At 45.8% G+C, this 140,884-nt stretch overlaps 9 protein-coding genes, 11 non-coding genes and 3 pseudogenes across 24 annotated transcripts; 18 read left to right on the top strand and 5 right to left on the bottom strand.

Moving 5' to 3' along the window:
• Nucleotides 1-41,792: 41,792 nt before the first annotated feature.
• LOC123124220 (uncharacterized) lies at nt 41,793-42,235 on the bottom strand. Its single transcript, XM_044544881.1, has one exon. The coding sequence runs from the start codon at nt 42,125-42,127 to the stop codon at nt 41,906-41,908; it is 222 nt and encodes a 73-aa protein (XP_044400816.1). The 5' UTR covers nt 42,128-42,235; the 3' UTR covers nt 41,793-41,905.
• A 9,418-nt stretch (nt 42,236-51,653) lies between these two features.
• On the bottom strand, nt 51,654-53,071 carry LOC123119311 (uncharacterized). The gene has a single exon (XM_044539065.1). It carries the CDS (start codon nt 52,967-52,969, stop codon nt 52,484-52,486), a length of 486 nt encoding a protein of 161 aa, XP_044395000.1. The 5' UTR covers nt 52,970-53,071; the 3' UTR covers nt 51,654-52,483.
• A 2,274-nt stretch (nt 53,072-55,345) lies between these two features.
• On the bottom strand, nt 55,346-55,869 carry LOC123124218 (uncharacterized). The gene has a single exon (XM_044544880.1). The coding sequence runs from the start codon at nt 55,732-55,734 to the stop codon at nt 55,510-55,512; it is 225 nt and encodes a 74-aa protein (XP_044400815.1). The 5' UTR covers nt 55,735-55,869; the 3' UTR covers nt 55,346-55,509.
• A 5,943-nt stretch (nt 55,870-61,812) lies between these two features.
• LOC123126409 (small nucleolar RNA Z157/R69/R10) lies at nt 61,813-61,911 on the top strand. The gene has a single exon (XR_006461662.1). It is a non-coding gene; the product is annotated as a small nucleolar RNA Z157/R69/R10 (small nucleolar RNA).
• A 69-nt stretch (nt 61,912-61,980) lies between these two features.
• Nucleotides 61,981-62,114, top strand: LOC123126447 (small nucleolar RNA snoR80). Its single transcript, XR_006461694.1, has one exon. It is a non-coding gene; the product is annotated as a small nucleolar RNA snoR80 (small nucleolar RNA).
• Nucleotides 62,115-62,206: 92 nt separating this feature from the next.
• On the top strand, nt 62,207-62,299 carry LOC123126361 (small nucleolar RNA R38). Its single transcript, XR_006461642.1, has one exon. It is a non-coding gene; the product is annotated as a small nucleolar RNA R38 (small nucleolar RNA).
• Nucleotides 62,300-62,596: 297 nt separating this feature from the next.
• LOC123126438 (small nucleolar RNA U61) lies at nt 62,597-62,675 on the top strand. Its single transcript, XR_006461686.1, has one exon. It is a non-coding gene; the product is annotated as a small nucleolar RNA U61 (small nucleolar RNA).
• A 76-nt stretch (nt 62,676-62,751) lies between these two features.
• LOC123126452 (small nucleolar RNA snoR14) lies at nt 62,752-62,840 on the top strand. The gene has a single exon (XR_006461699.1). It is a non-coding gene; the product is annotated as a small nucleolar RNA snoR14 (small nucleolar RNA).
• A 1,582-nt stretch (nt 62,841-64,422) lies between these two features.
• Nucleotides 64,423-64,494, top strand: LOC123126969 (small nucleolar RNA R66). Its single transcript, XR_006462157.1, has one exon. It is a non-coding gene; the product is annotated as a small nucleolar RNA R66 (small nucleolar RNA).
• Nucleotides 64,495-64,630: 136 nt separating this feature from the next.
• LOC123126956 (uncharacterized) lies at nt 64,631-64,705 on the top strand (annotated as a pseudogene).
• Nucleotides 64,706-64,927: 222 nt separating this feature from the next.
• Nucleotides 64,928-65,023, top strand: LOC123126949 (uncharacterized; annotated as a pseudogene).
• A 692-nt stretch (nt 65,024-65,715) lies between these two features.
• On the top strand, nt 65,716-65,812 carry LOC123126914 (small nucleolar RNA SNORD96 family). Its single transcript, XR_006462117.1, has one exon. It is a non-coding gene; the product is annotated as a small nucleolar RNA SNORD96 family (small nucleolar RNA).
• A 139-nt stretch (nt 65,813-65,951) lies between these two features.
• Nucleotides 65,952-66,047, top strand: LOC123126946 (uncharacterized; annotated as a pseudogene).
• Nucleotides 66,048-66,125: 78 nt separating this feature from the next.
• LOC123126468 (small nucleolar RNA snoR137) lies at nt 66,126-66,271 on the top strand. The gene has a single exon (XR_006461711.1). It is a non-coding gene; the product is annotated as a small nucleolar RNA snoR137 (small nucleolar RNA).
• A 122-nt stretch (nt 66,272-66,393) lies between these two features.
• Nucleotides 66,394-66,492, top strand: LOC123126942 (small nucleolar RNA Z103). Its single transcript, XR_006462144.1, has one exon. It is a non-coding gene; the product is annotated as a small nucleolar RNA Z103 (small nucleolar RNA).
• Nucleotides 66,493-66,708: 216 nt separating this feature from the next.
• Nucleotides 66,709-66,807, top strand: LOC123126943 (small nucleolar RNA Z103). The gene has a single exon (XR_006462145.1). It is a non-coding gene; the product is annotated as a small nucleolar RNA Z103 (small nucleolar RNA).
• Nucleotides 66,808-67,069: 262 nt separating this feature from the next.
• On the top strand, nt 67,070-67,147 carry LOC123126907 (small nucleolar RNA SNORD36). Its single transcript, XR_006462113.1, has one exon. It is a non-coding gene; the product is annotated as a small nucleolar RNA SNORD36 (small nucleolar RNA).
• Nucleotides 67,148-70,109: 2,962 nt separating this feature from the next.
• On the top strand, nt 70,110-73,691 carry LOC123124217 (ureide permease 1-like). The gene is made up of 8 exons (XM_044544879.1): nt 70,110-70,190; nt 70,765-71,086; nt 71,202-71,340; nt 71,727-71,895; nt 72,039-72,070; nt 72,153-72,262; nt 72,388-72,762; nt 73,037-73,691. The coding sequence occupies exons 2-8, from the start codon at nt 70,850-70,852 to the stop codon at nt 73,193-73,195; spliced, it is 1,221 nt and encodes a 406-aa protein (XP_044400814.1). The 5' UTR covers nt 70,110-70,190; nt 70,765-70,849; the 3' UTR covers nt 73,196-73,691.
• A 1,873-nt stretch (nt 73,692-75,564) lies between these two features.
• On the top strand, nt 75,565-77,221 carry LOC123124216 (pentatricopeptide repeat-containing protein At3g53700, chloroplastic-like). The gene has a single exon (XM_044544878.1). The coding sequence runs from the start codon at nt 75,622-75,624 to the stop codon at nt 77,083-77,085; it is 1,464 nt and encodes a 487-aa protein (XP_044400813.1). The 5' UTR covers nt 75,565-75,621; the 3' UTR covers nt 77,086-77,221.
• Nucleotides 77,222-79,743: 2,522 nt separating this feature from the next.
• LOC123119310 (15-cis-zeta-carotene isomerase, chloroplastic) lies at nt 79,744-83,607 on the top strand. 4 transcript variants are annotated; one of them, XM_044539064.1, is made up of 5 exons: nt 79,744-80,360; nt 82,252-82,398; nt 82,489-82,698; nt 82,839-83,177; nt 83,339-83,607. In XM_044539064.1, exons 1-4 carry the CDS (start codon nt 79,929-79,931, stop codon nt 83,172-83,174), a joined length of 1,125 nt encoding a protein of 374 aa, XP_044394999.1. In that variant the 5' UTR covers nt 79,744-79,928; the 3' UTR covers nt 83,175-83,177; nt 83,339-83,607. The 4 variants fall into 4 exon arrangements, with proteins under 4 accessions (XP_044394999.1, XP_044394998.1, XP_044394997.1 ...); XM_044539063.1 differs by having other exon boundaries at nt 82,839-83,190; nt 83,314-83,607; XM_044539062.1 differs by having other exon boundaries at nt 82,839-83,207; nt 83,314-83,607.
• A 1,782-nt stretch (nt 83,608-85,389) lies between these two features.
• LOC123119309 (p21-activated protein kinase-interacting protein 1-like) lies at nt 85,390-87,699 on the top strand. The gene is made up of 3 exons (XM_044539060.1): nt 85,390-86,160; nt 86,841-87,132; nt 87,353-87,699. Coding segments are annotated over exons 1-3 (966 nt in total). The 5' UTR covers nt 85,390-85,488; the 3' UTR covers nt 87,355-87,699.
• Nucleotides 87,700-87,843: 144 nt separating this feature from the next.
• LOC123119308 (cytochrome P450 72A397) lies at nt 87,844-91,447 on the bottom strand. The gene is made up of 4 exons (XM_044539059.1): nt 89,904-91,447; nt 89,543-89,766; nt 89,170-89,414; nt 87,844-89,084 (listed from the first exon to the last, which is right to left on the bottom strand). The coding sequence occupies exons 1-4, from the start codon at nt 90,196-90,198 to the stop codon at nt 88,265-88,267; spliced, it is 1,584 nt and encodes a 527-aa protein (XP_044394994.1). The 5' UTR covers nt 90,199-91,447; the 3' UTR covers nt 87,844-88,264.
• A 15,103-nt stretch (nt 91,448-106,550) lies between these two features.
• On the bottom strand, nt 106,551-119,550 carry LOC123119306 (ureide permease 1). Of its 2 annotated transcripts, XM_044539058.1 has the most exons (16): nt 119,302-119,550; nt 118,717-119,018; nt 118,465-118,603; nt 117,794-117,962; nt 117,619-117,650; nt 117,431-117,540; nt 116,929-117,303; nt 110,815-111,285; nt 108,854-109,156; nt 108,220-108,764; nt 108,049-108,135; nt 107,865-107,921; nt 107,552-107,790; nt 107,348-107,466; nt 107,161-107,247; nt 106,551-107,052 (listed from the first exon to the last, which is right to left on the bottom strand). In XM_044539058.1, the coding sequence occupies exons 2-16, from the start codon at nt 118,951-118,953 to the stop codon at nt 106,978-106,980; spliced, it is 3,045 nt and encodes a 1,014-aa protein (XP_044394993.1). In that variant the 5' UTR covers nt 118,954-119,018; nt 119,302-119,550; the 3' UTR covers nt 106,551-106,977. The 2 variants fall into 2 exon arrangements, with proteins under 2 accessions (XP_044394993.1, XP_044394992.1); XM_044539057.1 differs by lacking the exons at nt 106,551-107,052; nt 107,161-107,247; nt 107,348-107,466; ... (4 more) ...; nt 108,854-109,156; nt 110,815-111,285 and adding an exon at nt 116,009-116,668.
• Between the last annotated feature and the right edge of the window lie 21,334 nt (nt 119,551-140,884).

The following is a 140,884-nucleotide window of genomic DNA, read 5'->3' as shown; positions in this document are numbered from 1 at the left end:
AGATCCGAAGGCAAGATATTTGTTGCTAAGAATGGATCCTTTCTAGAAAAGGAGTTTCTCTCGAAAGAAGTGAGTGGGAGGAAAGTAGAACTTGATGAGGTAATTGTACCTTCACTCGAATTGGAAAGTAGTTCATCATAGAAAACAGTTCCCGTGATGCCTACACCAATTAGTGAGGAAGCTAATGATGATGATCATGAAACTTCAGAGCAAGTTACTACCGAACCTCGTAGGTCAACCAGAGTACGTTCCGCACTAGAGTGGTATGGTAATCCTGTTCTAAAAGTCATGTTACTAGACCATGACGAACCTACGAACTATGAGGAAGCGATGATGAACCCAGATTCCGCAAAATGTCTTGAGGCCATGAAATCTGAGATAGGATCCATGTATGAGAACAAAGTATGGACTTTGATTGGCTTGCCCAATGATCGGCAAGCCATAGAGAATAAATGGATCTTCAAGAAGAAGACAGACGTTGATGGTAGTGTTACTATCTACAAAGCTCGAATTGTTGCAAAAGGTTTTCGACAAAATTCAAGGTGTTGACTACGATAAGATTTTCTCACTCGTAGTGATGCTTAAGTCTGTCTGAATCATGTTAGCAATTGCCGCATTTTATGGAATATGGCAAATGGATGTCAAAAACTGCATTGCTTAATGGATTTCCCAAAGAAGAGTTGTATATGATGCAACCAAAAGGTTTTGTCGATCCTAAAGGTGCTAACAAAATGTGCAAACTTCAGCGATCCATCTATGGACTCGTGCAAGCATCTCGGAGTTGGAATATACACTTTGATAAGGTGATCAAAGCATATGGTTTTATACAGACTTATGGTGAAGCCTGTATTTACAAGAAAGTGAGTGGGAGCTCTGTAGCATTTCTGATATTATATGTGGATGACATATTGTTGATCCGAAATAATATAGAATTTCTGGATAGCATAAAAGGATACTTGAATAAGAATTTTTCAATGAAATACCTCGGTGAAGCTGCTTACTTATTGGGCATCAAGATCTATAGAGATAGATCAAAACGCTTGATAAGATTTTTCAATGAGTACATACCTTGACAAGTTTTTGAAGTAGTTCAAAATGGAATAGTCAAAGAAGGAGTTCTTGCCTGTGTTGCAAAGGTGTGAAGTTGAGTAAGACTCAGAACCCGACCACGGCAGAAAATAGAAAGAGAATGAAAGTCATTCCCTATGCCTTAGCCAGGTTCTATAAAGTATGCTATGCTATGTACCAGACCTATTGTGTACCTTGCCATGAGTTTGGCAAGGGGGTACAATAGTGATTCAGGAGTGGATCACTGGACAGCGGTCAAAGTTTTCCTTAGTTACCTAAGAGGACTAAGGAAATATTTCTCGGTTATGGAGGTGATAAAGAGTTCGTCGTAAAGAGTTACGTTGATGCAAGCTTTTACACCAATCCAGATGACTCTGAGTCTCAATGTGGATACATATTGAAAGTGGAAGCAATTAGCTAGAGTAGCTCCATGCAGAGCATTGTAGACATAGAAATTTGCAAAATACATACGGCTCTGAATGTGGCAGACCCGTTTACTAAACTTCTCTCACAAGCAAAACATGATCACACCTTAGTACTCTTTGGGTGTTAATCACATAGTGATGTGTACTAGATTATTGACTCTAGTAAACCCTTTGGGTGTTGGTCACATGGCGATGTGAACTATGGGTGTTAATCACATAAAGATGTGAACTATTGATGTTAAATCACATGGCGATGTCACTAGTAGAAAACAGGGCTTTCGTTCGGGCCTGGCCAGCCCATTAATCCCGGTTCACTCACGAACCGGGACCCATGGTGGAATTTGTCCCGGTTCGTGAGCCCAAGGGGCCGACCGGGGCCTCGTGGGCATTGGTCCCGGTTCATTTCGACCCATTTGTCCTGGTTCTAGGCACGAACCGGGACCAATGGTCCTCGCTCCTGGCCCACAACCATTGGTACCGGCTCGTGGCATAAACCGGGACAGAAAGTTGGGCTTTAGTCCCGGTTTATGCCACGAACCGGGACAAATGAGTTGCCTATATATACCCCATCGCCGCAGCAGAGCACTCCACAGTGCTCTGTTTTTTGCTGGCCGGCGAGGGGGGGGGCATTGGGTGCTCTAGCTCACCTCCCATGCACATGAGGTGTTTGATGAAATGCCCGAGCCACGCTAATTAAGCTTTCTCCTCTCGACGCTCGACCTCCCAGCTCCATTTTTCCCAAGATTTGTCAGGTTCATATTAGCGGTCCGTCACGCCCCGTCCCCGTCTTCACCGCCGTCGATCGCCCGCGCCGATCTCGTCGCCGGCACCACCCTGGTGAGCCTCTTGGTCTTATCTTCTTTCTGAAAGAAAAAAAATTCTTACTTTACATAGATACTTGTCTAATTTTCTTACTTTTGACACACATAATTATATATAATGCACGCAGATGAACCAGCAATGGATGTACGGTGACAGACACACCTCCGAGTACATTAAGGGCGTGCATGATTTTCTCGAAGTGGCTGAGGCAAACAAGCAGAATGGTTTTATGTGTTGTCCATGCCCTACATGTGGGAATACGAAGTCTTACTCTGACCGGAAAATCCTTCACACCCACCTGCTTTACAAGGGTTTCATGCCACACTATAATGTTTGGACGAGGCACGGAGAAATAGGGGTTATGATGGAAGACGGCGAAGAAGAAGAGTACGATGACAACTATGTGCCCCCTGAATACGGTGATGCTGCTGAAGATCAAGAGGAACCAGACGATGTGCATGATGATGCTGCAACGAGCGAAGCCGCTGAAGATCAAGAGGAACCAGATGATGTGCCCGATGATGATGATCTCCACCGGGTCATTGTCGATGCAAGGACGCAATGCGAAAGTCAAAAGGAGAAGCTGAAGTTCGATCGCATGTTAGAGGATCACAAAAAAGGGTTGTACCCCAATTGCGAAGATGGCAACACAAAGCTCGGTACCGTACTGGAATTGCTGCAGTGGAAGGCAGAGAATGTTGTGCCTGACAAAGGATTTGAGAAGCTACTGAAAATATTGAAGAAGAAGCTTCCAAAGGATAACGAATTGCCTGGCAGTACGTACGCAGCAAAGAAGGTTGTATGCCCTCTAGGATTGGAGGTGCAAAAGATACATGCATGCCCTAATGACTGCATCCACTACCGCGGTGCGTACAAGGATTTGAACGCATGCCCGGTATGCGGTGCATTGCGGTATAAGATCAGACGAGATGACCCTGGTGATGTTGACGGCGAGCCCCGCAGGAAGAGGGTTCTTGCGAAGGTGATGTGGTATGCTCCTATAATACCATGGTTGAAACGACTGTTCAGAAACAAAGAGCATGCCAAGTTGATGGGATGGCACAGTGACGACCGTAAGAAAGACGGGAAGTTGAGATCACCCGTTGACGGGTCGCAGTGGAGAAAAATCGAGAGAAAGTACTGGGCTGAGTTTGCAGGTGACCCAAGGAACGTATGGTTTGCTTTAAGCGCGGATGGCATTAATCCTTTCGGGGAGCAGAGCAGCAATCACAGCACCTGGCCCGTGACTCTATGTATGTATAACCTTCCTCCTTGGATGTGCATGAAGCGGAAGTTCATTATGATGCCAATTCTCATCCAAGGCCCTAAGCAACCCGGCAACGACATTGATGTGTACCTAAGGCCATTAGTTGAAGAACTTTTACAGCTGTGGAATGGAAACGGTGTACGTACGTGGGATGAGCACAAACAGGAGGAATTTAACCTGCACGCGTTGCTGTTTGTAACCATCAACGATTGGCCCGCTCTCAGTAACCTTTCAGGACAGACAAACAAGGGATACCACGCATGCACGCACTGTTTAGTTGACACCGAAAGTATATACCTGGACAAATGCAGGAAGAATGTGTACCTGGGCCATCGTCGATTTCTTCCGACCAACCATCAATGTCGAAAGAAAGGCAAGCATTTCAAAGGCGAGGCAGATCACCGGAAGAAGCCCGCCATGCGTACCGGTGATCACGTACTTGCTATGGTCAATGATTTACACGTAATCTTTGGAAAGGGTCCCGGCGGACTAGCTGTTCCGAGTGACGCTGAGGGACACGCACCCATGTGGAAGAAGAAATCTATATTTTGGGACCTACCCTACTGGAAAGACCTAGAGGTCCGCTCTTCGATCGACGTGATGCACGTGATGAAGAACCTTTGTGTGAACCTGCTAGGCTTCTTGGGCGTGTATGGGAAGACAAAAGATACAGCTGAGGCACGGGAGGACCTGCAACGTTTGCACGAAAAAGACGGCATGCCTCCAAAGCAGTATGAAGGTCCTGCGAGCTACACTCTTACCAAAGAAGAGAAGGAAATCTTCTTTGAATGCCTGCTTAGTATGAAGGTCCCGACTGGCTTCTCGTCGAATATAAAGGGAATAATAAATATGCCAGAGAAAAAGTTCATCAACCTAAAGTCTCATGACCGCCACGTGATTATGATGCAACTGCTTCCGGTTGCATTGAGGGGGCTTCTACCGGAAAATGTCCGATTAGCCATTGTGAAGCTATGTGCATTCCTCAATGCAATCTCTCAGAAGGTGATCGATCCAGAAATCATACCAACGCTAAGGAGTGATGTGGTGCAATGTCTTGTCAGTTTCGAGCTGGTGTTCCCACCATCCTTCTTCAATATCATGACCCACGTCCTAGTTCATCTAGTTGACGAGATTGTCATTCTGGGCCCCGTATTTCTACACAATATGTACCCCTTTGAGAGGTTCATGGGAGTCCTAAAGAAATATGCCCGTAACCGCGCTAGGCCAGAAGGAAGCATCTCCATGGGCCACCAAACAGAGGATGTCATTGGGTTTTGTGTTGACTTCATTCCTGGCCTTAAGAAGATAGGTCTCCCTAAATCGCGGTATGAGGGGAGACTAACTGGAAAAGGCACGCTTGGAGGGTACCCAATAATATGCAAGGATGGATATTCTTGGTCTCAAGCACACTACACAGTTCTACAGAACTCTACCTTGGTGACCCCGTATGCCGATGAACACAAGAACAGTCTGCGCTCCAAACACCCGGAGCAGTGCGACGACTGGATTACATGTGAACACATCAGGACTTTCAGTAGTTGGTTGGAAACACGTCTTAGAGGTGACAACACTGTTTGTGATGAGCTGTACTCATTGTTCAGGGGACCATCTTCGACTGTAATGACTTACAAAGGATACGAGATAAATGGGAATACATTTTACACGATCGACCAAGATCAAAAGAGCACCAACCAAAACAGCGGTGTCCGCTTTGATGCAGCAACCGAGAGGGGAAAGGACACATATTATGGTTACATAGTGGACATATGGGAACTTGACTACGGAGTAGATTTTAAGGTCCCATTGTTTAAGTGCAAATGGGTCAATCTGTCAGGAGGCGGGGTACAGGTAGACCCACAGTACGGAATGACAACAGTGGATCTGAACAATCTTGGGTAGACTGACGAACCGTTCGTCCTAGCCAATGATGTGGCACAGGTTATCTATGTGAATGACATGTCTACCAAACCGAGCAAAAGAAAAGATAAGCAAGCGAATACATCATACGATGAACCAAAGCGCCACATAGTTCTTACAAGAAAAAGGGACATCGTGGGAGTGGAGGGCAAGACAGACATGTCTGAAGATTATGAAAAGTTTCATGAAATTCCTCCCTTCAAAGTCAAGGCTGACCCAAGCATCCTGATAAACGATGAAGATTATCCATGGTTACGGTGCAATAAGCAAAGGACACAAGCGAAGAAAAAGTGAAGACTTTCTCTCCACAACTATTATGATGATACCATGCCAACTTCCAACCTTTTCGTAATTCATTTGAGATGCCTGTTGTAACAGACGAGTTTCCGTATGAAACCCTGATATCTCGAAACAGATTGTCCGTTTTGTACACGAAGTGCATCCAGTTTTTGCCTTAACCCTCTCAACTTTCCAGCACATGCTATGTGGGTGAAATGATGATACCATGCCAACTTTCAATCTTTTCGTAGTTCATTTGAAATGCTTTTCAATTTCAAGGTCTTATAACTCAAAAAAATCACCGCAACATGCAGGTGAGCATTGCGCCTCTCCTTCATCGTCTCTGCACTCAGGGCTTATAAACCACTGCGAGTGCCTCTCGCTTGGCGAGGTGGTACTAAAAAAATAAAATGCCTTTGTAACAGCCTTAGAACCGGTACTAAAGGAATCAACTAAAAAGATTTTATAAAACTGTAGTATTATTGAAACTAAAATTATATAGAATTTATGCTACTAAAATTATCAAAGTATTTTCTGTTCAAAACATTAAAAGCAAAAAGAATTTTCATAAAATAAATACAAAAAGCAAAAAATAAAATAAAATAAATAAGCATAAACAAAATAAACTTTTATAAATAAGTAGAAACAAAACAAAATAAAATAAAATAAATAAGTAGAAACAAAATAAAATAAATAAGTAGAAACAAAATAAAATAAACTATAGTAAATAAAATAAATAAACCTTAATAAAATAAATAAAAATAGCAGCAGCCAAATAAATAAAAATAAAATAAATAAAGTAAAATACATAAGTAATTAGAAACAAAATGGAATAAAATATATAAGCTTTTTGTTGTAAGTAGAAACAAAACAAAATAAATAAAGCAAAAAAGAAAACAAAAAAACAGGGAAAAAATTAAAAATATGCCACCTACTGGGCCACCACGGCCTGAATACGACCAGAAACCCATCCATGGGGCAGGATTCAGGCCCGCAGAAGGCCCAGTAGGCCCATCAGGCATAGTAGTGACAATTAGGCCCGTAAGCCTGCAATGGAGAGGAGCTCGAGAGGGGTGCGGCAGTGGGGCTTATAAACCACTGCGCGCCCCTCTCAACTAGCGAGGTGGGACTAAACATTTGGGCATGGGCAGCACGAGGCCTTTGGTCCCGGTTGGTGCCACCAACCGGGACTAAAGGTAGCATTCGTCCCGGTTTGTCTCACGAACCGGGACCAATGCGTCGACTATATATAATGCACTCGTCAAAATTTCATTCAGTTCGTTCTTCCCCGCCCGACGCTGCCAGGCTGCCCCTCTCCGCCTCGCCGTCGCCGTCGTCGCCCCGCGCCGTCCCGCGCTGTCATCGCCCCGCGCCGCCCCGACGCCGTCGCCGCCCCGCGCCCCGTGCCCCGCGACGCCGCCGGCCCTCACCGTCGCCCGACGCCGCCCCGTGCCCCGCGACGCCGCCGCCCCTCACCGTCACCGCGCCGCCCCTCACGCACCGTCGCCGTCCCCTGCCCGTCGTCATCCCGTGAGCTAGCTTGCTTATATGAATTTTGCTAATTTAATTAGATGTGTAGTTAATTTAGATGTGTATAATTTAGATGTGTAGTTAATTGAGTTAGATTTTGTTCATAGATTTTTTTGTTATTTTTTTCATATTGTGTTAGATTTTTTTTCTGTTCATATATTTTTTTGGTGATATTATTGTTGAATATGCATGTTTGTATGTTCATATATATGCAAAGATCGAATATGTCAATTTTTTATGATTTTTTTCTGTTCATAGAATTTTTATGATTTTCTTCTGTTGTAATTTTGTTCATAGAATTTTAATGATTTTTTTGTTCATAGAATTTTCTTTGTCAATTTATGTATATGTTCATATTGTGTATGTATAGGAAAATTGTGTATGATCAAAGTCATTTATGTATATGTTCATATTTAGAAGAAAAAGCAGGAGAGGAAAAAGGAAAATAAGAAGAGAAAGTGTTTAATATAATTAGTTAGAAAAATAATAGAGCTAGTTAGACTAGTTTATTTATAGTAAGTACTACTTTATTTTATTTATAGTAAGTGCTTAATATATAGTTGAACTAGTTGATTTAATAATTAAACTACTTTATTTTACTATAGAAGTAGTTTATTTTTAGTAAGTACTACTTTATTTATTTATAGTAAGTGCTTAGTAGTTGAACTAGTTTATTTTACTATTTTTAGTAATTAAGTACTACTTTATTTTACTATATATAGAAGTAGTTTATTTTTAGCAAGAAAATTAATAGAACTAGTTTATTTTTTTAGTTCAAGCAATTAATCCCGCATCGACGTCGACGATGCCTATCCCGCATCCTCGTCGTCGACTCGGCGGTGAGGCCTGCTTGATCAGGGCCATGTCCGGGACTGGGCTCCGCCGGGCTGGTATTGGGAGGTGCTACCTTTCGGGGGGCGTAGGTTGGTGAGGAGCCAGCCCGTTGTTCACCCGATCCTTGTTTGGTGGCGGTCGCGTGGGCCATTGACTGTGCCGAGGCTTCCGGACACCGCGGAGGTGGTACGTGACCATGCCAGCGAGGAGGACGAGCACGTGCGTCGCTACATGGTTGCGTTGGAGGGCAGGTCCAACAATACCTGGCAGGTTCTTCAGGGATCTCACTGGAGCTATGATCCTGTGATGGTTCCTTCTCTTTGGGTGTCCACCGCCCGCGCCGATACCCGTCGGGTGCTACGGTTCTAGCTAGCTGTATTAGCGATGCTATATGTATGATAGTATTCGAGGTGTATTAATTAGTGATAATATTCGATGATGTACGGACGCAAGAGATGATGTAGTTTTGCTTATAATTGAATGCATGCTAATTTGAATACTACTTTATTTTATGATTTAGTTTTGCTTATTGAATGCTCAAATTGGAAAACTACTCCTACTTTGAACGCTAAAATTGGAGAGCACTATGCAAGGCGTATGCATTTGATTAGTTGATAGCTTATAGGGTTTTTGTTTTTACAGAAATCTAGGAGCCCCCTCCATCATCCGTGCCGTCGTCACCGTCACCGACCCCCCTCCGACCTCGAGGTGAGACCAGCCAAATCTCCATGTCAATATGAGTCCTCGGGTTGACTGTAAGTCTGTCGAGTCTCCACCATATATGAGAGGACGAAGGATCCCGACTGTTTTTGTGGGGGTAACTTCTCCTTCATTCCCGTGGGGGTAGCTTCTCCACCATATATTTAATTGTAAAAGTTTAATATTTGAATTATGAACATAGGAAATGTCGTACTCGGACGACGAAAACCGCCCGGGGGAGTGCGAATGGTGCCACGACGACCGAGGTATGTGCGACAGGCCTCACCTTGACGAAGATCGGCGCTTCAGCATTAAGCTGGAGGAGACCTTCGATGTTGAAACGGTACGCAACGACGACAAGTGTTATTTTTTTGTAATTAAGCACGACTTCAAATATTTCAACGTGTACTTTTCATCTTTTACAATTCGACTAGATTATCCCATGCCATGCAAGACGCTATGTCTTGGAGAGGATGGGTTTTGAAGACCATGAAAGTTTCGAAACAAAGAAAATTCACCTAAGGACCCATCATGATGTGGATTTTGAAGTAAAGTTGTACAATTCTGAGAGCGTAACCCATTTTGGTTGCAAAAAATGGGAAGCACTTTGCAAGATGTATGGTTTTGATGAGGGTATGCTTGTCACCATGGATCTTGGTGATCCTGACATCGAGCAGGACAATATGGACATTTGGGTCCTTGTTGATACGCCTCCAATTCTACCGCTATGTGAGTTTCTTAAACATAGTTATTAACTAATTTATATTGTTCATTTCAAAATAGTTGACAACTTATTTCCATTGACAGCTTATTTTGATTGTTCAAACAATGTGCGGAATATGGTAGACAGAACCTACTACACCGATGGCTCTAAGTTAACTTATAAGGAGAAAAATCATCTAGTCGGGTTTTGTACTGATCTTGAGAATTACAATATCTATTGTAAAACTCCTCCACATTATGGTCAATACATGCCACTAGTGCACGTGTTGAACTACGGTAACTACTATGGAGATACCCGGGTAAGATTTTTTACTATTACGACATCCGTACATATTTTGCATACTTCTAAAACTAGTACATCATTTCTAACTATGAAGTTATTACTATGTTTTTCAACAGATAATCCCAGGGGATTGTGTGCCTCACTTGATGTATCAGAGTGGTCGCCTTAATGTTTTGAACATACGGTCCAGGTCATCCTACGAATCTCAACTATCCATACCGGATTTCTAAAAGAAGTGGAGACATGCAAATCAAGGAATGGAAAAAATGTATGGACAGTCATAAGGAGGTTCTTGGAAGCAAAAGTAAGCGAAGCGCAAGAATTGGAGACAGGATGATCTCCATTCTCCATAATGGAGAGTCAGGGTCTATATTGTTTTATGCTATTTTACCTTAAAGAGGGTATTTCGGTGTACTACCTAATACTGATGATCATGTGTTAAGAACAATTAAGTAGCTAGGGTTGGTTCGATGATTATGAGGATGATGACCGTATGACTTGTTATTAATAACGAGTAGAAGTTGTATGATGATGATTAGTAGGACTTGTTATTATATATGATTATGCATGATGCGAGCATGAAGAGTTATTATATATCAGCGGGTGAAATGAACATGGATTGGATTGAAGTGAAGGCAACATGCATGTGGTACATGTCGAAAGTAGTACAATCCAAACTTGATCAAGTTAGGATTAGTATTACTTTTGACATGCACCACATGTTGCCTTCACTTCAATCTAAGCCATGTTTAGGCATAGCAGTACGTAGCGTTGGTAAACCAAGCACGGAGATATAAGAGAGGACACTTCTCTCTAATAGCTACCTAATAACAACCTAAATTAACCCCCAAACCCCCTAAATGAGCCCCTTTCAAAAAAAAAACTCAGCTCCAGCCAGATGCTGACGCGTGGATGCCTATTGGTCCCAGTTGGTGTCACCAACTGGGACCAAAGGCCCCCCTGCCTGGGCTGGCCGCACCGGCCACGTGGAGGACCATCTATCCCGGTTCATGTAAGAACCGGGACTAAAGGCCAAGGGCATTAGTAACGACCTTTTAGTCCCGGTCCACAAACCGGGACAGAAGGCCCTCACGAACCGGGACAATAGGCCCTTTTTCTACTAGTGTGTGAACTAGATTATTGACTCTAGTGCAAGTGGGAGACTGACGGAAATATGCCCTAGAGGCAATAATAAAGTTATTATTTTATATTTCCTTATATCATGATAAATGTTTATTATTCATGCTAGAATTGTATTAACCGGAAACTTGATACATGTGTGAATACATAGACAAAACAAAGTGTCCCTAGTATGCCTCTACTTGGCTAGCTCATTAATCAAAGATGGTTAAGTTTCCTGACCATAGACATGTGTTGTCATTTGATGAACGGGATCACATCCTTAGGAGAATGATGTGATGGACAAGACCCATCCGTTAGCTTAGCATAATGATCGTTAAGTTTTATTGCTAAAGCTTTCTTCATGACTTATACATATTCCTCTGACTATGAGATTATGCAACTCCCGAATACCGGAGGAACACCTTGTGTGCTATCAAACGTCACAACGTAATTGGGTGATTATAAATATGCTCTATAGGTGTCTCCGAAGGTTTTTGTTGGGTTGGCATAGATCGAGATTAGGATTTGTCACTCCAAGTATCGGAGAGGTATCTCTGGGCCCTCTCGGTAATGCACATCATATGAAGCCTTGCAAGCAATGTGACTAATGAGTTAGTTGCGGGATGATGCATTACGGAACGAGTAAAGAGACTTGCTGGTAACGAGATTGAACTAGGTATGATTATACCGACGATCGAATCTCGGGCAAGTAACATACCGATGACAAAGGGAATAACGTATGTTGTTATGGGTTTGACCGATAAAGATCTTCGTAGAATATGTAGGAGCCAATATGAGCATCCAGGTTCCGCTATTGGTTATTGACCGGAGATGTTTCTCGGTCATGTCTACATAATTCTCGAACCCGTAGGGTCCGCACGCCTAATGTTCGATGACGATTTGTATTATGAGTTATGTGATTTGATGACAGAAGTTTGTTCGGAGTCCTGGATGAGATCACGGACATGACGAGGAGTCTCGAAATGGTTGAGAGGTAAAGATTCATATATTGGAAGGCCATATTCGGACATCGGAAAGGTTCCTAGTGATTCGGGTGTTTTTCGGAGTACCGGGGAGTTACGGGAATTCACCGGGAGAAGTAATGGGCCTTATTGGGCCATACGGGAAAAGAGGAGGCAGGCCAAGGGGAGGTGGTGCGCCCCCCCCATGGGTCCCAATTGGACTAGGGTAAGGGGGCGGCGCCCCCCTTGCCTTTTCCTACTCCCTCCCTCTTTTCCCTCTTTCCTTCTCTCCTACTCTGAAAAGGAAAGGGATTCCTACTAGGACTTGGAAGTCCTAGTAGGACTCCATAATCTTGGCGCGCTCCTAAGGGGCCGGCCTCTCTCCCTCCCTCCTTTATATACGTGGGAGGGGGGCACCCCAAAGACACGAAGATTTCTCTTAGCCGTGTGCGATGCCCCCCTCCACAGTTACACACCTCGGTCATATCGTTGTAGTGCTTAGGTGAAGCCCTGCACCGATAACTTCATCATCACCGTCGCCACGCCGTCGTGCTGACGGAACTCTCCCTCCACCTCAACTAGATCAAGAGTTCGTGGGACGTCATCGAGCTGAACGTGTGCTGAACACGGAGGTGCCGTACGTTCGGTGCTTGGATCGGTCGGATCGTGAAGACGTTCGACTACATCAACGGCGTTACTAAACGCTTCCGCTTTCGGTCTAGGACGGTACGTGGACACACTCTCCCCTCTCGTTGCTCTGCATATCCTCGATAGATCTTGCGTAAGCGTAGAATATTTTTTGAAATTGCATGCTACGTTACCCAACAAGGAGGTGGGCCACAATATACATAATACATGCAACACAAATATACTCAACACCCCCCCTCTGATACGTCTCCAACGTATCTATAATTTTTGATTGTTCCATGCTATATTATATTCTGTTTTGGACATTATTGGGCTTTATTATACACTTTTATATTACTTTTGGGACTAACCTATTAACCGGAGGCCCAGCCCAGAATTGCTGTTTTTTTTTTGCCTATTTCAGAGTTTCGCAGAAAAAGAATATCAAACGAAGTCCAAACGGAATGAAACCTTCGGGAACGTGATTTTCGAAACGAACGTGATCCAGAGAACTTGGACCCTACGTCAAGACATCAAACAGGAGGCCACGAGGTAGGGGTGCGCGCCTACCCCCCCCCCCCCCCAGGCGCGCCCTCCACCCTCGTGGGCCCCCTGTTGCTCCACCGACGTACTTCTTCCTCCTATATATACCTACGTACCCCCAAACTACCAGATACGGAGCCAAAAACCTAATTCCACCGCCGCAACCTTCTGTACCCGTGAGATCCCATCTTGGGGCCTGTTCCGGAGCTCCGCCGGAGGGGGCATCGATCACGGAGGGCTTCTACATCAACACCATAGCCCCTCCGATGAAGTGTGAGTAGTTTACCTCAGACCTTCGGGTCCATAGTTATTAGCTAGATGGCTTCTTCTCTCTTTTTGGATCTCAATACAATGTTCTCCCCCTCTCTTGTGGAGATCTATTCGATGTAATCTTCTTTTGCGATGTGTTTGTTGAGACCGATGAATTATGGGTTTATGATCAAGTTTATCTATGAACAATATTTGAATCTTCTGAATTCTTTTATGTATGATTGGTTATCTTTGCAAGTCTCTTCGAATTATCAGTTTGGTTTGGCCTACTAGATTGATCTTTCTTGCAATGGGAGAAGTGCTTAGCTTTGGGTTCAATCTTGCGGTGTCCTTTCCCAGTGACAGTAGGGGCAGGAAGGCACGTATTGTATTGTTGCCATCGAGGATAACAAGATGGGGCTTATATCATATTGCATGCGTTTATCCCTCTACATCATGTCATCTTGCTTAAGGCGTTACTCTGTTCTTATGAACTTAATACTCTAGATGCATGCTGGATAGCGGCCGATGTGTGGAGTAATAGTAGTAGATGCAGGCAGGAGCCGGTCTACTTGTCTCGGACGTGATGCCTATATACATGATCATACCTAGATATTCTCATAACTATGCTCAATTCTGTCAATTGCTCAACAGTAATTTGTTCACCCACCGTAAATACTTATGCTCTCGAGATAAGCCACTAGTGAAACCTATGGCCCCCGGGTCTATTTTCCATCATATTAATCTTCCAACACTTAGTTATTTCTGGTGCCGTTTTTATTTTGTTTTCTTTACTTTGCATCTTTATCATAAAAATACCAAAAATATTATCTTATCATATCTATCAGATCTCACTCTCGTAAGTGACCATGTAGGGATTGACAACCCCTTATCGCGTTGGTTGCGAGGATTTATTTGTTTGTGTAGGTGCGAGGGACTCGTGCGTGGCCTCCTACTGGATTGATACCTTGGTTCTCAAAAACTGAGGGAAATACTTACGCTACTTTGCTGCATCACCCTTTCCTCTTCAAGGGAAAACCAACGCAGTGCTCAAGAGGTAGCAAGAAGGATTTTTGGCGCCGTTGCCGGGGTGTCTACGCAAAAGTCAACATACCAAGTACCCATCACAAACCCTTATCTCCCGCATTACATTATTTGCCATTTCCCTCTCGTTTTCCTCTCCCCCACTTCACCCTTGCCGTTTTATTCGCCCTCTCTATTCCGTTTGCCCTTTTTTCCGTCTCTTGTTTGCTCGTGTGTTGGATTGCTTGCCTGTCACGATGGCTCAAGATAATACTAAATTGTGTGACCTCACCAATACCAACAACAATGATTTTCTTAGCACTCCGATTGCTCCTCTTACCGATACTGAATCTTGTGAAATCAATGCTCCTTTGTTGAATCTTGTCATGAAAGATCAATTCGCCGGCCTTCCTAGTGAAGATGCCGCAACCCATCTAAATAGCTTCGTTGATTTGTGCGATATGCAAAAGAAGAAAGATGTGGATAATGATATTGTTAAACTGAAGTTATTTCCCTTTTCGCTTAGAGATCGTGCTAAAGCTTGGTTTTCATCTTTGCCTAAAAATAGTATTGATTCTTGGAATAAGTGCAAAGATGCTTTTATCTCTAAGTATTTTCCTCACGCTAAGATCATCTCTCTTAGAAACGATATTATGAATTTTAAGCAACTTGATCATGAACATGTTGCACAAGCTTGGGAGAGGATGAAATTAATGATACGTAATTGCCCTACGCATGGTTTGAATTTGTGGATGATTATACAAAATTTCTATGCCGGATTGAATTTTGCTTCTAGAAATCTTTTAGATTCGGCCGCGGGAGGCACTTTTATGGAGATCACTTTAGGAGAAGCTACTAAACTCCTAGATAATATTATGGTTAATTATTCTCAATGGCACACTGAAAGATCTACTAATAAAAAAGTGCATGCGATAGAAGAAATTAATGTTTTGAGTGGAAAGATGGATGAACTTATGAAATTACTTGCTAATAAATGTGTTTCTTCTGATCCTAATGATATGCCTTTGTCTACTTTGATTGAGAATAATAATGAATCTTTGGCTTGAAGAAAAATTGCTTAAAGTTGATGAATTGGCTAGGAACGTTGATAGAATTTCTTTTGATGTTGAGTCCTTGAAACTTAGATCTATTCCACCTAAGCATGATATCAATGAGTCTCTCAAGGCCATGAGAATTTCCATTGATGAGTGCAAAGAAAGAACCGCTAGGATGCGTGCTAAGAAAGATTGCTTTATAAAAGCGTGTTCTTCTAATTTTTATGAAAACAAAGATGAAGATCTAAAAGTTATTGATGTGTCCCCTATTAAATCTTTGTTTTGCAATATGAATCTTGATAATGATGGGACTGAATATGATCCACCTTTACCTGGAAGGCGTTCTAGAAATTCGGAGTGTTTAGATCTTGATGCTAAAATTGATAAAAGTGGGATTGAAGAGATCAAAACATTAGATAATAATGAACCCACTATTTTGGATTTCAAGGAATTTAATTATGATATCTGCTCTTTGATAGATTGTATTTCCTTGTTGCAATCCGTGCTAAATTCTCCACGTGTTTATAGTCAAAATAAAGCCTTTACCAAACATATCGTTGATGCTTTGATGCAATCTTATGAAGAAAAACTTGAGCTGGAAGTTTCTATCCCTAGAAAACTTTATGATGAATATGAATCTACTATTAAAATTAAAATTAAAGATCATGAATGCTATGCTTTGTGTGATTTGGGTGCTAGTGTTTCCACGATTCCAAAGACTTTGTGCGATTTGCAAGGTTTCCATGATTTTGATGATTGCTCTTTGAACTTGCACCTTGCGGATTCCACCATTAAGAAACCTATGGGAAGAATTAATGATGTTCTTATTGTTGCAAATAGGAACTATGTGCCCGTAGATTTTATTGTTCTTGACATAGATTGCAATCCTTCATGTCCTATTATTCTTGGTAGACCTTTCCTTAGAACGATTGGTGCAATTATTGATATGAAGGAAGAGAATATTAGATTCCAATGTCCATTAAAGAAAGGCATGGAACACTTCCCTAGAAAGAAAATAAAATTACCTTATGAATCTATCATGAGAGCCACTTATGGATTGCCTACCAAAGATGGCAACACCTAGATCTATCCTTGCTATTATGCCTAGCTAGGGGCGTTAAACGATAGCGCTTGTTGGGAGGCAACCCAATTTTATTTTTAGTTTTTTGCTTTTTGCTTCTGTTTAGGAATAAATCTTTGATCTAGCCTCTGGTTAGATGTCTTTTTATGTCTTAATTAGTGTTTGTGCCACGTTTAACCTATAGGATCTTCTTGGATGATAGTTATTTGATCTTGCAGAAAATTCCAGAAACTCTCTGTTCACGAAAACAATTGTTAAAGATCATCAGAACGTGATAAAATATTGATTCCAATTGCTTCTGATCAATAAACAAATTGTCTAGGTCGTCCTATTTTGGCTGATTTTTTGGAGTTCCATACGTTTGCGTTAGTTACAGATTACTACAGACTGTTCTGTTTTTGACAGATTCTGTTTTTCGTGTGTTGTTTGCTTATTTTGATGATTCTATGGCTTGTAAAAGAGTTTATAAACCATAGAGAAGTTGGAATAAAGTAGGTTCAACAGCAATATAAATAAAGAATGAGTTCATTACAGTACCTTGAAGTGGTCTTTTGTTTTCTTTCGCTAACGGAGCTCATGAGATTTTCTGTTAAGTTTTGTGTTGTGAAGTTTTCAAGTTTTGGGTGAAAGATTTGATGGATTATGGAACAAGGAGTGGCAAGAGCCTAAGCTTGGGGATGCCCATGGCACCCCCAAGATAATCTAAGGACACCAAAAAGCCAAAGCTTTGGGATGCCCCGGAAGGCATCCCCTCTTTCGTCTACTTCCATCGGTAACTTTACTTTGAGCTATATTTTTATTCACCACATGATATGTGTTTTGCTTGGTGCGTCTTGTATGATTTGAGTCTTCGCTTTTTACTTTACCACAATCATCCTTGCTGTACACACCTTTTGAGAGAGACACACACGATTCGGAAATTATTAGAATACTCTATGTGCTTCACTTATATCTTTTGAGTTATATAGTTTTTGCTCTAGTACTTCACTTATATCTTTTAGAGCACGGTGGTGGATTTGTTTTATGGAAACTATTGATCTCTCATGCTTCACTTAGATTATTTTGAGAGTCTTAAATAGCATGGTAATTTGCTTAAAAAATCCTAATATGCTAGGTATTCAAGATTAGTAAAAACTTTCTTATGAGTGCGTTGAATACTAAGAGAAGTTTGATGCTTGATGATTGTTTTGAGCTACGGAGGTAGTGATATTAAAGTTGTGCTAGTTGAGTTGTTGTGAATTTGAGAAATACTTGTGTTGAAGTTTGCAAGTCCCGTAGCATGCACGTATGGTAAACGTGATGTAACAAATTTGAAACATGAGGTGTGCTTTGATTGTCGTCCTTATGAGTGGCGGTCGGGGACGAGCGATGGTCTTTTCCTACCAATCTATCCCCCTAGGAGAATGCGCGTAGTGCTTGGTTTTTGATGACTTGTATATTTTTGCAATAAGTATGTGAGTTCTTTATGACTAATGTTGAGTCCATGGATTATACGCACTCTCACATTTCCATCATTGCTAGCCTCTTCGGTACCGTGCATTGCCCTTTCTCACATTGAGAGTTGGTGAAAACTTCGCCGGTGCATCCAAACCCCGTGATATGATACGCTCTTTCACACATAAACCTCCTTATATCTTCCTCAAAACAACCACCATACCTACCTATTATGGCATTTCCATAGCCATTCCTAGATATATTGCCATGCAACTTTCCACCCTCCGTTTGTCATGACACGTTCATCATTCTCATATTGCTTTGCATGATCATGTACTTGACATAGTATTTGTGGCAAAGCCACCGTTCATAATTCTTTCATACATGTCACTCTTGGTTCATTGCATATCCCGGTACACCGCCGGAGGCATTCATATAGAGTCATACTTTGTTCTAGTATCGAGTTGTAATCATTGAGTTGTAAATAAATAGAAGTGTGATGATCATCATTTTCTAGAGCATTGTCCCAAGTGAGGAATAAAAGAGAGAGAGAGAGAGAGAGAGAGAGAGAGAAAGGCCATAAAAAAGAGAAGGCCCAAAAAAAAGAGAAAAAGAGAGAAGGGACAATGTTACTATCTTTTACCACACTTGTGCTTCAAAGTAGCACCATAATCTTCATGATAGAGAGTCTCTTGTTTTGTCACTTTTATATACTAGTGGGAATTTTTCATTATAGAACTTGGCTTGTATATTCCAACAATTTGCCTCCTCAAGTGCCCTAGGTCTTCGTGAGCAAGCAAGTTGGATGCACACCCACTTAGTTTTTTTTGTTGAGCTTTCATATATTTATAGCTCTAGTGCATCCGTTGCATGGCAATCCCTACTCCTTGCATTAACATCAATCGATGGGCATCTCCATAGCTCATTGATTAGCCTCGTTGATGTGAGACTTTCTCCTTTTTTGTCTGCTCCACATAACCCCCATCATCATATTCTATTCCACCCATAGTGCTATGTCCATGGCTCGTGCTCATGTATTGCGTGAAGGTTGAAAAAGTTTGAGATTACTAAAGTATGAAACAATTGCTTGGCTTGTCATCGGGGTTGTGGATGATGAGAGCATTCTTGTGTGACGAAAATGGAGCATGACTAAACTATATGATTTTGTAGGGATGAACTTTCTTTGGCCATGTTATTTTGAGAGGACATAATTGCTTAGTTAGTATGCTTGAAGTATTATTATTTTTATGTCAATATGAACTTTTATCTTGAATCTTTCGGATCTGAATATTCATACCACAATTAAGAAGAATTACATTGAAATTATGCCTAGTAGCATTCCGCATCAAAAATTCTGTTTTTATCATTTACCTACTTGAGGACGAGCAGGAATTAAGCTTGGGGATGCTTGATACGTCTCCAATGTATCTATAATTTTTGATTGCTCCATGCTATATTATCTTATGTTTTAGACATTATTGGGCTTTATTATTCACCTTTATATTATTTTTCGGACTAACCTATTAACCGGAGGCCTAGCCCAGAATTGCTGTTTTTTTGCCTATTTCAGAGTTTCGCAGAAAAAGACTATCAAACGGAGTCCAAATGGAATGAAACCTTCGGGGACGTGATTTTCGGAACGAACATGATCCAGGAGACTTGGACCCTACGTCAAGGAAGCTTCCAGGAAGCCACGAGGTAGGGGGCGTTCCTACACCCCTGGGCGCGCCCTCCACCCTCGTGGGCCCCACGTTGCTCCACCGACGTACTCCTTCCTCCTATATATACCTACGAGCCCCCAAACGATCAGATACGAAGCCAAAACCCTCATTCCACTGCCGCAACCTTCTGTACCCACGTGATCCCATCTTGGGGCCTGTTCCGGAGCTCTGCCGGAGGGGGCATCCATCACGGAGGGCTTCTACATCAACACCATAGCCTCTCCGATGAAGTGTGAGTAGTTTACCTCAGACCTTCGGGTCCATAGTTATTAGCTAGATGGCTTCTTCTCTCTTTTTGGATCTCGATACAATGTTCTTCCCCTCTCTCGTGGAGATCTATTCGATGTAATCTTCTTTTGCGGTGTGTTTGTTGAGACCGATGAATTGTGGGTTTCTGATCAAGTTTTTCTATGAACAATATTTTAATCTTCTGAATTCTTTTATATATGATTGGTTATCTTTGCAAGTCTCTTCGAATTATCAGTTTGGTTTGGCCTACTAGATTGATCTTTCTTGCAATGGGAGAAGTACTTAGTTTTGGGTTCAATCTTGCGGTGTCCTTTCCCAGTGACAGTAGGGGCACCAAGGCACGTATTGTATTGTTGCCATCAAGGATAACAAGATGGGTTTTTTTATCATATTGCATGAATTTATCCCTCTACATCATGTCATCTTGCTTAAGGCGTTACTCTGTTCTTATGAACTTAATACTCTAGATGCATGCTGGGATAGCGGTCGATGTGTGGAGTAATAGTAGTAGATGCAGGCAGGAGTCGGTCTACTTGTCTCGGACGTGATGCCTATATACATGATCATACCTAGATATTCTCATAACTATGCTCAGTTCTATCAATTGCTCAACAGTAATTTGTTCACCCGCCGTAAAATACTTATGCTCTTGAGAGAAGCCACTAGTGAAACCTATGGCCCCCGGGTCTATCTTCATCATATTAATCTTCCAACACTTAGTTATTTCCGTTGCTTTTTTACTTTGCTTTTATTTTACTTTGCATCTTTATCACAAAAATACCAAAAATATTATCCTATCATATCTATCAGATCTCACTCTCATAAGTGACCGTGTAGGGATTGACAACCCCTTATCGCGTTGGTTGCGAGGATTTATTTGTTTGTGTAGGTACGAGGGACTTGCATGTAGCCTCCTACTGGATTGATACCTTGGTTCTCAAAAACTGAGAGAAATACTTACGCTACTTTGCTGCATCACCCTTTCCTCTTCAAGGGAAAACTAACGCAGTGCTCCAGAGGTACCATTCCACCGAGGACGACACGGACGAATGTTAACTAAAAGAGTGGCGGTGGCGAGAGCATCGGGCCAAAACCGAGCGGGCACATTAGAGTGGAAGATTAATGTGCGAACACAGTCATTAAGAGTGCGGAGGATAAGCTCGGCGCGGCCGTTCTGCTGAGACGTGTAAGGGCAAGTTAGACGGAAGATGGTGCCGTGAGAGGCAAGAAGTGTGCGAAGAGCGACGTTGTCAAACTCTTTTCCGTTATCGGTTTGGAGTGCAAGAATGGGGCGACCGAACTGTGTGGTGACATATGAATAAAATGAGGTGAGAGTGGCTAAAGCATCGGATTTACGATGAAGAGGAAAAGTCCACACATAGTGAGAATAATCATCTAAAATCACCAAATAGTATAGATAGCCTGTGTTACTTGCAACGGGAGACGTCCAAACATCATTATGAAGTAATTGAAACGGAAAAGTGGAAACTGTGGTAGACGCACTAAAGGGAAGACGAACGTGCTTGCCCAAACGACAAGCCTCACAAGTATGCTCATCGAGCTTATTACATGAGAAAGAAAAACTTCTAAGAATCTGACGCAAAATGGCGGGGTTGGAATGACTCAAGCGAGCATGCCAAAGGTCGACGCCGGCGGCGAAGGCGAAGGGTGTGGAGGTGGAGGCATCGGCGTGCACGGGATAGAGTTCATCAGGGCTGTCACATCGGTGGAGGACCATCCGGGTATGGGCGTCCTTCACAGAAAAACCAACACCGTCAAATTCAACAGTAAGGGGGTTCTCACGAGTAAGACGACGAACATAAACTAAGTTAGTGACTAAGTCAGGTGAAACAAGGACATTAGACATAGTGATAGGTGTGGAACTAGAAGGAAAATGAGTGCTACCGATATGAGTGATAGGTGTGAAACTTTCTGTTCACGAAAACAATTGTAAAAAATCCCCAGAATGTGATAAAATATTGATTCCAATTGCTTCTGATCAATAAACAAATTTTCTAGGTCTTCCTATTTTGGTTGATTTTTTTGGAGTTCCATAAGTTTTCGTTAGTTACAGATTACTACAGACTGTTCTGTTTTTGACAGATTCTGTTTTTCGTGTGTTGTTTGCTTATTTTGATGAATCTATGGCTAGTAAAATAGTTTATAAACCATAGAGAAGTTGGAATACAGTAGGTTTAATACCAATATAAATAAAGAATGATTTCATTACAGTACCTTTAAGTGGTGTTTTGTTTTCTTTCGCTAACGGAGCTCACGAGATTTTCTGTTAAGTTTTGTGTTGTGAAGTTTTCAAGTTTTGGGTAAAAGATTTGATGGATTATGGAACAAGGAGTGGCAAGATCCTAAACTTGGGGATGCCCAAGGCACCCCAATATAATCTAAGGACACCTAAAAGCCAAAGCTTGGGGATGCCCCGGAAGGCATCCCCTCTTTCGTCTACTTCCATCGGAAACTTTACTTGGAGCTATATTTTTATTCACCACATGATATGTGTTTTGCTTGGAGCATCTTGTATTATTTGAGTCTTTGCTTTTTATTTTACCACAATCATCCTTACTGTACACACCTTTTGAGAGAGACACACATGATTCGGAAATTATTAGAATACTCTATGTGCTTCACTTATATCTTTTGAGTTATATAGTTTTTGCTCTAGTGCTTCACTTATATCTTTTAGAGCACGGTGGTGATTTTGTTTTATAGAAACTATTGTTCTCTCATGCTTCACTTAGATTATTTTGAGAGTCCTACAAAACAGCATGGTAGTTTTCTTAAAAATAATAGGCATACAAGATTAGTAAAAGAAAAATTCCTATGAGTGTGTTGAATACTATGAGAAGTTTGATGCTTGATAATTGTTTTGAGATATGAAGATGGTGATATTAGAGTCATGCTAGTTGAGTAGTTTTGAATTTGAGAAATACTTGTGTTAAAGTTTGTGATTCCCGTAGCATGCACGTATGGTGAACCGTTATGTGATGAAGTCGGAGCATGATTTATTTATTGATTGTCTTCCTTATGAGTGGCGGTCGGGGACGAGCGATGGTCTTTTCCTACCAATCTATCCCCCTAGGAGCATGTGCGTAATACTTTGCTTTGATAAATTGTAGATTTTTTCAATAAGTATATGAGTTCTTTATGACTAATGTTGAGTCCATGGATTATACGCACTTTTCTTCCTTCCACCATTGCTAGCCTCTCTAATACCGCACACTTTTCGCCGGTATCATACACCCACCATATACCTTCCTCAAAACAGCCACCATACCTACCTATCATGGCATTTCCATAGCCATTCCGAGATATATTTCCATGCAACTTACCACCGTTCCGTTTACTATGACACGCTCCATCATAGTCATATTGCTTTGCATGATCATGTAGTTGACATTGTATTTGTGGCAAAGCCACCGTTCATAATTCTTTCATACATGTCACTCTTGATTCATTGCATATCCCAACACACCACCGGAGGCATTCATATAGAGTCATATTCTGTTCTAAGTATTGAGTTGTAATTGTTGAGTTGTAAGAAAATAAAAGTGCGATGATCATCATTTTTAGAGCATTGTCCCAAGTGAGGAAAGGATGATGGAGACTACGATTCCCCCCACAAGTCGGGATGAGACTCCGGACGAAAAAATAAAAAAATTAAAGAAAAGAGGCCATAAAAAAGAGAAAAAAGGCCCAAATAAAAAAAATGAGAGAAAACAAGAGAAGGGACAATGTTACTATCCTTTTACCACACTTGTGCTTCAAAGTAGCACCATGATCTTCATGATAGAGAGTCTCCTATGATATCACTTTCATTTACTAGTGGGAAATTTTCATTATAGAACTTGGCTTGTATATTCCAATGATGGGCTTCCTCAAAATGCCCTAGGTCTTCGTGAGCAAGCGAGTTGGATGCACACCCACTTAGTTTCTTTTGTTGAGCTTTCATATACTTATAGCTCTAGTGCATCCGTTGCATGGCAATCCCTACTCACTCACATTGATATCTATTAATGGGCATCTCCATAGCCCGTTGATACGCCTAGTTGATGTGAGACTATCTTCTCCCTTTTTTGTCTTCTCCACAACCACCATTCTATTCCACATATAGTGCTATGTCCATGGCTCACGCTCATGTATTGCGTGAAGATTGAAAAAGTTTGAGAACATCAAAAGTATGAAACGATTGCTTGGCTTGTCATCGGGGTTGTGCATGATTTAAATATTTTGTGTGGTGAAGACAGAGCATAGCCAGACTATATGATTTTGTAGGGATAAATTTCTTTGGCCATGTTATTTTGAGAAGACATAATTGCTTAAGTTAGTATGCTTCAAGTATTATTATTTTTATGTCAATATTAAACTTTTATCTTGAATCTTTCGGATCTGAATATTCATACCACAATTAATAAGAATTACATTGAAATTATGCCAAGTAGCATTCCACATCAAAAATTCTATTTTTATCATTTACCTACTCGAGGACGAGCAGGAATTAAGCTTCGGGATGCTTGATACGTCTCCAACGTATCTATAATTTTTGATTCTTCCATGCTATATTATATTCTGTTTTGGACATTATTGTGCTTTATTATACACTTTTATATTACTTTTGGGACTAACCTATTAACCGGAGGCCCAGCCCAGAATTGCTGTTTTTTGCCTATTTCAGAGTTTCGCAGAAAAAGAATATCAAACGGAGTCCAAATGGAATGAAACCTTCGGGAACGTGATTTTCGGAACGAATGTGATCCAGAGGACTTGGACCCTACGTCAAGACATCAAACAGGAGGCCACGAGGTAGGGGGGCGCGCCTACCCCCCAGGCGCGCCCTCCACCCTCGTGGGCCCCCTGTTGCTCCACCGACATACTTCTTCCTCCTATATATACCTACGTACCCCCAAACTACCAGATACGGAGCCAAAAACCTAATTCCACCGCCGCAACCTTCTGTACCCATGAGATCCCATCTTGGGGCCTGTTCCGGAGCTCCGCCGGAGGGGGCATCGATCACGGAGGGCTTCTACATCAACACCATAGCCCCTCCGATGAAGTGTGAGTAGTTTACCTCAGACCTTCGGGTCCATAGTTATTAGCTAGATGGCTTCTTCTCTCTTTTTGGATCTCAATACAATGTTCTCCCCCTCTCTTGTGGAGATCTATTCGATGTAATCTTCTTTTGCGATGTGTTTGTTGAGACCGATGAATTATGGGTTTATGATCAAGTTTATCTATGAACAATATTTGAATCTTCTGAATTCTTTTATGTATGATTGGTTATCTTTGCAAGTCTCTTCGAATTATCAGTTTGGTTTGGCCTACTAGATTGATCTTTCTTGCAATGGGAGAAGTGCTTAGCTTTGGGTTCAATCTTGCGGTGTCCTTTCCCAGTGACAGTAGGGGCAGGAAGGCACGTATTGTATTGTTGCCATCGAGGATAACAAGATGGGGCTTATATCATATTGCATGAGTTTATCCCTCTACATCATGTCATCTTGCTTAAGGCGTTACTCTGTTCTTATGAACTTAATACTCAAGATGCATGCTGGATAGCGGTCGATGTGTGGAGTAATAGTAGTAGATGCAGGCAGGAGCCGGTCTACTTGTCTCGGACGTGATGCCTATATACATGATCATACCTAGATATTCTCATAACTATGCTCAATTCTGTCAATTGCTCAACAGTAATTTGTTCACCCACCGTAAATACTTATGCTCTCGAGATAAGCCACTAGTGAAACCTATGGCCCCCGGGTCTATTTTCCATCATATTAATCTTCCAACACTTAGCTATTTCTGGTGCCGTTTTTATTTTGTTTTCTTTACTTTGCATCTTTATCATAAAAATACCAAAAATATTATCTTATCATATCTATCAGATCTCACTCTCGTAAGTGACCATGTAGGGATTGACAACCCCTTATCGCGTTGGTTGCGAGGATTTATTTGTTTGTGTAGGTGCGAGGGACTCGTGCGAGGATTTATTTGTTTGCTTAAGGTGTTACTCTGTTCTTATGAACTTAATACTCTAGATGCATGCTGGATAGCGGTCGATGTGTGGAGTGATAGTAGTAGATGCAGGCAGGAGTCGGTCGACTTGTCTCGGATGTGATGCCTATATACATGATGATACCTAGATATTCTCATAACTATGCTCAATTCTGTCAATTGCTCAACAGTAATTTGTTCACCCACCGTAAATACTTATGCTCTCGAGAGAAGCCACTAGTGAAACCTATGGCCCCCGGGTCTATTTTCCATCATATTAATCTTCCAACACTTAGCTATTTCTGGTGCTGTTTTTATTTTGTTTTCTTTACTTTGCATCTTTATCATAAAAATACCAAAAATATTATCTTATCATATCTATCAGATCTCACTCTCGTAAGTGATCGTGTAGGGATTGACAACCCTTTATCGCGTTGGTTGCGAGGATTTATTTGTTTGTGTAGGTGCGAGGGACTTTTGTGTGGCCTCCTACTGGATTGATACCTTGGTTCTCAAAAACTGGGGGAAATACTTATGCTACTTTGCTGCACCACCCTTTCCTCTTCAAGGGAAAACCAACGCAGTGCTCAAGAGGTAGCACCCTCGCAGTTGAAGCGTCGCCGGAGACACAGAGACTGGACCGAAACTCCTGAAAAATGGGAGTAGGCAATCCCTTAGTCATCACGTCAGCAAACTGCTGCGACGTCGGAACGTGGAGAACCTGAATACGGCCAAGGGCAACCTGCACACGCACGAAGTGAATATCGAGCTCAATATGCTTCGTACGTCGATGGTGCACTGGGTTTGTGGAGAGGTAGACCGCGCTGACGTTATCGCAGTAGACAAGAGTGGCCTTGTGAACATCACAAAGCAACTCCTGGAGTAGTTGACATAGCCAAGAGCATTCGGCCACGGCGTTAACCATGGCCCGATACTCTGCCTCGGCGCTGGAGCGGGAGACCGTGGGTTGTCGCTTCTGTTGGAAATATGCCCTAGAGGCAATAATAAATGGTTATTATTATATTTCTTTGTTCATGGTAATTGTCTATTGTTCATGCTATAATTGTGTTATCCGGAAATCGTAATACATGTGTGAATACATAGACCACAACATGTCCCTAGTAAGCCTCTAGTTGACTAGCTCGTTGATCAACAGATAGTCATGGTTTCCTGACTATGGACATTGGATGTCGTTGATAACGGGATCACATCATTAGGAGAATGATGTGATGGACAAGACCCAATCCTAAGCATAGCATAAAAGATCGTGTAGTTTCGTTTGCTAGAGCTTTTCCAATGTCAAGTATCTTTTCCTTAGAGCATGAGATCGTGCAACTCCCGGATACCGTAGGAGGGCTTTGGGTGTGCCAGACGTCACAACGTAACTGGGTGACTATAAAGGTACACTACGGGTATCTCTGAAAGTGTCTGTTGGGTTGGCACGGATCGAGACTGGGATTTGTCACTCCGTGTGACGGAGAGGTATCTCTGGGCCCACTCGGTAATGCATCATCATAATGAGCTCTATGTGACTAAGGCGTTAGTCACGGGATCATGCATTGCGGTACGAGTAAAGAGACTTGCCGGTAACGAGATTGAACAAGGTTTTGGGATACCGACGATCGAATCTCGGGCAAGTAACATACCGATTAACAAAGGGAATTGTATACGGGATTGATTGAATCCTCGACATCGTGGTTCATCCGATGAGATCATCGTGGAACATGTGGGAGCCAACATGGGTATCCAGATCCCGTTGTTGGTTATTGACCAGAGAGGTGTCTCGGTCATGTCTACATGTCTCCCGAACCCGTAGGGTCTACACACTTAAGGTTCGGTGACGCTAGCGTTGTAGAGATATGTGTATGCGGAAAGCCGAAAGTTGTTCAGAGTCCCGGATGAGATCCCGGACGTCACGAGAGGTTCCGGAATGGTCTGGAGGTGAAGAATTATATATAGGAAGTCAAGTTTCGGCCACCGGGAAAGTTTCGGGGGTTACCGGTATTGTACCGGGACCACCGGAAGGGTCCCGGGGGTCCACCGGGTGGGGCCACCTATCCCACAGGGCCCCGTGGGCTGAAGTGGGAAGGGAACCAGCCCCTAGTGGGCTGGGCGCCCCCCATGGGCCTCCCCCCATGCGCCTAGGGTTGGAAACCCTAGGGTGGGGGGGCTTCCCACTTGCCTTGGGGGGCAAGGCACCCCCTTGGCCGCCACCCCCCACCCTAGATGGGGTTTGGCCGACGCCCCCCTCCCAGGGGGCCTATATAAAAGGGGGGAGGGAGGGCAGCAACATTACAGCCTTGGGCGCCTCCCTCCTCCCCTGCTACACCTCTCTCTCTCGTAGAAGCTCGGCGAAGCCCTGCCGGCATCCCGCTACATCCACCACCCCGCCGTCGTGCTGCTGGATCTCCATCAACCTCTCCTTTCCCCTTGCTGGATCAAGAAGGAGGAGACGTCGCTGCACCGTACGTGTGTTGAACGCGGAGGCGCCGTCCATTCGGCACTCGGTCATCGGTGATTTGGATCACGGCGAGTACGACTCCGTCATCCACGTTCATTGGAACGCTTCCGCTCGCGATCTACAAGGGTATGTAGATGCACTCCTTTCCCCTCGTTGCTAGTATACTCCATAGATGCATCTTGGTGAGCGTAGGAAAATTTTAAAATTATGCTACGATTCCCAACAGCTACGATGACCAAGAGATCAACGAGGGCCCAAGGTAGACGCAATAGCCGGATGTAGAGCGCCGGGTGTCGGGGCAGCCTGCCCAGTCGGCATCCGAGTAGGCGACGAGGTCGATGGAGGTGGAGGCCGTCAGGGTGAGTCCCAATGACATGGCTCCGCATATGTAACGGGGAATATGCTTCACCAAGGTCCAATGAGAGTCTCGCAGGGAGTGCATGTGGAGGCACACCTGTTGAACAACGTACTGTAGGTCGGGTCGAGTCAAGGTCAGGTACTGTAAAGCACCAACAATGGAGCGATAGAACGCTGCATCGGACGCGAGAGACCCATCCAGAGCAGAAACCTTCGCCTTCGTGTCAACGGGGGTGGGCGCCGGCTTGCAGTTAAGCATACCGGCGCGCTCCAGAAGCTCGTGGGCATATTTCTGCTGATGCAGAAAGAAGCCGTCAGCCCGACGAACCACCTCGATGCCGAGGAAGTAGTGCAGAGGCCCCAAGTCCTTGAGGGCGAACTCATCACAAAAGACGAGCCGTCAGCCGCTGAAGGAGCTCCGGGGCGGACGCCGTGAGGATGATGTCATCGACGTAGAGCAGCAGATATGCAGTGTCATCTCCCTGATGATACACAATGAGTGAGGCATCGGAGCGAGTGGACCGAAAGCCCAGAGACTGCAGGAAGGCTGCGATATGCTGGTACCAAGCCCGGGGCGCCTGCTTCAACCCGTAAAGAGAACGGGAGAGCAAGCACACGAAGTCCGAATGCGCGGCGTCGACGAAACCAGTGGGATGCTCACAGAACACCTGCTCATCAAGATGGCCGTGCAAGAAGGCGTTGGAGACATCCAACTGATGCACAGGCCAGGCTCGCGAGACCGCCAACTGAAGCACGGTGCGGATCATGCCCGGTTTGACAACCGGAGCGAAGGTGTCGGTGAAGTCCACACCTGCATTCTGCCGAAATCCACGGACCACCCACCAAGCCTTGTAGCGCTCGAGAGAACCATCCGGGTGAGTCTTGTGGCGGAACACCCACTTGCCAGAGATGACGTTGGCACGAGGGGGTCGCGGAACAAGATGCCACGTGTGGTTGCGCTGCAGGGCGTCGAACTCCTCCTGCATCGCGGCTAGACAGTGGGGATCCCGAAGGGCAGCGCGAGCGGAGGTGGGGATGGGTGACGGTGTCGAGGTCGAGGCAGTGCACACATACTCGTCGGAGGAGTAGCGCGTGCTCGGCCGGAGCACACCGGCCCGAGCGCGGGTAGTCACGCCGAGAGGCGGGGTAGCAGCGGAGGCGGGCGGGGCGCTGGCAGCGGCGGCGGGGCCCTTGGCGGCTGCAGCGGCGGGCGAGACGGCGAAAGGGGCCAGCGAGCTGGCGGCGGCGGCCGAGCCGGCAGTTGAGGTGGCGACGGGCGAGGTGGAAGTCGAGCCCGTCGCTGGAGTGATGGTGCCGTCCGGGGATGCAGGCGGGGTGGCCGTCGCGGCACCGGGTGGGGTGACCCGGTCGGGCTCAACCTCTGAGGAGGGAGCCGGGGACCAAGGGGTTAAGTCAGACTCGACCTTGGGAGAGGGAGTTGAGAACCCGGGCGGCGGCGGAAGGCGCCGGGAAGGGGGTACCACCAGTGGTCACCGCCGCGCAGCACTCCAAGCAGGGGCGCGGGGGTCAGCGCCGAAGGAGCCGAAGCCGGAGAAACCTGAAAAAAGGGAACACCGTCTAGACAAAATACATGTGCCTCGAGGTGTACACACGATGAATGACAGGATCATAGCACCAGTAACCTTTGGTGTTAGAGGGATAGCCAAGAAAGATGCATGGAACGGAACGTGGTGCGAGTTTGTGTGGCGTAGTGGACGCGGTGCTAGGATAACAAAGACACCCAAAGATGCGAAGACCATCATAGGACGGCGGTGTACCGAAGAGAAGGTGATTAGGGGCGTAGTTCCATTTTTTATTACTCCATGCTATATTATCTTCTGTTTTGGACATTATTGGGAATTATTATTCACTTTTATATTATTTTTGGGACTAACCTATTAACCAGAGGCCCAGCCCAGAATTGTTGTTTTTTGCCTATTTCAGAGTTTCGCAGAAAAAGAATATCAAACGGAGTCCAAACGGAATAAAACCTTCGGGAACATGATTTTCGGAACGAACATGATCCAGGAGACTTGGACCCTACGTCAAGGAAGCTTCCAGGAAGCCACGAGGTAGGGGGCGCGCCCTCCACCCTCGTGGGCCCCACGTTGCTCCACCGACGTACTCCTTCCTCCTATATATACCTACGTACCCCCAAATGATCAGATACGGAGCCAAAAACCTAATTCCACCGCCGCAACCTTCTGTACCCACGAGATCCCATCATGGGGCCTGTTCCGGAGCTCCACCGGAGGGGGCATCCATCACGGAGGGCTTCTACATCAACAGCATAGCCTCTCCGATGAAGTGTGAGTAGTTTACGTCAGACCTTCAGGTCCATAGTTATTAGCTAGATGGCTTCTTCTCTCTTTTTGGATCTCAATACAATGTTCTCCCCCTCTCTCGTGGACATCTATTCGATGTAATCTTCTCTTGCGGTGTGTTTGTTGAGACCGATAATTGTGGGTTTATGATCAAGTTTATCTATGAACAATATTTGAATCTTCTGAATTCTTTTATATATGATTGGTTATCTTTGCAAATCTCTTCGAATTATCAGTTTGGTTTGGCCTACTAGATTGATCTTTCTTGCAATGGGAGAAGTGCTTAGCTTTGGGTTCAATCTTGCGGTGTCCTTTCCCAGTGACAGTAGGGGCAGCAAGGCACGTATTGTATTGTTGCCATCGAGGATAACAAGATGGGTTTTTTATCATATTGCATGAATTTATCCCTCTACATCATGTCATCTTGCTTAAGGCGTTACTCTGTTCTTATGAACTTAATACTCTAGATGCATGCTGGATAGCGGTCGATGTGTGGAGTAATAGTAGTAGATGCAGGCAGGAGTCGGTCTACTTGTCTCGAACATGATGCCTATATACATGATCATACCTAGATATTCTCATAACTATGCTCGATTCTGTCAATTTCTCAACAGTAATTTGTTCACCCGTCGTAAAATACTTATGCTCTTGAGATAAGCCACTAGTGAAACCTATGGCCCCCGGGTGTATCTTCATCATATTAATCTTCCAACACTTAGTTATTTCTGTTGCTTTTTACTTTGCTTTTATTTTACTTTGCATCTTTATCACAAAAATACCAAAAATATTATCCTATCATATCTATCAGATCTCACTCTCGTAAGTGACCGTGTAGGGATTGACAACCCCTTATCGCATTGGTTGCGAGGATTTATTTGTTTGTGTAGGTACGAGGGACTTGCGTGTAGCCTCCTACTGGATTGATACCTTGGTTCTCAAAAACTGAGGGAAATACTTACGCTACTTTGCTGCATCACCCTTTCCTCTTCAAGGGAAAACCAACGCAGTGCTCAAGAGGCAGCAAGAAGGATTTCTGGCGCCGTTGCAGGGGAGGTCTACGCAAAAGTCAACATACCAAGTACCCATCACAAACCCTTATCTCCCGCATTACATTATTTGCCATTTGCCTCTCGTTTTCCTCTCCCCCACTTCACCCTTGCCGTTTTATTCGCCCTCTCTTTTTCGTTCGCCTTTTTTCACTTGCTTCTTGTTTACTCGTGTGTTGGATTGCTTGTTTGTCACGATGGCTCAAGATAATACCAAATTATGTGACTTTACCAATAGCAACAATAATGATTTCCTTAGCACTCCGATTGCTCCTCTTACCGATACTGAATCTTGTGAAATCAATGCTGCTTTGTTGAATCTTGTCATGAAAGATCAATTCGCCGGCCTTCCTAGTGAAGATGTCGCTACTCATCTAAATAGCTTCGTTGATTTGTGTGATATGCAAAAGAAGAAAGATGTTGACAATGATATTGTTAAATTGAAGCTATTTCCTTTTTCGCTTAGAGATCGTGCTAAAGCTTGGTTTTCATCTTTGCCTAAAAATAGTATTGATTCTTGGAATAAGTGCAAAGATGCTTTTATCTCTAAGTATTTTCCTCCCGCTAAGATTATCTCTCTTAGAAATGATATTATGAATTTTAAGCAACTTGATCATGAACATGTTGCACAAGCTTGGGAGAGGATGAAATTAATAATACGTAATTGCCCTACACATGGTTTGAATTTGTGGATGATTATACAAAAAATTTATGTCGGATTGAATTTTGCTTCTAGAAATCTTTTAGATTTGGCCGCGGGAGGAACTTTTATGGAAATCACTTTAGGAGAAGCTACTAAACTCCTAGATAATATTATGGTTAATTATTCTCAATGGCACACTGAAAGATCTACTAATAAAAAAGTGCATGCGATAGAAGAAATTAATGTTTTGAGTGGAAAGAAGGATGAACTCATGAAATTATTTGCTACTAAGAGTGTTTCTTCTGATCCCAATGATATGCCTTTGTCTACTTTGATTGAGAATAATAATGAATCTATGGATGTGAATTTTGTTGGTAGGAATAATTTTGGTAACAACGCGTATAGAGGAAACTTTAATCCTAGGCCTTATCCTAGCAATTCCTCTAATAATTATGGTAATTCCTACAACAATTCTTATGGAAATTTTAATAAGATGCCCTCTGAATTTGAGGCTAGTGTTAAAGAGTTTATGAATCCGCAAAAGAATTTCAATGCTTTGCTTCAAGAAAAATTGCTTAAAGTTGATGAATTGGCTAGGAACGTTGATAGAATTTCTCTTGATGTTGATTCTTTGAAACTTAGATCTATTCCTCCTAAGCATGATATCAATGAGTCTCTCAAAGCCATGAGAATTTCCATTGATGAGTGCAAAGAAAGAACCGCTAGGATGCGTGCTAAGAAAGATTGCTTTATAAAAGCGTGTTCTTCAAATTTTTATGAAAATAAAGATGAAGATCTAAAAGTTATTGATGTGTCCCCTATTAAATCCTTGTTTTGCAATATGAATCTTGATAATGATGGGACTGAATATGATCCACCTTTACTTAGAAGGCGTTCCAAAAATTCGGAGTTTTTAGATCTTGATGCTAAAATTGATAAAAGTGGGATTGAAGAGAACAAAACCCTTGATATTAATAAACCCACTATTTTGGATTTCAAGGAATTTAATTATGATAATTGCACTTTGATAGATTGCATTTCCTTGTTGCAATCCATGCTAAATTCTCCTCATGCTTATAGTCAAAATAAAGCTTTTACCAAACATATCGTTGATGCCTTGATGCAATCTTATGAAGAAAAGCTTGAGTTGGAAGTTTCTATCCCTAGAAAACTTTATGAGGAGTGGGAACCTACAATTAAAATTAAGATTAAAGATCATGAATGCTATGCTTTGTGTGATTTGGGTGCTAGTGTGTCCACGATTCCAAAAACTTTGTGCGATTTGCTAGGTTTCCGTGATTTTGATGATTGCTCTTTAAATTTGCACCTTGCGGATTCCACTATTAAAAAACCTATGGGAAGAATTAATGATGTTCTTATTGTTGCAAATAGGAACTATGTGCCCGTAGATTTTATTGTTCTTGATATAGATTGCAATCCTTCATGTCCTATTATTCTTGGTAGACCTTTCCTTAGAACGATTGGTGCAATTATTGATATGAAGGAAAGGAATATTAGATTCCAATTTCCATTAAATAAAGGCATGGAACACTTCCCTAGGAAGAAAATAAAACTACCATATGAATCTATCATGAGAGCCACTTATGGATTGCCCACCAAAGATGGCAATTCCTAGATCTATCCTTGCATGCCTAGCTAGGGGCGTTAAACGATAGCGCTTGTTGGGAGGCAACCCAATTTTATTTTTTAGTTTTTTTTGCTTTTTGCTTATGTTTAGGAATAAATATTTGATCTAGCCTCTTGTTAGATGTGTTTTTATGTTTTAATTAGTGTTTGTGCCAAGTTAAACCTATAGGATCTTCTTGGATGATAGTTATTTGATCTTGCAGAAAATTCCAGAAACTCTCTGTTCACGAAAACAATTGTTAAAGATTATCAGAACGTGATAAAATATTGATTCCAATTGCTTATGATCAATAAACAAATTTTCTAGGTCTTCCTATTTTGGCTGATTTTTTGGAGTTCCATATGTTTGTGTTAGTTACAGATTACTACAGACTGTTCTGTTTTTGACAGATTCTGTTTTTCATGTGTTGTTTGCTTATTTTGATGATTCTATGGCTAATAAAATAGTTTATAAACCATAGAGGAGTTGGAATAAAGTAGGTTCAACACCAATATAAATAAATAATGAGTTCATTACAGTACCTTGAAGTGGTCTTTTGTTTTCTTTCGCTAACGGAGCTCATGAGATTTTCTGTTAAGTTTTGTGTTGTGAAGTTTTCAAGTTTTGGGTGAAAGATTTGATGGATTATGGAACAAGGAGTGGCAAGAGCCTAAGCTTGGGGATGCCCATGGCACCCCCAAGATAATCAAATGACACCAAAAAGCCAAAGCTTGGGGATGCCCTGGAAGGCATCCCCTCTTTCGTCTACTTCCATCGGTAACTTTACTTGGAGCTATATTTTTATTCACCACATGATATGTGTTTTGCTTGGAGCGTCTTGTATGATTTGAGTCTTCGCTTTTTACTTTACCACAATCATCCTTGCTGTACACACCTTTTGAGAGAGACACACACGATTCGGAAATTATTAGAATACTCTATGTGCTTCACTTATATCTTTTGAGTTATATAGTTTTTGCTCTAGTACTTCACTTATATCTTTTAGAGCACGGTGGTGGATTTGTTTTATGGAAACTATTGATCTCTCATGCTTCACTTAGATTATTTTGAGAGTCTTAAATAGCATGGTAATTTGCTTAAAAAATCCTAATATGCTAGGTATTCAAGATTAGTAAAAACTTTCTTATGAGTGCGTTGAATACTAAGAGAAGTTTGATGCTTGATGATTGTTTTGAGCTACGGAGGTAGTGATATTAAAGTTGTGCTAGTTGAGTTGTTGTGAATTTGAGAAATACTTGTGTTGAAGTTTGCAAGTCTCGTAGCATGCACGTATGGTAAACGTGATGTAACAAATTTGAAACATGAGGTGTGCTTTGATTGTCCTCCTTATGAGTGGCGGTCGGGGATGAGCGATGGTCTTTTCCTACCAATCTATCCCCCTAGGAGCATGCGCGTAGTGCTTGGTTTTTGATGACTTGTATATTTTTGCAATAAGTATGTGAGTTCTTTATGACTAATGTTGAGTCCATGGATTATACGCACTCTCACCTTTCCATCATTGCTAGCCTCTTCGGTACCGTGCATTGCCCTTTCTCACATTGAGAGTTGGTGAAAACTTCGCCGGTGCATCCAAACCCCGTGATATGATACGCTCTTTCACACATAAACCTCCTTATATCTTCCTCAAAACAGCCACCATACCTACCTATTATGGCATTTCCATAGCCATTCCTAGATATATTGCCATGCAACTTTCCACCATTCCGTTTGTCATGACACGTTCATCATTGTCATATTGCTTTGCATGATCATGTAGTTGACATAGTATTTGTGGCAAAGCCACCGTTCATAATTCTTTCATACATGTCACTCTTGGTTCATTGCATATCCCGGTACACCGCCGGAGGCATTCATATAGAGTCATACTTTGTTCTAGTATCGAGTTGTAATCATTGAGCTGTAAATAAATAGAAGTGTGATGATCATCATTTTCTAGAGCATTGTCCCAAGTGAGGAATAAAAGAGAGAGAGAGACAGAGAGAGAGAGAGGGAGAGAGAGAGAGAGAAAGGCCATAAAAAGAGAAGGCCCAAAAAATTGAGAGAAAAAGAGAGAAGGGACAATGTTACTAACTTTTACCACACTTGTGCTTCAAAGTAGCACCATAATCTTCATGATTGAGAGTCTCTTGTTTTGTCACTTTTATATACTAGTGGGAATTTTTCATTATAGAACTTGGCTTGTATATTCCAACAATTTGCCTCCTCAAGTTCCCTAGGTCTTCGTGAGCAAGCAAGTTGGATGCACACCCACTTAGTTTCTTTTGTTGAGCTTTCATATATTTATAGCTCTAGTGCATCCGTTGCATGACAATCCCTACTCCTTGCATTAACATCAATCGATGGGCATCTCCATAGCTCATTGATTAGCCTCGTTGATGTGAGACTTTCTCCTTTTTTGTCTTCTCCACATAACCCCCATCATCATATTCTATTCCACCCATAGTGCTATGTCCATGGCTCGCGCTCATGTATTGCGTGAAGGTTGAAAAAGTTTGAGATTACTAAAGTATGAAACAATTGCTTGGCATGTCATCGGGGTTCTGCATGATGAGAGCATTCTTGTGTGACGAAAATGGAGCATGACTAAACTATATGATTTTGTAGGGATGAACTTTCTTTGGCCATGTTATTTTGAGAGGACATAATTGCTTAGTTAGTATGCTTGAAGTATTATTATTTTTATGTCAATATGAACTTTTATCTTGAATCTTTCGGATCTGAATATTCATACCACAATTAAGAAGAATTACATTGAAATTATGCCTAGTAGCATTCCGCATCAAAAATTCTGTTTTTATCATTTACCTACTTGAGGACGAGCAGGAATTAAGCTTGGGGATGCTTGATACGTCTCCAACGTATCTATAATTTTTGATTGCTCCATGCTATATTATCTTCTGTTTTGGACATTATTGGGCTTTATTATTCACTTTTATATTATTTTTGGGACTAACCTATTAACCAGAGGCCCAACCCAGAATTGCTGTTTTTTTGCCTATTTCAGAGTTTCACAGAAAAAGACTATCAAACGGAGTCCAAACGGAATGAAACCTTCGGGAACGTGATTTTCGGAACGAACGTGATCCAGGAGACTTGGACCCTATGTCAAGGAAGCTTCCAGGAAGCCACGAGGTAGGGGGCGTGCCTACACCCCTGGGCGCGCCCTCCACCCTCGTGGGCCCCACGTTGCTCCACCGACGTACTCCTTCCTCCTATATATACCTACGTACCCCCAAACAATCAGATATGAAGCCAAAACCCTAATTCCACCGCCGCAACCTTCTGTACCCATGAGATCCCATCTTGGGGCCTGTTCCGGAGCTCCGCCGGAGGGGGCATCCATCACGGAGGGCTTCTACATCAACACCATAGCCTCTCCGATGAAGTGTGAGTAGTTTACCTCAGACCTTCGGGTCCATAGTTATTAGCTAGATGGCTTCTTCTCTCTTTTTGGATCTCAATACAATGTTCTCCCCCTCTCTCGTGGAGATCTATTCGATGTAATCTTCTTTTGCGGTGTGTTTGTTGAGACCGATGAATTGTGGGTTTATGATCAAGTTTTTCTATGAACAATATTTGAATCTTCTGAATTCTTTTATATATGATTGGTTATCTTTGCAAGTCTCTTCGAATTATCAGTTTGGTTTGGCCTACTAGATTGATCTTTCTTGCAATGGGAGAAGTGCTTAGTTTTGCGTTCAATCTTGCGGTGTCCTTTCCCAGTGACAGTAGGGGCAGCAAGGCACGTATTGTATTGTTGCCATCGAGGATAACAAGATGGGGTTTTTATCATATTGCATGAATTTATCCCTCTACATCATGTCATCTTGCTTAAGGCGTTACTCTGTTCTTATGAACTTAATACTCTAGATGCATGCTGGGATAGCGGTCGATGTGTGGAGTAATAGTAGTAGATGCAGGCAGGAGTCGGTCTACTTGTCTTGGACGTGATGCCTATATACATGATCATACCTAGATATTCTCATAACTATGCTCAATTCTGTCAATTGCTCAACAGTAATTTGTTCACCCGCCATAAAATACTTATGCTCTTGAGAGAAGCCACTAGTGAAACCTATGGCCCCCGGGTCTATCTTCATCATATTAATCTTCCAACACTTAGTTATTTCCGTTGCTTTTTTACTTTGCTTTTATTTTACTTTGCATCTTTATCACAAAAATACCAAAAATATTATCCTATCATATCTATCAGATCTCACTCTCATAAGTGATCGTGTAGGGATTGACAACCCCTTATCGCGTTGGTTGCGAGGATTTATTTGTTTGTGTAGGTACGACGGACTTGCATGTAGCCTCCTACTGGATTGATACCTTGGTTCTCAAAAACTGAGAGAAATACTTACGCTACTTTGCTGCATCACCCTTTCCTCTTCAAGGGAAAACTAACGCAGTGCTCAAGAGGTAGCATTCCACCGAGGACGACACGGACGAATGTTAACTAAAAGAGTGGCGGTGGCGAGAGCATCGGGCCAAAACCGAGCGGGCACGTTAGAGTGGAAGATTAATGTGCGAACACAGTCATTAAGAGTGCGGAGGATAAGCTCGGCGCAGCCGTTCTGCTGAGACGTGTAAGGGCAAGTCAGACGGAAGATGGTGCCGTGAGAGGCAAGAAGTGTGCGAAGAGCGACGTTGTGAAACTCTTTTCCGTTATCGTTTTGGAGTGCAAGAATGGGGCGACCGAACTGTGTGGTGACATAGGAATAAAATGAGGTGAGAGTGGCTAAAGCATCGGATTTACGACGAAGAGGAAAAGTCCACACATAGTGAGAATAATCATCTAAAATCACCAAATAGTATAGATAGCCCGTGTTACTTGCAACGGGAGACGTCCAAACATCATTATGAAGTAATTGAAATGGAAAAGTGGAAACTGTGGTAGACGCACTAAAGGGAACACGAACGTGCTTGCCCAAACGACAAGCCTCACAAGTATGCTCATCGAGCTTATTACATGAGAAAGAAAAACTTCTAAGAATCTGACGCACAATGGCGGGGTTGGGATGACTCAAGCGAGCATGCCAAAGGTCGACGCCGGCGGGGAAGGCGAAGGGTGTGGAGGTGGAGGCATCGGCGTGCACGGGATAGAGTTCATCAGGGCTGTCACATCGATGGAGGACCATCCGGGTATGGGCGTCCTTCACAGAAAAACCAACACCGTCAAATTCAACAGTAAGGGGGTTCTCACGAGTAAGACGACAAACATAAACTAAGTTAGTGACTAAGTCAGGTGAAACAAGGACATTAGACATAGTGATAGGTGTGGAACTAGAAGGAAAATGAGTGCTACCGATATGAGTGATAGGTAAAGAAGAACCATTGCCAACGGTGATGCGAGTGGGTGTGTGAACGGGAGTTGAGGAGGATAGGTTACCGGGATGAGCTGTCATGTGCGCAGTAGCACCTGAGTCCATGTACCAGTCGCCTCCACCGCCATAGTTACTTGGCGATGGCGCCGAGTGCAGGGCGGCCAGGAGGGCGGGATCCCACGGCGCAGGTACCGGCGGCGGCTCGGGAGCTCCGTAGGTCGGCACCTGGGCAGGTGGGCCATAACCACCGAAAGGCGGCGGCACGAGGGGGGCACCGTAGCCGGCGCCAGCCGGCTGGTAGGGTGCGCCAAGGAACGCCTGGTGGCCCGCAGGACTAGGTCCGAGGAGACTCGGCGCAGGAGGCCGTGGGACGGGCATATGGTAGGCATGCACGACGCCCGTCCAGGGGTTCTGCCCGGCTGCGCACGGCGGAGGGGGCTGCTGGTAGCGCGGCGCCCCCCGGCGCCCCGGCTGCTGCTGCTGCTGACGGCGACCGCCACCGCCCCGCCGGTTGCGCCGGCCCCCGCCACCTTGCGGCTGCTGAGGAGGCATGGGGGCGCGGGTGGCAGCGGGTAATACCCGGCGGGCGCGGGCGGCGCGGGTGGGCGAGGCGCGGCCGGTGGAGTGGGGCCGCCGCGAGTGGTGCCGGCGGCGAGGGCGGTGTGCTGAACCCGCTGCTTCACTTTCGTCATCCGGCGCTCCTCAAGCTTGAGGTACGCGACGACACGCTGGAAGGTGGGCTGCAACAGCAAGGTGAGGTTGGACGCCGCGTTGCCGAAATCCTTGTTGAGGCCGGCGGTGAGGGTGCTCAGCATGAGTTCTTCGGAGATCTTGGTGCCGATGTCGCGAAGCTCGTCGGCGAGCATCTTAAGCCTCATGCTGTACTCATCGATGGTGGAGTTGTCCTGGTGACAGCCGAAGAACTCCTGCTGCAAGAAAACAAGGCGCTGAAGTTTGTTGTCAGTGAAGAGCGCGTTGATCTTGGTCCACACGGCGCAGGCATCGTCGTCCTCGGCGACAACCGTTTGGTAGAACCATCGGATGAGCGTGGCCTCAATGGCGGACCACTCCGGATCGCCCTTCATGTAGTCACCGTCCACGAAGCCGTCCATGTGCTCGGTGAGATAGTATTCGCGGAAGACGAGGTTGAAGTAGGTCTTCCACGCGAAGTACGACGTGCTGGAGCTGTCGAGACGGATGGGGACCTTGGTCTTGATGTTGAGGTCACGGATGGCCTAGGCGGAGGGCTCGGGGCCGGCGAAGGGGTTCGACGAGCGGGTGGTGGAGGAGCCCGGGGAGTCCATTGGCGCGGCGGGGTGGGGTGGCGCGGCGGGTTAGGGTTTCGGTGGTGGTTGGGAGCAGCGGCGGCGGTGACGTGCGGCGGCTGCGGGAAGAAGAGGAGGCAGCGACCGGTAGGGAGGAGAGGCAGGGCGCGACGGGGCGGCGGCGGCGCGATCAGGAGGCGCGTGGCGGCGGCGGGTCGGCGCTGCAGGAGGCGGAAGCGGGCGTCACGGGGCGGCGGCGACGCGACGGGCGAAGGGCGCGGCGGCGGCGGGGTGCGGCGGCGACGGCGGCGGCTCGCGCGAGAGGGCGCGGCGGCGGCGGACCCTAGGGCAGAGACCTAAAAGATGATACCATGTAGAGAGACGGTTTGGCAATACAATATTCATTGTATTGATGGGTGCCGGTGCACGTATATATAAGTATAGGCAGGACCTTAACCTCAACTATACATGACTAAGACGTGGGCCATAATATACATAATACATGCAACACAAATATACTTAACAGTACTGCTATTATACGTGGGTGTTTTGGCCATGAATGTATTCTGTAATACTTCCTTTGCTCTATGATGCAAAGGCAGAGCTTCTGCTATTCACATCAAAAAAAAAAAGATGGGAGACGAGAATAATATTGATGAGAACGACTCTCGTGCGTTGGCCTCTGCTATATTAACATGTATCTGGAACTCCTATATCAGTCAGTTAACCCAGCGATCCACTAACCAAATTTCTAGCAAACTCCTCACACAGCATAGACACTGCAAATGCCTTAGATTACAAGACAAACACAAACAACACCCATTTTATTGAATCTTCTTCATCAATCATGCACACAACTCAGGCGGAATGACCAGGTTACAACATACAGGAAGGGATTAGATTAGGATGAGCTTAGGATTAGATGGGGATGGCCCTGGAGACGCGCGGGTAGACGACCCTGGAGGGGTGTCCCATGATGCGGCGGCCCTTGCGGTGGCGGAACAGGTACACCACCGCGCCCACCGGCCACTCTATGACGCCGGTGACAAGGAAGGCCACGAACCCCAGCGTCGGCCCGATGAACTTGCACCGGCACGGGTTCTCCCTGGTCCCGCACTGCACGCACGCCGGGAACGCCATGGCGGCTACCTAGCTCCTGCTCTGCTCCTTGCTGAGTCGACCGAGCTCTCTGCTTCCAGTTATGGTGGACGAATGCTCTGGCTGTTGGTGATGGAGGAGGCGTCGCCCCCGGCAGGCCAATATATAGAGGCTTTGCGCCGGGGACGCGTAGCAGTGGTTATCCAAGTGGTTTACTGCCGCGTTGCACATTTGCACTGGTGAGCGCAGCACATATCCCCAGCTCAGACGTGTCCCTGTTTGGTCCTCGAAGCCTTCTGGTGCTGCCCTCACGTATGGGATTCCTCCCGGTCGACGGCGAAAGAAATACTATTTGATGAAGTCGGCAAGGTATTATTCTGTCCAAATCACTTTACAGAGACAACTTTCAATCACAATACTTATTTTGTGCAGTCGGCATCTTCCTCTGGTCCCAAACGTTCGGACGTCGGCCGAGTTATATATTACAGAAAAATAAGCCAGAAAGACAACTTTAAATCACACCTAACAATGCATGTGGTCTGCCTTTACACTAGATGCAGATTTGAAACCTGGAGGGTGCCCTCCGAAGTTCTGAAATTTTAGTTCATTTGGTTGAAATAAGGCGGGTCAGAGGATATAATAAAAGTTTCAAATTTACATCTCTATCTTTTATGAAGCCAAGGCACGCAATTTACAATGCCCTTGAACAAAAATCACACTCAACAATACCTGATATTTCTCTTTAAGGCACAATACGATGTGGCCATTAGTTCAACAAGTTTTAAGCGCGTATAGTTTTTTTTACGGGGATAAGCTCATAGTATAATTTAACGCTAAGGTTCTGCAAATTATCCACCCCTCATAACGTGTCGGGTATCTTTTTTCCTTTCCTAATGCGCATGCCTTGGTACAAAACTCGCGCTACGACATGTACCCTCTTCCCCCTTATCAAGGAACCTTGTTCTTCCGAGAGCGGCGATTTGGTGCCCGGGCTCAGATGAGCCATACCGGACATGAACAATACCGCCATTTGAAATAGAAAAACTGTTGAAAAAATTCCAATTTTTTTTGTGGTGATAGATGCTACTGTACGTGAACTCCGTGCAAAATTTTGTGAAGTTTGGACATTCGAGGAGCTCGTGGCAAAAAAGACAAATTTTGGATGTCGGAGAAACTTTTTAAAATCGCACTGTTCATGCCTGATTTTGTCTTTTTAGCGGCGACCTCCTCGAATGTTCAAACTTCACAAAATTTTACACGGAGTTCACGCACAAAAGTATCTTGCATCACAAAAAAAATTGAAATTTTGTGAGCTTTTTTTAAATTTTAAATCGAGGTACTATTTACCGGGCTCATCTGAGCCCGGGCTCTAGGTTGAATTATCGTGTTCTTCCTTGCGTCCTTGCCTCCTCATGCAGGGGCGAAGTTTCGGCTGGGCCAAACCAGGCCATGGCCCCCCAGCCCAGCAAGAATTCAGTGAAGACTAGTACTGAATCTGCGCCCTTGGAGCAAAATTTCAATGGTATTTCCTAATCAGGCCTGTTTTTGCCCGCCTAGAGATGTGGCTGAGGGGGTGTTTGGTTCAGGGACTTTTTAGTCCCAGAGACTAGAAAAAGTCCCTAAAAAGTCCCTAGGAACCAAACGGGAGGGACTTTTTCTACAGGGACTAGAAAAAAACTCTACTAGAGAGTCTTTTTTATTAGTCCCTGGGACTAGAAAAAGTCCTAAGACTTCTGAACCAAACACCCCCTGAAGCTCCACCACTGCCTCCAGGGTCACCTGGCGACATGGCGTGCATGGTGCGCCCAAACACATGGGCGTTGGGAGCTTTGCGGATGTCGACTTCTTCTCGTGTGTCCGTCACCAGAACGTCACTTGCATAGAGGGGACACATGAAAAACCGGTGCATCGTGGCTTTGCCATGCTCATCGGGAGCACGTGCGTGCATCATCCCTCTAGCTGGTCAACAAGTCCACCCGATATTAGCCGATCACATCAACTACAGAACGCCTCATGAGGAAAATCCACACCTTATGTGTAAAAAAACTAAAAACTAGTATTAGATTTGGAGAAACACTATCGTAACGAGCTGGGAAATACGTCTTTGCAATAAGATTTTTGGAAGTATGACTCCCCAATGACTAAGGGCATGTACAAAGCCATCTAGTCAGCTGTCTGTAACACAGGTCACGTAGGAAAATAATGACGTGAGGGAGAGAGAGAGGTAAAAACTACCGAGGGTGTCTGCCCAAATACCGACGGTCTGTTGCCACACAAATCGCTGCATGCAGATAGCTTATTTTCCGTTGTATGAGTTCGTCGGCTGTAGTGGGCTGTTTAGATCGTGTTCGTGGGTCAGATATTTTACGGACAGTTGAAGTGTTCCAGCCGGGCCTAACAGACACCCCTGTTTCAGCGTCATATTTTTGGTACTCTCTAAAGTTGATGTGTACATATGTTATAGACACCAGCCGTCTGTGCCGATGTACATGCCCTAACAAGATTCTGCTCGCAGAGGAGACGCATGGAACCGACATGCCGATGGCGAATTTCATGACCTTTATCAACCAGCCCGGTCCAAATGTTGCACTCCCTCCGTTTTATTTACTCTGCATATTAGTTTTGACTGAAGTCAAACTTTATAAAATTTTACCAAGTTTGTAGAAAAAAATATGAACATTTACAGTAACAAATTTATATGATGTGAAAATATATGCAATGATGAATCCAATGGTATTGATTTGGTGGTGTATATGTTAATATATTTGTACAAACTTGTCGAAAGTATGTAAAGTTTGACTTTAGACAAACCTAATATGCAGAGGAAGTAGAACGGAAGGAGTAAAACATAGCGTAGTCAAACTAACCGATCATACATATGTGCATGCAGTAAATTGACTCGGAAAACAAGGAGGATCCTTAATTGATAACTGTAACTACACGCGTAAATGAGCTTTTTTATTGATGATTGCAATAGCACATAAATAATTATTTTAATTAATTATAAATAACTATCTTTATCAATGATTGTGACTGTACATGTGAATGGTTCCCCTTCTTACTAAACTAGATGATACCCCCGCACATTGTTGGGGGTTGTTTTTTAATATATTTTAATTAGATTTGATTGTATGAAATATGAATATTCGAAGCAATAATATGAGAACTAAAACTTACATATAATTTATCATGTTCGATTATTGTATCGTTGTAAAACATTTATTAAATAAAAATGGTGTTATAAAATGAAAGTTCGACGCACGTTTGTATGCCGAGGTGAGGTTTTTCCCATGCATGTTGCATGATCAGGTGGCATGCTTGCACACCGAGAGAAACAAGTTAGTGGGGCAAACTATTTGGATGTACTAGAGGATACCGTGCGCATTACTGCGGGAATTGATTGATGAAAATTTGGGTGATAACACGAGAACCAAAACTAAAATTATGTGTGACTTATTATATTTAATTATGTATAATTGTAACAGTATTTATTGAATATAGCTAGAATAATTGGAGGAAAACTCCTTTTCCATGCATGGTTGAAGGCTGTGGTGGGTCTTTTCTCATGCATGATTATGTTGAGGTGGGTCTTATCGCATTCATAATTGCACGAGAACCAAAATTTAAATTATGCTTGGATGTTGAGCTAAATAAGTTAGCGGGGATGACTCTCTTAGATATATAGGATAAGGTATGAAGAAGAGATAGAGAATATATCCCTACAACTGAGCATTAAGTGGAGTAACCTTAAAGGCTATGGTGAGTTGGTCCTTCACCCGCCTTCATGGGTCCTAGTTTCTTGAAGGATTGAAGGACCAACGCCTAGAAGGCGAGCCCTCCTGTTTTCTACTTAGTTCGAAGGAATAGTTGGGAAAATGCATGAAGCAGCTTACATGGGATGGCCATGCCACGACAAGTTAAGACCTGCATTTTTTTCAAGAAAAATTATTTCAAAATTTATACAAATGTAGTCAGAAATAAATTTTCCAAATAAAAAGTTCATTCAAAAATAAAAATATTAATGTATGCAAAGAATATATTTATAAATAAGAAATAAAATGGTCATCACATATTTACAAAAATATACTATATGCATTAAAAAGCTTATGTGTTTCTTAATAAGTTTATGAATTTAAAATATGTATATATGAATCTAATATTTTCCACATCTTTGGAAATGAATTGTATACAAAAATATGTTAATGTATTTAGAAGTTCCTCCAAAAAATTTAAAAGTAACAAAGTAGAAAGGTTGTTCGTGGACTTGCAAATATGTGTTTCATATACTACTACAAGGAAAATATTCAAGGCTAAAATGGTAAGAGAAATATAAAAAATAAACAGAGAAAAACAGTAAAATAATAAGTGAAATATTTTTTGTTTAAAAATAAATGAATGTAAGTAAAGAAAAACAAAAGGTACCTCAATGACAGAAAGAAATCGAAAAATAAATGAAAACCGGGTTGAATCAGAGATTGGCCAAAATATCCCAACCTCAGGCGTGTGGGGTCGTTAGTGTTTGCTCAGTTAAATTTTTTTTTTTTGAGAGGTAAGGCCTAATTTTTATTCCTCATAGTCCACAGAGAGTGGGATAATGTTTACATCATGTGGCTGCTCAGTTAAATGGGATGCGTCTACGGCGCTCACTTGGTGACTGGCCCACTACTTGTTTTCCTTGTAGCTTTAGTTCAATGTTTTGCACGATGTTTCCAGCTTTTTTTTTTTGCCAATTTCGGTCCATAGTGTGGTTTCACGTTTGTATTAATAAAATAAAAATAATAAAATGGAAAATAATAATACTTTTTTGGTATATAAAAAAATTCATGCAATTTTAGAAATTATTCACATGTAAAAAAATGCAAAAATGATTTTATTTTTAGAATACACTATGAATATTTTTCAAAAAATACAATGAACATTTTTATAATACTTGATGAATAGTTTCCAGATACAAGGTGCAAATTTTGTAAATACGTGATGAGCATATTTTGAATTACACAAGGTACATTTTACTAGTTCAAATTATGAACATATAATTTCCATGCATGTTTCCAGCTATGATTCCTCGGGATTATGAATCTATAATTATGGAATAAAGCTAGTTGGAAAGATGGCATCATCACGCTAGTAAATGTTCAAAATCCAGCGCGTTTTAGCTATTCCTGGGCTGACTCGGATTCAAATTGCTTGCCGCCAGATCTCTGTCTCCCGCGTCCCTGTTTTCTGGCTCGCCCCGTTTCCTGAATTCCCGATCCATCTCACCTCGCCCTCTCAATCTGATCGGCGACATCTCTTCCTCTCTCTCCCGACGCCCTCTGATCCATCTTGCGCGTCCTCTTCCTCTCTCACCCGACGCCGGATCGTTGCTCTCGCGATTCCATCAACGGCCGCGACCATGGGTGGCACCACGGTGCTCCCGCCGTCTCTGCTCCTCCCGCGCCGTGGCGCCGCCGACCTCCACTCCTGCTCTTCGCGCGTGCGCGTAAACCCTGCCTTGATGGCGAATCCCTCCGCCGCCAACAGGCCGAAGCGGTCCGTGTCCGTGCCCGACGACAGGCAGCCGCCGGCGAAGCGCGCACGCGGTGCCTGCTCCGGGGGCGAGCTCCATGCCGCGGTCGCCGCCAAGATCAGCAGCAGCAGCGTTCCGGGTCCCTGTAGCGGCGAGGATCCGAAAAGCCCGACGTGCCGCTGCCCCTCCGTGATCAAGAACCCCTTGGTCGGCTCGCCGGAGCAGTCGAAGCCACCGGTCAGCGGCCGCAGCATGCGAGAACTGATCGAGAACGCCCGCCTCGCCAACCAGGCCGAATCTCCGGAGAGCGCGACGCAACCGAAGCCCCCCCGGTCAGCATGCGCGAGCTGATCGAGAACGCTCGCCTCGCCAAGGCTCGCGCCGCCGCCGAAGAAGAGGCCAGCCGTCGGCGTGACATCGAGAGCAGCAGCGGCGAGGATCCGAAGAGCCCGGCGTGCCTCCGCTCCTCCGTGACCAAGAACCAGGTCGAATCTCCGGAGAGCGCGACGCAAACGAAGCACCCGGTCAGCATGCGCGAGCTGATCGAGAAGGCTCGCCTCGCCGGCCGTCGGCGCGATATCGAGCGCTGCAAGGCGGAGGCCCGGCGGAAGGTGGAGCAGATGGTGGACACCGTGCAGTTCAACGACCCCTGGATGGATCACTCCGACGTGGCCAAGTCCCCCGAGGAGCTGCTCCGAGCCAGGCAGGAGGCATGGTGTGCTCAAGCTCAGCTGATCGCCATGGCTCGTCGACGGGCTGAGGCTGAGCCCTTCTTCGTGCAGCCTTGTTGGTGGTAGTCGAACGAAGCAGAGGAAGAAACCATCAGCTGAGCAAAGCAGAGGAAGCAGAGCCAGCTACAAGTTGTCCAGTACTACTATGTAGTCTTTAGTTGCAAGTGTGTTTCACTGGCATGTTTTTCAGTGATGCGAGTGAGATGAATTAGTGTGAATCCTGATCACAGTTGATCCATTAATGCAAGGGATCAGTTTTACTAATGTGAATTCTGATCCATTAATTTGAGAATTAACTAGTGTGAATTCTGATCACAATTGATCCATTAATGCAAGGGATCAGTTTTAGTATGTGAAGTTTGATCCATTAATTTGAGCACTAATTAGTGTGAATATCTGATCACAATTGATCCACTACTTGCCAAATTTGGAACTGCTGCAAATTTCGTTCCTTACAAATGCTGCCATGCTCATGCATACATGTCACGTCGCGGAGAAAATATATACTTGACGACAATGGTGTTTACTTCACTGGATACATATTCATTGACATAAATCCACTGGATTACAAGGTAATTACAATGCCTGATACATAATCTGAAAATTCACAGTGACAACTTCAATCAACTGCAATGGGAAATGTTGGCAACATTCACAGGTGTTGCAGTTCTTCCCCTAACTCTTCTCCTCTGTACCTTCAGCGTCATGCGCAGCTTCTCGTCTTCCTCCTGAAGAGAAATCAGGAGCGCGCATTTTGACATGCGGGAAACGGAAAGATTTGCCTTGCTCTGTACATGTTTTGTGGATCCTGAGGTGACCGATTCTGTTTCCTCTGTAAAGGCCACTAGTTTGTTTGCATCTTGTGTGCTAATAAAGGGGCTTGTGTTTAAGAGCTGATGATGTACAAACAGAACAGTTCTGTTTCTGGTTATCTGACTCTGAACTTCATAGTAGTAAAACGAGCTACCAGTTAAAAAGATAGTATGATCATCTTGATCCATCCTTGCCTCCATTTATTTAGCAAAACTTCAAGCGAGATTCCTGAGAAAATCAAGCAAGAGCTCCCTTCCTCGCCCAGAAACAGCAATAGATTATCTTCTTCGCCTCTCCTACCACCTCCTACATGAAGCAGAGAACACCTGCTGGTCCAGCTGCACTGGATACAGAACAACAGGTTAGTTGTGTAACCCATTAAGAAAAGCTTGTATTATAAGAAGATGAGTTTCACTAAGAACTACGGCCCAAAGAGTTAACCACAAACTAATCGCAAAGTTGTCCATCATCCAGACAAGAGAGCGGAACATGAAGTCTATTAAATATCAATAATGTGAGAAGTGGACGCAGAATTCTTGTGACCTTTTCATGAAGCTAAGATTCATAACAAGTAGATAACAAGTAGTACCTCTGAGTACAATTTAGCAATGCAAATGCTACAAGCTTACCATATGAAGAAACATGTCCCTGCTTATTTATATTCCACAACTATTACTAGTAATTGAATGTCTGACATGCAGAATAGCTGCATTCATTTCATTAACAAGCTTTTCATTTGCTGTTATGCAGTAAACTAACTGAATCCATAGCATCATATCTTCTGTTTGGTCCAATGTTTTTGCATATCAACTATCAAGTAAACTTTAGGATAAAAAGTATTTACTTTGCATGCCAGTTTTACTACTGTACTGCAATGCTACAAAGAGTTTAAGACGAGTTTTTTAAAAGTAGTACCTGAAGCATGCGGTTTGGACATGCTGCACAGATCATAGAAATCATTCCTCACAGAATCCAGTGAGTTCAGGCACCTACAAGGAAAACAGTCCAGTAACTTGTGAAACTCCTTCCTGTTTGCAGCTCATGAAATAAATGTGTTAATAATTAGCAGTTCATGAAAGAAACATGTTAATAACTAATACTATTAGTATTAACTTCGGATGTTAAAGAAAGTACTGGAGTTCTTTGTCTTTTCAGATCAAACATGGTTCAAATCCTTAATTTTCCCTTGCGAAAATCATAGACACAGGTATCAAATTTTACTATCCGCCACTGAACTTCAATGATATCTTTATCCAGATGAACACCCAAGATGGCAGAAACTAATTAAAGTACAGATTATGTGGCCAGTTGGAAGTAATCTGCCCCAAAAGGCTAGCAGATTATATATGTGCAGCATTTCGAACAAACAAGAATACTAGGGGCAAGTAATTGAGAACCTGCAGTCTGTAGAAATTCAGACCATATATTCAGATTACGGATGTACATGATAGTACTAACTGTTTGGTGCCTACATTCACGATCACACCAACCAAAGCAACAAATTAAGCACTCAATTTTAGCCAAACTAAAGAAGAGCTAGCTCAGACATACTCCCTTGGTTCCGAATTACTTGTCGCAGGTATGGATGTATCTAGATGTATATTAGTTCTAGATACATCCATTTCTGCGACGAGTAATTTGGAACGGAGGGAGTAGAAGGAAGAAACACAAACTAGCTCCTAGTGAACTTCCTGGGGGTGATTGGCACAAACAATTGCCCACAGGACAAAACACAATTGAACTAAAAATCTTAAGCTGACATCCACAATAAGAACATAATTTATGGCCATGGTGCAGAGCATGAAAATCCACAATAGACACAATACAAAGTTAATGCTTGTCTCGATAACATTACTAGCAGCAAGTGCTTCTCCATTGTCTCAATAACATTACTAGCATAACAACAAACAGAGGCAACTAAGTTTACTTAAACTTAAATGATGCCAACTCTCCTCCATGTGAGAGTTTGATGTTTAGTAAAGTGAGCATCCACATTTAGCAGATAACATGTACAGATGTGAGCCCTGCACATTTCGTCCTGCAGACCAGTAGGTATTTCCAATATGACCAATCGCTCCAAATCGTTACCTCTGATGATCTAACTAAAGGAGAATCCACTTCCCGGCACTTTTCATAGTTGAATGAATACATCTATATTAGTTAGTTGAAGCAAGAAAATGTCTGCATATGAGCAAACCAAAATGATTTTTCTGTCAAACCATAATTGAAAAATAGATTAAGATAAAGCCAGGTAAATTGACCCTGGGCCCGCTAACACCAGGAGGCAACTTCCCCTACAGTTGCTTACAAAAAGACTACTTACCTAAATTTGCGAATGGCATCAGATTCATGCTCCAATTATCCACATGAAGGAGACCTTAATGTGGCTCATTGTCTCAATGCACCAGCAACTAACTTAAAAACTGAAATTCTAATGCATTGAAGAATGGCGTGATCTCAGCTTACTTAGTTGGTTCCAGTAAGTGTGTTTAAAACCTGAATGAGGACGAAGAAGTTCATAACCGATCCATCCTTTCTTCTCTGCCGAGTGATAGCATTACATACCAGTATTCATGGATCAAATTATCAATTCCATCACACGTTAGCAACGACCAACCCAGCATCTAACATTCATACAACAGCGGACAGCCAGCACACAATTACATCATAGCCCATTCTTGGCTCATGCGAATCTGAAATTAGACAGCACTTCCCCTTTACAAGCAGCATCATAGTCTTCTTTGAGGTGCTGTGCGGCTTCCTTGTGATGGCATATGAACTTCTTCCTGAATGCCTTCTCGGTCTCCTTGAGAACAGCACTGTAGCTCGGATCACGCTTGAGCAATCCATTTGCCTTGAGAAACTTTACAACGTAGTACCGGGGTTTCAGCCGGCCCTCTAGGCTGAAACAGAAAATAAACGGCCGCTGAGCAATGTACGCCGGCTCCAGCCCCACTTCAGAGATTCGGAACTCGGAACTGCGCTGCAGCGATTCCTTAGTCCTGTTCAGCACCATTGGAGCCCTAGACACAGCCATGCCCACCTCAGCATCCGTCCACCTGAACGTGTTCTTCAAGTGCTCCACCCTGGCTGCGATCTCCTCCTCGCTGAGAAATGCAACACAATGCAGCGCGTGCTTGAACATCCCAGTGTGACGGGGTATACCTATGTTTTCAGCGCATCCCACCATCGCCTGGAGACACTGTAGGTTGGCGGTGATCAACCTCAGTCTTCGGACGCACAGCTTGGCAATATCGCAATCTCGTAACCCACACTCTCGCAGGTACGCGACATTAGGCTTGACCACCCTCTCGAGGCTGTGCGAGAGGACATTGCAGCATTTCATCACCCGGAAGAAGGTGTGGGAGGAGCCCGAAGACGCCCAGGTAGTACTGCAGCTTGGGGACGATGGATTTCTTGCGGAATTTGTCGAGCGCGAGCGGGGCGAGGCGCACGTATGTCGGGACGCGATAAGCCGAGGCCAGCGAGCCCGACGACGACGGGCGCCAGGGTTCTCTCCACGCCGGCGCAGAGTAACTTGGGGTCCTTGGCGACGAGGGCGGCGGCGTCGGCGCCGGATAGGCCGATGCCGGCGAGGAAGGCGAGCACGGCGTCGGGATTGGCGGGGGACTTGAGGTGGGAGAGCTTGGCGGAGGCCTTGACGGCCTGTGGTCGGGTGAGGCCGCAGGCGGCGACTAGGTAGTCCTCCACGGCGAAGCTACTAGGGTTTGAGGAAACGGCCGCGGAGATGAGGCGACGGAGGTGGGATACGGGAGAGTTGGCTGGAGAATGGAAGAGATGAGCGAGGATGCGGCTACGTAACTGGAGCATGGCGCCGCGGCGGCGCGGTGGCGTCGGCGGCGAGGAGGTGGGGAATGACGGCCGGCTGGTGCGAGAGCGAGAGTTTGCGAGGTCTCGGGTGACCGATAATGGGCTGGGCTGGGTTGGGCTGGGCTGGATGACTCGTGTGGAAGAGAATTTTGTTCTAATAATAAAACTATTGAGCCTTTTCTCTTTCTCTTTCTCTTCTTTTTTTTCTCTTTCTCTTTCAACAACACAAAAAGATTTGTATCAAAAAAAATATCTGTCTAAAAAAACTAAAAGATTTGTATAAAAAGGATTTGTCTCAAATTGCTAAAAAAAAAGAGATTTGTCTCAAGTTGCTAAAAAAAAGATTTGTCTAAAAAAACACACAAAAAGATACCGCTAAGAATATGATGTACTCGATGGAGAAGGAGCATCGATCCGGCCATAATTTGTAAGTGATGTAATCGCACTGATACACTTCGAACACACCTGTCAATCCAAAACATCAGTTTTTTGTCGAGTTACTCAAATTGAGCACAAAAACATGGCAATACTTAGGAACTTACTATTATGTGTTTGACGTACATGTCATTGCACATACAATGGCGTTCGACGATTTTGAAGATCGCTCTTCCGTTGATCTGATAGAGATTTTCCAAGTGTTTTTTTTCCCAGCGTCTTGGTTGTGAACTTCATAGAAGCAATCGTTGATACTTTTCTTTTTTCCCACGATCAATACAGATAGTGCGATTATGGGATAATAAAATTAGCTACAAGATATAGCAGAAATTTACATGGTAATGCCATAACCCTTTTTAAGGTTACCATTTGCTTCTCCAGTACAATTACCAGGGCATTAGAAATTTATGTTTACATAGTGATATACAAATAGGCTTTCAACAAAAATGCTACTAGCCTACTACTCAAATATTCAGTTTCGAGATCAGATTCCCCTAGAAAAGTATCACCCAGATGCCCATCCAAAACTATAAGAGACAAATAAACAAAAACTGATACAAACTACTAGTGAGAAACAGAAATACTACTCCCAGGGAAGTTTGAGATTTCATATCATCTTCATGGCTAAAATGAGAACATTCTGTCATGAAAGGTAGATGGACGATTGCATTGAAAACTGCAATGGCCATTTCAGAAATACTACTCATCGATACTTCAAAGAATTTGCAGGATGCCCTGTTCTCACTCTCTTAGTTCCAATATGTGTGTCAAACTGTCAATATGGCACGAGGAAGAACAAGCTCATAGCAGTGCTATGTTTTCTTCTCTTCTGAATGCCATAATGAACATACCCGTTTTCATACCGGTCTTGGTTCATGTAAAACTGAATCTGGCAGACACTTCTCCTCTGCAACCGGTTGCATAGTCTTTAGCGAGATGCGGTGCAGCTTTCTTGTGAGGGCATATGAACCTTTCCATAAATACCTTCTCGCTGACCACTACTGTACTAAAGAAGTCTCGGTCGCGCTTGAGCAATCCATTTTCCTTGAGAAACATTACAGCATAGTAGCGGGGCCTGAGCCGGCCCTCTAGACTGAGACCGAGCATTACGGGTCGATGAGCAATGTAAGCCGCTTCCAAGCCCACCTCGGAGATAAGGAACTCAGATCTACGCTGCAGTGATTCTTTGGACCTCGTCAGCATCAATGGGAACCTAGAAACATCAATTCTCAGCTCAGCATCCGACCACGTGAACGTGCACTTCAAGTGCTCCACTCTGGCCGCGATCTTCTTCCCGCCGCGGGATGCGACAGCATTCAACGCGTGCCTGAACATCCCAGAACCACGGGGCACACCTATCTTTTTGGCACATGCCACCGGTCCCTGGCAGCGCTCTAGATTGGTGGTGAGTAGACCTGGTTGATTGCTGCATAGCTTGGCAATATCACAAGCACCTAGCCCGCAGTCCCGCAGAAACATGACCTTGGGCTTGACCACACCGTCGAGGTCAGACGAGAAAAGATAAAAATTCCCCTTGAGGGCGCGAAGGAGGTTCTCAGATGACCCAAAGACAGGAAGGTAGTAGTGCAATCTGGAGACTATGGATCTACAACGGAATCTACCGCAGGGGAGCGAGACAAGGCATGTGATCTCAGAACGCGAGAGACAGAGGTCAGTGAGCCCCGCGACGACGGGGGCCAGGGTTTTCTCCACTTTGACACAGAGGAACAACGGGTCCTTGGCGACTAGGAAGGCGTCGGTCTTGGCAGGGGACATGTTAGAGAAAAGTGGTATTGGTTTGATGCAAATTCTTATCTGCTTGTAAATTTGTATTTTCTACATATTTTTGAAGTAGAACTATTAGGTCTACTGTTTCAGGGTCATCGAAACATATACTCCCCTCCGTAAACAAATATAAGAACATAAGAGAGGCAGGTTATATGCACTGACACACAGCAAAACGAAAATACACGGCCAATGGCTTAGATTACAAGTTTACAACACAAGCACACACCGACACCCCGCCCTTTTATTGAATCACAGCAATGAACACAAGCTGACGGACCAGGTTACTGGTTTATGAAATTAGGATCAGTAATTCAGGATTAGATGGGGATGGCCGTGGTGACGCGCGGGTAGACGACCCTGGCCGGGTGTCCCATGATGCGGCGTCCCTTGCGGCGGCGGAACAGGTACACCGCCGCGCCCAGCGGCCACTCCACCACGCCGGTCACCACGAAGGCAACGAATCCCAGCGTCGGCCCGACGACCTTGCACCGGCACGGGTTGCTCCGCGTCCCGCACTGCACGCACCCAGGCACGAACGCCATCGCTGCTCTCCTCTACTTGCTGCTCAAGAGCTAATAAGTCTCTGTTTCTTCGATCGATTTTCGGTGGTTGATTGCTCGCTCAGGCGTGTTCGTTCTACTAGCAGCTGTCTGCTGTTGGTGATGGAGCCATGGTGCCTGGCCGTCATCAGGCTATATAGAGAGAGGCTTCGCGCCGGGGACGCGTGGCGGCAACGGGGTGTACGTGGGGGCGCTAGCGACTGCTTCTGCTGAGGTTGCAGATGGCAGGCAACGGCTGTCCCAGCGGCGACTGCCACGCGTTGCAGGGGAGAAGCGCGGAACGAGTCCCCAGCTCACACGTGTGTCCTTGCTGTTCGCTCCTTGGAGTTTTCTGGAACCTCCTCAAGCGAGACACTCGCCCAGGAAAGCGTGATAGGGTATCTTCAACGTTGTGAATTAAATTGGACACGTCCGTAGTCATGTTTGGACATATCTGTAGATAGCGAATATCATGACAATTATCCAATACGGAATACTATTCATCAATAAAGCGGACACATATTTTTATAGAACGAAGGCTCAGGACGAGCCCGGCTTTGAATTAACAAAGCCATCAACCGGCCAGGATTACAATAAGCACCAAGTACAGAGACGAACACAGAAAACAGCTAAAAGGGTACAAGAGTGCTGTGCTAACAACTAAAAGGCTTCCTACCATCTACAAGCAAAGATGCAGAATCTAAAGAACAAGACCAGCTTGGAGATGTTGAAGCCCTCCACCGAGTGCGATCCACCCCACCGAGACACCATCTGACCTTGAGGAGACCCAGCTAGCAAGCGGGAGTGACGATGGCAGCTCCATGGGCTCCGGCCGAATCGGCGACAACCTCCTACATCTCCGAAAGGGGCTCCCTAGCCCATCGCCTGGCACGAGGCGCCGATCCGTCGGACGATGAGAACGCTCTCCCAAGAGCAAAGGTGTACACCCGACGCCATGGCCACACGAAATGCCATACCAGAGCACCACCAACACGCGTCGCCAAGCTCAACGAAGGGCAACATGGCACTGGGAGGGAACCAACACGCAAGGAGAAGCAAAAGCACGGTGGGGCTGCCGATGACAGAGCAACAATGGAGTGGAGCCACTGGACTGAACATGGAGAAGCTGCCAAACGCCCACCAGCTCCAACCATGTCGCCGCCAAACGCCCACCAACCAGATTGGACTCACCACCGCCCCAAACTCACCGAAGGCGGCACCACCATGGGGGTGACGGCGCCGCGAGCGTCGCTGCCGCCCAATCCAAAGGGATTTGGGTTTTCACCCCGGTATACAAGCAGGGGAACGAGGCAGAGGGGGAAAGGGATAACCTTGACGGCACCTACAAGTAGGAGACGGCGCCCTCAGGCGTCGCCGTCGTCGTGGCCGGCAGAGCCAGCCATGGATTTCTCCGGGCTCCACGTCTTCCCCACCCCTAACACAGACGCGGCGCCGGCAGCCTGGGCCAGCCGGAGACCAGATCTGACAGGGGCCGAAAGGGTTGGAGACGGAGGCATCAGATCCGGGACGGGCGCCCCCGCGACCACCGCGCCCCACAGCCACCACCCGCCGCCGCCTTGCCACCCGCGCGGCCAAGGAGGACGGCCAGCACTAGCGACGGCCGCTTGCTGAGGTCGCCGTCGCTCCACCACCCGAGGCCACCGCCTCGGCTCCAAAGCCCCCTGCACGAGACAGGGCGGAACAAATCCTCGCCAGCACCCTCCCCGGGTGGACGCGCGGCGCTCCGGCGACCCCCTCCGGTGGTGGCGAGGGAGAGGAGAGGGGGGAGGGGAGGCTGGCGGCGGGCTAGGTTATCGCCGCCCGAGTCGCCCCTGCGGGAGCGACGCGGGGGCCGAGGGGGGGACTCGAAGGTTGGATACAGTAACTATTACTAGTCTCCCATCAAAGTGATTCTTCGCGGACACATATTTTCATCAATATTAGTTTTTTCTTTACATATAGTAACCGACTGTAGCCTACTCGCCGGTCATGTGCCCAAATGTGTTATACGTTCTACTGTTCGCCGGGCGTGTGCACGTCTATTTTCATGTTCTACTCTTCCTCGACGAACTCTGCCGCCTAGCCATCGACATCATCACACCAGTAGAAAAAAGGTCATTTGTCCCGGTTCTGGAACCGGGACTAAAGGCCCTTCACGTGGCTGCTGACTAAAGGCAATTTTATGAATTTTTTTTATTTTTTTCCAATTTTCAAATTTCTAAATTATTTACAATTTAATTTCTAATCATCCCTCATCACTGCTCAGTTTAACATCTAATCTCTAATCACCCCTCATCATTCCAAATCATCTAACTTTTCGGCCGGTCACCCAACCTCTCACTACTCCAGCCTGAGCACGCTTAACTTCCGGGTCCTATTCCCCCTCGTTTTCAAGTCTCCACTTTGTTGTTTTCCTGACAATAGTAGGATGTCAATTCTATTAACCCTCAAGAGTTTAGCTTGAGCATGAAATCACACGTTTCACTGTTTGAGTTTGAAACTATTATTCTAAAAAACAATAATTATTTAGTAACACTAATATTTCTTGAGTAAGTAGTTTGACCATAGTTTGACCACAGTTTGACCAGATTTGACAAATATTCAAAAAATTGAAATAATTATTTAGTAACACTAATATTATTGAATAATTATGTAGTAACACTAATACTTCTTGAATAAGTAGCTTGACCATAGTTTGACCATAGTTTGACCAGATTTGACCAAAATTCAAAAAAATTGAAATAATTATTTAGTAACACTAATATTCTTGAATAATTATGGAGTAACACTAATACTTCTTGAATAAGTAGTTTGACCATAGTTTGACCAGATTTAACCAAAATTTAAAAAAACTGAAATTTGAGCATATCTTTTTTCCTTTTAGAATTTGAGGATTCTAAAAATTTGCAAACAGGTCAAAATCGGATGCGGATTTCCGTGCTGAACATTTTGATATATTATACGTTTTTCCGACATCGTATGCAAAAGTTATAGCCGTTTTACTTTTTCATGACACTTTTTGCAAAACATGTCCAAATTTATGTTTTTTAGTTTTCCTAACTAGTAGATGTAGTAATATAACTACATCTTGAAGGATTTTATTTTTTGAAGTTTTTATCATTTTTTTGTTTTTTCCAAAACTGAAATGGCGATACACGGGGGGGGGGGGGGTAGAGTTTGAGAAATGGGCCCTTTAGTCCCGGTTTGAGACACGAACCGGGACTAAAGGGCATCGCACCCTTTAGTCCTGCTTCGTGTCTCAAACCGGGACTAAAGGTCTCACCTTTAGTCCCGGGGTGAGACACGCTCACCTTTAGTCCCGGTTTGAGACACGAAGCGGGACTAAAGGGTGCGATGCCCTTTTGCCCCGGTTCGTGTCTCAAACCGGGACTAATGCTCACATTAGTCCCGGTTCGTAATGCAACCGGGACTAATGTGTATATTGCGCTGTGACCAAAGTCCTGTTTTCTACTAGTGTCGGTGGAGGTAAGGTCGATGATCGAGTAGGACGGCCCGGCCTTGTCGTACAATGTAGAGCTGTTGACATTGGCAGCCATCCCGTCAGTCACCACATGCGCTGCCTTCGCTGCGATCTCCTCGAACAAGTGCTCACGCTTCGCCTCGTTGGCACGGAGCAGTCACCGCTTGGGACATGCCAAAAACGGAAATGCTCCATCTACGTGAAGCTATGTGAGTGTTTACGTAAACTGCCTAACATAATTCTCTTCCCCTCCCTGATTTTCAGGTGGGCGGGGCCCCTTCCTCCCCCTTCTCCAATCAATTTAATCCACGTAGATGTAGCATTACTCTGCCAAGAATAGGCAACACTTTCTTCCAAATCATATTATTGCAATCCAGGAGATCCGGCCGCAGTTCGATTTGAAGATGATTTTATAGCTTGTGTGCCTGAAAACAACAAAGTGTTCTCTCTCTACGGGAGTGCTTACCGACTGGCGGTAGATGTGCTTGCAAACTCGTCGATAACTTCTTCTAGATGCCACGCTGGTGGTAGCCGAGATGAATGGAAAGCTTTTTGGCGTAGCCAACAACACCTGCGAAGGTGCAATCTTTTGTGCGGCGCTTAGCCTAGAGGTGACGACAATTTGCCCGGTGTGTGGAAGGGAAGTTGAGAACTTATACAATGTGTTCTGTGTGTAGGACCATGTTGTGTGACTTTGAAAGGCCATGGCTGCAAAGTCGCATCTATACAAATATACAACCGGTTGAAATTGACCGGTTCATCCCTTATATATGAGATCGATGAGCCTACCCGAGTGTGCTTGATGATGTTGTTTTGGGGGATCTAGCATGGTAGAAATGAAATTGTTCACCCAAAACCTGCACCTCTCATGGATGTCTCTATTCAATTCCTCCCGTGCTATTTGGCGGCTCCGTAATCTTTGCAACTTAATGCTAATGGTAATCCAATCAAAGTAAATTCAATAGCTATTACCGGTTTTCAGCACACAAGGTCCACATGTAATATCACCAACTCGGATGTAGCCGTACCATGGACTAAACCGGTCCCCGGACGAGGGAAGTTGAACACCGAACGACTGAGTCTTGGAATAAAAGGCAGAAGAAGGTATGATCCCAAGGGGCCATGTGGGCTCCATAATATTTAGCTCTTATTGACATCTCCACACAGGCATTGTTGTTTTGGAAGCTAAGATTTTGGCAATCATGGAAGGTGCTTCTTTGACTCTTCAGTGGAGTAATTTACATGTTGACATTGAATCTGACTGCTTGTAGGCTCTAGCCATGACCAAAGGTGGAGATCATGACAAATCAAAGTATTCATTCTTGATTAGAGAGATCATTAGTCGTATGGAGGCAAGTGGTTCTTGCATTACTCGTATTCGATAGAACGAGAATAGTGCTAGTCAATTCATGGCTAATTTTTGCAAGTTGCAATGCTAAACTATTGTGTGGCGATTGTAATCCCTAAGTTTCGAGTAATGCAAGAATTATTTTCGCAAAACAGGGCGGCCAAGCAGCACGTGTTTCTTCTGTGCCCTATCAGATCGTGTATGTGTATGAGGCTCGTACCAAAGGGGTGGAGGAAAGGAAGGGGTGGGGTGGTTTTCTGAATTTTTGGTGCATGCTTAGTCCGGTTTTAGAGGTTTTTTGGTGAGGGGGGGGGGAGTAAAACATTAGGGAAGGAAAAATTGCTATAAACTATAAATAGGACGTGGGGTATCCATTTGAAAAAAAACATGATGGGAGGGGTTAGGTATCTAATTTTTCTAATCTAAGCACTCTATTCCCCCTTCATAGTTTTTTGCGAAAATGATTCGGATCTATTATCAAAGTTCACCGGAAGTACACAACACCTCAAACATAATAAAAATTACATTGAGATTCCGAGACCACCAAACGACCACTACCGCCGTGTGAACGAGCCGCCGATACGCCGTTGTCGCCGCTCCCCTACTGAAGCCGGCTTGACCTTGTCGATGACAACCGGGAAGTCTTCGCGCACGTGCCCCTAAGGACCAGCGCCCTGGAGCCGCAGTCGCCGTCGTTGAACTCTTGAATAGATCTGAAACACCTGACACCAAATATCAACACATGAAGAGAAACCCTAACCTCACCGTCCGAAGGAGATGGCAAGAATCTACGCCGGAGCTCCTGTTTCAGAATTTCAAAAAATGTTCCTGTTTTAAAAAACAGTTCATAAATTTAGAAAATGTTCATGTTTCCATTTTTGCAGGAGTTTAAAAAATTGTTCACAATTTTTTTAAAAATGATTGTGTCTCTCAGGACGAGATTCTGGGATCGCATCCTCTCGCTACCTTATTTGGCCGGCCCAGATTAGCCTCTTTTTCGGCAGCCCAGCAGGCCGATGCGTCGGCCCGCCCCATCTGCACCCGACGAAAACCCTAGATAAATCCCCACCTCCTCGAGAGAAACTATTTAATCCCCACCAACGCCGTCTCCGTACCCCCAACCTCAAACAAAGTTCATACCCTGCGCCTGCGGGCTGCGGCTCTCTCCCCCTTCTCCTGCCTCCCTCCATCCGCGTCGCTCGTTCAATGGTGCGGTTCGTGTCTTGTTCCTTTCGATGGTCGATGAGAGGTTGTATGTAGCGGTGATGACAGATTTGTGGACTAGAGTTTCTGACGCTGCCGCCTCTTCAGCAGCGTCTGCAGACAACCCCTTGGCTGTCTGAGCTCCCACATCTCATCCATCCCATCGCTCCATCCGTTCTTCTGTTTTGTCTTTTGGTTTGATTGATGCGCGTTCATTACCAATTCCTGAGGATGATTTGTGTTCCTCGCGGCAATTAGTCTCGGACGCCACATGCGATTCTCTCATGTGTGGTATATCCTGATTGGTGGCGTCCTCTGTGCCAGCTTATCCTGGAAACGCCACATATATTCACCTTCTTTTCTTTTCTTTTTCCTTGTGTTAGTTCTTTCATGTTTGATGCGAAGATCTGATAGGTTGTACAAGGATTTGAACTGATTAGTATGGGCGTGGGTGATGAGATCACAAGTAAAAATACAGTTATCCCTGTCTTACTTCCTTGGAAGGGTGCTGAGAATACTTCGAATCTGACACGATTACTGTGCACTATTCTTTTCCTGTCTTCTTCAAATCGTCTAAGAAAGATGTTGGCAGGTGATGACTTGTATTGGTTGCTGAACAGTACTCTGTGGACATTTTGCATGAACTAGGACGGTCTGAGGCTCCATTCATCAAAGTTTGTCATAACTAGCAGTTATTTGTCTAAATTGCCCTGATATGGTTAGATAAGTCATTTTTATTGGACGGTATCCCTAGCATCTGTGTTTGTCACATATTTGTATCCCGTGAGTCTTTTTCCTGTTGGAGATGATTGGTTTTTGTGCTAAGCTATTGCTGGCAATGAGGAACGAAACCTGTGCCGGAGGCGGATGCGCCTATGTCGGTAACACAACCCTCTAAGAAGTTCTGAGCCCCTCCCTTGTTTTCTGGATGTTTATTTCTCTGATTATTGATACGTTGGTTTTGTTTTGAGGATCGGTTGATTTCGATGCGAGGTGATGATGTTATGTATGATAGTCTGTCAATCCCCTGATGTCACAAAGTGAAGACACGCATACATCCCGACAGGCTCTGATCGCATCTCAGTCCCACTTTCTGATTCCCTCCTGCTCTTTGAATGATCCCTACACTTATATTTGATTTTAAATGTGCTTTTTGTAGCGTATTTCATCAATCCAGTAATAGATGCTCCATCGTGTTTCAACGGGTAATGGCTTTGCCGAGAACGAAATAATGTTTTGATCACATTCGATAAAAAAAATACTGGGACTGTCAAAATATTGTTTGGTTTGAACCAATCTGAACAGCTTGCATTCCAGTATGAGATGGATTACTGACAATGTTTGTGGGTACAAATTGGCTTAGGCGTCTTTTTAGTTGTTGTGGAATTGCGCCGAAATTTGTACGATAGTTTATCAATTACATTGGTTGCCATGGTGAACTTGAACCATGCTTGTCTCCAATGAATCGTCTGTGTGCCTTTTTGTCTTTAATAAAAAACATCACACTGAATCACATGGAAAATTGGCTGTTTCAACTCATGGCTTCAGTACTCCTAGCTTTCTCTTAAGCCAAGAATAGCCAACTTGCTTGGATGCACAGCCAGAATTCTGTTTTAGGGCAGTATAATTGCTTCACTTGACTTTTGAGGTTTTATGAGGTTTTAGCAATTTTCTCATACCTGCAAGTGTTCCTTCACTTGACTTTTGGAATACCCATGTCAGTCCCTTCCTACAATGTGTGCGATTTTCTGTGGGTCCTTGAGGGATTCTCTCTGACTTAGCTTGTTCTTGTAGTACTCCCTCCGTTCCTAAATATAAGTCTTTTTAGAGATTTCACTACAAACTACATACGGATGTATATATACATATTTTAGAGTGTAGATTCACTATGTAGTCCACAGTGGAATCTCTAAAAAGACTTATATTTAGGAACGGAGGGAGTATTTATTAAAATTAGGATCTGTCTAGAACACATCTAGATGTTTCCTAGTTATTGCACATCTAAGTAACTCAAAGCAAGAATAAAATGAAATAGAAAGGGAGAAAAGAAAATATCGCACGAATCTTCACCTAAAATCAATGGCATATAATTTAGATGTGCTAATACTTATGGCACATCTAGATGTGCTTTAGCAAAACCATTAAAACTAATCTAACTTGGGCATAATGATCCTTCTCTGGTATCTACAAGCATATTGGGCCATTAAACAGTTTCCTGGCACTGAACGGATCCTGGGACTTAATGGCTCTCTGATATATTTGTAGATGTTTTGCTGCTGGGAAATTTATGGTAGTGATGATAAATTTAAGGCCTGTTTCTCAAAACATTTGCAGTTTCGCCTAAGAGCTTTTGCCTTGCCAGGCTTGAGAGCTGATGCTGCTTATTCCTTCCTTGCACTATGCGTCCATGCTGTCATTCCGTAACTCTGAGGACAGCTTTCGAGTGTTAGTTCATGTTGAACAGCACTTTTTGTGCAGAATCATGTGACTCGGTCTCCTTGATGATTCAATCCCTCTGTTATATTTCACCAGGCTTGAATTTTCCAAAAGGGCTATACTTTATGGAATGTACTTCGCCTACTGCTAATCGCCCGTGCTTATCGTTGTATGTTTGATGGTTTTAAGTTCCTTTTCTCTTAAGTTCAGTCAGTTCTGCGAGTCCAGTGATGGCACATCTTTGAGACCTGAGTTTACTTAGTTGATGAACATCATAAGCATAATCCTTGAGGGCCGCCGATTCGATCTTCTATTGTCCCTGGTCTACCCATGATCTTCTGTTGTTCATTGATGTTCTTTCTTCACTTTTGCTGTACTATTCTTTTGCTTGATGTAGATGTATTTATCTAGAATGCAGTCTCTGACAGCTCGACCATCATTCACCATGGTACTTTCCTTGTTCTGAAATTCTCTATTTGGAAGAAAGGGAGACCTGAACTGAGGATAGTGCAGTTTAAATTTTTTTGCTAGGGTGTTTTCTTTCATATGGATCGAAGAGTGTTATTCTTTTTTTTCTTCTCTATTTGTGTTTTGCTATTTGGCAGCCTTCTCTGAAAAATACTAATCTGTTGATACAATTATACAAATGCTCTGAGGTTGCTTTTGGGAAATTTACTTGTTTTTTATTACTATATTACTATCTTGTTCTCTGGAGAGCAACCTAAATACTTTCCAATGACGATCAAACTAAATACTTTCGTTCTTTTGATGCGCCATCTCATGGCGCGGTGCGGAAGCAATTTGGAGACCTGAATTGAGGAAATTCTTTATTATGTCTTCTTCCCGCCCCAAAACAATGTTGTTTATATCATGTTTTGCTCTTGTAGTTGGCAATGCGAAAATGTTCAGTGTTTATTATATCAAATCGTGTTGTGTTACCTGTCTTCGGGCACATTTATTAACGCAAGAATAAGAATATGTCCATATTTTGCCTAGTCTATGATTTTATTTCTTTAGGTTTTTGTTTTGTTTCTGATTTTGTTGCTCCTTCATTCATTTGGTGGATGAAAGCGAACACTCAATTGTTTGTGAGGTGTAGCACTCTTAGATTCAGAACATTGTTTGACCAGCTCTTAAGTATGTATTTTTTTAATACTCCCTCTGTTTTTATTTAGTCCGCATATTAGCTTTGGTCAAAGTCAAGCTTTATAAACTTTGACCAAGTTTATAAACAAAAATATTAAATTATACAATAACAAATCAAAACTATTAGATTTATTATTGAATGTACTTTCACATCATATAGATTTGTTACTGTAAATGTTTATATTTTTTTCTATAAACTTGGTCAAACTTTACGAAGTTTGACTTCAGTCAACTCTAATATGCAGAGTAAATAAAAACGGAGGGAGAACTTCCAAAATTCTTTAGGTACGTAGTCTGATATTTTGTTTGTTCTTGATTCTGTTATTTACCATATATATTTTCTTTTCTGCATCATCGAGTAAATATGGCTGGACAGTGATGAAATCCACAAACAAAACACACCATCTTTCGGGACTGATTGGTGCACTCTGTGTGCCATGCTGTGAAAATGTGTGATTCTGATGTCCACCTACCATATTTTCTCCAAAATAGAACTTTTGTGTTCTGTGATTCTGATGTGATCTATGTTTAAATTTTAGAGATTGAATTTTATTATGAATCTTCCACCGGGTTTGATGGTTTTCTCATTGATCTGATGTTTAAAAACTGTCCGATGATGATCAAACTAAATACTTTCGTTCTTCTGATGTGCCATCTGATGGCCCGGTGCGGAAGTAATTTGGAGACCTGAACTGAGGATATATTTGATCATATTGTTCATCCCCCAGAACTGGATTTTGTGCTTTTTATGCTTGATTACTGAACAAAAGTTTTGTGTTTGTTGCTTCACAACTGGAAGAATGGCCTGTTGTTAACAGTTTGGTCATCCTGTAGAGAGAAGCATAGATGAACAGAAACACCAGCCAGTATTAAACAGCACGGTGCTTTATCAAACTGCATCGTGTTACCTGTCTTCTGGCACATTTTGTAACATTACAAAAATGTCCGAATTTCTGGTTTTGTTTTATTTCCGAGCTTCTTATACCAATGTTGGAGGTGTAGTTTGGGTGCATATGCTGTGTCTAAACATTGGGCTTCCAACATTTAGATGGAATTGAGGATCCTTTCCCCAGCTGATCGACTATGATTATACTATGCGCAAATGTAATCCTTTATCAGAGGATTCCAAGCCAGAAATCTGATCCATCTCATCCGACATTCTCTAGCCCTCTTTTTTCTGTTTGTATTTTTCCTTTGTTTATCTGTTCTGATTTGTAAACTTAATGGTAGTGAGGATTCCCTGAATGATGGATTATACTATGCGCAACTGTAATCCCGTAGGGATCCCAAGCCAGAAATCGGATCCATCTTTGTTTATGTTCGCCACCCTGTTTTTTTTTGTTTATCAGAAATTGAATATTGAATGGATGTGAGGATCCTTTCCCCAAATGATCGACTATGATTATACTGGGGCGCTCATGTAATCCTCGTTAGAGGGTTCCAAGCCAGAAATCTGATCCATTAATTTCTGCTTACATAGTCCTATTTGTGCATTTTGCTTTTGTGTTATTTTGTGCAATATGTTTTGAGGGTTAGTCGTTCAACATCTTATTTTACTTAGAATGGAGATGTTTCTAGCAAATGAGGACTCTTCTGTTTATTCTCACACACTTGATGTTTCAAAATTCCGCTTTTTAAAATTGAAGCTCAGCCTGTCAGAAATCCATAGCCCACTGAATCTTAGTAGTGACCCTTCCTCTTGTGTGATGTTTTTTGATGGGCTGGTCAAATGGTGCTAAAACAAGATATTCCTGAGATTTTCTTTGAGGAATACAAAATCAAGCTTTTTAAAACTGATGGTTGGCCTGCGTAATGTTTTCTTTCTTCTATACACTTGTCCCTTCTTCTAGTAGCAAATGCAAGAGATGTATTCTAAGTTTAGTCATCGTGGTTATTCTGATTCATTTGACGTTTCGAAATCGAGCTTTTTATAATAGATGAATCGACCAGTATCAAACTTTATTTACCTTGCAATATTGGCTGCTGATATGTGTTGATACGTGCTCAGCTGAAGATCTTCCTCCCCAAGCTGACACTGCTGCCTCGTCTTCCCCTAGCACTGAAAGAGGTTCAGTTGAAGGTTCTTGCCTTCTGTTAGCTATTGCAGCAGATTTGTGAGTTGTAGAGTAACTGATGCACCCGTCATTTACCATAGGTTTTGAACATGTAAATTCATATCCCCCCTGCAGAGTGTTGAAAAAAGCATGTAAATTTAAATACTAGTTTTGAATCCAGTTTGTTCAGTGAAAGATCAATGTATTTCGTGTGCATTGGCCCTCGTGCAATGCTGGCATTTTGCTGTGGGATCTTTGTCTGGTGATTGATCAGGCTACAATACTTAGATTATCATGTTGTTGTGCAGAGGAAACAGAGTACAGAAAATCCAAGTTTTGCATGGTTTGATGTTGCTTCACATTTGGCCTGGTACAAAATCTATCTGCACAGAGAAACAAAGAGCATCCATGCATGCGTCTTACTCCACCCCAAATCCCAAAACGACGCACGTTCAGTCAGGGCAACCTTGCTGCGAATGCTTTCTAGGATAGACTCAGGATCTGCCGTGTCTTCTAATTTCTCTGTTTCTCGTTTTTTTTTTAATGTTCTGGATCTTCAGGTGAATCTGCATGTCAAGAAAAGATTACAGATTGATAGTAAATGGATCAAATTTGTGATCTACTAGATTGTTACAAATCATTCTGCACAGAGAAACAATTCATGCATGCATCTTGCTACACCCCAAATCCCGTCAGATATTACCAGTCACAAAATAAGTTGAAAACGTACTACTTGGGTGATCCATGCACAGCATATAAGTTATCCTCAATCAAAAAATAGTATGCTTGGTCTGCACATGATTTCGGTGCCCACAGAACCCAAGCCATGGCTGCCTCTGAACCAGATTACCCGAAGACACCATCCGCGGGGTTTGGAACAGCTCTCAGGTGTACACTTCTGCATGTGCGTACCGCTCCCAACTATTGGTTCTGTCGCCCTCTTCAGATTTGACAAGCCTAGGTCGAGCAAAGTGCCGCTTCTTCATGTGGCTTTGGCTTCATGCCACAGTTTGGCGATGCGTGGAATTCCCCAAAATGGTGCCTGCAACCTCTGTGACCAAGCCGATGAATCGCCCCTGCACCTTATTCTGCAATGCCCTTGTGCTATCTCTGTCTGGCTACTTCTTGCAGATTGGTCTGATAGTCCTGCACTGGCGGCTCATGCACAAGAGGCTATCGATATCAGAGAGTGGTGGAATGAGATGAACACACTTGCATCATGGACAGAAAGGTTGTTGCTGCACAAATCTACGCCTACGCGGCCAACTCTAGCCGATCCCCTAAAAATAGAGAAGGAAAACGGACAGAGTAAACTTTAATGAACTATATTTACTCCGCTAAATTTAGTCGGTTCTAGCCGATCTCCTATATTTAACAGAGTAAAAATCAAATTTTAAGTATAAATGAACAAAGATTCGATAAACCACTGAAGCATAGTCTAAAACCTTAATCGTCGGACTTGTAGAGGCCGAGCTACTCCACGCGCGAAATCCCACCGCCCACGCGGTCCGGACCTGTGCCGTTGTCGCCACAGTCAGGGAAGATCCTCGTCGGCGCCGCCGTCCTCCTTGCCGCTTGAGACGTCGATGACCCCCCCCCCCCCCCCCCGCTGCCCCAACCTCCGTTGTGCGTTCTCTGAAGATCTTGTGCTCCGCCTCCACGAGCTCAGGTATTGGCGACGGAGGTCCGCCATGTACTCCTTGTCGGGGGCTTTGCCGCGATCCGCTCCCTCGCCTCCCGGTCCTCCATAACCAGCGACGCACTCACCAGCCCTGGTAGCGGCCCCAGGCCCCATGGGAAGTTGAGTCGAGGACGCACCAACGGTTCGCTCGTGGCGCGGATCCGCGCTGCGGATGGGCGTCGGGGACCCGCGGCCACGAGATCCGGCCATTGGGGGGGGGGGGGGAAGGAACATCGAGGGGGAGGGGGGAGGTTGTTGCCGGCAGCAGGGATGAGGGAGGAGGAGAGGCAGATGAGGGTGGGGGTATTTACTCCGCCGACTAGCGGGGGAGTTAATATAGACGCCGAATAAGCGGTGGAGAAAAAAATATCCTCCATGGATTTTAGGGGTTCGGCTAGGTCCTGATTAGAGGAGTAAAATCAGATTTTTACTTCTGTAACCGGTTATAGGGGATTGGCTAGAGTTTGCCTAAGAAGAGTAAATCAATGTCATGCGTGCGTGCAATAAATTAGGAAAAGTTAATTCAGGAGATCAAATGCAATTGCTGTCACTTGAATTTGGGCCGTTGGATTTGGTGATACACCACGGAAGCCAAATGGAGTCTTCGATACGATTAAATGCCTTAGATCGTAGGGCGCTGGTTGTGTTGTGTACACTAAATTGAATGGCTTCATAGAATTACAACTGGCGCTTTTATAAGCAATAATAAGTATAAATATAAATGTAAATAAATAATACAGAAATATACTACTCCCTCCGTCCGGATAGATTATTCATTTTGATGACAACTATTTCGGGATGGAGGTAGTATTTATTAACATAATTGGGTGGGGGGATGACAGCCGTGAGATTGAAATTGGATGGCTGATATCGATGCTACAGCACCCGTGCCGTGGGTTAACAACGTGACTGCAGAGGACACGAAGAACAGGGAGAATCACAGACAAACCGCGCCTGCTGTTACCGTAATCGACAAGGAAGACTAGCAAAAATACCGCCACCGGTGTCAACATATATATAGGCAATAGCAACGCAGGTCGCAGGCAGGGGAGCAACATACGTAGTACACAACTTGTTCAGGATCGTCTTCTCCAACTCCGGCGGCGGCGGGTACGTATCTCTTCCTACTTACCCCGCTCATCCTCCTCCTTGCACATGAATATACTCTCCGATAAAGCCGGGGACCATGGAGCGAGAGGCCGGCGTCCTCGCCGACGAACACATAGATTAGCTAGTATTCTGGGCGGGCGGAGAGAGCATGCTAAACTCGTGCACATCGAGTTGAACTTCAAGTGAATCTGATATGTGGTAGTTTCATGATCATTAATCTGATGGACATGTGGTAATTTATTTTGTTTTGTTTTGTTATGACATTTTTACTCCGTGTAGCGAGTGCCCCAAATCATTCAGTTCCATGCAAGCTTTGCAGGGATGAAGAAATCAGTGTGTTCATTTATTTATTTCGGTGTTTTGCGAAAAAAATCAGTGTGCTCATTGAATATCCAGAATCAATTCCAGATTCGTAACTTGAAAATATCAAATCTCAATGGATGATGAAGAAATCAGTGTGCTCACTGATCACGTGTATCCATAATTAATTCCAATTCGCAACCTGAAAAATCAAATCTCAATTGATAATGAAGAATCAGTGTGCTCATTGATCATGCATGTCATGTGTATCCAGAATAAATTCCAATCTCTCAACTGATTGATGCCTGCCCCCCTACTGAACCGAATCGCGTGCTCTCCATCAAACAAGGCCTCTCAAGATGTTCGTCGTAGAAGACAAGGGCAGTGCCATTGCTCTCATGTGTGCCGCCCTCCTCTTCTTGGGCACATGGCCAGCATTGCTCACCCTCTTGGAGCGCAGGGGACGGCTGCCGCAGCACACGTACCTCGATTACTCGATCACCAACCTCCTCGCCGCGGTCCTCATCGCGCTTACCCTGGGCCAGCTTGGGGAGAGCAAGCAAAACATGCCCAATTTCTTCACCCAGCTCAGTCAGGTTAATTAGCTGTCTACAAGTATTCATGCATTTATTTATTTGTGCAACAACTTCCTGTTGATACAGACAATTTTTCATTCGGGTTGCTGACTCTGAATGATTTTTTTTTATGAAGGATAGCTGGCCTTCAGTATTGTTTGCAATGGCAGGGGGCCTTGTGCTCAGTATTGGGAACCTTTCTACACAGTATGCTTGGGCATATGTGGGTCTCTCGGTTACTGAGGTTATCTGCGCAAGCATGGTTGTTGTAATAGGTAAGTTTGTAAACATTCTTATTATTATTTTTCTGGTTATATATGTTTCTGATGATACATGTGATGCATGTACAGCCCATTCTTGATCATAATCTTCTTTTATTAAGCAAAATTACATGAGAGACTGAATTACTAGGTTAGCACTAGTTTGTTTAAGTTTATCTGACGGTTCTAGTTGCTTGAAAAAAGTGTCTGTCAATCGTAGGCAGCTCATTTATTAAAAACAGCTCAAGATATGAACAGATTTGAAGATATGAGTACAGCTGACATCTGAAAATGAACATTTCCGGTTAACTAAACCGATGCACCAAATTACCTGTTAGCTCTGCTATTATCGTGTGTCCTCAAAGAATTCCACTCATTATTAACGCGTCTTGTATTTTCAGGCACAACACTGAATTATTTCCTGGACAACCGCATCAACAGGGCGGATATTCTTTTCACTGGAGTGGCTTGCTTCCTTGTTGCAGTCATCCTTGGGACTGCTGTACACTCTTCTAATGCAGCTGATAATGAAGAAAAACTAAGTGAATCCACAAATGGCTACAACCTTGGGTAACATCTCACTTTCTTGCACATTTTTTCCGTCCCACCCACTCACTTACATCGGCTAGGTGCATTAGGTGTCAATCTTGGAAACCATTTACGTCTTTTGGTTGCTGCTGCTCTGACCATTGTTATAATGTCTAATTTAACAGGAAAAATGGAGGTATGGAGCCAAGCAAACAAGGTATATATGGTGCATGCATGACTACTGGTGCTGTTGATGTATTGCAGTTGCAGATTCTAGTTGCTAACTTTGCCTATTTCAGATGCACTAGAGGTGGACATAGAGAATGGAGCTTATGCAGAAGAGGCCACCAGAGCTGAAGCAGGAACTGCAGAATACCTAATTGAGCTCGAAGGGCGGCGTTCGGTTAAGGTAAAAATCGTACTAATTCTGTCACAAGCCATTTTATTTCAGAGAGCAAAAATCAGATAGTACTGGATTTTTGCAACACCGATGAAGTGAAGTGATCTAATCAAACTTGTTGATTATTTTTCCAGGTGTTTGGGTCGAGCACCCTCAAGGGGCTTGGGCTGGTTTTCTTTGCCGGGGTGTGCCTCTCGCTCTTCTCCCCAGCACTCAACCTCGCCACCAATGACCAGTGGCACACCTTGAAAGACGGCGTCCCGCACCTGGTTGTGTACACTGCCTTCTTTTACTTCTCCGTGTCGTGCTTTGTCATCGGTGTCGGGCTCAACATCTTGTTCCTCTACCGCCCGATGGCCGGCGTGCCAAAGTCGTCCTTCAAGGCCTATCTGAGTGACTGGGAAGGCAGGCAGTGGGCTCTCCTCGCCGGCTTGCTTTGTGGCTTCGGCAATGGCTTCCAGTTCATGGGTGGGCAGGCTGCTGGTTATGCTGCTGCTGATGCTGTTGAGGTTTGTTTGTTGATTCAATCTCTAGTCGTTCTTTCTTATATGCATGCTCGCATCCAGCACAGTAAAAAAAAGCATGGTTACATTCTGTATGATTCAAGATGTTAAAAGAATACTACTGAATCTCTAAAAAGTATCCTATCCTGTGGTAAATATAATTTTTAACTTTTAAATAAGATGTTAGCAACTTTCAAGAAGGATATTTAGAGAGAAGAGGACTCTTGTCTGCACCTATGGATATGAATCTAACTGTTTCTGCATTGCTGTTCAACATCAGGCATTGCCACTTGTGAGCACATTCTGGGGCATCGTGCTATTCGGGGAGTACCGCAAGTCGTCCAAGAAAACCTACACTCTGCTCGTGTTGATGCTGCTCATGTTCGTCGCGGCTGTAGCAACGCTCATGGCTTCAGCAGGTCACAGGAGCACAAAGTGATCATTCTGGGGCATCTTGCTATTTTGGATCATGGAGTAGCGAAAGTTCGCTCTGCTCGTCGAGTTCATGCTGCTCATGTTGGCCGCCGGCTGTAGCCACGCTCATGGCTTCGTCTGATCAAAGGCTCAGAAAATGATCGGCTATCTCTTCTTCTAGTTTGGAACTCCTCCTGGAATGAAGGAAGAAGGGAAGGAAGGAAGAAAGGAAGGAAGGAAGAAGGGAAGGCAAGAGACATTGATCCATCCGGGAAGCAGGCCATGCCATGACAAAGTGGGTTTTATTCCTGATGTTTTGGTCTGAATGGAGTTGTTAGATGTAGCCGTGCATAACCTGAAACAATAGGTTCTGCAGTTGAAAGAGAATTTGTAGGAATTTTGGAGCATTGGAATCATAGAAATACTTTCTAGAATCCATTTTGTATTGCAAAATTCCAATGAGTCCAACCTCATGGAAACTCTTGCATCAAATGTTTTTGTGTTTTGAGTTATTATAAATTTCAACGTGCCATGTAGGAGTACTTTTCTTATTGCTACTTTTTAATTCGCCTGCCAACCAAACCGCCAAAGGTAACTTTCCATAACACCATGAAAGATCGTTGCAAATTATTATGTTTGATTCCATGTAAAATCAGAAGACAGCACAATATTTGATTATGTTACGCCTCATTTGGCACCCATCAATTGATCGGGTGGCATTAGGCCACAACTGTTTTCTTTTTGTGACCTTGTAATGTGATTATGTGATACTCGTTGGCCCTGTTGCTTGAATGGGATTGTACATTTGTTGACACCAGATTTTGACATGAAAAAAACAGCATTAAGATGTTATTCGCATCGTCGAAATGAACAACTTTGCTATTTAGGTCATCTCCATCCGAAATCGTATGCAACCTCGGACGCCAAAGCAGTGTTGTGGAGCAGAGAAAACAACCCAGTCTAACAAGATCACCTAGTATAACTGGGTCAAACCCGAGAAGAGCTAGAGGTTAGCCCACCGTAACTGGGTCGGACCCGAGAAGATTTGGCTGTTAGCCTAGAATAATCGGGCCCAGCCTGAGAGTGGCCGATATATTGGCTGGTTCAACTTTGGTTCTGTCTGATTTGTCTCAAAAATTTATATTGAAATCGTGGGGCATTTTTCGGCATCAACGGCCTCAAATCCAGCGGTAATGTTGGTGTATCTGCTAGTGTAGAAAACCCTAAGGTAACTTTACCTATTTCATCGGGGCCCCATGTTGTTGAATTTTAATCCTAACCAGACCAATCAACTTGTGGCGGCACCTACCTAGTCTTTAGTATGAGTGTGCCAAATTTATCACACCACCCATAAAACACAAGCATGTTTAGTCATCTGTCTAATTATGGATCGGTGTCCACATCACAAGGTGCATCCTAGCTAGTATTCATGTCGCTCCTATGCCATCAGCAAGCATCTTTGTCTACCTCATATCTAATTTTAGCCAAATTAAAAAAGAATTTGCATAAGATGTTTTGAGAAACTTCTAGAAATGAGCTGAAAGTAAGAAAGCGTATGTACCAAGAGCTTTATCCCAACGCTTCGATGCTGTTTTATGCCTTCAAGGTTATAAAGTTCTTGATTTTATTAAATTTAGTGATGAGGGTGCAAAAATAATTTGGGAACACATTAGTTAATATCTAGCACAGTCGGCTAAAACATGGCGCACGGTACATAAACTACTTATACACTTTCAGTAGTGGTCCTCTCTACACCTGGCTACCCAGCGTTTACCGTAGGCACGATAACTGATGCACCAAAGATCCATCCTTCCTGGTCCTCTCGTGCTAGGAAAAGGTCATGTCAGGCGGGGGTCATCCTCGTGCCATCCGGATCTCATATCCGTCACCACCCATCGACAAAATTGAGAAAGACCACCAGATATGTCGTCCTTGCGCCTCTTCTATGTTCGTGCTTCATGCAAACCATCTTACCCCACGAGCCAACTCCACCATCATGGGCAGCAACCATCGACCATCTACGAACACAGACCACACTTCTTCTCAACCATAATTATGGAGGCAACAAATATGAAGACTCTGAGTTTGCGCACCATCTCAACAGACTCGCTCCATAAGCATTTGAAGGCTGTCAATATGACGACTTTGCTAGAGTTGCTCTTAAAAGACAGCACAAGACGAGGGTGAGGCCAGATGAAAGAGTGTAAGATGGAGAAGCTTGGTATTGTTTGTCCTTCACATGGGGTTTATTGCAAAATCGTACGACTACTGGACATCATAGCAAAAGGTTACATGGGCTGCCCTGACGGTGTGACCCCACACAGCCTGCTCCGGCTCGTCGGCCAGTGACCTGCCGCCCGCCGCCGCCGCCGCCGGCGGCACCCTCCGGCCATCGCCAATCGCTTTCCCAACCACCAAACGCATTTCCTCCCGCGCACACGAGCGGGCGCCATGGCCGGGCATCTAGCCAAAAACCCATTTCTCCTCCTCCTCCAGCCCCGCCGCCTGTGCACCGCCGCCGCATCCTCCTCGGCCGCCGCGGGAGAACTCGCCCCCTCGCCCGTCGTCGAGGAGATTCCCCGCGACGATGACCTCGCGGAGGAGTCGCGCAGCCGCCTCGTGCGCGACACCTGCAAGCTGCTCGAGCTCCGGGGCTCGTGGACCCCGAAGCTGGAGGCGCAGCTCCGGCACCTGCTCCGGGTGCTCTCCCCGCCGCAGGTCCGCGCCGTGCTCCGCGCGCAGGCGCAGACGGACGCCCGCGCCGCGTTCGAGTTCTTCCGCTGGGCCGACCGCCAGTGGCGCTACCGGCACGCCCTGGAGGCGTTCGACGAAATGCTGAGCCCCCTCAGCCACACCAGGCTCCACGACCCCGCCCGGCACGTCATGCGCCTCATGATCCGCCGCCGCATGAGGCGCCGGACGCAGCAGTTCGCGCACCTCATGCTCTCGTACAGCTGCGCGGGGAAGCTCCGCTCCGCCATGCGCGTGCTCCAACTCATGCAGAAGGACGGGTGCGCGCCTGACATATCGATATGCAATGTGGCGGTGAATGTGCTTGTTTTTGCTGGCTGCATCGACAAGGCGCTTGAGTTTAGCGACCGGATGCGACGTGTTGGGGTCGAGCTGGATGTAGTCCCATACAATTGCCTTATCAAGGGGTTGTGTAGCGTGCGGAGGGTTGTTGAGGCGCTAGAGATGATCGGTGTGATGCTGCAAAATGGGTGCCCACCTGATAAGATTATCTATTATACAGTGATGGCAGAGGTGCGGGGTTTGCTTCGGAGGATGAGGAATGATGCGGGTCTATTTCCAGATCAGGTCACGTATAACATGCTCATCCATGTGCTTGCAAAGCATGGGCATGCAGATGAGGCGTTGGAGTTCTTGAGGGAGTCAGAGGGGAAAAGGTTCCGTGTTGATGGGCATGCAGTTGTGCACTCTTTCTGCTTGAATGGGAGGATGACTGAGGCAAAGGAGATTGTAAGTGAGATGATCTCAAAAGAATGTCACCCTGACGTTGTCACGTATAGCGCAGTTGTTGATGGGTTCTGCCGGATCGGGGAAATTGATCAAGCAAGAAAGATGATGAAGCATATGTATAAGAATGGCTGCAAGCCAAACATAGTCAGACATACTGCATTATTAAATGGTCTCTGCAAAGCTGGGAAAACTTCAGAGGCTCGGGAATTGCTAAACAACAGTGCAGAGGAGTGGTGGACTCCAAGTGATATCACATACAGTGTTGTAATGCATGGGTTTAGAAGAGAAGGGAAACTAAAGGAATCATGTGATGTCGTTACCCAGATGTTGCAGAAGGGTTTCTTTCCCACTACTGTGGAGAGTAACTTACTGATCCATGCGTCATGTCTACATAGTTCTCGAACCCGTAGGGTCCGCACGCTTAAAGTTTTGTGACGATCGATATTATGAGTTTATATGTTTTGATGTACCGAAGGTAGTTCGGAGTCCCGGATATGATCACGGACATGACGAGGAGTCTCGAAATGGTCGAGACGTAAAGATCGATATATTGGATGACTATGTTCAGACACCGGAAGTGTTTTGGGAGGTTTCAGACATATACCGGAGTACCGGGGGTTACCGGAACCCCCCGGGGAGTGTAATGGGCCTATTGGGCCTTAGTGGAGAAGAGGAGGGGCGGCCAGGGCAGGCCGCGCGCCCCCTCCCCCTCTAGTCCGAATTGGACAAGGAGGGGGGCGGCGCCCCCTTTCCTTCCTCCTCTCTCCTTCCCTTCCCCCTTCTCCTACTCCTACTAGGAAAGAAGGAGTCCTACTCCCGGTGGGAGTAGGACTCCCCCCTTGGCGCGCCCTCCTCCTTGGTCGGCCGCCTCCCCCCTAGCTCCTTTATATACGCGGGCAGGGGGCACCCCAAGACACAACAATTGATCTGTTGATCTCTTAGCCGTGTGCGGTGCCCCCCTCCACCATAATCCACCTCGGTCATATCGTAGCGGTGCTTAGGCGAAGCCCTGCGTCGGTAGCATCATCATCACCGTCACCACGCCGTCGTGCTGACGAAGCTCTTCTCGGAAGCTCTACTGGATCGTGAGTTCGCGGGACGTCACCGAGCTGAACGTGTGCTAAACGCGGAGGTGCCGTACGTTCGGTGCCGAGGATCGGTCGATCGTGAAGACGTACGACTACATCAACCGCGTTGTTATAACGCTTCCGCTTACGGTCTACGAGGGTACGTAGACGACACTCTCCCCTCTCGTTGCTATGCATCACCATGATCTTGCGTGTGCGTAGGATTTTTTTTTTTGAAATTACTGCGTTCCCCAACATAGGGGACATAGCGATAGTATGGATAACCAAGCTTTGCAACCTCATTTTTTGGGCAAACAAGATGCCAGAAGAATGGAGACGCAAAATATTAGTACCAATCTTCAAGAACAATGGGGATGTTCAGAGTTGTACTAATTACCGTGGAATTAAGCTGATGAGCCATACAATAAAGACATGGGAAAGAGAGTCATTGAGCAACGCTTAAGAAGAATGACTAGCGTGACCAAAAATCAGTTTGGTTTCATGCCTGGGAGGTTGACCATGAAAGCCATTTTACGACAACTTATGGAGAGATACATGGAGCAAAAGAAGGACTTGCATATGGTGTACATTGACTTGGAGAAGGCCTATGATAAGATACCACGGAATGTCATGTGGTGGGTCTTGGAGAAACAAAGTCTCAGCAAAGTACATTACCCTCATCAAGGACATGTACGATAATGTTGTGACAAGTGTTCGAACAAGTGATAGCGACACTGATGACTTCCCTATTAAGATAGGACTATATCAGGGGTCAGCTTTGAGCCCTTATCTTTTTGCCTTGGTGATGGATAGGGTCACAAGGGATATATAAGGAGATATCCCATGGTGTATGCTCTTTGCGGATGATGTGATGCTAGTTGACGATAGTTGGACGGGGGTAAATAGGAAGTTAGAGTTGTGGAGACAAACCTTGAAATTGAAAGGGTTTAGCCTTAGTGAACAAAAACCGAGTACATGATGTGCGTTTTTAGTACTACTAGATGTGAGGAGGAGGAGGTTAGCCTTGATGGACAGGTGGTGGCTTAGAAGGACACCTTTTGATATTTGGGGTCAATGTTGCGGGAGGATGGGGGTATTTTTAATGAAGATGTGAACCATCGAATCAAAGCTGGATGGATGAAGTGGCGCCAAGCTTCTGGCATTCTCTGTGACAAGAGAGTGCCGCAAAAGCTAAAAGGCAAGTTCTATAGGACGACGGTTCGACCCGCAATGTTGTATGGCGCTGAGTGTTGGCCGACTAAAAGACGACATGTTCAACAGTTATGTGTGGCGGAGATGTGTATGTTGAGATGGATGTGTGGCCACACGAGAAAGGATCTAGTCCGGAATGATGATATACGAGATAGAATTGGGGTAGAACAATTGAAGTGAAGTTTGTCCAACATCGTCTGAGATGGTTTCAAAATATTCAGCGTAGGCCTCCAGAAGCTCTAGTGCATAGCGGACGGCTAAAGCGTGCGGAGATGTCAAGAGAGGTCGGGATAGACCGAATTTAACATGAGAGGAATCCTTTAAGAGAGACCTGAAGGATTGGAGTATCACCAAAGAATTAGTTATGAAAAGGGATGCGTGGAAGCTTGTTATCCATGTGCCAGAGCCATGAGTTGGTCGCGAATTTTTATGGGTTTTACCTATAGCCTACCTCAACTTGTTTGAGATTAAAGGCTTTATTGTTGTTGTTGTTGTTGTTGTTATATGTACTGCCATAATTGTTGAATGGATTGAAAAAATTTCTCATAAAAAACTTTTCGCTTAATTTTTTATATATTTCTATAAGAGTCTGTTTCCAAGACTCGAACATATGACCTCGTGGTCACGAGAAAACAACTTTACCGCTGCCCCAAATGTCCCCTCCTTTTTAAGGGATGAGGTTGTATTCCTGAAAAAAAAACACCTGATCATTAAAAAACAGATTTTTTAAAAAAAATATTTGAATTACTATTGAAAGTTGAGAGCATGGAAGCATTCAAGAGTTTGGAGCCCCTGATATTTTCTCCCGTCCCGTCCGGACGCCGGCGCCACGCTCCAATACCGCATCCTCTGCTTCTCCTCCCACAGCCCTCCTCAAAGATGCCGCCACCACTCTAACCCGCGCCCCACCGGCACCACCGCACCGCCCCATTCCACTCTCCACCACCGCCCCAATCCCCAAGCTCGGGCCTTTCCGCCGCCCCCACCGCCCCGCCGGCCATGGCGTCCCACCTCCGCCTCCACCTCGCCGCGCCGCCGCCCCCTGCCCTCCTCCGCCACCAGCACCTCCCCCGCCTCCGCCTCCCGCGCCCGCCCAGACTGCCCCTCCTCGGCCTCCCGTCCCCGGCGGTGTCCTCCTCCCTGCGCCCCCGCCTCCTCTCCTCCGGCCCGGTCCGCGCGAGGGTCGGCGGAGCCGAGGCGGAGGCGGACTCGGACGGCGAGGGGGACGGCGACGCTGACGGAGCGGGAGGCCTCGTCGGGGAGGACTCGGCCGTGTTCCGGCTGGCCGACCAGCGGGTGGCGTCCTGGGCCTACTTCGCCGGGATACTCTCCGTGGTGCTCTACGGTCTCAACGTGCTCTGGATCGACCCGGCCACCGGGGTCGGGACCAGGTTCCTCGACGCCGTCGCCGCCGTCTCTGACAGCCCCGAGGTGCGCCTCCCCAAGAACCATCTCTGCCTGTACGGAGCAATTGATCCATTCATTCCGCTATGCTGCCTGCTGCTAACTACACTAGTACTGCAGTAATTGCATCTACTAGAATTTGTGTGGGCTTGCACTGTGGTGTCTAAATTACTACTCTAACCACTGAGTTAAGTAGGCACTCTGGTAGGTATGGAACTTATTTGTTCTTTTGAAATTGGAACCCCTCTTTATCAAGTATTGATCAAATTTCATTTAAAAAACAAAAGAGTATTGATCAAAGTTACATCACATAAAAGAAGGAAACCAGCTCATTAGGATGTTCTTTCATACACTCACAACTACCATACGTTCTAGCAATTTTAGCAAGTTCGCGAGCAACTGAATTTGCCTCCCTGTAGCTCGCCTTGGTCCAAGGGAAGATTCCATATTTGATCATCTTGTTGCTTGCCTCCAAAGAGTGGCTTCGACTTCGAAGCTTCATCATTGGGTGGCTTGACTTCAAAGCGTTCTAGCACAAGGTCCTGAGAAAATTTTCATGGCAATCCATATGCCCTTAGGCCGGCGACAAGCTTGTGCCGTGGCTACAGAATGCTGTAGAGCATGACTGGGCTGGTAAGGTAAAGGGTGCATGCTCCCCTGATCTCTCCGATGATATAACACATCTGGCGTCTTCGGAACGACTGCCTCTTCGACAGAGCAAGGCCGGAGATGCAGACGTGGGTTGATTCAGTCCTTGTGGAAATGGAGGCCCCGGGGAGGTTGCCACAACAAGCTCGGCCATGTGATGTCTTTTCAGAAGCAGTAGGATAGGAGTAGTTTAGCTGTACAGTTCATTTTGCGCTCTTCTTCTGCTTCTTCTCTCTTTCCTGGCTGTTTCTGTTTTTTAACTTCATTTCGGATGTAAGTTTGACGTCACCTGAATGTTTTCTTCTAGTACAAACTGGTGCGCACTTACGTGCATATTCAAGAAAAAACATGAACCTTAGCGAACGCAGTCCTTTGGCCGTGTGCTTACTGTAGCAATTTTTAGTTCGATGTCATATGACAGTTTAGATCATCATTGGTTTTCATTTTTTGACTAAAATCCAGTTCTCAACAAATTTCCTCAACGATGCCATGCCCTATATTTTAACAATAACCAAGTAAAACCTCGTTTGCTGATTAGTAAATGCATGCCTGGTATGAATTACACTTGCTTTGCTATATCTATGAGAAAATCACACCTTATCCATATTTGTAAGACTAGTGTAAATCTAGTAAATGTAGGACATGAATCAAAATAAATAGTCTGTATTTGTGAATCCAAATTGATTTGTAATAACATGCTTCTGTTGGTATTTTTTTGGCTGCATTGAGCATTTGTAGTGAAATTCTTTTCAAACATCAATCATATATACTCCCTCTTTCCATGTTTACAAGGCCTATTAATCTTGTCTTAGGTTAAAATTGTTCAAGTCTGACCAAGTTCATAGAAAAGATATCAAATATCTACGGTACCTAACAAAAATATATTTCATGATAGATCCAGTGATATTGATGTCATATTGTAGATGTTTGATATTTATTTCTGGAAACTTGGTCAAACTTTAAAAGGTTTGACTTAAGACAGGATTAATAGGCCTGGTATAAATGTGAGGAGTGCTAAATTGCATTGCATTGCATGATTGCAATCATTTATATGATCCGGTTCATCAGTCATTTCTTGCTATTTTGCTTTATATTCATCTTTTACTGCTTGGGTTGTTTTTCTTATTGCTTTGATGGTATCATGACCCATAAAGACACATTTAACATGTTGTATGTTACTAATATACTGCACACGATATTTCTTAGCTTGGCAATTAATTGTAATCATGTGGCTAGATAGATATATTTACCATCTGTCTTTCCATTGCAGGTCGTTTTGTTGCTCCTTACCCTCATCTTTGCTTTAGTCCATAGTGGCATGGCAAGCTTACGTGAAACTGGTGAGAAAATAATAGGCGAGCGAGCTTACCGCGTGCTGTTTGCTGGAATATCACTACCTCTGGCACTTAGCACTATTGTGAGTATTTTGTATATTGTTTTTTCTTTTTTCTTTTGTTAGATGGTAAGCCTTCCTGTATCTTAGAAAGTTGTCCTATATAACTTGCAGGTCTACTTCATAAATCATCGTTACGGTGGTATTCAGCTGTGGGATGTTAAAGGCGTTTCAGGCGTCCATGAGCTTGTTTGGCTGTCGAATTTCATCTCATTCTTGTTTCTGTATCCATCTACTTTCAATCTTTTAGAAGTGGCAGCTGTGGACAAGCCAAAATTACACATGTGGGAAACTGGAATAATGCGCATCACGAGACATCCACAGGTAGTCTAACAAAGGCCGTGCTAGCTTATACTAAGATATATATGGGTCATGAAATTCTTGCGCTAGGAGTTTGAAGCTCCTTTTCTGTATTGTGCATCATGTTAATACGTGCTTTATCTAATCAACAGTTATCTTTTTAGTTTGTTGGGCAGGTGATCTGGTGCTTAGCTCACACGCTATGGATCGGCAACTCGGTCGCCGTCGCGGCCTCCGTTGGATTGATCGGCCACCATGCATTTGGCGTTTGGAACGGCGACAGGAGGCTCGCGTCGCGCTATGGCGAAGCCTTTGATGTCCTGAAGAAGAGGACCAGCGTCGTGCCGTTCGCTGCGATCGTTGATGGGCGGCAGAAACTACCTGATGATTATTACAAGGAGTTCATCCGGTTACCGTACATCACGATCGTGGCTCTGACCCTGGGCGCGTACTTTGCGCATCCGTTGATGCAGGCGGCCAGCTACCGGCTTCCCTGGTAACTAACGGTGAATGCAGGTTGATGATGTGTGTATGTATGTCATTTTGTAGTACTCCCTCCGTCCCAAAATTCTTGTCTTAGATTTGTGTAGATACGGATGAATCTAATACTAAAACGTGACTTGATACATCTGTATGTAGACAAATCTAAGGCAAGAATTTTGGGACGGAGGGAGTATTATGGGAACATGCCAGCCAACAGAAACAAAAGAAATAGCCATGAGCAGATGGATGAGCTTGCTGCACTTAGGATTGTAATGCTACTACTGGCCTGTTTGTTCAGGCATCCATTTGTAAGTAAAAGAGGACTACTCACCAAAAGAAGAAACACCCAGCTGATGCTGCAGATGAAAGCTCAAGCCATGCTGCAGCTTGGGAAACATCCCATAAATTGTGCATGTACTCACTAGTTACCAAATCAACTGAAGTTCTATCTTTGCTCTGAGTCAAATTTTCAAATTTATAGAAATATATATCAACACCTGGAGCATCAAATTAGTTTCATTGCATACTTTATATAAAATATATATTGTACTATGTATGTTTAATGATGTAAATTTTATCTTTTTTTTTGGATAAATTTGTTTGAGGGGGGGAATAGAACTTCAATTCATTTGGAATGGAGGGAGTAGAAGAACAAACAGTGCCGGCACACTGGAAGTTGTTGATACTATTATCAGCAGCCATTAGAGGGCATGTACGATAATATTGTTGTATTTGTCTTTCTAAAACGGGAAACTTTGTTTATGCCACTAGCTTTTGCCCACTTTGCGTGTGTGACTAGTTTTTCTTTTCGAGAAAACTTGCAATCTATTCATCTTCAATCGTGGCAATACAACGAGCATCAGAAATAACAAAAATTACATATAGACCATAGACCGTCTAGCGACGACTACGACCACTGAAGCGAGCCGAAGGTGCGTCGTTGTCATCGCCCCTCCCTCGCCAGAGCCGTGCAAAACTTGTTGTGGTAGATAGTCGGAAAGTCGTCATGGTAAGGCCCCATAGGACAAACGCATCGGAAGAGCAACCACCGTCATTGAAGAGTAGCGTAGATTGAAAGGATCCAACCTAAAAACACAAGAACGTAGACGAACTACAATTAGATCCGAGCAAATCCATCAAGGGCAAACTCGCTGGAGACACACCTCCACACGCCCACCGACGATGCTAGACATACCATCGAGGCGGGGGCTAGACGAGGAGAACCTTATTCCATCTTTAGGAAGCCATCGCCGTCTTGTCTTCCTAAATATGACACAAACCCTAACAAAACTTGAAGGAGCATCTAAAAATGGAGCCCTCCCGCCAGCAAGGGCCGGGGTCCATCGCGCCGCCATGGCCTGTGACCACCGGAGATGAGGCGGACCGGCGGCGACCCGACGGGAGGCAGAGGAACCCTATACCTTTTTGGGCACGGTAGCGTATGCCACTGGAATTTGACATCTCACTTTTGCCACTTTTAACTTTTGAAAAAAATGCCATTTCATAGCAAATGCAAGAAAAATCCTTTCACTCTTAATCTTTGACAATGTATCACAATTGCCACTCTAATTTTTTCGTTTTTGCCAAAGAATAACAATTGTGATGTATTGTCAAAATCTAAGAGTGGCAAAAGGAAAATGTTAAATTTTAGAGTGACCTGAGCAAGGTGGACAAAAACTAGAGTGGCAAAAACTTCTAAAATACCTTTATATCATAGTATATGCGAAAATCACTGCATTTTACTGCCTTAGTAAATAAGGTGCTGTTTGGTTTTTGCCCACATCCGCCCACCAAATCGTGGGCAGCCAAAATTTTGGCGGACAATTGTGCCTGCCCAGTTCGCCATGGAGTTAGCGTAAAATATTGGATCCCATCCAAACAACCTTATCAATCCTTGGTGAACGCCAATATATTGGCAGGGCAGGTGAGGCTTGGATCCAAACCGCCTCGAAACATAAGATGTTTTTGAACTGTAAAACATTTTTACCTTTAGTTATAGATAGAGGTACAATTAGTAAAGCCTGTACTAAATCAGCGTCAATTAATATAGATTGGAGAGAGTATTATTTCTCAAAAACTGCTCTGTCACACACTCGGGAAATTCGCTTAATCCGAGTGGGGCCCGCCTGTCAGTACCCGTACGTGGAATTTCATCGCAGCCGTCCGTGCACCCTCCTCGTGATTCGTGCAGCGATGGTGGCCATGTCCTGGCCCACAAGGCACCGCGAAACGACCAAACCCCAAACCCTTCTCCCCTTGCTTTCCTTCCCCAACCCTTCCGGCGGCGGCGGCGGCGGCGCGCTCCCTCCCCTCCCCTCCCCACCGTCTCCGATGGCCCTCGTCGCCGGCTCCTACGAACGCTTCATCTGGGGCTTCTCCCTCAAGGCCCTGGCCGCCTCCTCCGACGAGGCCCAGGCCCTCGCGCCGCTCTTCTCCTACCCGGCCCACGCGGGGCCCATCCGCTGCGTGGCCGCCGCGCCGCGGGCGGGCCTCGCGGCCTCCGGCGGCGCCGACGACTCCATCCGCCTCTACGACCTGCGCGCCGCCGCCGACCTCGGTCCGCTCCTCGATCCCTCCGCCGCCGTCTCCGCGCTCGCCTTCCACTCCATCGGCCCCGTCCCGCGCAACCTCCTCGCCGCCTCCGACGACGGCCTGCTCCACCTCTACGACGCCGACGGCTTCGCGCTCCTCACCTCGCTCCGCGTCTTCCCGCGGGGCCGCGAGGCAGCCGACGCCCTCGCCGTGCACCCCTCGGGCCGGGTCGCGCTCGCCGTCGGCCGGGCCGGGGGCCTCTCCATGGTCAACCTCCTCCGCGGCCGCCGCAGCTTCACCTGCCGCCTCGAGCGCCCCGCCTCGGCCGTCGCGTACGCCCAGGACGCCGCCGGCGGTGACCGCTTCGTGATGGCCGCTGAGGAGAAGGTCACCGTGCATGACTCCGAGGACGCCCGGATCATCCATGAGATGCGCTGCGACAAGAGGGTTCTCGCCTTAGCTCCATCAAAGGTATTCATCCACATTTGCTGTGGCTCCTGGTAATAAACCTATCTATATTGTTAATCATGCCATGATAATAGATTTCTCTAGGAAAAAGAACATGGTCATAAGCGTGCTTATATCGCTTAATGTTACTAGTAGCTTCTTACCTAGGATTTAAAAGATTATGGCTGGTTAAGAGTCTACTTTGTATGGCTTGAGAAGTTCCTGGAAACTGTTACCCTGTCCAATGCAAATTTGGCAAACCTTTGGTCAGCCATCTGACAGCCCATAATGCAACTTGTTTATACCCTATACAATGCAAATTTGTTATCCTGTTCAATGCAAATTTGTCCTTTGGTCAGCCATATCACAGCCCATAAGACTCATAGGTATAACATCATGTTGTGGTCAATCTATCTGGACTCGGTTCTGTTTCCCCTTGTGAAGTCGGCGGATCTTCAGATACTTACTGTCATAGCGCTTTAGCTTCACTTCCATTACTTTTCTATTATTTGTGCTATAAATCTTTCTTCTAGAAGTAGAGCTTTAGCTTCACTTCCATTTCTTTTCTATTCTTTGTGCTTTAAATCTTTCTTCTAGAAGTGGAAACACCACACGAATATGGGCGTAGGCATAATGTCATAGCATTTTAGCTTCACTTCCATTGCTTTTATATATTGCCCACTTGTTTATCATGTATGTGCCAGAATGGAATTCTTTACACCGGAGGAGAGGATCGTGGTATTACTGCTTGGGATTTGACGAGCGGCAAGGTTTCATCGCGCATCGAGGGCGCTCATTCAACTCGTGTAAAAGGGATTGTCGTTTTCGATGACCGGAATGACGGATCTGAATCGAGCACTCTAGTTGCCTCGGCTTCATCTGATGGCATCATAAGGATCTGGGATGTTCGGATGATTGGTAGCGAGAAGCCTACTCCATTGGCAGAGGCCAACACAAAAGCAAGGCTAACATGCCTTGCTGGGACATCATTGAAATGTAAGTCCATGGAAGCTTCAGCTATACATAAAACAGAGCATAGCATTGATTATTCTCAGAAAAAGAATCGTGATTGATGTTAAACCTGGTTTCATGAGTTGATACTTTTTTTATTAGTACAGTCATGAGTTGATACTTTGAACTAAATGCCATTTTTTTTCTTCATATAATCATATTTGTCACTCGCATTCGTGTTCACTGGTGTCTCTTGATTCTGCAGGAGTTAATCAAGTGAGATGTTGAGTTTGAGTTGAACTATCGAAGAGAGGATGGACTACCAGTTTTGTGATGTCAGTGTAGTCTATGTAGTTCTTACTGGTGGAGGAAACAACAAGCTGGAAATCCTGGATGCATGGTAAATGTATGGTATGAGAGCTAGTCATCGATTATACATCATCATAGTTTGGCTTGAGGGCATGGACTGGTTAGATTAATGTCAAGGCGATTGCAAGATCCGATTGTATCAATCAAAAGTCTTCAGTGTAAACCATTTTGTTCTAATATTAAGTGTGCAGGTTGCCACAAATATTTAGTCTCCATGTATGAATTTCTACCCTCCTTTTTCCACCATTCGTTGATGTTTGACTTTTGCACCCACACAAAGTTTTTCCAGTCATATACAAAATGATATGAACTGGTGCCTGACACTGAAACTGGAAACGATTGTTGACCTGATCATCACAAAAATGTTTTCAGTTGTAAAGATCTTTCTGTTCCTTTGGGTCGATTGATGAATATTTAGCTTGACTTGATTCATGCTAAATTGTCCATTGTTATCTTTTTGACTGGAGGATGCTAGCTTGAATTGCAGGGCAATCCCCAATAGTGCAGCACTGGTTTGGATATTAAGGATCTTGATATCCTGATATGAACTACTACTCCCTCCACTAGTATAAAACAATGCTCTTATATTATGAGACGATGGATGAAACCAATCTATTTGAGCTTCACCTCTGATAACAATTAAACAAAACCCAGAAAACAAACAAATACTCCCTCCGTCTCATAATATAAGAACGTTTTTTACACTATACTAGTGTCAAAAACGCTCTTATATTATAGGACGGAAGAAGTACCTCTCTCTTGGTTTACAGTACGCTGAGGAGATTATTTTAAGACAGCATGTTGAGACTTAGAGTTTCTTGAGCAGGATGGGCGCGCCATGATCAGGCTGCAGGGTGGAGACCGGGAACGGGGCGTGCCTGTAGCATGGCGACAGCCCGAACTCGAAGCGCTGCAGTATCCTGCTCAGCGCCATCTTGGCTTCGATGAGCGCGAAGTTCTGGCCGACGCAGATCCGCGGGCCCCAGCCGAACGGGAAGAACGCCGACGACGACGAGTTCCCGGACGCCTTGGAGACGCCCTCGGCGAACCTCTCCGGCCTGAACTCGTCGGCGTCCTCTCCCCAGACGTCCGGGTCATGGTGGAGGAACACGATGGGCAGCGAGAGGATCACGCCCGGCGGGTACCTGACGCCGCCCAGCTCCACCTCCGTGTACGTCTGCCGGTCGAACTGGATGACCGGCGGGTACAGCCTGAGCACCTCGTGCAGCACCATGGCCACCACCTTGAGCTGGTTTACGCCGTCCAGGTCCGGCTGGTCCTCCTTCCCGAAGACGCGCAGGACCTCCTCCCTCGCGCGGTCCTGCCACTCGGGGTGCATGCTCAGCGCCACCAGCGTCCAGGTGAGCAGCACGGCGGTGGTGTCCATTCCGGCGAAGTAGAAGAGCTTCAGCTCCCCGATGATGTCGTCCATGGTCATGATGGGCTTGGAGCTCCCGGCTTCCTTGGTCTCCGCGGCGTTGCACTCCATCAGCACGCCCAGCAGGTCATCGTTGCTGGCGTTGCCTTCTCTCATGGCCCTCTCCCTCCTGCCGATTATGCCTTTCAGCAGCCACTCGACCTCGCGCCCGTTCGCCTTCACCCGTCGGTTGAGTTGCATCGGCAAGAACCTGCCGGAAAGACAAAACCGAGCAAGAACAGTGATCACAAGCGGGTAATGTGCAAAAGCGACCAAGAGTGTAACGGGAGACTCACTTGAAACCTGGGAGGTATAGGGTGTTCAGCATCTTCACCACATTCTGGGCCTGCTCCGACTGTATCTGGAAAATCCTCCTCCCTTCGCTGAAGCTGCTGCCGAACGCCGCACGGGAGATCACGTCGCCGGTGAGGTTCTGGAACTCCGGCCACACGTCTATCTCCTTGGCCTCGTCGGACCCCACGCGATCCTCCCACCTAGTCACCAGCTCATTGCAGCAGGCGACGAAAGCGGGCATCATTTTCTGCATCACAACCAAGGCAAATTGAACATCATTCAGACAAAGCGAGCAAGCGGCTCCTTGGAGTTGCATGTTCTGACATGAAGTGAAGAGAAAAAAACAATTGCTCATGGTTTGGTTTTCACGCTTGCCTTGAGTTTCTCGAGATGAAATGCGGGGTTGATGATCTTCCGGTGAGCGGCCCATTTCTCGCCGTCGTGGCTCACCAGCCCGTTGGCCAGCCGCCTGACGATGCCGTTGCTGAACTTGCGCTTCCGGAAGTGCCCGGACTTGTTGGCCAGTATCTCCCGCACCAGTTTTGGATCGTTCACGATCACCCTCGGGGTCGGGCCGAACCAGGTCACGGAGATCTTCCCTGCAAATTTTCAGCTTCCTTGAGTTTCAGACATGCAAGTCTGAACAAGTGACCATCACAGCCATGTTCACTAATAACATCTTTAATATGCGAAAAAAAGAGCATATATAATGTAACGATGGATTTAATTTATTTACCGTGCTCCTTGATCACGCTGTGGTACAGGGGGGCCACCCGCGCTGTGATATTGTGTGACGGCGGCAGCATGGGCACCGACCGGGCCACGGCGACCAGCCGGGAAAACTCCCGCAGATCGCCGAACGGGAAGCGGTACGCCCTGCCGCCGAGGCCCTGGGCCCGCAGCGCTCGGTCCAGCCTCCGCGGGGTGATCCAGGCCAGCTCCAGCACCCGCCAGGCCCACCATAGAGCCACGAGTGCCGCAACCGAGAAAAGCAAGCTCCATTGTTGCGACAGCACAGCTCCGATCGCCATGGCCGATCCGAGCTCTGAAGCCTAGCTCACAGTTTGGTGTTGGGGCATGCAATGCAAGAGGTGAGTGCTAGGAGGGAAGCTATGCTATGCAGAGAGGGAAACCAATTATATATAATAAGAGACAAACTCCTATGGACGTTATGATACTGTTTTGATGGAGTAACCAAAGCTGAATGGTGTTGATTTTGCTGACAAGCTTCTGCCATCAGTGCGTACGTACATGTCTAGTTGTCGGTGCAGGGAAACAAGGAGAAAGAAACAGAATGAAGAGTTTTGCAGCCTTGTGGCAGTTATTTACCTTGGAGGTCCTAATTACCATCCTGGACTGTACCTGGCTAGGGACTCGAGGGTGATCAGCTTCTGCTCAGCATGGTGTGACTGCAATTGTGTAATGGTTGGCTACTGAAGTGTAAGGGAATAGATGGACACAGGGTTCGATCTACGCTCTCTGTTGCAGTAGCAGGTTACAGTTCATCGATACACGAACGGAGGAAGCACTCTCGAGAGGAGCCAAGGAGGAAGAAAGGTAAAAGGGGAAGCCGCCGGTCCGCCGTGATCCACTGGATGATCTGTTTGCTGTCTCTGCCCCAGATACTTTTTTTTTTTGAGACAAACTGCCCCAGATACTTGTAGTGGGCAGCGCTCAGGGTGGTGCACAGCCGGGCCTGGCCCATGTACACGTGCAGGACCGGGGGCTCCCAAGAACCGTCCAGATCCCATTGCACTCCATGGTCCGTGACCAGCTCAAAGTCGCGGTGGTAGCCGAAGTTGGCGTTGACTTGAACGACGTGGGGGTAGTAGTCGTAGGCGATGTCGACCGAGTTGAAGGAGATGCTGAAGTAGTCGTTGAAGCTGTCGACAGAGCCTTGCATGAAGCCGGCAACAACAGCGACGACACCCCACCTTCCTTGGAAATGTTCTTGATTGTAGCAGGAAGAAGACACCATACCCCCCATGCCCGATGCGCTCATGCTGATTACCATTGCCATTAGAATCTGCGACAGTTGAATATCAGAAGTCTGCCTGGTGACCCTCCCGGGATCGCATGACTTATGCACATCACCGGTAGAGTATTCGGTCGAAACGGAAACTGAAGCACCGGGAAGATCACATGAGTAATACCACCGTGGACACCCCTCAATTGCAGCTTGTATATTCCCTGCAATTTATGAGAAATAGGGTCGCCACCAATAACCGCATACTCCAAATCCAATACGTGGCGCTCATAAGATCTCCAATGCTCCAAAATTTGTCAAGACAAAAACACCCAGCCAACTGCCTGACTTGCTCATGTACAACTAGAAACTGCTGCTCAACGATTTCTAGTGAGGCAACACCATCAACAAGTATAGTCACAGCCGGACCAAGATTTGTAACACCAGCATTGGGTAGTTCATCACGCTGAAGCCCCATGGCAGCAGAATTGCAAGCTAGCCAACCCTCAGAGAACCCAGAGTTTTTTTTTTAAGCTGGCTAAGACAGCCCTGTCCAATGCGAAACTAAGACATTCCTTAATTTTCCCTTGACTCGAAATTTTCCCTTGTACTGACATGGTCGTGATCCGCAGTGTCTCTGGCATTTTTTTAGGCTTAGGAAAACTACCTACAGCAGCATGTTCAGAAAACTTCCAATGCCCCTGATCAAGAACAGTTGTAAACTGATGCTCAATAGGTTCCCATGAACAAACAACATTAACAGTGATAGTCACCAGTAAAGCAAAATTGTCAATAGTAGAATAGTATTCATCCGGAAGCTATGTCCTCTTCATGAGAGCAAGCAAACGACGGCCATGGAGTGGGTCGAACCTCATTCCCCTCTGCACTATGCTGCACCAGAAATGATGGCCATGGCGCCGGCCGTATCGGCAGCCCTTCGTGTCTTGTGGGCGGCGAGACCTCCAGGTCATGGTTCCGAAACAGCTGCATCGAATCGACAGCGTCGGTACCCGAGTGAAGGAGGTCAGTGACGAGCATCGGTGTGGCTGCTGGGAGGAGCGACACGTGCAGAACAGCAGAAACGTCGGTGGCGGCGTCATGGGCTTCGTCGACCTGGGTCGAGCACTCCGTCGAACAGGTGAGGGGCACCATCGGGATGCAGACCGGGGCTGCATCATGGACCTCAAACTTGCGAGCGAAGCTTTGGGTGGCTGTTGAAGAATCCAGCAAGGTCGACCTCGGGAAAAGGCTCCCTCGCATCGGAATCACCGCAGGACGCAATGTTCATCTCCAGATGCTTCACCTCGGCGGCGCAGGATAGAACACGGCTGACGGCTCCCCAGCTCCACTGGACGCCACGCAGAGACAGCTGCTCTAACACCGGGAGCCTGCCGATCCAGATAGTGTACACAGTACCTGAAACAATCAAAAGTATAGACAAAGATGAAACGAACCAGAAGTTCAGAACTGCCATGCATAGGGGCTTACCGATGTTGTTGGCAATCGTGAGGCGCTTTGGGCTGTCGCCGATGCCGTCGTCGTGCTCCAGCGAGACCCAGTTGAAACCCTGGAGCTCAAGGGGAGTCGACATGGGGCGCGGGTGCCGGAGCCGACCAAGTCAAGGCGGCAGCGCTGGGCACGTAGCCAGAGCACTGGCACTTGAGCAGAGCGAGGTCGGTGAGATTGGGGCACGCGGCGACGGCGGCGCCGACCGCGAGGCCGTCCAGAGACGCGCCGGAGATCTCCAGCACGCGAAGCCGCTCCAGCTGGCCCCAGGCCGGCTAGCCCTTGGTGGTGTGGTTGGCATAGCTCAAGAGAGATTGGCTCTAACGAGTCCGTTTTTGACTAAATTGCTCAAAGCCACCACGGATACTCTAAAACCACCACTTTTGTTAGAAGTTTCAAAAAACCACCATTTCCGCGGCAAGTGAATAACACATTGTCCTGATTCGAAATTGAGCTGCCTCTAACAGCAAAACTGACCGGTTAGGCCCACCTGCCGGGGCCACGTGGCATTTGCAAATGGGGGCAAGGGGACGGACGTTAGCCGGAGGAGGGCGTGGTCTGTGGCTCACCTGTTGTGCAGCGGCGACCGGAGGAGAAACAACACTGCCGGTGGCGCAAGGGACGGCGACGGCGCCGCGTCTCGGGGTGGGAAGAGGGCCAGTCGCAGCACAGGGTGCGGGGCGGCGGCGTCCTAGGCCGTAGCCATTGATTTGGTAGGATCCAAGCTCCCGCCCATGGCCGTAGCCGTCGATTCGGTCGGAGCCGAGCTCCCGCCCGTGGCCGTGGTCATCGATTTGGTCGGAGCCGAGCTCCCGCCCTTGGTCGTGGTCGTCGATTTGGCCGGAGCCGAGCTCCCGCCCATGGTCGTGGTCGTCGATTTGGCCGGAGCCGAGCTCCCGCCCATGGCCGTCGCCGTTGATTTGGTTGGAGCCGAGTTCCCGTACCCGCACACGCGCTCGACTGCGAGCTCCGGCTGGCGTCGGCCACGAACCAAGCCCGACGACGACACCACAGACAACTGCAAGGGAGCTCGTGCGCGCGTCCTCCATTGGAGCTCCCTACCTCTCCCCCTGTGGAGCGTCGTCGGTGGTGGAACGGCGCCGGCGCATCTGGGCGGGGAGGGTGAGGCTGCATGAATCGTCCCTGGGGTCAGGCTCATCGGCGCCGCTGGGATCCTTCGGCTCCGCTCGCATCTCCGACGGCGGCGCCCCCAACTCGGAGGCGGCCTGCAGGAGGGAAGGCTTCCACGGCGGCGAGGAGCAGAGAGCTCCGGCGGCGGCCATGGCGAGATCTACTGTGGGAGCGGAACCAGTGGCTGTTGGTCGGTGTGTGTGTGGGCCCAAACCTATTTGCAAACGCCGCTAGTGTCCGTCTGTGCGCATCCACGCCCCTGGACCGTAAGTGGGCCCAACTTGTCAGGTTTGCTGTTAGTCGCGGTTCACAGCTTGTTTAGTGCAATGTGTTATTCACTTGCCGCGGAAATGGTGGTTTTTTGAATTTTTTGGCAAAAGTGGTGGTTTTCGAGTATCCGCGCCACAAATGTGGTGGCTTTCAGCAATTTACTCTCCGTTTTACAACACATTGTACATCTCATTTGTTGCATAATAACTACTCATATCATGTCACATTGAGCCAATTGCATATCCATTTTGTCATGCGACTATTACAATTTTCCCAAAAAATACCATGTGGCTATTACAATTTTTCTAAATTTTGCAATGGTTCTTTAGAAACACTTCAAAAAAATTCTCTAGGAAAAAAAAATTGAAATTTGCCATGGCGTAGGAGTCGATATAAAAAATTCTATAATTTGTCATATACATTTACACATAGTTGCCGTGATTTTTGTTGGTAATTTATGTTGTTAGCATTTTTGGTTATTTTCATTTCTTTAGATCATATCGTGTTTTTGTGTGTTATCCATTTTTTGTGAACTTCCTACTCATGTGATACATTAACTCTTGTAGAATCATGATAACTTTTTACATGTTATCTCTATATATTAAATGTTGGATATGTGGTGTTTTTCTATTATATTGAGCATGACAATTTAGTTACACAGAGCGTGACAGTTTTGTTATTTAGATCAATGCGTTTTTCTATTTAGAGCATGTCAATATTTTTATAGCATGTCAAATTTGCATGATCCTTAGAGGAACCATGAGCATGAAGGATGCGCGGGTAATCTTCGTCCCAGTAATGTGGGAACCGTGGAAGCACCGAAACGTGATTGTATTCGATGGAGTAACCCCCTCACCCACAAAGGTAATCAACGCTATTGTGATTGACGGAGAGCGGTGGCCCTTCTGAAGCCCGACATGGACGCCTTTTTTGTGGCGCTAGAGGTAGGCCGTGGCGAGACTAGAGGTTGCGTTGTCGGTGGAGTCAGAGTTGTAACTACCAACGTGGAGGGGCTCTTTACCTCATCCCTTTTTTAATATATAGTACACATACTTATGCGTAGTCGAAAAAGAATAAGCTTCGTGATTTAAGTAGTAGTACTTGCTAGACAGGCCTATTCTACAGGCAAGCGTGGCGCCGCAGGCCTTCCTGAGCGAAGGATATTGCCTCTTGGCTAGCGTTGCTAGCTCAGTCAGCAGCGAACGGTTTTTTATTTTTTGAGGATCTACGGTCAACCAGCGAACCTGCAACCGGACAACACCAAAGCTACACGGGCAACCAGTGAATGCTCATGTTTTTTTTGGGTAGTTGTCAGTAGCGCGTGATACATAAGCGCGCTGCTGCTAATAGCTACAACCCGTCTTTCTAGAGCATGCTATTGCTAACCGCTCGCTACTGCTACACACACCCCTCGCTATTGTTATTATTTTTCTATTTTTTTCTATTGCATGTTTGTTTTGTATTTTTACAGGTTTATACAATAGTCTCTATCATATCATACACATACAAATCTAATCATCTCATACACATACAAATAGTCTTATCAAATCATGTCATCATCTTAATCATCATCCAACACAAAGTGATGTCTCTCGTCATCATCTTGAAATAGTGATACAAGTGTCGAATACTTGCAACTACATTGTCATCATCTAAACAATGATATATAAGAGAAGAGCAATCACTATGACTGAGAGCGGAACTATGCAGAACATGAGGCGGCTGTTATGATTCCTCTCTCGCGCTAGCATGAACCTCAAATGACTCGCTTCTGCTTCTTGTCTGCTACCGAACCCTTTATGGCTGGCGCCTGAGAACCGTTCCACTCGGGCCTGACACTCGGGCCACTCGTCGTACACTCCCAAAACTTTCCCTATGTACACGACATAGCACTTCTTCCTTTGTTTTATGTCCGAAACTCGGCCTCTTCTTCCTTTGTTTGCGGATCCGAAGGTGGCCACCCGCCTCTCTTGTGTAGCTGGCTAGCTAAAGCTAATCGCCAGGTAGTAGTAATCACTAGGTTTAGGGTTTTTTTAAGAGTGGAAAAAGAAACAAACTCTTCAATGAGGTTTTCTAGCACACGGTATCCAACGTCACTTACCCTTTGGATTGATCGAGATGCCAAATTATGCCATTTTGTGATGTATGCTATTCAAACCTGGTCCAGGAATCAGTTGAATGCTATGCCTAGTGGCTATTCGAACCGTAACATCTACTTAATTGTCATTTCTGTTTGTTGTTTCTCATTTCCTTCACCCGCTCACTTGTGCTTTCGTTGATCAATTCTTCTTGTAGGGTTAACTGTGAATAGGAAGTGTCTTATTTAAGGTTTCTTTGCAGAAGCTATAGAACACATGCTAGTCTGGTGTGCTATTTTTTGTTCAGTTAATTAACCGTTTTCTTATTTTCAGCAACATAATGGAAATTCTTGAAGACCAGCTTTTGGTAGCTTTAGGACACACACGGGATTTTTGAACTGATCGACAAGCTTGAAGGCTTTGATCTATGCGAATATTGCTGGGCGCGGACGAGCGCGCACGCTCCTGGTATCACGAATCGTTCAATATTTACCGGGATGTGGGCCGTATGTGGTAGAGTAGATGTACGCAGTAGTACAGCCTATCAATATACCGAGGTCGTCACTGGACGACCGTTTGGGTTGCGACGGCGCAATTAAGTTGACGTTCGTCTCGCCGTTTACGAGCCGCAGCCCCGTTTGATGGTAGGAAATGGCGTATGTGGGGTCCACCAAGGACAGTTATTATCTAGCTATCCCACACAGGCCTGTCTACTCGACTCCCCCCAAATCGAGCGAGGTACCCTAGTTGCAGTTCATGGCGAACACCAAGCAAGATGTAGAATCTCGTACGCGCCGGCGACCGCTTCTACAAGTGTCGCAATCATACATGTAGTTTTGGAAGTCGGCCTTGTTGCCTTTCATCCTGAGAATCTCGTACGCCATCTGCATCCTTAGGTATGAAATCAAACCCTGCAGGGAGCATGTCTGTTAGTAACTGCATGTTTGTGATCTCAATAGTACTGAAAAGGTTTGCCAACTTACTGGGGTTGGCAGTGTTATCAGCTTCAGACCATCGAACGCTCTGATGTAGTGTAGGACGTAGAAACCGCTCTCAGAAATGCTTTTTTTTAGTAGGTACTAAATCATCAGTTTCTTGCACACAGATGAATGTATCAAAATTTTGAGGTTCATAAGTTCTGTTTTGGACAAACTTACATGGTGCAGTTCCGATGCCAGGCATTGTTATACCTGTAAGTCCATGGGGAAGTAGCAAAATGCCAATCTGGATAACACTCATGAAGGCACTGAAAGAGGGCACGTAGAATGCGCAGACTTGTGTCTTTGTGTTTCTTCTCTACTGTGCTCCTTGGTGAGTTGCCAGCATGGGGTCCATTACGTATAGAGTTTTTGCAGTGATATAACCTTCAGAAGTCATGACAGGGACAACAAAGTGTTGCTGCAGGCGTGGTTGATTTGTGGACAGTCGTTTTTGACTGCTCTTGCTCTGCAGCTAGGAGCATGCCCATGAATTCAGAGTACATAGAGGTGGAGCCATTGTCAAGTTTGTTGAAAATCTGGAGCACAAGATGGGAGCATCTCTGAAGGTGTTCATGTGACAGAGTATCTCCAGGTGGCTTGTGGTTGATGGCAAAATGCAGCACTGCATCACGAATCCTTGAGCACACTGCAGTGCTGATAAATTCTTTGGTAGCAATCCTGACGGCAGCAACTGAATGTGTACTGTCCTGACAAGGTGGATGTAGTTCCCACTGAATCGCCATATAAGAGGCCATGGATTTTGTCTGTACATGTTGCCAGAGAAAAGCAGTTAATCTAATCAGGAGTGGTAATAACGCACATGCTTCCTTGTACTAACAAAACTGCATCCAAATTTTGAATTGAGAACATAATTGAAAATTCTTCTTGCCTTGAAATGGAATGTGCCGCTTCTTGCCAACTTGAATAATTCTTTCATCTTATCTGTTGTGTACTCTGACAACCGTGGCCAAACGTTGTCCTTGACGTTGGCTTCTCCGAAATCCATCCACTCCAAAAAGAACATCTGATTCGGTTTTCGCCCAATTTTCCGTTAATTAACTGGGCAATTCTCTTCTTCTTAATTAATCGATGAGGCAAATCTTTTGCCTCCGTTTCGAAAAAAAAGAACACCTGATCATGCCGTGAAGAAAACAAAGTATCAGGTCACATGTACAATGAGTAGGAACAGCCAAAAGTAGAGTGAATTGCAAAAAACATCGACACTTCAGGCTAGGTTTGCAGGAACCACACATATACGAAATTGTGCCAAAAAGCACTAATTTTTTTCATATTTTTTTTTTTGCAAAAAATACTGGTTGCTCGTTTGGACCGTTTTAAGTGCGTTTATGACAAGGGGGGCCCGCATCCGTCGACGTGGCAGCACTGTTCACACGGCAACGCCGTTAGACGGTGTTACACGCCGCTGGCGCACCGGTTCGAGCCGGGCGGGTCGAACACCCCCGAAGCGGTGCAGGCCCACCCCCAGCCCTCACTCTCTCTCATCCTTCTCCCTCTCTCTGCTCCCGCTCGTTCGCCGCCGCCGCCCCCTCCCACATCTCCGACCGCCATCGCCGCCGCGTCGCCATGGTGTCTTGGTCTGATGACGACAGCAGCGACAACTCTCACCAGTACGCCGACTCAGCTTCGGACGAGGGCATCATCAAGGTGAGTTGCTCGAGCTCAAGATAGGGTTAGGGTTAGGGTTGCAATTTGGGGATTTTTCTGTTGAGCCTTGATCTGAAGTTTTGTTGACTTTTCTTTGCACCTCCAGCTCCCCGAGACCATGGATGACTCCGATTTCGAGGGCACTCAACCTGACGTTTTGTGCAATGAACACTCCCTGCCAGCAAAGAGGCTTGTTGCTTTCCAGGACATCCATACTGGCAGGAGGTTCCTTGCTTGTGCTGTGAAGGTATGTGCCAAATTATGCTAATCTGGTCATTGTTTAGTACTAATTTTATAGTTAGCAGATCTGGTGTGCTAGTTGCTCAGTGAGGTAATTGTTTATATGTGAGCATGTGCACAGTGTTGTCAGCAGATCTGGTCTATTAGTTAGGTTGTTAATTAGTTATGTATTTTCTGTGATAGTGGTGGGTTAGTGAGGTCATTGTTTATATGCCAGTATGTGCATAGGGTTGGGAGCACTGATTGAGACTTGTTACTTTATAGCATGTGGATTAGTGAGCACTGTAATTGTTTAACTCACTGTGTCATATAGCTAGCTCATACCTGTTTTTTAACTCATTGTGTTACTTTATACCTGTTTGTTACTTTATACCATGTGGATTAGTGAGCACTTTACACCATTTGTTACTTTATAGCATTGTGTTACACGTAACACATGTTTAACACTAATATTACAGGAGGGAAGAAACTGTGGGCTAGTTGAATGGGTTGATCCATTTTGGCCAGCTACAATGGAGAATGCATTGACCAAGTTGTGGGATAAGTATGAAGAGTGCAGGAGGAGCAAGATTGAGGACAATCTGGAAAGCTCATTTGCTGTTCACAATCTGACACAACAGAAGATCAAGCTGCAGGCAAGTTATGAGAGGCTGGTTGAAGATGTCAACGGCCTCTTGGATGCCCAGGAGCAGATGGCTCAGATGGAGAGAGGTAAGATGCAGAACAAACCTGATGAGAGCAAGCTGCAGGAGAAGTATGACATGCTCAAGAACCTGACAGTTGCTCAAGACAATGTCATTAGGAACATGAAGTTGAAGCTTGCTGAAGAGAAGATTAAGTTGCAGGCCCACATTGATGAGCTTGAGAAGGTTGTGGAGCAGACCAAGCTGAAGCTGAATGGGATTAAGGCCATCTTAGATGAATGAGCAGTATAATGTAATATGCTGCTTATTAGTACCACCAGCATGGTTATGGAATGATGAGTACTATAATTATGGTTATGTAATGACTACTATTAGATGAATGATCTAGTAATATCTGAATTATGGTTATGTAATGCACCTATTTAGCATTAAGCACTATCCTGTAATATGGTACTTATTATTTATGGTTATGTATGGATCTTCCAGTTATGTGGACTCACTTGTTTGGAGCAGACCAAGCTGAAGCTGAATCTGATGTTGTTGATTGGTTTTGTCAATGGTGAGAGACCCTAGACTCACTTGCTAGTTTTGTCGATGCTGAGAGACCCTAGACTCACTTGCTAGTTTTGTCGACGCCGAGGGACCCTAGACTCACTTTGGTGGGTTTCTCGACGCCGAGTGACCCTAGACTCACTTTGGTGGGTTTTTCGACGCCGAGTGACCCTAGACTCACTTTGGGGTTTTTCGACACCGAGTGACCATAGACTCACTTTGGTGGGTTTTTCGACGCTGAGTGACCCTAGACTCACTTTGGTGGGTTTTTCGACGCCGAGGGACCCTAGACTCACTTTGGGGTTTTTCGACGCCGAGGGACCCTAGACTCACTTTGGGGTTTTTCGACGCCGAGGGACCCTAGACTCACTTTGGGTTTTTTCGACGCCGAGGGACCCTAGAATCATAGTAAGCATCATCATCACCAGAATCACCAGCATCACAGCCAACAAACTAAACATCTAGTCCATCCAAAGGCAACATATAACATAAACATCCAAGACAGCCAACATTGTCAGGTTCTCACATCCATCTATGCCAACATTTAAGATAAACATCCAAGTTCTCACAACCAATAATGGTTCAAAGCCAACATAGGCATCATAGGTTCTGAAAGCCAACAAAGGCATAATCTAGTTGAAAGCCAACAATGGCATCATAGGTTCTGAAAGCCAACAAAGGCATAATCTAGTTCACAGCCAACACAAAGGCATCACAAGCCAACAAAGACAAAGGCATCTAGTTCCCAGAAGCATAGAAGTACTCTTTCAACTTGTATGAAGAAGTCCTTTTTCTTCCACTCTGTCTTGGAGCTTGAAAAGTTGACCTGTTTCCTGCAGTAGAGGTAGAGGCTGTACCAGCAGTGGTAGCTTTCTTCCTGGGAGACCTCCTTGGAGGAGCAGCTGGTGTAGTGGCAGCAGGTGTAGGAGCAGCAGTTGATGGAGATGGCCTCTTCCTTGCTGGTGCAACAGTAGATGAAGATGGCCTCTTCCTTGGTGGTGCAGCAGCTGTAGATGCATTTGTTGTTGAAGTAGAAGCCTGTGACCTGTTTGGCTGCATTTCAAAAACAATTAAGGCTTGTGAGTTACAATGGAGACAAAAATAAAGAGAATTGAGGTGCTACTATAACTAACCTGATGCTGGTTTATTCTCAAAGCAAGAGCTGGCTTGAGTGGCTTGGAGCAAACATTGTATCTATGCCCTACAAGTTTGCAGTTGCTGCAAGTAATAGATGCCATCCTAGATGTATCTCTTGGTGCTGGCTTCTCAAATTGGTTTTTCCTCCTCTTTGTCTGTTGCTTCCCAACCTTGTCTTTAAATACTGGAGGCTCTATGTCCTGAGTTCTTGTCCTTGGCCACAGGTTAGGACCAGGCACAGGAAATATGATATGTGCAAATGCTTTTTTATACATTTCTTTTTTGAAGAAATCAGCCACAAAGTCCTCTGGCTGCAACTTAGCTTTCACTATTGCAGAAACTGCATGATGGCAAGGCATAGAAGTCATATCCCATTTCCTACATCCACATGTTCTGTCCAGCAAGTTCACTGAGTAGGTGTTTTCTCCACTAGTCACTTGGTAAATGTTAGGACCAGCCATCAAAGTCTGGCACCACCTTGAGTTGTACTTTGTCTCCTCTAACATTTCAGCATAGGTAGGGCAAATCTCCCAATTTGCTGTCTCTGTCTTTGTTCTATTCTTGTTAAATTTGACCATCAATTTTGTCCTAATTCCTTCTATCATGGTCACTATTGGCTTGCCTCTGACATCTAATATCATTTTATTAAACACCTCACTGATGGTGTTCACTACCAGGTCAGTTTTGCAATTAAAATCCATAGCATGCCTAGCCCAAGTATGAACAGGTATTTTGTGAAGCCATGTCCAAGTAGCCTTACACTCTCTTTTCAAAGCATTCATTGCATCAAGGTGTTCATTCTCAGTATAAGAGTAGCTAGCTGCATCCATGTGTTTCTTTAATTCATCACCTCTAAAACCAACAGTTTGGAAATTCTGATAGATATGTCTAAGGCAGAATCTTTGTGGACAATTGGGGAAAACATGGTTTATTGCATTTAAAAGCCCCTGTTTGAAACAAATGGGAAATAAAGCTAAGCATTGGTCCTATGAAACAATGAAGCTAGAGCAATGTGCATATGAAACAACGAAACAATGAAATCTAGTGCAATATTGTATGAGAAGAGAAGTTTACCTTCTGCCTATCAGAGATGATGGTATAATAACCAAACTTCCCACTTTCTCCACCAAGCGCATCTTTAAGCTGTGTTAAGAACCAGGTCCAGCTGTCTTTGTCCTCTTTGTCAACAACTCCAAATGCTATAGGGTAGATATTATTGTTCCCATCCCTTCCTGTTGCAGCAAGGATCTGTTGACCTGTTGACAGCTTGATAAAACAACCATCTACCCCTGCAAAGCTGACAATTGTGAGAAGATAGTGTATGTAATGTGAGCACATAAACAATTCACAACTTAGTAAATGAAATGTACCTATGAATGGCCTGCATCCATTCAAAAACCCTTCTTTGCAAGCACTTAGACAAAAAAAGAGGCCATGAAACCTAGGGTTTTTGCTTGGGTGCTCTGGTAGATGCCTAGTAGTCACAACACATCTAGAGCCTGGGTTTGTATCCAACACAGCCTGCAAATAATCTCTTATTCTAGTGTATTGTCCTCTCTGATCTCCTTGGACAACCTTCAATGCTTGCTTCCTAGCCCTGTAGGCCATATGGGTGGAGATCTCTATTCCATATTTCTTCTTCAGTGTCTGCATTATTGTGGTGGCTGGTGTGCCAATATCAACTCTCATCATTGCCTCACACTGGTGTGCAACCCATTTTGCAGTGACCTTGGCATTCTCTCCTACTGCTGGGCATGTGTGCACAAAATTTGCCTTCCTTATGCAAAAAGTAGTCTCATTTGCAACAACAGAAGCTGCAATAAAGAAAGGGCATTTTGCATTTGTGCACACAACTATGATGCTGTCATTGCAGTTTCTGTGGAACTCATAATTCCTATTCTGAGTTATGTGCAATGTTTGAACTGCTCTCCTAAACTGATACACATTGAGGAAACAAAGTTTTCTGCAAAACTGCTCCTCTGGGTTCTCTCTCCTCACTGTACCAGATCCTTGGCAAAGATCTCACTGATCTGCTCTTCCTTCCATTGGGCAGAACAAATTGTACTTCCTCAGCTCCATCATCATATTCCTGCTTCAAAACACCAAGATCTGCCTCCTCATCTGATGATGGTGCCCAAACATCCTCAAATCTCTGTTCCAAGCTAGAATGTGACCTCTCTGTTGGCCCTTTTCTACCTTTCTTCTTTTTTGTAGGCACCTCTTGCTGCTCCAACTGCTCATCTTGCTCCACCTGCTCCTCTTGGTGCACCTGCTCCTCTTGCTCCACCTCCACATGCTGCCCTTCCTCATCTTCCTCATACACTTCATCCACATCAGTGTCTCCATCAAAATGAATGAGTGGATCCTCTCTTTGCTTCCTCATCTCATTAAGCCTCTGAAGATAGTCCTCATCTCCATCCAGATCTGAATCATCTTCAGTTAGAAGAATTGGTAGCTTCTGCTTAACCTTATTTACATGCTCAGCTGCAATCTTATGTTTCCTAAATTTGGCAATCTTTGTTCTCCTCTTCAACTCCATTAATGTCTCCAGTTCATCCTGATCTGCTGCATTGCATTGATCCATGGCAGCATCTGTACCCATATCATGGTTTGTGCTCTGCTGTGTGGTGTAGAACTGCAATGGCTCTGGCTGACTCTGTATTTTACTTTTTATTGGCGATCTTAGGAGAACACCAGAAGGATTTACTACATACACAGGGTTCTCTCCTATATGGCTCAAAGGAACCTGCTCCTCAACCAGATAGCCTGAGTTCAAATCTGCAGGTCTTGGATCAGTGCCCCTAACCACTGTCAAGTTCACTACATTCTGATCATTGTTAGCAATATGGTCAAGCATTTCATCCACCTTATCATCATCACAAATTTCATCCATTCCTGTAATCCCCACACCAGGATCCCTCACAAAATACATGAAATCATTCAGCCCATATCCCTCTGTCTTTATTAGGGCAACCAAATTATAATATGTTATGTCTGAAACGCAAACTGATCTCTTCAAGTTGTCTCTGTCATGGAAGTGCATTCTAACTTCCCAAACATCATCGTTCAAACTACACACAAATAATTAAAATAGCTTAATTAACATAGCACTAAAACAGAGCACCAATGTACTGTAAATAAAAATGCATAATTCCTAAAACAGAGCACTAAAACAGAGTAATCAACACTATGATTGCTAAAATACAGTACAGTACACTCTAAAAACCACAAGCACCATCTGAAAACCACTGCCAAGTTCTGAAAACCAGTCAACTTCACTGTTAAAAACCACTGTCAAACAATGGAGAAGTTGACAGTATGAAAACCACTGTCAACTACTCAGTCAACCACTGTCAACTACTCAGTCAACAAATTAAGACCCTGCTAACTACTCTAGTGACTACATCATCAACTAGCTACTCTGTTAACTACTCTGTCTCCTACATCATAACCACTACATCATCAACAGAGCACTAAACTACATCATTAACAGTGACGACAAATCAACCACAACTAAATCACAATTAAGAGAGCACCAATTAACACTGCCAAAAAACCTAACCCTAACCCTAGAATCGATCTACAGGAAGAGGGAAGAGGGAAGAGGAAACTTACTAGACGCCTCCGAATGACGAGGCAATCCGGTGACTCTCCGTCGGATTCTCCGTCACTGCCCTGGCCCAAGATCTTGCCGCCGCATATTCGAGACAGTGTTGGGGGCTCTGGCTGGGGCTGCTCGTATCCGACGGCCAGCTAGGGTTTGAGCTCCCGCATATATCTCCCACAGGTGGACCATCGTCTCCAACGCCGGCAGACCCGCCGCAGTCGCCGCCTGCGCCGCCAGCCGTCGCCATGACTGAGAGGAGAGAGTGCGGGGGAGGAAAAGAGTGGGAGAGGAGCGGACCGGGCGGGGAACGGCTCGAAGACTAAGCGGCCCGGCTCGAACCGGTGCGCCAGCGGCGTGTAACGCCGTCTAACGGCGTTGCCGTGTGAACAGTGCTGCCACGTCGACGGATGCGGGCCCCCCTTGTCATAAACGCACTGAAAACGGTCCAAACGAGCAACCAGTGTTCTTTGCAAAAATTTATGAAAAAAATTAGTGTTTTTTGGCACAATTAATTTCGTATATGTGCAAACCTAGCCTGAAGTGTCGATGTTTTTTGCAATTCACTCCCAAAAGTACACAAGCACCATGCATGCACGTAGATCAATCACAAGCCTGGGCGAAAAGCTGATATATATATATATGCTAGCGATTACATGAACGAGTTCTTTTATCTGTATCGAGCCGGTGGAACACTAATCAGATCTTGCACTTTCCAAAGCAGCTCTAGTCAGTCGGATTTATCCACTGTTGGGATCGGCTTAGGACCAGATTTTATGCCCTGTAATTAACTCTACGTCGGCTGCCGTCATAGATCTAACTTGTTTATCAGGGAATATCATTGTTCTCTTAGGCGGATCTATACATCTAAACAAGCTCCAATACATCTTGTCACCACCACCAGAGGCTCGTGTTGTCAGGAGTGTGGCTAAACCGCTCGGCTTGAGCAGAGGGCAGGAGAAGGCGGAGATGCTGGTCACCTGGCCGGTGTTCGAAGGCGCACCTGATGGATGGAATTACAGCGCCGTCACCTCCTTACAAGCCAGTTGGTTTTTCGGTCCCCGGTTGATTTTCTTGGCTTGCTTGTTCAAGCTTTCGGAGCGGTAGTGTGCTTCTCCTGGGGTTGCAGATATCGTTTCCGTCATATTGCGCATCGTTATGTCCATGCAAAACGTTGCCCTGTACAAAACCTGTACCGTATGCATCTATCTGTACCAACTGAACATGTTATAGGACGCCCGTTATCAGCCAACGGATGCCGTGGGCCAACTTAAATGCATCTAGATACATCCATTTCAATGACAAGTATTTCTGGACGGAGGGAGTACGTGCTTATTTACGTCCGCGTACGAATCGCGCTAGTCTGTCCCCACCACAAACGACTTGCTCCATTGGTCCACGTACCGGGATCAAACGCGCTCGTCCACGCTATCGCCACTCTCTTGATCTATGTTGCTTTCTATTCCCTCCGTTCCGAATTACTTGTCGCAAGTATAGATGTATCTAGATGTATTTTAGTTCTAGATACATCCATTTCAGCGACGAATAATTTAGAACGGAGAGAGTAGCTCTGAACTCGGGAGGCCGTTGAAAGTCGGCCAAAGAAGCAATAGGCATCATGCATGTATGTATCCACAATAATTTGCTGGGGCTGACAAACGGGCCCATGGCGCAGCCTCACGCTGACCAGCATGGTCCACCTTGGCCACAATAATTTGGGGGCGTCATCAAAGAGTAAGAGCTTCTCTAAAAAGAATTGAAAGCGTAAGAGCTCAAGAAATCAAACCATTTCTAGTCCAGCAGCCAAGGTTAATTACCATTTAACTACTGCAAGTTCATCCTCGAAAAAAAAAGGAAATGCATTTCAACTTTCCATCATCTCACTTCAACTTATTGCACAAACCCAAAGGCACCATAGCCTCTTGATAATAAAGTTCGGCACCAGCTACTACTTCCTCCCTCCTCATGGGGAGTGCTCCTAGCAAAGCAAACAATGGCCACCAAACAGAGCCCCAGACACATCCATGGGCCCGGTCATTAGACGTTGCCGTCGACCACCATGCCACCCTCGTCTGCAGCGGTGTGCTGCAGCCGCTGGATCGCCTTCTCCACCTGCACACATACATGACATAGCCGCGTCGCCATGAGCACCACGATAAACAGAAACTGAGCAGAAGCTTCAGCCGAGATCATGCGTGAATGGGAAAAGGGCGAGCTCACCTCGCTGTCCCAGTTGGTCCTGGCCGTGATGACGATCAGCGCCACCGTCTGCACTGCCACCCCTATGATTAAGCCCCACCAGATCCCCTGAATTACCACAAAGAGATGATCATCAGACCTCTGGAAAAATGTTGCAAGATAGAGGTTAACTGAAGACGAAATTGGCGTGGGAAGCTAATTGACTTACAGCTGCTCCCAGGCTTGTTTTGAACCCCAAAACGCATCCGATTGGCAGCCCGATGATGTAGTAAGCCCCGACGTTGACATAGGCAACTATGACTTGCCACCCGCTCCCGACGGCGACTCCTGCAGAAATTTCAGAACGAATTTTCAGGTCATTTGGTTCAGTGCAAACTAGGCACTTTGTGTTACTGCCAAGCGTCGCGTGTACCTGAGAGGATTGGCTGGATCCCATTCAAGAAGATGCTGATGGCCAGCAACGGCATCAGTGCAATGACGGCCTCAATCACCGTCGTGCTACTCGTGTAGAGGGTGCTCAGCGGGTACTTGAGGGCCATGACGACGATCGTGGCGAGAATGCTGAAGGCGATGCTCGCCGTGACGACCACCAGGACCGACAACCTTGCGACCTTCGGATGGCCAGCGCCAAGCTCGTTGCCGACGCGGATACTGCGTGTGCAAACGTTTGATCAGCAAGCGGAAATTGGTCTACATCTTGGTAGGTCTCGGTCGTTTGCACTGACCTGGCCGCATAGCTTAAACCAAGCATGATTTGGAAGTCCCAGTTCCAGTAGTTGATGCTGGAACAAGTCAAAGAGATAGCAAATGCATGTTATGTCTTATGTGTGAATATGAAGATACGATCAGACATTAGAACTTCCAACCAGTGTGTAACTATAACATGGGCTGAATCATGGTGTGGCGTACCAGATAGAGAGTGAATCAAGAGCAATCTCTGAGTTGGGGAGGAAACCAGTCAGAAGCACGAATCCTTGCACGTACCAGACCTCCAATCTGAGCAAGAACACAACGATGCAAGACATAAACAAGCAAGAACTACCAAACAATTAACTAGAAATGGCTGATAAATTTACTCACGCTAGCATAACAGCGGACGCGAAGGCGAGCTTGGCGTATCCCCAGAGGCCTCTGAAAGCGAGCATGGACAGCCCAGTCCACGTCTCCTTACAAACTGGGCTCCAGATGATGTACGCCCACGTCAACGCCACGAGCACCCACCAAGAGAAGCTCAGCGTCAGAGCCGCGCCGAGAAGGCCAAAGCTGAGAACGAACACAGCAAGCCACGAGATGAGGATGTGGAAGACGAGCACAGCAAGCACCATGTACGCCACGGGGTTGACGATGTTCTGAGCCTGCAGGAACCTCTGCATCGGGCAGAAGAGTGCAAACGCGAGCAGCTGCAGCACCAGCCCACGAGCATACAGCTGCCCCGCCACAGCCACGTCCTCAGCCTGCCCAATGAGCCGCAGGAATGGGCCAGAGTACCAGTAGAAGAAAGCGATGGCGACGGCCGTCACAAACTGGAGGAGGAGCGCTCTCTGGCAAACAACGCCCATTGCCCTGTACCTCCTCGCACCGTAGGCCTGGCCGCACACCGTCTGCACTGCAGTCGACATGCCGAGCTGCATTCCGCATACAAGTGAGAAGACGTTGTTTCTAAGCAGCAAAAAGGACTATACTACATAGTGCAAGAACGAGCGCAGCTAGTTACCATGATGCCGTAGGCTAGGCCCTGGATGCCGATGTTGGTGATGGAGGCCCCGGCGAGCTCGAGCTCACCAAGGTGGCCAACGAACATCTGCGTGACGAGGCTGAGAGTGAAGCTGAAGAGCGTGATGAGGATGGACGCCCATGAGATGCGCCACAGGTTGCCGGCCTCCCACAATGCCAGCCGCGACAGCACATCGAATGGCACCGGCTCCCGCCGCAGCAGCTCCTCCGAGGCGGCTGACCGGTCATCGATGAACTCCAGCAACGGCGCCGTCACAACGTTGCCATCTCCCTCCATTGTCTCCTCCCCTTAAGTGCTTCACTTGGTCTAGTTCATTATGGACCAAGCCTTTGTGATGCTGATATATGCACGAACATGTGTACTGTTCAGTAGCCCTTTGAGTGGCAGCTAACTAACATTCAGGTGCCATACCTACCAGTCTATTGGCTGGTTGTGAATAAGTTGGTGAAAACTGCATGAAACGTTACCAACTGAACCCAAAACTATAAATCTATCAGTTTTAGGTAGAAGAAAGTGAGTAAGCTTTCCAGCATGTAATGCATCTGATTCTGAATCTCAGTTCAAATATTAAACATACTTGCCAGTTGCCAATAAACACATGATACATCAGCTTGTCGGACAGCAATAGCTTACTTTTCTTGTTTCAGAAGACCTCTTTCTAAGAACTTAACCATAAGCTTTCCAGCAGCTGGTTGTTTCTTTGAGGTCAGCTGATTGTCAACTTTTCGACACAATTTAATATCAGGAATTAAATTCCTCTGAAACATCTGGCACGCTACATTGTATGACTGAACTGCGAGACCTCTATTAAGAAAACTCTCCATCAGAATGTGGCATGTCTGAGCATCTCTCTGTGAGGCAGTTCTCAGTACCTTGCTGAGGAGACTGTAAGCTTCATTTATTTTACCTAATGCACATAGCTTCTCAATGACCTGATTGTATACACTCTTAAGCTCTTGTCTCGCTAACATCTTATCCAGCAGATCGAGTAATTCTTCCACTGTACCCTTCTCACAGTATCTATGTATCACTGTCCTGTATGTAACAAGTGTAGGGACAATTCCTCTATTAAGCATTTTCTTCACAAGCTCCGTCGCTTCTTTCAGCCGACCTTTCTTTCCCAAAGCATTGACAACAACAGTATAAGTTACAACATCTGGATGCCTGTTGCTGAGATACAAGTCATCCAACAAAGACAGCGCTGATTCCAAATCCCCCTGCCGAGAAAATCCATGAATTACAGTAGTAAAGTTGATAACATTAATGGTACAACCTTTGCTTTGGCACTGCTCCATGAAGTCTTTGGCCTCCGCCGGCTTTCCTTCCTTACATAACGCATGGATCAGTAAGTTAATCTCCACAGTAGTGGGAAAGAAACCCTTCTGCAACATCTGGGCAACGACATCACATGATTCCTTTAGTTTCCCTTCTCTTCTAAACCCATGCATTACAACACTGTATGTGATATCACTGGGAGTCCACCATTCCTCTCCACTGTTGTTTAGCAATTCCCAAGCCTCTGAAGTTTTCCCAGCTTTGCAGAGACCATTTAACAGTGCAGTATGCGTGACTATGTTTGGCTTGCAGCCATTCTTATACATATGCTTCATCATCTTTCTTGCTTGATCAATTTCCCCGATCCGGCAGAACCCATCAACAACTGCGCTATATGTCACAACGTCAGGGTGACATTCTTTTGAGATCATCTCACCTACAATCTCCTTTGCCTCGGCCATCCTCCCATTCAAGCAGAAAGAGTGCACAACTGCACTATATCCAACCTCATCGACACGGAACCTTTTCCCCTCTGACTCCCTCAAGAACTCCAACGCCTCATCTGCATGCCCATGCTTTGCAAGCACATGGATGAGCATGTTATACGTGACCTGATCTGGAAATAGACCCGCATCATTCCTCATCCTCCCAAGCAAAGCCCGCACCTCTGCCACCCTCTTCTCCTTGCACAAGAAGCCCATCACTGTATAATAGGTAATCTTATCAGGTGGGCACCCATTTTGCAGCATTACACCGATCATCTCTAGCGCCTCAACAACCCTCCGCACGCTACATAACCCCTTGATAAGGCAATTGTATGTGACTACATCCGGCTCGACCCCAACACGTCGCATCCGGTCGCTAAACTCAAGCGCCTTGTCAATGCGCCCGGCAAAAACAAGCACATTCACTGCCACATTGCATATTGATATGTCAGGCGCGCACCCGTCCTTCTGCATGAGCTGGAGCACGCGCATGGCGGAGCGGAGCTTCCCCGCGCGGCTGTACGAGAGCATGAGGTGCGCGAACTGCTGAGTCCCGCGTCTCATGCGGCGGCGCATCATGAGGCGCATGACGCGCCGGGCGGGGTCGTGGAGCCTGGTGCGGCTGAGGAGGCTCAGCATTTCGTCGAACACCTCCGGGGCGTGCCTGTAGCGCCACTGGCGGTCGGCCCAGCGGAAGAACTCGAACGCGGCGCGGGCGTCCGTCTGCGCCTGTGCGCGGAGCACGGCGCGGACCTGCGGCGGGGAGAGCACCCGGAGCAGGTGCCGGAGCTGCGCCTCCAGCTTCGGGGTCCACGAGCCACGGAGCTCGAGCAGCTTGCAGGTGTCGCGCACGAGGCGGTTGCGCGACTCCTCCGCGAGGTCATCGTCGCGGGGTATCTCCTTGACGGCGGGCGAGGGGGCGAGTTCTCCTGCGGCGGCCGAGGAGGATGCGGCGGCGGTGCAGAGGCGGCGGGGCTGGAGGAGGAGCAATGGGTTTTTGGCTAGATGCCCAGCCATGGCGCCCGCTCGTGTGCGCGGAGGAAATGCGTTTGGTGGTTAGGAAGGCGATTGGCACTGGCCGGAGGGTGCCGGCGGCGGCGGCGGGCGGCTCACTGGCCGACGAGCCTCAAGGCGTGTGGGGTCACAGCGTCAGGGCAGCCCATGTAGCCTTTTTGCTAGGATCTCCACTTCTCATGTGAAGGAGAAACAATACCTCGCTTCTCCATCCTAGTCTTGCGCTGTCTTTTAAGAGCAACTCTAGCAAAGTCGTCATATTGATAGAAAATGTTTATGGGGCAAGATTATCGAGGTGGTGCGCAAACTCGGAGTTTTCATATTTGTTGCCTCCATAATCGTGGTTGAAGAGCAGTGTGGTTCGTGTTCGGGATGGCCAATAGTTGCAGCCCATGGCGGTGGTGCTGGCTCGTGGGATAAGATGATTTGCATGAAGCATGGAAAGAGGCACGAGGACGGCAATGTCTAGTCTTTCTCGATTTTGTCAATGAGCGGCGCCAGTTATGAGGTCTGGATGGCACGATGACAACACTCGGCTAACATGACCTTTCCCTAGTACGAGAGGACCGGGAAGGACGTACTACTGGTGTGCTAGTTATCATGCCTACGGTAAACGCTGGGTAGCCAAATATGAAGTGGATAACTGCTGAAAACATATAGGTAGTTTATGTGTGCTGACGCGTGCAGCAGGCCCAGTCTTTGGTTCACAAAGCCCTGACAGTGATGATGCCTTCCCGGCTATGATGATAGAGGTACTTCGCCTATCTCTCCGGCGACTACCTCAGCGGCTTTGGGGATCAAAGACGATCGGTTTGTGCAGGGAACCTAATAGAATTGTTTATATTTTAATTTCTTCTTGGGCTTTTCCATAGAGTTTCCAGGGTAGTTGTCGTGCCTGTCTAGTAATTTCATTATGTATGGGTTCATGTAATTTTATTTTAGTATGCTGACATACACGATTACCCAAAAAAACACATGGGACCCACTTGTCCATAGGGTATCCTGTTTCCTCAGTCTCCCTGCCATCCCATGTGAGGTGAGGGAACATGCGAAGTTTTATTTTCATAAGTCAGTCCTCATACGTCAAATATGGAATAAATTACGACATTTTGACATGTATGGTGACTATGCTAGAGTGTCTTTCTTCGGTCAATATGTCGTCTCTGCTAGAAATTTGTTGTCATTGACGAAAAGCCCACAAATCAAGCTTTATTGATTAGATAAAAGAGTTACATTGTTCACCAAAATCATGAAAATAAAGTCAAGGGGATCAACATCCCAAACACAAGTTCTAGCCATAGCCGAGTGAATAGCATAAAACTACCACTTTTTGCGTTATGGTTTCAAAAAACTACTGAAAATTTGTTTGTGACTGATACCTACCACTTTTGGCATCGGCTATCTCAAAACACCCAAATCGCCGAGTGATTTGCAATTAATCATGATTATGACAGTTGGGGCCCGCTTCTAATCAAGCCGTTTGTTTGACCGTTAACCGACATGTGGGACCCACATGGCAGTGTCTGTAAATATTTATAAATGCAATTTGGTCCCTGCAAATATTTCAGAAAAGCAATCAGGCCCCTGCCATGGCCAGTCTTCCAGATCGAGCTCCTCTAGCCGTGCTTGTCGCTGTTGCAGCCGTGCTGCGAGCGGCGGCCAGCTCCTGTCCGTGATGCAAGCGGCCGCGGCAGGAGCATCTCGACGGCCAACTCCTGTTTGTGCTGCGGGCGGCCGCGTCCAGCAGCCACCACCCCGCCGGTGAACTCGCGTCCATGGCCGTCATCGAGGGCAGCCGCGTCAGAGAATGCAAGGTGAGGGAGGAGCTCGGAGGAGCCGCACCTGTGGCCGAGGTTGCCGGCTCTCCATCCACGGGCCACGCGCAGGGGTCCGGCAGTGTGGATGGCGGCGGAGGCGGCCGCCGCTGCCGGGGCTCCTTGGGTGGCCTTCTGGACCGCCGCGTCCAGGAGCTCGCCGCCTCAGGGACTCCATGGCCGCCGGCGGTGTGGGCGAGGGGAGGGGAGAGGGTCGTCTGTGGGGTGGGCAAGCGAGGAGAGGGGAGAGGGTCGCCGGCGAGGTGAGCGCGCGAGGGAAGGGGAGCGGGTCGCCGGCGGGGTGGGCGCGGGAGGGGAGGGAGCCGGTCGCCGACCGGGTGAGCGCGCGAAGGGAGGGAGCGGGTCGCCGACGGGGTTGAAGATAAGGCAGAGAGAGAGTACAAGGGGGGGAGAGGAGAGAAGGAAAGAGAGAAAAAATGAAGCTGACATGTGGGTCCCACATGTCAGTTAACGGTCAAACTAAACAGTCAACAAGCGGTTTGTTTAGGAGCGGGCCCCAACTGTCATAATCGCGATCAATTGCAAAGCACTCGGCGATTTGGGTTTTTTGAGACAGTCGACGCCAAAAGTGATAGGTATCAGTCACAAACAAATTCCCGAAAAGTGGTAGTTTTATGCTATTCACTCAGCCGTAGCCATAACATTGGCCTCTCTATTACAATATTATCAAACCAACGAGAAGAATATTATAATTCATAAACTACACTTGCCAAAGTAGTCGCGAAACCTCCATTATTAATGGTTTGAACAACCTGAAGACAATCACTGTGAATTGTGAAAGAGTTGGTACCTATTTTATTGTGCAATTTGCAAACCCTTTTTGAAAGCAAATGCTTCAACCATCGTTGCATCGACAACATGGGGAAGATGGCACTGGGTACAACTGACGCACTCACCTTTATAGTCTCTGATAACCACACCAACTCCACTGTCACTTGAATCCTCTCTAGACGGATCATCCACATCAATTAGTAGCTTCCGTTTCATTGGCTTTTTCCATCATTCTCTCAGCACCCCACCCTTCCAATTGCTCGCATACTTGTAGTTAGTCATCCTTCTGTGAGAGTTGCTCTAACACCCCACGACAGACTCTGTTTCTACGTGGAATACAAATTCTGGACGCGACTATTTAGCGATTGTTATAACTTTAGGGATAGTATCGAACGATCGCTGACCGTTCCAACCTGAGTGCGGGTAGGCATACAAGGGCGAGCCATGCCCTCGAATGTAACTACATTTCCTGCGCGAGGTCGGGCGCGCGGTTGCACATGAGGCCAACACTAGTGTGTGAGGCAACAACATATTCCTAAAAGCTCCTCTGAATTTAAAATCCACATTGCTTAGATTGATCATCTATTTCTCCATAGAAGATATGTAATTCCAACCAAGGTAGTAAATTATGATGAGGATAATTATCAAGTAAAGTATGGTACCTTTGTAGGCTTGATAAGACTTCACCTGGCTTTTGTCTTACAGATCACACATTCTACACTGGATAGCCTAGATAAGTTTTTCCGAGTGTCAAAGGTATATACCTACAGATTGAATTAATACCCAAGCTATTGCTTTGCCAGCCAAAGATTGATCAAAGAGTTCAAGTTAACCAGGTACCTACAAATTGAACTAATAGCCAAAGATTTGGCGTACCAAAGTAGTTTTGTGATCGGTGACTGATTCATCATGTGTTATGATTAATTGGTGTAAGATGTGACAACTTAAGTTCATTATCGTCACTATAAAGGTGATCGTGAATTATTATTTTCTTGTAGTTGCGACCATAAGTAAATAGAGCCATGGGGTAAAGCAGCAAACCATGAAAATGTGGTGCTAGTTAAAGATATAGAAAGTAAAAGCACTTTCAATTCATTAATGAAACCTGTTTCACCCGATTGTGCTAGATATTGACTAATGTGTTTCTAGGTATCATCGTACCCTTACCACTAAATTTAGTAAAATCAGGAACTTTAAACCTTGAGGGTACAAAATGCATCAGAGCGTTCAAGATAAAGCTTTTGGTACACACGGCTCCTTACTTTCAGCTTGTTTCCGAAAGTTTCTTGATATCTTATGCAAATCCTCTCTTAATTTGGCTAAAATTGGGTTTGAGGTAGATGAAGATGCTTGGTGAGAGCATAGGAGCAACATGGGTACTAGCTAGGGTGCACCTTGTGGTGTGGGCGCCAAATCATAATTCAACAGAAGACTAAACATGCTTGTGTTCATGGGTGTTGTGACAAATTGGGCACACCCATAATAGGACTATAGCATATAGATGCAACCAAAGTTGATTGGTCTGATTAGGACAAAAGTTCAACAACATGGGGGCGCTGATGAAATTCTACACTAGCAGATACACTAACATTATCGCTAGATGATGGAGGCGTATTTTTCTAAGCATTTGTATTTGCTGCAAATAAATTATATATCATCACATTACCTTTACTAACAAGGCTTTCAATCACAACCACTTGCTCTGGAGAAAAAATTTCACTGACAAGGAGGGAACTTGATTTCTCCAACCGGAGTGATATAAGAGCGAAATCTTATAATAACTCAAAAGACAAAACATTTGATACAAGAGTTTTCCATGAGGTTGGACTCATTGGAAATTTTTTGCATACAAAATGGATTCTAGAAAGTATTTCTACGATTCCAATCCTCCAAAATTCCTACAAATTCTCTTTCAACTGCAAAACCTCTTGTTTCAGGTTATGTGCGGCTACATCTAACAACTCCATTGAGACCAAAACATCAGGAATAAAGTCCACTTTGTCATGGCATGGCCTGCTTCCCGGATGGATCAATGTCACTTGCCTTCCCTTCTTACTTCATCCAATATTCCTATGCCTTGTGGCAGGAGGAGTCCCAAACTAGAAGAAGAGATGGAAGGATGGGACAGCCGATCACTTTGTGCGCCTTTGACCGGACGAAGCCACGAGCGTGGCCATAGCCGGCGACCAACATGAGCAGCATGAACTCGACGAGCAGAGCGAACTTTCGCTTGTAATCCTGTGGCCCCAGAATGATCACTTTGTGCTCCTGTGACCTGCTGAAGCCATGAGCGTTGCTACAGCCGCGACAAACATGAGCAGCATCAACACGAGCAGAGTGTAGGTTTTCTTGGACGACTTGCGGTACTCCCCGAATAGCACGATGCCCCAGAATGTGCTCACAAGTGGCAATGCCTGATGAATAGCCAACAATGCAGAAACAGTTAGATCATATTTATAGTTCTCTCTGAATATCTTTCTTGTAAGTTGCTAACATCTTATTTAAAAGTTAAAAACTATATCTACCACAGGATATGATACTTTTTAGAGATTCAGTAGTATTCTTTTTAACATTTTGAATCATATAAACAATGTAAACATGCTTTTTTTTACTGTGCTGGATGCGAACATGCATATAAGGAGTAAGGACTAGACATTGATTCAGCAAAACAGACCTCAACAGCATCAGCAGCAGCATAACCAGCAGCCTGACCACCCATGAACTGGAAGCCATTGCCGAAGCCACAAAGCAAGCCGGCGAGGAGAGCCCACTGCCTGCCTTCCCAGTCACCCAGATAGGCCTTGAAGGACGACTTCGGCACGCCGGCCATCGGGCGGTAGAGGAACAAGATGTTGAGCCCGACACCGATGACGAAGCACGACATGGAGAAGTAGAAGAAGGCAGTGTACACAACCAGATGCGGGACGCCGCCTTTCAGGGTGTGCCACTGGTCATTGGTGGCGAGGTTGAGTGCTGGGGAGAAGAGCGAGAGGCAGACCCCGGCAAAGAAAACCAGCCCAAGCCCCTTGAGGGTGCTCGATCCAAACACCTGGAAAATGATCAACAAGTTTGATTACATCACTTCACCTCATTGGTGTTGCAAAAATCCAGTACTATCTGATTTTTTTTGCTCTCTGAAATAAAATGACTTGTGACAGAATTAGTACGATTTTTACCTTAACCGAACGCCGCCCTTCGAGCTCAATTAGGTATTCTGCAGTTCCTGCTTCAGCTCTGGTGGCCTCTTCTGCATAAGCTCCATTCTCTATGTCCACCTCTAGTGCATCTGAAATAGGCAAAGTTAGCAACTAGAATATGCAACTGCAATACATCAACAGTACCAGTAGTCATGCACCATGTATACCTTGTTTGCTTGGCTCCGTACCTCCATTTGACCTGTTAAGTTAGACATTATAATGGTCAGAGCAGCAACCATGAAGACATAAAATGGTTTACCAAGATTGACACCTAGCCGATGTAAGTGAACCAGTGGGTAATATATGTGACTCGGCGTGAAGGAAAAATGTGCAAGAAAGTACCCAAGGTTGTAGCCATTTGTGGATTCACTTAGTTTTTCTTCATTATCAGCTGCATTGGAAGAGTGTACAGCAGTCCCAAGGATGACTGCAACAAGGAAGCAAGCCACTCCAGTGAAAAGAATATCAGCCCTGTTGATGCGGTTGTCCAGGAAATAATTCAGTGTTGTGCCTGAAAATACAATAAGCGACTTAGCGGAATAAATATTCATAAAATAAAGAGGCAGCTAAAAATGAGTTGAAGTTCTTCGAGGACCCCAGATAATATATAGCAGAGCCAACAGGTAATTTGGTGCATCTGTTTAATTAATTAACCGGATATCAGCTGTACTCATATCTTCAAATCTGTTCATATCTTGAGCTGTTTTTAAGCCTAGACTAGACAACAATGCCTTGATAAAATGATCTGCCTATGGTCGACAGACACTTTCTTCAAGCAATTAGAACTGTCAGATAACCAGTGTTATTGGGCAAAAGACCAACTTAAGCCAACTAGTGCTAACCTATTAATTCAGTCCCTCCTGTAATACTTAATAAAGGAAGATAAATTATGATCAACAATGGTATGTACATGAGTAGTTGAGTACATCACATGTATCATCAGAAACATATATAACCAAAAACAAAAATAAGAATGTTCACCGCACTTGAGTTAGCAGAGGAGATCAACTTACCTATAACAACAACCATGCTTGCGCAGATAACCTCGGTAACTGAGAGACCCACATATGCCCAAGCATACTGTGTAGAAAGGTTCCCAATACTGAGCACGAGACCCCCAGCCATTGCAAACAGCACCGAAGGCCAGTTATCCTTGATAAAAAAAGTCATTCATTCAGAGTCAGCAAACCAAAGGAACAATTGTCTGTCTCATCAGGAAGCTGTTGCATAAATAAATGAACAATTACTTAGACAGCTAAGCTAACCTGACTGAGCTGGATGAAGAAATTGGGCATGTTTTGCTTGCTGTCCCCAAGCTGGCCCAAGGTGAGCGCGATGAGGACCGCGGCAAGGAGGTTCGTGATTGAGTAATCAAGGTACGTGTGCTGTGGCAGCCGGCCCCTGCGCTCCAAGAGGGTGAGCAATGCCGGCCATGTGCCCAAGAAGAGGAGGGCGGCACACATGAGAGCAATGGCACTGCCCTTGTCTTCTACGATGAACATCTTGAGAGGCCTTGTTTGATGGAGAACACGCGATTCGGTTCAGTAGGGGGGCTGCCTTCAACCACCTGCAGGCATCAATCAGTTGAGAGGTTGGAATTTATTCCGGATACACATGCATGAAGCATGATCAATGAACACACTTTTTTTTTCATCATCAATTGAGACATGATTTTTCAGGCTGCGAATCTGGAATTAATTATAGATGGTACACGTGATCAGTGAGCACACAGGTTTCTTCATCATCGATTGAGATTTTGATTTTTCAAGTTACGAATCTGGAATTAATTCCGGCTAATCTATGTGCAAGGAGGAGGAGGAGCGGGGTAAGTAGGAAGAGATAGTACGTACCCGCCTTCGCCGGAGTTGGAGAAGACGATCCTGAAGAAGTTGTGTACTATGTTGCTCCCCTCTGCCTGCGACCTGCGTTGCTATTGCCTATATAGGAGTATATGTTGAGACCGGTGGCGGTATTTTTGCTAGTCTTCCTTGGCGATTACGGTAGCAGGCGGGGTTTGTCTGTGATTCTCCCTGTTGCCAGCCAGCCAAGTTTGCGAGAGAGGGAGCTGTTGGCGACGGTGGCGGCGGCGCCACGCTATCTCCATGTCCTCTGCGGTCACGTTGTTAACCCACGGCACGGGTGCTGTAGCATTGATATCAGCCATCCAATTCAATCTCACGGCTGTAATGCGCCCCCCCACCCCCCCACCCCCCAACTCAATTCTGCTAATAAATATATATCTATATTATGTATTTATATTTATATTGCTTATAAAAAAGTGCCGGTTTTAATTCTTTTAAAGCCATTAAATTGAGCGTACACAAGACAACCATTTTTTTCGAAAGAAAAGCAGTAGGGGAAGCCCCCCACAGCGAGTTTTCTTTTAAATAATAAGAACCCAAATTCGCGCCTGTGAGGACTTGAACCTGGGTGGCTGGGTTGTACATCCACTCCACTAGCCAAGTGAGCTAGGCTCACTTCCTTTACACAAGAATTTAATGCATTTTATCATATCGAAGAGTCCATTTGGCTTCTGTGGTCTGTCATCAAATCCAGCGGCCCAGAATTCAATGTTCTGCCACACGCACGCCCCGCCCCTTCAAAATCAATGGACCAAGATATAATTAATGATATACTTATAAACGTGGCAACTATAATTTCGAGGCTTCGGTTATTGCAACAAATCAATGCATGCAGAGCTGTAGTCTCTTAAAAATCACGACAACCATTGCATTTGGTCTCTCGAATTAACTCTTCCTAATTTATTGCACACACTCATGACATCGATTTACTCTTCTTAGGCCAACTCTAGCTGATCCCCTATCATCGGTTAGAGGAGTAAAAACCTGGCTTTACTTCTCTAACCGGGACCTAGCCGAACCCCTAAAACTCATAGAGGAGAATAATTTTTCCTCCATCGCTTATCTGGCACTTATATTTCCTCCACCGTTCGATGGCGGAGTAAAAAAACCCACCCTTCTTTGCGTCTCCTTCCCCCATCCTCGCCACTAGCGACCACCCCCTGCCGTCGTTGGGGGTGGTGAGTGCGTTAGTGGCTAGGGAGGACCGGGAGGCGAGGGTGCGGATCGCAACGAAGGCCGCCGACGAGGAGTACATGGTGGACCTCCGGCGCCAGCCCCCCGAGCTTGCGGAGACAGAGCGCAAGATGTTCGGGGAGCACGCAACGGAGGGGAAGGTCATCGACATCTCGAGTGGCGACGAGGACGGCGGCGCCAACGATGACTACGGCATAGAAGAATGGCAGAGGATCTTCCGCGACTACGGCGACGACGACATAGAGCCAGTGATGCGGAGCATCCCAAGGTCATCCCCCTGGACCTACCTACCCTCCCACGACACCACTTGGACCAATGACAAGAGCTCGAGCAAAGGCTATTGAAGATAAGGTGAACTCGCTCCTCTCCGAACTATCCCTTTCTACATATGAGACACAGCTACTGCCTCAAGCGGAGACCCTATGCGTAATCAGGTATTTGGAGGAAGGCCACGGAGCAGCTATACCCAACGGACAAGACGGCGAGGACACCAAGTACAAGGAACAAGAAGAGGAGCTGCCAGAAACTCCCCAGCCACCGGATGACCTACACCTCTCGGACGTCCGACGCCTGGAGGCTCCAGCCGGCCAGCCGAGTCCCAGCCTGTGCATGCACTAGCGGCCGGACGACCGACATCGGTCGGACGTCCGACACCCTCCAACCACCGAACGTCCGAGCCCCTCCGGACGACCGACGCCACCCTCACAGAACGAAAATGTCGGAAGTGTGGAGGCCACCGGACGACCAACGCCCTGGACGTCCGACCTCGACCGAATGTCCGACACCGCTTGATCAGAGCCGAAACGTCGGAAATTCGACAAGTACCGGACGTCCGAGCCCCCGCGAGACGTCGGACGACCGGTAGTTGTCGGACGTTCGACACCTGTGTGTTGACTACGTGTTGGGCCGAAGCCCATGTACCCCTTTGTCCACTTAGACTATATACACTCCTCCTCCTCCTACTTTTGAAGGTCAGCAATGTGATAGCTCACTTTAAGAGATAGAGCTTTGCTCATCCACTTGATACCTTCTCCTCGGAGACCACGACCTCTATGGAGAAGATCCCCCAAGTGGATTCAAGACCCTTCACGGGAAGACCTTCAAGACCTCCTCATAGAGAATAACTTGCTACTTGTATCGTCCTTTGTTGACTTTGGACCATGTATCTCTTCATGTATTCGGATCTAGCACATGTGTGATCGAATCTTGTTGGTTTGAGTGAATCCTCTCATGTTCCCCCTCGTGTTTTCCCCGCTTGTTCTTCGTGTTCTTCGCGGGATCTGCTCCAATTGTGAAAGATTGGGCATCTAGGGTTCTACCCTACACCATCTTGGTATCTTGAGCCACGTTGATCATGATTTTGGAGCCCTCCCTCTTTGTTTTCTATCCTAATTTTGTTGATTTCGTCCTAATTTCAAAAATCCCCACAAAAATAGCCCCCCAATTTTTTTTGTGATGTGTTGGTTTTGATGAAGTTTTGTTGGATTTGATCCGTGGATTTGCTTTGCCTCGAGTGGAAGATTTCCCCCATCATTTCCCCATTTCCATCCACAAATTCATCCAATTTTGACCAAATTTTGCCCCTCCACCACGAACCCTAGAAGTTCACCCCGTGCCCGAAATCGTCCAGGCACCGGACGTCTGCCAGCCTTCGGACGTCCGACGAGTACCGGTCGTCCGACCACCACCGGACATCCGACGTTCCCTGACGAAACTGAAAATTTTCAGTTCGACCACCATTCCACTTCCATGTCTGCATACGCATTCCCTTACCACTACACCTTTCCGCAACCACCATCACTTGCCCGCTACCTAACTCCCACAAATTTGCCACTTTTGGTCTTTGAGAACTTGAGTTGCGGTTTTCGTTCCCTAACGTGTTTCGGCTACTTAGGGACGGTTCGACATCGACATCACCGCCGCTCATCTTCGTCATCGACCTCGACCGCGTCATCACATTGACACCTCAATCATAAGCAAGGACGGTAACCTCGACGACACTTCGTTTACTCCTCGCCATTGCATTGGTAACCCCATAGCCCATTTTGCGTATCTTTCCTATCGAGACTAGCCCAAGGCATCTCTGAATGCCCCCATTTGCCATTCAGCACGACGAATCAATGGGAAGTGTTCGAACTGCCACAATGCTTCATTGAAATCTCCCATCACTGTCCAAGGGAGGGCAGATTTAGCTTTGAGTTGACCGAGAGTATCCCACTGTTGGAAATATGCCCTAGAGGCAATAATAAAATGGTTATTATTGTATTTCCTTGTTCATGATAATTGTCTGTTGTTCATGCTATAATTGTATTAACTGGAAACCGTAATACATGTGTGAATACATAGACCACAACATGTCCCTAGTAAGCCTCTAGTTGACTAGCTCGTTGATCAATAGATGGTTATGGTTTCCTGACCATGGACATTGGATGTCATTGATAACGGGATCACATCATTAGGAGAATGATGTGATGGACAAGACCCAATCCTAAGCATAGCACAAGATCGTGTAGTTCGTTTGCTAGAGCTTTTCTAATGTCAAGTATCATTTCCTTAAACCATGAGATTGTGCAACTCCCGGATACCGTAGGAATGCTTTGGGTGTACCAAACGTCACAACGTAACTGGGTGGCTATAAAGGTGCACTGCAGGTATCTCCGAAAGTGTCTGTTGGGTTGGCACGAATCGAGACTGGGATTTGTCACTCCGTATGACGGAGAGGTATCTCTGGGCCCACTCGGTAATGCATCATCATAATGAGCTCAATGTGACCAAGTGTTTGGTCACGGGATCATGCATTACGGTACGAGTAAAGTGACTTGCCGGTAACGAGATTGAACAAGGTATTGGGATACCGACGATCGAATCTCGGGCAAGTAACGTACCGATTGACAAAGGGAATTGTATACGGGATTGATTGAATCCTCGACATCGTGGTTCATCCGATGAGATCATCGTGGAACATGTGGGAGCCAACATGGGTATCCAGATCCCGCTGTTGGTTATTGACCGGAGAGTCGTCTCGGTCATGTCTGCATGTCTCCCGAGCCCGTAGGGTCTACACACTTAAGGTTCGGTGACGCTAGGGTTGTAGAGATATTAGTATGCGGAAATCCGAAAGTCGTTCGGAGTCCCGGATGAGATCCCGGACGTCACGAGGAGTTCCGGAATGGTCCGGAGGTAAAGATTTATATATGGGAAGTCCTATTTTGGCCACCGGAAAATGTTCAGGATTTTTCGGTATTGTACCGGGAAGGTTCAAGAAGGTCCCGAAGTGGGGCCCACCTACATGGGGGGACCCACATGAACGTGGGTAGTGGGGGCAAGGCCCCACACCCCTGGTCAAGGCGCACCAAGATCCCACCTTAGAAGGAATAAGATCATATCCCGAAGGGATAAGATCAAGATCCCTAAAAAAGGGGGATAACAATCGGTGGGGAAGGGAAATGATGGGATTTCTTCCCCCCACCTTTGCCAACGCCCCAATGGACTTGGAGGGCAAGAAACCAGCCCCCTCCACCCCTATATATAGTGGGGAGGCGCATGGGAGCAGCACCCCAAGCCCTGGCGCCTCCCTCCCTCCCGTGACACCTCTTCCTCCCCGCTTGCGCTTGGTGAAGCCCTGCCGGGATCCCGCTACTTCCACCACCACGCCGTCGTGCTGCTGGATCTCCATCAACTTCTCCTCCCCCCTTGCTGGATCAAGAAGGAGGAGACGTCCCCGCTCCGTACGTGTGTTGAACGCGGAGGTGCCGTCCATTCGGCGCTAGGATCATCGGTGATTTGGATCACGACGAGTACGACTCCATCAACCCCGTTCTCTTGAACGCTTTCGCTCGCGATCTACAAGGGTATGTAGATGCACTCCTTCCCTCTCGTTGCTAGCATCTCCTAGATTGATCTTGGTGACACGTAGGAAAATTTTGAATTTCTGCTACGTTCCCCAACACCCACATGAGATGCCTATTTTCTACTTTCGGCGCCCCATATACACAAGTTAATCTCCAAGAAGCAGTACCCAGAGCAGAGCCAATATGTGCATCGATGTATCATTCATTAAGATCTTGTATTTCGACATGCATCTTCTCATCCCAGAAGAGGGCCAACCCTCCACTGAAACCTTCACTACTAACTCCGGCAAAACCTCTCAGCCCAAGCCGGCTACACAAGTGTCTGACCTTCTCCTTGTTCTGTCTCGTTTCATACAAGAATATTAACCGAGGGTGATGTATTTGATTGAGTGACACAACGTCGCGGATCGTCTTGGAACCCTCGATTCCCCTGCAGTTCCATGTCAAACAAGCAATTCCTTCCGACATCCCAGTTCTATGCACTAGTGGCAGGAGATTGGTACTAGGATTCCTGACAGGGCCGCCGGGATCGAACTGTTCCCCAGTTGGATCGAGAGTGCTAATTCGATCCCTTCCCAGAACTGTTCCTTCTGCAAATCTGCTTCCATATGATTGGATTCTGGTCTCCCTTTCACAACAACAAGGTCTTACGAATGATTTCCCAATCTCCCAGACATGGTGGACGAGGCCGCAGAGGCGGACAAAGCTGCACGGGCGGACGAGGCCACACAGGCGGACGGAGCCGCAACATATCCGCCTTGGGGGTGGATTCCCCGAGCGGCGCTCGCGCCGTCCTCGCCGACGAAGGACGTGCGTGGTGGCGGCGGCGGCTGGGCGTCGCCCCTTTTCTGCCAGAACATAGCGGGAGCTGGACTCATCTTTAATGCTTCAGAGTGTGCCTACAACCAGCTGAGCTAACGAGCTTTAACGATTTTATGACAACACAAACTATTAAGAACCAAACACCAACGCAAATTTTAAACAAATTCTGAAAATTTTAAACGCAATTTTTCTAAGGCAATGGCAATAATTAAATGCTGAAAACATTTTCTGAAAAGCGTGAACACTTTTTTTTCAAATGGGAACCATTTTTGTAATTCCAAAACAAAACTTGGAAAACCGAAGTTTTTTCTAAAACTCCCAAAGAAAAATTGAAACAAGAACATTTTTTGAAATTTGTGATCAATTTTATAAACAGGAACATATTTTGAAACTCCTAAAAAATTGAAACATGTACATTTCTAAAAATTTGTAAACAAAATTTTAAAACCAGGCAATTTTTTGAAGCTCTAAATATTTTTTGAATAACCTTCCGAACAACTTTTCAAAAACACATACAAAATTTGAAAACACAAACATTTGTTAAAATTTGTGACAATTTCCTAAACTCCTGCAAAAATGAAAAAATATCTAAATTTATGAACTATTTTTGAAAACAGGAACATTTTTTAAAATTCCGAACAGATTATGAAAAAGTTTTGACAACTTTGAAGGAAGCCTTACCGAACAGAAATTGAAAACATGATACTTTTTAAAAAAATTGCAAACATTTTTAAACACCTGGAAAAATGGAAATTTGCAAACTATTTTTTAAACATGATTTTTTTTAAATTTGTGAGTTATCTATAATCGGAACATTTTTTTGCAATTCTGAACCTTTTTTTTTGAAAATCCTAGTTATTTTTCGGATTGATGAAAAAAACTTTAAAACACAATGATTCTAAAAAAAATGAAACTAATTGAACAAAGAAAATTGAATGAAAAATAAAAATGAAAGGAAAGAAAATAAAAAACTGAAATAGAAACAAAAGAAAAATAAACAGAAAAGGATAAAAGGAGAGAAAAGAAAAATAGAAAAAAGGAAAACAAACAAAAAATAGATTAAAAAAAGCCGGTACAGGAACCTTCTAGAAGTTTCCCAAAACCAGAAAAAGAACGGCTGGAAACCTCTAGAAGGTTCTGAAAACAGGGGACGTTGAAACGCTTAAACTGGCCGGCCCAACTCGAACGATTACTCAACAGTTCGACGCAAAATGCGTTGAATAGGGATTTTCCGAGATGAGGTCGAACCCTAGGGTGGGGGGGGGGGGGGAGGGAGCCCAGATGGGCCGGCACAGTCGCGCGGGAGGCTGCGGCCTGTTCTTTTTATTTTTGTTTTCTGGTTTTTGTTCTCGTTTTTTGCTTTAGTTTTGTATTTTTCTTTATACTTCAAAATATCTCAAAACTTATTGTCTCACATGCAATTTTTTGTATAGCTTTCTTTGAAATATCTTGGATATATTATATGAAGATATTTCACATGAAAAAGTACTATATATAGCATCACATGGTAGTATATGGACATGTGGGGTAACTACTCCCGGGTGGTAAGATGAATATATACACATACTCTTCAAAACACATTTCAAAAAGTATTAAACAAGTATTTTGTCATGACCGGTTTTTCAATAAAAATATTTATTGAGAGACCAATCCCTTTTACGGACCAGTAAAGAAGAATTTCTTTTCACTGGTAGACAATATCTTGGTCACAGAAGAAAATACCAGGAGTACCGAACATAATACAAGGTTGAGCGGACACTGCCCAAACAATTTATTACATGCACACCATTAAAACATAATGGCGGATAGGGTGGCATAACTACTAACTCACGATAGAAGTGGTGGTGGAAATATCACCGCGAAGTGGGTGACAAGACTCCTGAATCTAACAGCTCTTCGAGCGTCGGAGTGAGGCTCGAGGAGACTTATTGCGGGTGGCGGAAGCGTATATAATACAAGTGACCAATATCCAGGATCGCACGGGACTGACTGGGACTCCTCTAGGCGTCGGACTCACTATCAAACTCTTCATCCATGAGATCGCCTTCGTCAACATCTGGCCAAATCAACAAGCCAGGTGAGTACTATGAAAGTACTCGCAAGACAGTTCGGACATAAGATATAACAAATGTAAACATGATGCATATGAACAGATTAACAAGTGCACTCAGACATAGAGATAATAATGCATGGGAAATAAAAGAGAAGTCGGGCGGTAGTCCTCCCGAAATCCCAAAATAAATACTGGGTGCCAAACGAGGGTCTGAATGACTCCTCGAGAGGAAAATGCAAGAATAACAATGCCGCAGTCGGGCGTCAAGGCGACACCACATAAAGGGCTTATAATAGAAAATAAAAGACAGTGCGTGCCACAGTCGGACGTCTGAGCGACATCACATAAAGGGCTTATATTGAAAGAAAAGACAAACATGCCACAGTCGGACGTCTGAGCGACATCACATAAAGGGCTTATATTGAAAGTAAAGACAAACATGCCACAGTCGGACGTCTGAGCGACATCACATAAAGGGCTTATATTCATAACTTGATATCTCAGTAGCTCAAGAATTAAACATCAAGGGAATAATCAGATGATAAACAACAGGGTTAGTCCATCCACAGGAATAACGTTCAACCAAGTTATACCTCAAGCTTGCTCACCGGGGAAATACCACGAGGACTTGACATAGATATGGATCACTGATCACGGTCCTTGACCATGGATACGATGACTCGGAAGGATTTGACTCTGCAGAGTTTGTACTTTAACCACAGCCAACGGATTTCAGTAGTCACGGGGACTAGTTCCGTTTACGGTGTTTTGGAAGAAACACATCTAACCAGTACACACCCATTCAACATTCCGAAGCCAGGAATCACCCTCGGCAACGTTCAAGAAAAACCTTGAGACGGGGAGGCTACAACCTCGCGTAGCATGGGATCAAATTTCTATACGCGCGCTCTAAGGGGTGCCCCCCTCTCGGTCCCAACCGGAAACACCCATGCCCCCTGACCGGATGACTGGCTTTAATCCAGGGCCATGGAACCCTCATCCCGGCCCCTCTATTTGGTGTGTACACGGAAAGAGGTTACCAACTTACTAAACCGCATTCTGGCAGAAAACATGTGGTAGCACGGAAGGGGGAAGAACGATAACGTGACTCCGTCCACGTTAACGTCGGAATTTATCGGATGACGTAAGGCTGGCATGCTACAACAGTACCACCTTACTGCCCTTCATGTCACCACATGACTAGGCCATCTCTCCTCAGAGATCATAGTAACTTCGGAACACACGGGTAGTTGCCTTACATGCAACGAGATACTCACCGATGCTCATATGCCATGCACAACCATTCACGCAAACATGCAAAACACCTATCATATCAAAGGTTCAAACATGCTTGCCTGGTTCGGAGAAGTCGGAGTCTAGCTCGGCGAAGTTCGCGGCTCCGTCACCTCTTCCGGAACCTACGGTATAGCGAAAATGCATACTAACGTGAAAACCAACGCGTGCATAAAAGTTGTCTCAAAATTTTTCCAAATAAATCCTATAAAAAACTAGACAAAAATATAAGACTGTCAGAAAAAGAATCACTCAAAAATCACTTTTTATTAAAAAGTTATAAGGGTTTTAGTCCAGGGACTAATCTGTGATGAAACAGAAAAGATCCAGGGACTTAACTGAGAAAACAGAAAACGGTTCGGAGTAAAACGCGCAGCCCAAAGAGAAAACGTACTTGCCCGAAGGCGCCAACAGAAAACGGTTCGCGGGGAAAGAAAGAGAGGCTGACGTGGGGGGTCCACATGTCAGGTTCAAATCCTCGCCGGCGCCCGAAGGCTGCGGTGGTCGCCGGCGTCGAACCACGGCGAGTCAGGGAGATCGGAGTGTACCAAGAGGTTCAGCGTGTCCTTCCGCGTCGGTGGGTGGTGGACTTGGTCGTCGGAGAGCACCACGTCGACGGCGACACTTTCTCCGGCGGACGGCGGCTCGGGCGATGGTGGAGAACTCCGGTGGGTGCTGCAAACTCCGAATTGAAGCGCGGGTCAGAAGGATGGATGCACTAGAGAGCTACTGGCAAGAGCTGGGGGTTAGGGATGCACGCACGGGAGCGAATCGAGCTGGATCCCGTGGCGGGTCGCGGCGGCCGGAGTTGAGGAAGAAGGCTCCCTCGGGGCTCTTCCAGTGGCTAGGCGGGGTGTTGGAGGTGTGCAGAGGTGGTGTGGGTTCGAGGTGGAGCTCGGGGCCTCTATTTATAGGCGGCTCGAGGGGGTGGCCGTGAACGGGATCGCTCCGGCGAGCAATTACGGCGAGGCAGTGGCTTGGCAAGGAGTTTAAGTGGCCAGGCAGCATCAGTGAGGTGTACTGGTGCCGTTCCCCCGCTAATCCTGGTCGGTCTTGGCGTAATGGCGCCGGTCCACGGCGGGGTGGCCGTACGGGCACGGCGGCGGCAGAGAGCGCGCTCCGCGCCCAGCGGTTCACGACGAGGGTGGCAGCGCGCACTGGGGAGTGGAAGACCACGCGGCGGCCTCCGGTGGCTTGGGCGGCGCTGGACGGCGCCGTCTGCGCTGCGCCTCTCTCTGGCGGCCGCAAAGCCGCCGCTGGCGTCGGTCACGGGGCGGCGCACCTCCTCCTGCTCGTCGCCGACGCCCGCAACCTTCCAGGCGCTCGTGCGGTGCAGAGGACAAGGGGGAGGGGACAGGAAACACGGCGACGCCGGGGCACTGGCGAGATCGACAACAGACACTGAAGAAACGACAGTAGTTTCAGACACTGTTAACTGAACTTGACTGAACATTATAGAAACAGTGTCCAGCAGGTGTTCGATGAAATGATTTGGCAAGCATAAATTTTTTTCCTGGAGCTGGGACTTGGTGAGGTGACCTCTCAGTGCACCCAGAGGCTGCCTGATTTTTCTCAGATTTTTAGGAGAAGGATTTGAATGAATTTCATCAAATTTGGCAAATCTGGTCCAAACTTGCAGCAGGTGTAGTTTGAAAAATTTGAACTGAAGACCAGTGGATCTTCATGGATCTTGGTTGAGGGTTCAAAGGACTAGGAAGGGAAATTGGTTTGGGGGAAAAAAATCAAAACAGAAAGGGTAGCTCCTTTGTAAATCTCCAAGGATCAAGATAGAAGGCAGAAATAATATTTAATAAGAAATAAATGGAAATAAATATATGGAGAGGTCCCACTTGCTGGTTTTGAAGTAAAACATGATCCAAAGATGAGGAAAGGTTTATGAGAGGGGATTTACACTTAGGTCATGGCAAGAGAGATTTTTTGAAAGTGGAAAAGGATCATTCCAAAAGCCATAGGGCTTTTCAAAGGAATTTTCAAAAGACATTTTTTTTTCAAGTGAAAAGCATTTTGGTTTGTGTCCAAATAAAAAGGAAAACTTCTAAGACCAAATTCAGGTCTTGGGTGAATCCAAAAACACTTGTCATAAAAGAAAATATTTTGAGAGGGAGAGTTCTTTAGAAGAAAAATTTAAATCACCTCCCTCAAATCAAATAAAATTTTTGAAAAAGCCAAATAAATTTTTGGGTGTCACAACACCTACCCCCTTAGGAAAAATCTCGTCCTCGAGATTTCAGCTGATCCTCAAATAGATATGGATACTCTGCCTGGAGAAAATCTTCCCTTTCCCATGTAGCTTCATCCTCAGTGTGGTTGCTCCACTGAACTTTGAAATTTTTTGTCGTTTTCTGACGGGTCCTCCTTTCAGACTCTTCCAAAATCTTTACTGGCCGCTCTCTGTAGTTGAGGTCTGGTTGCACATCAATGACTTCATGGGATATGTGCTTCTCCGGGTTACTTACACATTTTCTCAATTGTGAGACGTGGAACACGTCATGGACGTCTGACAGCTCCTTGGGTAGGTCTAGTTTGTAGGCTACCGTGCCTCTTCGTGCAACTATACAGAATGGTCCAATGAATCTCGGGGCTAGCTTCCCCTTAATTTTGAACCGTTGCAGACCCCTCATAGGAGACACTCGGAGATATACGAAATCACCGGGTTCAAAGCTGACCTCACGATGTTTTTGATCGTAATAGCTCTTCTGTCGGCTTTGTGCTGTCTTGAGTCTGTCCCTGATCTGTTTAACTTTCTCCTCGGCCTCCTTGAGCATGTCTGGGCCGAAGATACGACTGTCACCTGTCTCTGACCAATTCAGTGGGGTACGACACCTCCGTCCGTACAATGCTTCAAAGGGTGCCATTTGTAAGCTGGCTTGGTAACTGTTGTTGTAAGCAAACTCGGCGTATGGCAAACTTCTTCCCAACTGGATCCATAGGTGAGCACACAGGCTCTCAGCATGTCCTCTAGGATTTGGTTCACACGTTCCGTCTGTCCATCAGTCTGAGGGTGGTACGCTGTACTGAAAGCTAGTTGCGTGCCCAGAGCTTGTTGTAAGTGATCCCAGAATTTAGAGACAAATTGGGTGCCTCGGTCGGATATTATAGTCTTTGGGACTCCATGCAAACAAACTATACGGGAGAGATAAAGCTTGGCCAGCCTTTGTGTGGAGTAGGTAGTCTTCACGGGAATGAAATGAGCAACCTTGGTTAGTCGGTCTGTGATGACCCATATGGCGTCATTTCCGCGTTGTGATCGAGGTAATCCGACGATGAAGTCCATTCCTATTTCATCCCATTTCCACTCCGGTATCCTGTTTGGCTGGAGTAGCCCTGCTGGCTTTTGATGCTCGGCCTTGATGCGCTGACATGAATCGCAACAAGCAATAAATGCGGCTATATCCCTTTTCATACCGTGCCACCAAAATCTTTCCTGAATGTCTTTGTACATTTTGGTTCCTCCAGGGTGGATCGAGTATGGAGCGGTGTGGCTTTCGGTTAGGATTTGTTGCTTGAGTTCCTCAATGTTAGGTACGCAAAGTCTGTCTCCGTACCATAATATTCCTTCACTATCTGTGACGAACTCTGAAGCCTTACCAAGGTTCATTTTCTTCTTTATACCTACGATGCTGGGATGTCCCTGCTGAGCCTTCTTAATTTGTTCCACTAGGGTGGGTTGTATCTCCAAATTTGATACGGCGCCCTCAGAGACTAACACCATGTTGAGCCTAGCGAACTCTTGCTGAAACTCAGGCCTCAAGTTTTGTGGACTGTCGTTGTCCAGGCTGGGGTTCCGACTAAGGGCATCAGCCACTACATTTGCTTTCCCTGGATGGTAGTGAATGCCGACATCATAGTCCTTGACCAATTCCAGCCAGCGTCGTTGGCGTAAGAAAATATATTAAAGGCTCTTATGGTCCGTATATATTTCACAGCGGTTTCCCAACAGAAAGTGCCTCCACTCCTTGAGTGCATGGATGACCGCTGCTCATGAGTTGGATAATTTTCCTCATGTTTCCGTAGTTTCCTGGAGGCATACGCGACAACTTTGCCATCCTGCATCAGCACACATCCGAGGCCCTTTCGGGACACGTCACAATATACTTCAAAACTCTTGTGTATGTCTGGCACAGTTAAGACCGGTGCGGTTGTTAGTTTCTTCTTGAGTTCTTGGAAGCTTTTCTCGCATGCTTCCGTCCATACAAACTTCTTGTCTTTCTTGAGCAACTGGGTCATTGGTTTCGACACAGTGGAGAATCCTTCAATAAATCTTCTGTAATATCCGGCCATTCCTAGGAAACTCCGCACATCTGTCACGTTGGCGGGTGGTTTCCAGTCAAGTATGGCTTTGACTTTTTCTGGGTCTACGGCCACGCCTTCTTGGTTTAATATATGGCCTAGGAAACCAACTTGCCTTAGCCAAAATTCACACTTGCTAAATTTGGCGTACAACTGATGTTTCCTTAATTCTCCCAAAACAATTCTGAGATGCTCAGCATGCTCTTCTGGTGTCCTTGAGTAAACCAGAATATCGTCAATGAACACCACAACAAATTTGTCCATGAATTTCATGAACACTTTGTTCATGAGGTGGACGAAATATGCGGGGGCGTTCGTTAGTCCAAAAGGCATCACTGTGAACTCATATAATCCGTATCTGGAGGTAAATGCTGTCTTAGGGATATCTTCTGTCCGTACTTTCAATTGATGATACCCCGATCTCAAATCAATTTTTGAGAACACCTTGGCTTGTGCGAGCTGGTTAAACAAATCATTTATCCGTGGCATCGGATATTTGTTTTTGATGGTGACCATATTGAGAGCTCGATAGTCTATACACAGTCTCAGTGTCCCATCCTTTTTCTTGGCGAATAATACTGGCGAACCCCAAGGTGAGGAACTGGCTCGAATAAAACCTTTGTCCAGTAATTCCTTTATCTGTTTCTTCAATTCTACCAATTCTGAGGGTGCCATTCTATAAGGTTTCTTATAGATGGGAGCGGTGCCAGGTGCTAGTTCAATGCTGAATTCTATCTCTCGGTCTGGTGGCATGCCTGGTAGTTCTTCAGGAAATACGTCAGGAAACTCGCATACCACTGGAACTTTTCTCAGTTCTGAAATGTCCACTTTGTTCAATTTTGGTTGCTGTGACCGTGGTCTTTCTTGAGCTGTAACCTTTATTGTCTTGCCGTGATGGTGCGTGAGGATCACGGTCCGATTGAAAACAGTCAATAAATCCTTTGTTGGTGGTTAACCAGTCCATCCCTAAAATGACATCCAGTCCTTTGTTTTCCAACACGATAAGATTAGCTTGAAACTGTAGTCCTTCGAACTCTATGATCACTCCTTGGCAGTAACTCTGAGCGATCTGCTTATTTCCGGGGGACTTGATGATCATAGATTTTTCCAAGGGAAGCATCGGAAAACCATGTTGCAAAACAAAACTCTTCGAAACGAACGAATGGGAAGCTCCAGAATCAAACAAAACCGTGGCAGGTACTGTGTTGACAGGGAACGTACCGAGCACGATGTCTGGGGCATTCTGCGCTTCTTCCTTGGTCACATGGTTCAGGTGACCCTTCCTGTGGTTGTTGTTGGGATTGAAATTGTTGCGCTTTGGGGCTGGATTATTCCCACCATTGTTCGGCTTGGGGGCCGAGTTCCTTGGTTTTGGGCACTGTTTAGCATAGTGCCCTTCTTCACCACAAGCATAGCATGTGACCCCTGGACGGTACGTGAAGTCCTTGTCCCCGGAATGAAACTGTTTGGTTGGCCTTAGATCAGTAGTCGTGGATCTCCTTGCTTCAGTCCTCTGAGCATCAGTCTTGCTTCGGTTGTTGCGAGCAAGAGTCGTCTTATCCCTCTTTCGCTTACGGATGTCTTCCAGACTACGGCGCTCATTCTCCAAGGTAATGGCCTTGTCAACCAGAGTTTTAAAATCCGGGAAAGTGTGTACAACCAGTTGGCATCTTAGTGCCGGTGCCAGGCCGTCCAAGAATTTTTCCATCCTCTTGTTCTCTGTCATGTGCTCGTCGTAGGCATAACGAGATAGCTGGGTAAATTGACCGTTGTATTCTGTCACTGACATGCCTCTTTGCTTGAGGTCATCAAATTCTCTCTTCTTGATTTTTATGATGCTCCTGGGGATGTGTGCCCCACGAAAGCCTTCCTTGAACGCTTCCCAGGTGATGTTGTGTTCACTGGGATGCATGTGTAGGAAGTTTTCCCACCATGCTGCAGCTGCTCCAGTAAGGTAGTGTGGTGCATAAAGCACCTTCTCATGATCTGAACACTGAGCAATAATCAGCTTTCTCTCGTTGTCACGAAGCCAATCATCGGCTTCAAGTGGCCTATCAGTGTGAGCAAATGTTGGAGGGCGAGTCTTCTGTAACTCAGACAACTTGGAGTGTGGTTGATAGGGCTCACGATGATTTCCCATATTGATGACGTGATTCATCATCTCTTGGTGCTGTTGCTGGCTTTGTTCGAAGAGACGGCATACTTGAGACAGGGCTGCTTCGCTGTCCTGTTGACTGGACTGTCCCTGAGTGAAGTTGTTGCTAGTCTGTGTCCCATAAACTTCTTCTGGCTGATTGGGCATGGAACGAGTCCACGGACGAGACATTTTTCCAGTCTGGGGTATTATTTTGCAAAATTCATGAGAAGAACTGTGTGGCACAAGGAAAATCTTGCAAAGGCAAAAATTTAAAAGACCTCAAGATTTTTCAAGAAAGCATAAACGATTTCGCACGGAGAAGAACTGCTTAACACAAATCTTACACGCGAAAAGCAAACACATGATACAGCACTCAGGATGTGCGTACACAATCCTGACATGTTATTAGACTAGCACACTCCTTCGGAAAGCAGCGTACACACCACTACAAACTAACGTACAGATAAAACACATCATACAAGCAGACATAACGCGCGGCTACTCGGCGCTCTCAGTCGGAGATGGTGACGATGTCCTTTCCCTTGCCGAGGGCAAGACTCAGCGGTGCAGGAGATTCAACCTCCACCTCCTCTCTAGCAGGCTCCTGGCGCGTAGCACTGCGCTGCGGTGATGGCGCGAGAGCGACGGGTGGCAGTGCGGGTGTGGCAGGCGGTGCAGCTCTGACTGGAGTAGGAGCGATGACTCGGTCGAACTCCTCAGTGGTAGGCAGACGGCGAGCAGTGGCCAAAATGGCCGGTGCATAAGATGCTGAAGACGAGACGAATGTCAGAGGCGGTGCCGTGTGGAGAAGCTCCTTCCTGCTGGCAGGACCGCCCCGGACTAAGTCCATGCGGGCAGCCACAAGATCGTCTACGAGGTTGTCGAAGGATTCCTCCAGATCTTTGAGGTACTCAACAACCATCTCGATGGCTTCATCTCGCTCTCCCCGATGGCAGGCGAATGCATAGTGACAAGTATATGGCACATGGCATGGGAGGTAGCGGTAGCGACGAGTCTTCATCATAGGAAGAATGTCCCGAAGGCGAGCTATTGCCTCACGGGCAGCCATCTGCATGGCATGCCTCTCCGTAGGCATGGCCCTTCCCACAAAACGGAAGTGGCGAGATGCAGAACGTCCTCCCTTGAATTGCACCACGGCCTGGTGCATAGACACGTCGTCGCTGAGTTTGTGCTGATAAAGCGTGAACTCCGGACGAGTCGCTGGCCCGATCGCGAGCTTGGTGATGGAGACGAGGAGTTTTACAAACCCCTCGGGCACATTCGTGAACACTCGAGTCTCGCAGTTGCTGCCAGCCATCTACAAAAGTAGGCAAAAATTCTGAGTAGTCATGTCATAAATTTATGATGACCAACAGAAAATAGCTACATTTGCAAAAATGTTGAAAAGGCACAAAGGAAGCTAATAACCGATTAGCGATCGCACCTAGTGGCTTCCTACAGTCAGCCTGGCTCTGATACCAAGCTTGTCACGACCGGTTTTTTCAATAAAAATATTTATTGAGAGACCAATCTCTTTTACGGACCAGTAAAGAAGAATTTCTTTTCACTAGTAGACAATATCTTGGTCACAGAAGAAAATACCAGGAGTACCGAACATAATACAAGGTTGAGGGGAGACTGCCCAAACAATTTATTACATACACACCATTAAAACATAATGGCGGATAGGGTGGCATAACTACTAACTCACGATAGAAGTGGTAGTGGAAATATCACCGCGAAGTGGGTGACAAGACTCCTGAATCTAACAGCTCTTCGAGCGTCGGAGTGAGGCTCGAGGAGACTTATTGCGGGTGCCGGAAGCGTATATAATACAAGTGACCAATATCCAGGATCACACGGGACTGACTGGGATTCCTCTAGGCGTCGGACTCACTATCAAACTCTTCATCCATGAGATCGCCTTCGTCAACATCTGGCCAAATCAACAAGCCAGGTGAGTACTATGAAAGTACTCGCAAGACAGTTCGGACATAAGATATAACAAATGTAAACACGATGCATATGAACAGATTAACAAGTGCACTCAGACATAAAGATAATAATGCATGGAAAATAAAAGAGAAGTCGGGAGGTAGTCCTCCCGAAATCCCAAAATGAATACTGGGTGCCAAACGAGGGTCTGAATGACTCCTCGAGAGGAAAATGCAAGAATAACAATGCCGCAGTCGGGCGTCAGGGCGACACCACATAAAGGGCTTATAATGGGAAAATAAAAGACAGTGCGTGCCATAGTCGGACGTCTGAGCGGCATCACATAAAGGGCTTATATTGAAAGTAAAAGACAAACATGCCACAGTCGCACGTCTGATCGACATCACATAAAGGGCTTATATTGAAAGTAAAAGACAAACATGCCACAGTCGGACGTCTGAGAGACTTCACATAAAGGGCTTATATATCATAACTTGATATCTCAGTAGCTCAAGAATTCAAACACTGCAAGGGCATAATCAGATATAAACAACAGGGTTAGTCCAACCACGGAATAACGTTCAACCAATATACCAATCAAGCTTGTTCACCGGGGAAAATACCAAGAGGACTTGACATAGATATGGGTTCACTGATCACGGTCCTTGACCACGGATACGATGACTCGGAAGGATTTGACTCTGCAGAGTTTGTACTTTAACCACAGCCAACGGATTCAAGTAGTCACGGGGACTAGTTCCGTTTACGGTGTTTTGGAAGAAACACATCTAACCAGTACACACCCATTCAACATTCCGAAGCCAGGAATCACCCTCGGCAACGTTCAAGAAAAACCTTGAGACGGGGAGGCTACAACCTCGCGTAGCATGGGATCAAATTTCTATACGCGCGCTCTAAGGGGTGCCCCCCTCTCGGTCCCAACCGGAAACACCCATGCCCCCTGACCGGATGACTGGCTTTAATCCAGGGCCATGGAACCCTCATCCCGGCCCCTCTATTTGGTGTGTACACGGAAAGAGGTTACCAACTTACTAAACCGCGTCCTGGCAGAAAACATGTGGTAGCACGGAAGGGGGAAGAACGATAACGTGACTCCGTCCACGCTAACGTCGGAATTTATCGGATGACGTAAGGCTGGCATGCTACAGCAGTACCACCTTACTGCCCTTCATGTCACCACATGACTAGGCCATCTCTCCTCAGAGATCATATTAACTTCGGAACACACGGGTAGTTGCCTTACATGCAACGAGATACTCACCGATGCTCATATGCCATGCATAACCATTCAAGCAAACATGCAAAACACCTATCATATCAAAGGTTCAAACATGCTTGCCTGGTTCGGAGAAGTCGGAGTCTAGCTCGGCGAAGTTCGCGGCTCCGTCACCTCTTCCGGAACCTACGGTATAGCGAAAATGCATACTAACGTGAAACTAACGCGTGCATAAAAGTTGTCTAAAAAATTTCCAAATAAATCCTATAAAAAACTAGACAAAAATATAAGACTGTCAGAAAAAGAATCACTCAAAAATCACTTTTTATTAAAAAGTTATAAGAGTTTTAGTCCAGGGACTAATCTGTGATGAAACAGAAAATATCCAGGGACTCAACTGAGAAAGCAGAAAACGGTTCGGAGTAAAAGACGTTAGCCAAAAGAGAAAACGTACTCTGCCCGAAGGCGCCAACAGAAAACGGTTCGCGGGGAAAGAAAGAGAGGCTGACGTGGGGGGTCCACATGTCAGGTTCAAATCCTCGCCGGCGCCCGAAGGCTGCGGTGGTCGCCGGCGTCGAACCACGGCGAGTCAGGGAGATCGGAGTGTACCAAGAGGTTCAGTGCGTCCTTCCGCGTCGGTGGGTGGTGGACTTGGTCGTCGGAGAGCACCACGTCGACGGCGACACTTTCTCCGGCGGATGGCGGCTCGGGCGATGGTGGAGAACTCCGGTGGGTGCTGCAAACTCCGAATTGAAGCGCGGGTCAGAAGGATGGATGCACTAGAGAGCTACTGGCAAGAGCTGGGGGTTAGGGATGCACGCACAGGAGCGAATCGAGCTGGATCCCGTGGCGGGTTGCGGCGGCCGCAGTTGAGGAAGAAGGCTCCCTTGGGGCTCTTCCAGTGGCTAGGCGGGGTGTTGGAGGTGTGCAGAGGTGGTGTGGGTTCGAGGTGGAGCTCGGGGCCTCTATTTATAGGCGATTCGAGGGGGTGGCCGTGAACGGGATCGCTCCGGCGAGCAATTACGGCGAGGCAGTGGCTTGGCAAGGAGTTTAAGTGGCCAGGCAGCATCAGTGAGGTGCACTGGTGCCGTTCCCCCGCTAATCCTGGTCGGTCTTGGCGTAATGGCGCCGGTCCACGGCGGGGTGGCCGTACGGGCACGGCGGCGGCAGAGAGCGCGCTCCGCGCCCAGCGGTTCACGACGAGGGTGGCAGCGCGCACTGGGGAGTGGAAGACCACGCGGCGGCCTCTGGTGGCTTGGGCGGCGCTGGACGGCGCCGTCTGCGCTGCGCCTCTCTCTGGCGGCCGCAAAGCCGCCGCTGGCGTCGGTCACGGGGCGGCGCACCTCCTCCTGCTCGTCGCCGACGCCCGCAACCTTCCAGGCGCTCGTGCGGTGCAGAGGACAAGGGGGAGGGGACAGGAAACACGGCGACGCCGGGGCACTGGCGAGATCGACAACAGACACTGAAGAAACGACAGTAGTTTCAGACACTGTTAACTGAACTTGAGTGAACATTATAGAAACATTGTCCAGCAGGTGTTCGATGAAATGATTTGGCAAGCAGAATTTTTTTCCTGGAGCTGGGACTTGGTGAGGTGACCTCTCAGTGCACCCAGAGGCTGCCTGATTTTTCTCAGATTTTTAGGAGAAGGATTTGAATGAATTTCATCAAATTTGGCAAATCTGGTCCAAACTTGCAGCAGGTGTAGTTTGAAAATTTTGAACTGAAGACCAGTGGATCTTCATGGATCTTGGTTGAGGGTTCAAAGGACTAGGAAGGGAAATTGGTTTGGTGGCAAAAATCAAAACAGAAAGGGTAGCTCCTTTGTAAATCTCCAGGGATCAAGATAGAAGGCAGAAATAATATTTAATAAGAAATAAATGGAAATAAATATATGGAGAGGTCCCACTTGCTGGTTTTGAAGTAAAACATGATCCAAAGATGAGGAAAGGTTTATGAGAGGGGATTTACACTTAGGTCATGGCAAGAGAGATTTTTTGAAAGTGGAAAAGGATCATTCCAAAAGCCATAGGGCTTTTCAAAGGAATTTTCAAAAGACATTTTTTTTCAAGTGAAAAGCATTTTGGTTTGTGTCCAAATAAAAAGGAAAACTTCTAAGACCAAATTCAGGTCTTGGGTGAATCCAAAACACTTGTCATAAAAGAAAATATTTTGAGAGGGAGAGTTCCTTGGAAGCAAGAAAATTTTAAATCACCTCCCTCAAATCAAATAAAAGTTTTGAAAAATCCAAATAAAATTTTGGGTGTCACATATTTGAAAAATGTTGAACAACTATTTGGAAAATGTTGAATAAGTATTAAAAATGTTGAACAAGTATTTGCAAAATGCTGAATAAGTATTAAAAATGTTTAACAAATATTTCAAAAGTGTTGAACAACTATTTAAAAATCTTAAAGAAGTATTTAAAATGTTGAACATTTATTTGAAAAATGTTGAATAAGTATTTTAAAATGTTGGATGAGTATTTAAATTTTTTTGAACAAGTATTTTAAAAATGTTAGAATAAGTATTAAAATGTTGAACAAGTATTTGAAAAATGCTTAATAAGCATTCGGACAATGTTGAACGTGTATACATAAAATGTTGATCATTTTTTTGAAATATATGAAAATGTACAGCGAAAATGAAAACAAACATAAAAAACAATAAATGGAGAAGTAAAAAGAAAACCAAACAAAAAATGAAGAAGAGAAAAGAAACCAAAGAAAAATTGGAGT

Source organism: Triticum aestivum, chromosome 5D (genome assembly GCF_018294505.1).
Source record: "Triticum aestivum cultivar Chinese Spring chromosome 5D, IWGSC CS RefSeq v2.1, whole genome shotgun sequence".
In the NCBI taxonomy this organism is placed as follows: Eukaryota; Viridiplantae; Streptophyta; class Magnoliopsida; order Poales; family Poaceae; genus Triticum; species Triticum aestivum.
Note: the sequence above shows the minus strand (reverse complement) of the source record. Positions and strands in the feature narration are given on the sequence as shown.

Bases quoted from the DNA above. Each gene is read 5' to 3' on its own strand.
- LOC123124217 (XM_044544879.1), top strand. From the start codon at position 70,850: ATGTTCGTCGTAGAAGACAAGGGCAGTGCCATTGCTCTCATGTGTGCC. The intron at 72,263-72,387 runs GTAAAAATCGTA...TTATTTTTCCAG, and splicing joins AAGGGCGGCGTTCGGTTAAG to GTGTTTGGGTCGAGCACCCT. The intron at 72,763-73,036 runs GTTTGTTTGTTG...GTTCAACATCAG, and splicing joins CTGCTGCTGATGCTGTTGAG to GCATTGCCACTTGTGAGCAC.
- LOC123119311 (XM_044539065.1), bottom strand. From the start codon at position 52,969: ATGCTCCAGTTACGTAGCCGCATCCTCGCTCATCTCTTCCATTCTCCA.
- LOC123124216 (XM_044544878.1), top strand. From the start codon at position 75,622: ATGGCCGGGCATCTAGCCAAAAACCCATTTCTCCTCCTCCTCCAGCCC.
- LOC123124218 (XM_044544880.1), bottom strand. From the start codon at position 55,734: ATGGCGTTCGTGCCTGGGTGCGTGCAGTGCGGGACGCGGAGCAACCCG.
- LOC123119308 (XM_044539059.1), bottom strand. From the start codon at position 90,198: ATGGCGATCGGAGCTGTGCTGTCGCAACAATGGAGCTTGCTTTTCTCG. The intron at 89,767-89,903 runs GTAAATAAATTA...GAAAATTTGCAG, and splicing joins CAGCGTGATCAAGGAGCACG to GGAAGATCTCCGTGACCTGG. The intron at 89,085-89,169 runs GTGAGTCTCCCG...TCTTTCCGGCAG, and splicing joins CTATACCTCCCAGGTTTCAA to GTTCTTGCCGATGCAACTCA.
- LOC123119310 (XM_044539064.1), top strand. From the start codon at position 79,929: ATGGCGTCCCACCTCCGCCTCCACCTCGCCGCGCCGCCGCCCCCTGCC. The intron at 80,361-82,251 runs GTGCGCCTCCCC...TTTCCATTGCAG, and splicing joins CCGTCTCTGACAGCCCCGAG to GTCGTTTTGTTGCTCCTTAC. The intron at 82,699-82,838 runs GTAGTCTAACAA...TTATCTTTTTAG, and splicing joins GCATCACGAGACATCCACAG to TTTGTTGGGCAGGTGATCTG.
- LOC123119306 (XM_044539058.1), bottom strand. From the start codon at position 118,953: ATGTTCATCGTAGAAGACAAGGGCAGTGCCATTGCTCTCATGTGTGCC. The intron at 117,541-117,618 runs GTATACATGGTG...TGCCTATTTCAG, and splicing joins TACGGAGCCAAGCAAACAAG to ATGCACTAGAGGTGGACATA. The intron at 117,304-117,430 runs GTAAAAATCGTA...ATCATTTTCCAG, and splicing joins AAGGGCGGCGTTCGGTTAAG to GTGTTTGGATCGAGCACCCT.
- LOC123119309 (XM_044539060.1), top strand. From the start codon at position 85,489: ATGGCCCTCGTCGCCGGCTCCTACGAACGCTTCATCTGGGGCTTCTCC. The intron at 86,161-86,840 runs GTATTCATCCAC...TGTATGTGCCAG, and splicing joins TCGCCTTAGCTCCATCAAAG to AATGGAATTCTTTACACCGG.
- LOC123124220 (XM_044544881.1), bottom strand. From the start codon at position 42,127: ATGGCGTTCCCGGCGTGCGTGCAGTGCGGGACCAGGGAGAACCCGTGC.